The sequence below is a fragment of the Lithobates pipiens genome, unplaced genomic scaffold (genome assembly GCF_037356315.1).
Source record: "Lithobates pipiens isolate NorthernLeopardFrog02 unplaced genomic scaffold, aLitPip1_a1.2 Scaffold_10, whole genome shotgun sequence".
Lineage (NCBI taxonomy): Eukaryota > Metazoa > Chordata > Amphibia > Anura > Ranidae > Lithobates > Lithobates pipiens.
This window is the reverse complement of record NW_027507686.1, coordinates 32400277-32539451: the sequence shown is the minus strand read 5'-3', so window position 1 is coordinate 32539451 and position 139175 is coordinate 32400277. Positions and strand designations below refer to the sequence as shown.

General features: G+C 44.3%; 3 protein-coding genes across 8 annotated transcripts; all 3 read right to left on the bottom strand.

Annotated features, from left to right (window-relative positions):
- Positions 1-1864: 1864 nt before the first annotated feature.
- LOC143929245 (mixed lineage kinase domain-like protein) lies at positions 1865-50713 on the bottom strand. The gene is made up of 11 exons (XM_077453405.1): positions 50692-50713; positions 41559-41994; positions 37577-37636; positions 32529-32697; positions 32218-32315; positions 27358-27493; positions 26513-26642; positions 19373-19512; positions 13851-13900; positions 9399-9557; positions 1865-6697 (listed from the first exon to the last, which is right to left on the bottom strand). Exons 2-11 carry the CDS (start codon positions 41989-41991, stop codon positions 6633-6635), a joined length of 1440 nt encoding a protein of 479 aa, XP_077309531.1. The 5' UTR covers positions 41992-41994; positions 50692-50713; the 3' UTR covers positions 1865-6632.
- A 7297-nt stretch (positions 50714-58010) lies between these two features.
- LOC143929198 (mixed lineage kinase domain-like protein) lies at positions 58011-98399 on the bottom strand. 4 transcript variants are annotated; one of them, XM_077453401.1, is made up of 11 exons: positions 98218-98399; positions 81514-81967; positions 80207-80296; positions 77549-77708; positions 77340-77437; positions 76896-77031; positions 76580-76664; positions 75816-75964; positions 66832-66881; positions 64384-64536; positions 58011-62259 (listed from the first exon to the last, which is right to left on the bottom strand). In XM_077453401.1, the coding sequence occupies exons 2-11, from the start codon at positions 81962-81964 to the stop codon at positions 62186-62188; spliced, it is 1446 nt and encodes a 481-aa protein (XP_077309527.1). In that variant the 5' UTR covers positions 81965-81967; positions 98218-98399; the 3' UTR covers positions 58011-62185. The 4 variants fall into 4 exon arrangements, with proteins under 4 accessions (XP_077309527.1, XP_077309526.1, XP_077309528.1 ...); XM_077453400.1 differs by lacking the exon at positions 98218-98399 and adding an exon at positions 96884-96999; XM_077453402.1 differs by lacking the exon at positions 98218-98399 and adding an exon at positions 95120-95175.
- Positions 98400-99564: 1165 nt separating this feature from the next.
- Positions 99565-138507, bottom strand: LOC143929162 (mixed lineage kinase domain-like protein). 3 transcript variants are annotated; one of them, XM_077453397.1, is made up of 11 exons: positions 138397-138507; positions 128995-129448; positions 112659-112715; positions 111315-111474; positions 110467-110564; positions 110119-110254; positions 109775-109859; positions 109078-109226; positions 107417-107466; positions 104576-104728; positions 99565-103093 (listed from the first exon to the last, which is right to left on the bottom strand). In XM_077453397.1, exons 1-11 carry the CDS (start codon positions 138469-138471, stop codon positions 103020-103022), a joined length of 1491 nt encoding a protein of 496 aa, XP_077309523.1. In that variant the 5' UTR covers positions 138472-138507; the 3' UTR covers positions 99565-103019. The 3 variants fall into 3 exon arrangements, with proteins under 3 accessions (XP_077309523.1, XP_077309524.1, XP_077309525.1); XM_077453398.1 differs by lacking the exon at positions 138397-138507 and adding an exon at positions 137711-137846; XM_077453399.1 differs by lacking the exon at positions 138397-138507 and adding an exon at positions 130955-131080.
- Positions 138508-139175: the final 668 nt, after the last annotated feature.

Here is a 139175-nt window from a genome sequence, read left to right as displayed (position 1 = left end):
AAATCGCACATGTGAGGTATTGCCTTGATCATCGGAGCGAGAGCAATAATTCTAGCATTAGATCTCCTCTGTAATAAAAACCTGGTAACCGTAAAAAAAAATAAAAATAAATTAAAATCGTCCCCTATGGAGAATTTGGGGTATCAAAGTTTGTCGCCATTCCACGAGTGCGTGCAATTATAAATTGTGACATGTTTGGTATCATTTTACTCAGCGTAACATCTTTCACATTATACAAAAAAATTGAGATAACTATACTGTTGTTTTTTTGTTTTTTTTTAATTCATGAAAGTGTCCCTTTTCCCCCAAAATTGCGTTTAAAACACAGCTGCAGAAATACAGTGTGACATAAAAATATTGCAACAATCGCCATTTTATTCTATAGATTCTCTGCTAAAAATATATATATAATGTTTGGGGGTTCTAAGTAATTTTCTAGCGAAAAATAGGGATTTTAACTTTGTAAACACCAAATGTCAGAAATAGGCTTAGTCATGAAAGGGTTAAATAAATACTGTATATAACAAGTGCTAAATAAAGTGCAATGTCCATATACAGCCACCAGGCGTCTCCAACTGGATACAAATGGTACATAATAGATAGTAGATTGACTGCAGGCTTATCAGTTCCACACCACGGTCATATAATGTTTTCCTCCGCCAACACACGGCCCACTCACCGGACTCACATGACCCCTATTACAGGTAGTCACATTAAGCAGAATGAGGATGCCGTTTCTGATGTTCCTCTCGGACGATCAACATCAGCAGCAAACTTGGATACAAACTAGATCTCCCAAAAACGGTATAAAAAGGAGGATCAATGCCTCCCATTGTAAAGTACATAATGTTTATTAAAATAAACACTATAAAAGTTACTTACAATGGAAAAAATTAACAGAGCTCACCTTTTTTGCAGGGACGCTGGTATGCGCTCCACCTGCGTTCCACAAATGGCGTGACGTGTCACGCAAGATCCCACCCAATGCGTTTCGTCAACACGTCTGACGTTATCAGGGGTGACCCCTGGTGGAGCGCATATCCGCGTCCCTGCAAAAATCTTGAGCTCTGTTTTAAATTTTATCCATTCCATCCATCAAGTGTAACTTTTATAGTGTGTATTTTAATAAACATTACGTACTTCACCGTGGGAGGTATCCTCCTTTTTATACTGTTTTGGGGAGATCTAGGTTGTGTCTGAGTTTGCTGGCCCTGCTGATCAGCTGAGAGGAACATCAGAAACGACATCCTCATTCTGCTTAATGTGACTACCTGTAATAGGGTCACGTGAGTCCAGTGAATGGGCTGTGTGTCTGGTGTTGGTGGAGGAGAACATTAAATCCCTGTGGCATGGAACTGATAGAAGACCGCAATTTACCATTTATTATGTACCATTAGCATCCAGTTGGAGACACCTGGTGGTTGTATGTGGACATTGCACACTTTATTGAGCACTTGTTACTTATTCATTTTAAGCACTTATCATCTTTTTAAGGTTTAATATATTTCATAATTGGGGAGTGCGGTTATAAAACGCATATCTATCATTTTATAGGTTTCTAACAACCGGTAGCTCTGGAATTAAATTGTAAGCCTGTCATTCCTTTCATCAATACTGCCCCTTATTCCTTACTGTACGCCAGCCTGTCATTTCTTCCCATAAACCCACCTACCACTCCCTACAAACCAGCCTCCCATTTCTTTTCGTAAACCTGCCTGTCTCTTCCCATAAACGAATCATTTTTTAATTTATTTTTTTCCTTCCATCTCTCTTATCTTGTAGTGTTTGTATCTTCCATTATTCTCTCTTTAGAAAGCTTCCAGAAAAAAAAAACCTTGGTCTTGTTAAAAATCAGTAGACCATATTATAATGGAATGCTGTTTTTTTTTTCTTTTTATTTGACAACAATCGGGGAACGTAACATTCATACATGAACCAATTATGTTTTACAAATAATACAGTATTCGTCCTCTTCCCGGGGCCAGTAAGACGGACATACAGTCTGTGTGGTGCAGTGATTTCCCCTCATCTCTCCCCAGTTCTCTCTATTATAAAGATAAAAAAACAAAGACATTTTGTATAATAAATCTGTGTTTAAAATACGATATCACACCATCGAGCCTTCTTTCCTACTCTTTATATATATATGAGGAAACAACGTTATTGAGCAGCTTGGGATCCCACAGTTATTATTATTGTTATTTGTGAGATCTTGAAGGGAATTAGTCTATATATCACTATATCATTTTTATTATTTAAGTAGTGTTATGAAATTGATGTATGTGATTTTGCACATTGTAGTATCATATAGCACTATTGACACTTTATATTTATAGCTGCTGTTATAGCAGTATAATATGTAGATAGTGCGGCACAAATGTCTTTGTTTTTTATGCATTTACACAGCTATATGGCACGTGATTATTGCCAGCGGCTGTCCATATAATTTTCACTCTCAGTAGGTAGTTTGCAAGACTTTCAGGTTTTACTTATTATAAAGATACATTTGGATATTTTTTTTTTTATGCAGACTATAAAAGTTTGACAAAGATTTGCTTTTTCTGACAAGTGTTAGTGAAAAACCGCCCAAAAAGTTGGTAAAATACAGTGAAAACAAAAAAAGGTCAGAAAACAAAGTTTGGCACCATGAAAGCTCCTTCTCTGAACTCCTCCACTGAAAAGTCTTTATAAATCCTCGATTTGTTTTCACAATAGAAATTGCTGGATTATTGGGTCGTCTGTGGTGAAAATGTGCAACAGATTCATTGTCAGGGAATTAGTAGACCAGACTGTGTGGACTGCACAGAGGAAACCCAAAACGCATGTAGGTGAATAATAATGGTGTTTATTATAGTAGGTGACAAGTAAGTGAAAACAAACCATGCACTACCAACCACAAGACCCACAAACAACAAATATGTAAATAATTGGGAAATACCGGAATCGTAAACAAGAGCCAGGCCGAGGTCATACACGGGGAGATCAGCAGAGGGGTAAGGACGGGAAAGCAACAGGACAGGGAGAGGGTGGATGGATGGGCTGCAGAACGGGGATCCAAGGTGCTCAGATAACGGGAGGGACAGGTCCAGGATGGGCTTGGGATAGGGATTGGGAGAGATCAGGTTGGGTTGGGTCTGGTCAGATGCAGGCTCAAGGTCAGGATACAGGCAGCAAGGACAGGGCACAGGGAGAGAGATACCAAGGCAAGCATGTGAGGGCTTTCCGGATATTTATGAAACAGCCAATAATTGACCCCACATAACACCTGAGTGCAGGAGGTGCTGTTTGCTCCACACTGCCGGGATACACCTGTTGGTAGACACCGGTACTACGGCCCAAGGATCCAACAGTGCCACCAGAAGGTGAGTCCTCTTATTGCAGGTTTTGGGTGTTGGAAAACACCCGCTGGTGGACACTGGTACTGCGATCCAAGAGACCGACAGCGCCACCAACGGGTGAACCCTTTCATGACAATCATCCTGGACCACTTTTTCGCTTAACAGAAGAAGCCATCAGGTTTGTCAGCATGTTTATACTGAAATAATAAAACCAGTATTGTATTTATGGAATTATGCAAATCTTATATTTGGGAGATTTACAATTTTCTACCACTACCAACAAGAAATTCAAGTTTGTTTATCCGTGCTATTTTGAAGACAAGTGATACAAATGATATTGCGTAAAAATATATATTTATTAACTAAAAATACAGTGAAAAATAATATCAGGTATATTTTGTGATAAAACAAATAAATGGATATACTTCTACATATCAGAATAAATGATGATTCAGATATTATTCACGTTTCTATTATTCAAGTTCTTATAATAAAATACCACATTTCAATTCATGAATAACTGGGTATATTTGAGACTTGGTAACTCTTAGCCCTTGTACACACGGTTGGAAATTCTGTCGGAATGTGTCCTATCGGACCGTTTTGTTGGATATTCTGACTGTGTGTGGTCTGCATTGGACTGTTTCCATCGGAATATCCAACGGACCAACTTTTCCAACTTGCCGGTAAAATTTTCCGACCAAATGCTCCGATCAGACATACTCCGATCATGGGTAGCCTACTCCGACGGACAAAGTGCCACGCATGCTCAGATCAAATTCCTAGAACAAAGCTATTGGCTACTAGCCTGAACGTAGTCCCGTCGTAACAAAATTAACGTCATCACATTATGTACAATCGGATTTTCCAACAACTTAGTCCGACCGTGTGTATGCAACATCATTTCCGGACCTCTTACGGAATTAATCCGTCGGAATTACTCCGACGGATTTGGTTGTCGGAATCTCCGACCGTGTGTACAAGGGCTTCGTGAATAGCTTTCTGTGTCTTCACGGGCTAGTTTAAACAATCTTGTTTACTTTAGCTACAGTGTGATCTCTTCTCAAAACAAACAGACCTTCTCACTTACACTCTTAAATGCACAAAAAAGATTTTTATATTGTGCACAGCTTGATAATTTGATCAACGCTTATATGTTTAAAATAGATTCAATCTAAATTTAATATATCATAATAAAACCATTGTACCGACATTGTCTTTAAAAAAAAATAAAAGCCAAACAAAACTGTGTATGTCTAAAAACGATAAAACTCTATTTGGCTTTGCCTTATATATTTAAATGGACTTAGTAATTTATATGCAAAAACAATTCAATTACCAAAAAGATATCCATGGAAAGATCAATACTTTACCAGAACTTGAAGAAGTCTGTCAGTTTGAGAAGATTCTGTTATGAGTCCGAATCCCCCAGAGGGACCTCTTCCAGCCTCCCTACATTTTTCCGTCTTTCAGTGAGGTATAGACCGCTCCTGTCTCTCTCAACTCATTTTCAGATCCTCTCTAGACTACCCATGGCTCCTTTTCCCATCAGACCTCAGATTCCTCTCTGCTATGAGTAACACCTTTTTATCCAACCCCAAAAGTGGGTGTGTGACACACAACTATGTAATTGATGATGATGGAGTTTTTCCCCTCTAGGGGGCAATGTATCAGAAATTACTTTTAATGTGATTGACATAACCTTCTTACCTTGGCTTAGCGAAACACCAATGGTTGACAATCAAGTGTCACTATCCCCAGACACACTGGCGTTGGCTTAAATATATGGATTAAGAAAGTTACCCCACATCATTAGTTGGGTTGTAAATACCATGAAAGTGAAGTCGTTATTCAAACGATAGCTTAACAGTTATTCATGAACATTCCCATTAAATAGGATACCATATTTGCAACCTTATAATAATAATGTATATATGGTAAACAGGTTTATATGTGACTAATTAATACAGATACATTGTAGACATATTATAAAAGAAAAACCTTATTTAAAATACATAATACAATATGATAGGAATTGTGACTAAGCCCTCTGGCTTTTTTCATGCAAAGATGATTCCAATGCTCATGTGAACACAAGAGCCTCTAACCATTTTCTTATCTTGTTTATATTACTAAGTGTCTAAATCTTTGAATTATAACCTGGGAGATGGCACAACTAGACTCCTAGTGAAACAGAAAAAACAATTCCTTATGAGACAGAAAATAACTCTTTCATTGTCTATTCATAAGCTATGAATGTAATTTAACCTCTTAAAAGAAGAACTCTTTAAACAAGATGGATTTGGTTTTGCTCATAGCATCCATGGAAATATACATAATATAAAGGCGTGTATATATATATATATATATATATATATATATATATATAATCTTTTAACCTCAAATGTTCTGACAGGTTGAAGAACAAAGTATTAATCCCAACCTTCTAGAATGAGACCCCGAAGAGGGACATATTTTATCCTTGCTGGAGCACCATACTGGGGTGGAATTGGCCATGTCACCTCCATCAGACAGAACATAGTATTGAACCTAGCCTTCTAGAATGTGACCTTGAGGAGGGACATTCACTGTCCTTGTTGAATGACTGTAGTCCGTACCATAATGAGGTGGAATAGACTGAAGAAAGTATTGATCCCAACTAGAGCTGCACGATTCATGCCAAAATGAGAATCACGATTCTCGCAATGTAAAATCTTTCACATTATACAAAAAAAAATGGGCTAACTTTACTGGTTGGTTTTTCATATTTTTTTTTTTAATTGTATTTAAAAGACCACTGTGCAAATACAGTGTGACATAAAATATTGCAACAATCACCATTTTATTCTCTAGGGTATCTACTAAAGAAATATATATAATGTTTGGGGGTTCTACGTAATTTTCTAGCAAAAAAAAATGATTTACCTTGAAACCAACAAATGTCAGAAAAAGGTTTAGTGTTTAAGTGGTTAAACTTTTTCACTTACATACACAAAGTCTATTCCATTAACAAATTGTTACAATGTTTATACTTTAAGTTCAACTGATAAAGAATGTTTTGATTTTTTTTCTCTTCCTTTCTTTTGAATGCTGTGGCTTCAGAAGAGCAGAGAGAATTCTTTGCATGGAAAGAATTGTGAAACACTTTAGTCGAGAACGATAACTTGACGATTAATTGTACAGCTCTAATCCCAACCTTCTAGAATGAGACCCTGAGGAGGGACATTTGCTGTCATTGTTGTAGTCTGTTCCCATAGTGAGGTCCAAGTCTTTCTTGAGGTCACCGCCCAATGTCTACACCATCGTTTCCATCACGGGTACCTGTGGCTCTGGCTCTGCAACAAGCCGATTGGCGATATCTGAAAATACACAATGAACAATGTTACCAGATCTTACCAAACAGACTGTCCCCTGAGCATGGGGGGGGTTCTCCTCATCCAACAGGCTGTCATATGGTGCAATAAAAACTATTTATGATGACCGGACAGACCTATGGTCTTCTCCCGCTCAGTGGAATAGAACAAAGACTTGGGCAGCAACTGACATTTTATTGATATTTGCTCTGTTCGCCTGTTGATTTTTGAACTAGGTGGTGAGGGGGGGGGGGGGCTTAGAGGAAGTGAAAGCCATCAGAGGGTGCCATAACCATTATACATAAACCCTGGGGAAGTGGGTTGGCGAAACAAAATTACAAATAGAGAACAACTACGTAACAACAAATATGCGCCATTACAAAACTGGGAGGCATGCACACAAATGCCAGGAGCCTAGCTAACAAAATGAACAAAATGGAGGAACTGGAGCTGCTGATACATAAGGATTGTCAGAAACCTGGTTTGACATCTCACACAACTGGCTCGCAACTATCCAGGGGTATTTCTTGCATTGAAGAGACAGGGAGGTTCGAAGAGGGGGAGGGGTGTGCTTCTATATTAAGAATGATTTACTGGTGAACGTAAGGGACGAGATTACAAATGGGGCAAGGGGGAGGTGGAGTCCCTATGGGTGGAACTTCAAAGGGAAGAGACAAGCAGGACAATAATAGTAGGGGTTTGTTACAGGCATCCTAACCTGAAGGATGAGGAGGAGTTGGACCTCCTATCCAATCTAGTAATGGCAGCAAGGCAGGGCGATGTTTTCATAGTGGGGGACTTCAACTTTCCAGATATTTACTGGGCAGAAGGAAGAGCTCACTCATTAAAGGCCGTCATTTCTTAAATGTCTTATAGGACAAATTCATGTCCCAATTGGTTGCTGTCCTGACTAGAAAGAATGCATTGAAGTGGTTGTGAAGGCACAAGATTTTTTATCTTAATGAATTCTATGCATTAAGATAAAAAAAACGTTGTGAATGCAGCAGCTTCCCTCAGCCCCACTTATACTTGCCTGAGCCCATCTCTATCCAGCGATGTTGCAGGAGCGACTCGGTTGCACCGCATCACTTCCTCCTGATTGGTTGAGACAGCATTGGAGCACCATTGGCTCCCGTTGCTGTCAACGTCAGTGAGCCAATGAGGAGAGAGAAGGAATGGAGTTTAGCTGCCACTTAGTGTCTGAATGGACAAAATGAGCGGCGGCTCAGCGGTACCCCCATAGCAAGCTGTTAGCTGTGAGGGCACTTAAAGAGAGGGAGGGGCCAGGAGAGCCAAAGAGGGACTTGAGAAGAGGAGGATCGGAGCGCTCTGTGCAAAACCACTACACAGAGCAGGTAAGTATAACATGTTTGTTATTTTTAAACACACAAAAACGAGACTTTAGTATCACTTTAATTACAAATGATAGATGTGGAAATATGGGACAACTTAGGAGCCAGTGATCACAGGATAATTACATTCAGCATAAAATACAGAAAAAGGAGACAAAAGGGGAGTACAAGAACACTAAATTTAAAAAGAGCCAACTTTTCTATACTGCGCTCAATATTACAAGATATTAATTGGGACCTAGAAACATTGAACACTGAGGAAAAATGGCAGTATTTTAGAACATATTAAATAAAGGTATTAGCCAATGCGTTCAAATATTGAAGAGCGAAGGTTAAACCTGGGTGGCAAAATCGTAATGTAAAAAGTCATATTAAGGAGAAAAATAAGGCCTTTAAGAAATATAAGGGAGAGGGGTCATTATTGACATTCCAACACTACAAGGAATGCAATAAGTATTGTAAGAGCTCAATCAGGGTGGCTAAAATAGATCACAAAAGGCACGTAGTGGAGTAGAGTAATAAAAAAAATCCCCAAAAATGATTTAAATATATTAATAGTAAAAAACTGAGGGTAAAGCACATTGGCCCCATAAAGGTTGATCAGGGGACGTTGGTTACAAATGACAAGGGGAAGGCAACTGTACTAAATACGGTACTTTCTTCTCAGTTTTTACACAGAAAAAATGGTATAATAATCAAGACTGTAACATTAGTAACACATCACAGAGTGTACCCTTGTGGCTTACAGAAGTTGGTGTCCGAATATGACTTGGAAAACGTATTGCAAATAAAGAACCAGGACCCGATTTTCTTCCACTTGACAGTCCTCAAATAACTCAGGACATAGCCAGACTGCTATTCCTAATTTACATAGACAACATACTGACAGGAATGGTACCAGCTGATTGGCGAAGGGCCAATGTGGTACCACCAATTAAAAAAGGGCCAAAACTTATACTATGTATGGGAACTACAGACCAGTCAGTCTAACATCGATAGTATATAAAGTATTGGAGGGGATGATAAGGGGAAATATCCAAGAATTTGCTGCTGAAAACAGTATCATTAGTAGTAATCAGCATGGCTTTCTTGCCAAACCAACCTGTTAACATTGTATGAGGAAGTGAGCTGTGATGTGGATAAAGGTATGCCTTTAGATGTGGTATATCTGGATTTTGCAAAAGCATTTGATACAGTCCACCACAAATGCTTTATTTACAAACTGAGGTCTGTAGGCATAGACCATACTGAGGGTTGTGGTTACATGTCAAGAAAAATCTATCTGTTTGTATCTTGGTTTAGAAAAATGAGATGTGTGTTGGGTACCATGGTGGACTTTGTAGGCTGATACAAACCTCCGGCATTTGGGCGCTTCTGTGGGTCAATCTGCAGACAATCCCTGATAATATCACGTAGAACGGCTGGGCAAGAGATTTGTAGGCCGGCCATGACTTCGGCATACAGCCTTGGGTAAACCAACTCTGTTTTGCCTTGAAAATCAGACAGGGAGAGACCTGGGGGATGAGATGGATTTCATCAGAGCTGAGATTGTATCGGCATATTTTTAAATCAAATAACGTTAAAACAGTGCAAACAGATTATTCAAACAAAATCACATTAAAGTGGTTGTAAACCCTTACAGACCACTTTTACCTACAGGTAAGCCTAGATTAAGGTTTACCTGTAGGTGCAAGAAATATAACCATGTAGGTTTAGGAGATCTTTGCAAAAGACAGGCACTGTTGTCTGCGGCGCATGCGCCGTAGACAGCGGCGCTCAGGCACACTGAGCATGCCGCTGCTAATGGCGATCATGGCGTTAGTGGCGGCTCCCGAGCGCATGCACGGGAGTGACGTCATCATGGCTCTGGCCAGTCACAGCTGCAGAGCCGCGATACCCAGAAGTCACTCCGGGATGGATGGCGGCGTCTGAGGAGGAGAACGAGGGTCGCTTTGGGGGCTTCCATCTCAGGTAACTTATTCATAATGAGCTAATATGCTATGCATACTAGCTCATTATGCCTTTGCCTTGCAGGGTGTATTTTTATTTTATTTTTTTTGTTTGGCTTTAATTCCTGTTTAAACAAAACCCAACCCAAGAGAAAAAAAAAGGAAAAACCCAAGCCACCCCACCACAACAAAACCCCCACCCCACCCCCCTACTCTTGGATTATATATATATATATATATATATATATATATATATATATATATATACACAAACAGTATCTAACATTACAAAGTACATAGTACATATTGGTTTACAATAATGCCAAAGGCATGGATTGAAGACACCTTGACCAGGTAGCATCAAGCTTGCTCATGGAATTCCTTAGGACGTATGTATATTTTTCAAAAAGAATAATTTATCCTATTGAGATCTAGAATACACTCAGATACAGTCGGCGAGCGGGGGAAGGGCCACTTAACCACTTCCTGACCAGCGCACGACGATGTACGTCGACAGAATGGCACGGGCAGGCATATTGGCGTACATGTACGTCCAATATTCGTTGCCGCCGTGCCATCGGGAGCGCGCCGCCGCCGGCGCGCTCCCGCGCTGGTTGGGACCCCCGTGAGTCCGGTCGCGGGACCCGCGGACTCGATCGCTGCGGGCATCCCCGCGATCGTCTCACGGAGCGGCCGAATGGAGGAAATGCTGTATAAACAACATTTTCCCATTCTGCCTAGCAACTAGTGACGCTGATCTCTGCTCCATGTGATTGGAGCAGAGATTAGTGTACACTAAATGACAGCCCAACCCCCCCACAGTTAGTAACACACCCCTAGGAACACTTAACCCCTACACTGCCACCCACTGGTTAACCCTTTCACTGCCAGTGTCATTTACACAGGAATCACTGCATTTATATAGCAGTGATTACTGTATAAATGACAATGGTCCCAAAAATGTGTCAAAAATGTCCGATGGGTCCCCCACAATGTCGCAGTCACAATAAAAATCGCAGATCGCCGCCATTACTAGTAAAAAAAAAAATAATAAAAAATTATTAATAAAAATGCTATAAAACTATCCCTATTTTGTAAACGCTATAACTTTTGCGCAAACCAATCAATAATCGCTTATTGCGATTTTTTTTTACCAAAAATATGTAGAAGAATACGTATCGGCCTAAACTGAGGGAAAAAAATGTTTTTTTATATATTTTTGGGGGATATTTATTATTACAAAAAGTAAAAAATAATGCGTTTTTTTCAAAATTATCGCTCTATTTTTGTTTATAGAGCAAAAAATAAAAACCGCAGGGGTGATCAAATACCACCAAAAGAAAGCTCTATTTGTGGGAAAAAAAGTACGTTAATTTTGTTTGGGAGCCACGTCGCAATTGTCAGTTAAAGCGACGCAGTGCCGAATCGCAAAAAGTGGTCTGGTCTTTGACCAGCAAATTGGTCCGGTCTGAAAGTGGTTAAAAGCAATCTGTCTGTGGGCAACAAAAAGTGCGTGCCTTATAGTGTTACCGGTATAGAGGGTATAAGTAAGCATGTCACTGTAGCCCAATAAATATATAAGTGGTTCAATCAGAATGTTAATATCCAGTAGACTGTTTAAGGTACCAATCACCTCCGCCCAATATCTTTTGAGTTTTGGGCACTGCCAGAAAAGGTGTATTAACATGCCTGTGTTGCCACATCTAGGACAGGCTGGCTTAGATCTCAGTCCCATTGCATGCAGAAATTGAGGAGTTCTATAGACTCTATGAAGGATAAAAATCTGTGTCGGTCTGTGCGATGGGGAAAGAGACACCCGGGGTGAAGACCGCAAAATACCCTCCCAGACCTCCTCTGGGATGGGACTGATATCTTTTTTCCCAGCCAGCCCTAGAGGAGATGGGAAAGTTCAATAAGAATCTATCTGACAATACACTATGTGTAGTAGAGGTAAGACCCTTTGTTGGCCTTGCTTGTACTACAAAGATAGGGGGGAAGAACATCCTAGCAGAGGAGAATTGGGCATGTAAAGCATGTCTTAGTTGAAGAAATTGATAGAACCAATTAGATTGTAAAGAAAACTCACCCCTGAGTTTTTCAAAGGATTTAAGTATACCATTCTTGTATAGCTGAACTAGGGTTGTTATTCCTAATTTTCCCCATCTCTTAAAACCTCTAAGAGCCAAAATTTGAGGAAGTCTATCATTTTCCCATATGGGAGTATATCTCTGGTAGGATAAGAAACACCCAGCATTTTTTTTTAACTGTATCCCATATTTTAAACATTAGCATACATATGGGAATATCAGCGAGCGATACATCCCCTCTGGCGCCATCTGAAATGCATATGAGAATAATCGTTGAGCGGGAAGGAATATCTGCTCCGACTCCAATGCAGCAAAATGCTGTAGTTGGGATGCAAAAAAGTATATCCTTGGATTAGGAACTACCAGTCCACCCACATTTTTGGGATGTTGTAGAGTCTCCAATTTAATACGAGGAGTTTTGTTCCGCCATATTAATTGCCTAAATATGGTATTAATCTTAGTAATTATTGATGTGGAATATATGTTCCTTTCTAAAGAACATTATATTTTATCAAGTTGTTTTTGGAAAAATTCTGCTTTAAGCAGGGTTCCCTTCGAGAATTTGGAGAGCCTTCTTCAATTTCTGGAGCATTTCTTCACTGATGGACATGGAGCTCATTCCAGGCTGGAGACCCCCCTTCAACAACTCGCCTATGCTGGAACCTGCAACACAACTGGAGCCAACAGGGGTCTCCACTGTGCCGCGTAACCACTGACCTGCTCCAAACCCTAACCATACCTTCTTTTTCACCACTTGCCTACTACCATATGGCAAATTCTTTACTTTGTGGCCACTGTAAGCCCCTGTACACATGGTCGGACATTTCGACAACCAAATCTGTCGTATTTTGTCTGTTGGATTCTGTCCGTCGGATCTTGTCCGAAACTGTTGCATACACACGGTCGGACAAAGTTGTCAAAATCCGATCTTTCAGAACGTGATGACGTAATTTTGTTATGATGGGACTACGTTCACGCTAGTAGCCAATAGCTTTGATGTAGGAATTTGATCTGAGCATGCGTGGCACTTTGTCCGATCAAAATTCTCTACACATGATCGGAGTATGTCCTATCGGACCAGTTTTTCGGAAAATATTTCCAACATGTTGTAAAATTTTGTCCGACGGATATTCCGATGGGAACAGTCCGATGCATACCACACACAGTCGGATTATCCGACAACACGGTCCGATAGGACACATTCCGACGGATTCTCCGACCGTGTGTACAAGGGCTTAGACAGTCAGCTTTTATAACTAAGAAGCAGAATGTGCGAAACAGGTCACATTGACCAACAGATTGCAAGTTGATTGCTGTTTCACAAATAAGACATTGCATCGTTTGGTATTTCCATACACAGATTATTATATTTTGTGGAAGAGTTCAGTGCCATGTCGATGTTCTGAGATGCGGAAAGACGACTTTTACACCTCTCTTGCACCCTAACCTCCCAACATTGCCATGGCACAGGTATACAGTATGGAGGCACACGACACTAGAGCAGGCCTCACCTAAGCACTTCCAAAATACACTAAAACCTTTTATCATTAGAAGAACAAAGTCTACCCATCCAGCATACTTATTTAAAAACATGTTCATGACGACATTACAGGTACTTTTTATTCCTCCCTGCATGGTTCCTCTAGAATGTGGTGTAAATATGACTTTCCACCATTGGTGTGACAAATTTTGTTTGGTCAGTGTCAGTGGTTCATTACGATCAAATAGAAGACATGTAGCCATCACCATACTGTACAAGCCCAGCACTTACCTTGGAGTGGGAGGGAGCCAGTAACTATCTCATAGATCACCACACCAAGACTGAAAGAGATAACAGTGAATTAATATGACTTCTATTGCCACATACACACAACCGGACTTTCCGTCAGACTAGGTCCGACAGTCTTCCTGATGGACTTTCGGCAGAGTTCCGATGGACTTTCTAAACAAACGGAATTGGCCACACACAATCAGACTAAGTCCGTTTTTTTTAACGTGATGACATAAGACGGGACTAAAAAAGGAAGTTCAATAGCCAGTAGCCAATAGCTTCCCTTGTGTGGTATTTGGTCTGTCGGGTCAGACCAGCATACAAACTAACAGGGGTGGGTTTGTTTGTATGCTTCCCATCAATGTGCTGACTTGGAGCCATCAGATAGACTTTGCAGGTTTCCCATTGCTGAGGAGGACCAAGAATGTGACAGCAGCACTGGAGGCATCTTAAAACTCGGGTTGGAGAACACCAGAAGCTCAACATCTGGGTTCCCCATCACTGGCAAATTTGTTGGAGGACTTCCAAGTGAGGGCCCTCTCTCCCTGACCCAGACCTTTCCAACTAGACATTTGCAAAACAGAAAAATAGTTTCATTTGGATTCGTTATTTAAATAATTTGTTTAGCTAAATTGTTTCATTTGTTTTCGGAATTCGTTTCATTTATTTGTTTTCGGATTTGATTAGAATATTCCAAATTCGGTCTCATCAAATTCTATTTGACTGAGTTCCAAAAATTTGAATCAGCTTTCGAATTCAAATTTATTCTATACTAATTTCGGAAGACGACCATACTCTTTTTGTTTTATTCTGTTTTATTTTTATCTATTCTATTCTTTTATTTCCTATTCTGTTTCCTATTTTATTCTTTTCTATTCAATTCTAATTTATTCTATTAAAATTTTGGAAGACGGTTACATTCATTCTATTGTTTGTCTTTTCTTTTATTTACCATGCTTTTGTTTTCCATTCTGTTATTTTCTATTTTGTTCTAATCTATTCTGTTTGAATTTCAGAAAATGGTTATATTCTTATTTTTTCTAGTCAATTTGTTTTGTATTCTATTTTTCTATTCTAGTTTTTTTCTATTCTGTTCTTTTCTATTATGTTCTTTTCTGATCTATTTGAATGTATTCTATTCGAAATTTGAAGTTTGGAAGACGGTTATGTTCTTTAAATTTTATTTTGTTCTATTGTTTTCTTTTTTTATTCTATTCTTTTCTATTCTAATTCAAATGTATTCTATTTGAATTTTGGAAGATGGTTATATTAATTATATTCGTTTCAATTCTTTTTTTTTCTATTTTATTCGAATTTCAGAAAGTGGTTATATTCTTTCTATTCTATCCATTTTCTATTAAATTTTCTTCTATTCTATTTTGTGCTTTTCCATTCTGTTCTATTCTATTATTTTTTTTATTCTATACTAATCTATTTGAACTTTAAATTGCGGTCGACAGTTATATTTTATTCTATTCTATAATTTTTTTCTATTCTTTTTTTTTATTGTATTCTATTATTAATTTCTATTCTTTTATTGCCTATTTTATTCTATTTTCCATTCTATTCTTGTTTTCTAATTCAATTTGAATATTTAGACGTACCTTGTTTTGTTCTGTCGGTTTCGTTTAAATTCATTACTGTTGTAATGCCGAAATTTAGATACATTCGAATATGGAATAGCTAAAAAATTTGGACTAATTTTGATTTGGAACAAAACAAACCACACACTTCTATTTCCAACTGAGATGGTCTACTTGTCAGTTTTCTACCACTAGATAGGGATGGGCGAACAGTTCGGCCCGAGCATAAGTTTGGGACAAACTTTGTTCAGATGTTCTGCGACCACCGAACAATATGCGGTGTTCGGGGCAAATTTGAAAGCCGCCGGGACACCGTTAAAGTCTATGAGACACTAACATGAAAAATCAAAAGTGCTCATTTTAAAGGCTTATATGCAAGTTATTGTCATAAAAAGTTTTTGGGGACCCGGGTCCTGCCCCAGGGGACATGTATCAATGACATTTTTTTTTTTTTTAAACTACCGTTTTTTCGGGAGCAGAGTAGAAAGTAAAAACAATAAAAATGAAATATTCCTTTAAATATTGTGCCTGGGGGGTATCTATAGTATCATTGAAAAAAGAGCATGGGATCCCCCCCCCCCAGTCCATTACCAGGCCCTTTAGGTCTGGTATGCATTTTGAGGGGAACCCCGAACCAAAAAAAATGACATAGGGGCCTCCCCCAAAATCCATACCAGACCCTTATCTGAGCACGCAACCTGGCAGTCCGCAGGAAAAGAGGGGGGATGAGAGAGGGCCCCCCCTCCTGAACCATACCAGGCCACATGCCCTCAACATGGGGAGGGTGCTTTGGGGTAGCCCCCCAAAGCACCTTGTCCCCATGTTGGTCCTCATCCCCACAACCCTTGCCCGGTGGTTGTGGGGGTCTGCGGGCAGGGGACTTATCGGAATCTGGAAGCCCCCTTTAACAAGTGGACCTCCAGATCCTGGCCTCCCCCCTGTGTGAAATTGTAAAGGGGTACCCCTGCCATTTTACAAAAAATGTGTCAAAATGTTAAAAACGACAAGACACAGCTTGGGGACAAGTCCTTTTATTAAAAAATAAACCAAAAAAGAAAAAAAAAAAACATAACTGATCCTCCTCTATGGGAGGCTCCCACCGCATGACCCTTCTTTGCTTTTGACAGCTCTTATATAACTGAGGGTGGGGTCACCCGGTGACGTACCTGGGTCACCCCCCCTGATACCACGGGTACTTCCCTATGGCTTCCCCATGGCGTCAGAGGGAGCGGGGTCACCCAGGTGCGTCACCGGGTGGCCCCGCCCTCAGTTATATAAGAACTGTCAAAGTCGATGAAGCGTCACGCGGCGGGAGCCTCCCATAGAGGAGGATCGGTTGTGGATTTTTATGTTTTATTTTTCGGTCCGGCGTGAAGAAGATGAATGGACATCGTGGGACATTTTTATTTTTTAATAAAGGACTTGTTCACATGCTGTGTCTTGTCGTTTTTAAAATTTTGACACTTTTTTTGTTAAATGGTAGGGGTACATTTGTACCTCGTTACCATTTCACATAGGGGGGAAGGCCGGGATCTGGGGGTCCCCTTGTTTAAAGGGGGCTTCCAGATTCCGAAAAGCCCCATGCCCACAGACCCCCCACAAACACCAGGCAAGGGTTGTGGGGATGAGGCTACCCCAAAGCACCCTCCCCATGTTGAGGGCATGTGGCCTTATACGGTTCAGGAGGGTGGGGACGCTCTCTTGTCGCAGGCCCTTTGGGCCTGGTATGGATTTTAAGGGGACCCTCACGTAATTTTGTTTTTCATTTTGGTTCGGAGTTCCCCTTAATATTCATACCAGACCCAAAGGGCCTGGTAATGGACTGGGGGGGACCCCATGCTCTTTTTTTCAATGAGTTTTATCGATATTGCCGAGACCATTCATTACAGACGCCAAAAGTTTTAAATTACAATTTTTCCTTTAGAAATTTAATTTTGCTGTGGTACTGTTCTAAACACTGGAAAAATGCGCCATTTTACAGGCATACTATAGACTCCCCCTAGGCACGATATTTAAAGGAATATTTCATTTTATTGTTTCACAAAAAAAATCACTGCTCCCGAAAAAACGGCCGGTTTTAAAAATTTTCTTTGCATTGATACATGTCCCCATGGGGCAGGACCCGGGTCCCCAAACACTTTTTATGACAATAACTTGCATATAAGCCTTTAACCACTTCGATACCAGGCACTTTCATGCTACACTGTACCCAAACAAAATTTTTATCATTTTCCCACAAATAGAGCTTTCTTTTGGTGGTATTTGATCACCTCTGGGGTTTTTATTTTTTGCTAAACAAACTAAAAAAAGACCAACATTAAAAAAAAAAAAAAAGTTTTTCTTAGTTTCTGTCATAAAATTTTGTTTTCCCCTTCACTGACTGGCACTTATAAGGTGGCACTGATGAGGAGGCACTGATATGTAGAATTGATGGGCACCAATAGGCGGCACTGATATGCAGCACTGATGGACACTGACAGGTGGCACTGACAGGTGGCACTGATGGCTACTGACAGTAGGCTGTGATGGGCACTGACAGGCGGCACTGATGGGCACTGACAGGTGGCACTGATGGGCAGCACCGATAATGAGGGACTGATAGATTACTGGCAGGTATTACTGCTGGGCACTGATTGGCCCTATGGTGGGCTCTGGCACTGTGGTGGGCACTGGAAGACTTTATTATTGTGTTCATTGCTGGGCACTGATTGGCAGGTGACTGGCACAACTGAGGGTGCTGTGCTGATAATCAATGTACTGATTATCAGCAGAGCACCCCCCCCCCCCGACAGCCGCCGATCGTCTCTCCCTGTCAGCGCGAACCGAGGAATGCCATTTACTGGCACCTCCTGGTTCATGCGATGATCAGCTGTGATTGGTCTTTGACAGAGGCTTCTTATCATGATCAGAGATGCGGCATGTCAGATTGCTGGATGTCAGCGTGTGCCATCATGTTATCCTGCTGGACGTCATATGACAGAACCACTTCCCAGCCCTCATTCTTTATACGGCGGGCGGGAAGTGGTTAATATTAGCACTTTTGATTATTCATGTTCGTGTCCCATAGACTTTAATGGTGTTTGTGTGTTCTGCCAAATTTTTTGCCTGTTGGATATGTTCGAACCGAACCAGGGGGGGGGGGGGGGGGGTGTTCGTCTCATCCCTAGTATGTGCCCTAGTAACTGCACCTCCACAGGGTGACACCCTCAGTGGGTGTGTCCAGTGAAGAGTCTATCTGATCACTTGGAGTTCCAGCCTGTTGATGGGAAGCAGAAACTCCTCCAGTCTCCAAGAACTCTCAGTGGACTTAACCCCAGTACTCCATCCCAGTCATGTACTGTAGGCCTGTGTCTGTCATTACTATTTTTCAGTGCAGAGGGAGAAAGCATTTCCCAGTAGGTGATCATCCAAAGTAGAGCTATGTCCTCCAATAAACAAAAAAATATATATTATATTTAACATGCATTCCTTCTCTAGTGTCTTTCCATATATATATATTAGGCAATCAAACTCAAAGTACCATTTAGCTATGTATTGGGTTCAATTAAAAGCCTGGCTCACCTAACATCAGTTGTGGTTGGATGGGTGTAGTTAAAGTATCACTTTTTTTTAACAGTTTTCAATTCCCAATGGGACAAATTACATGTAATACCCATCTTGTTTGGTATTCTGTACCACTAGACTGGGTGCTCCCTGCTCCACCTTGGCACACAGCCACCTGACACTACAGCTAGCCTGGAGATGGCTACTTCGCTATCCAGCACCTGTCTCTGGCTGCCAGCACTTGGCCGAGGCCCGAGGTTTTACTTATGATGGTCATATACATAACAATAATAGATTGATCTCACAGATGTGATTGCAATCACAACAACTAAAACCTCAATATAGTTGCCGTGCAAGCTTTCACTTAGACCCAGAAAATATCTGTCTGGCACCAACCTGAAGATCTCGCTGTGCACATCATACTCGCCACTAGTCAGCGACTCCGGAGCCTTATACGGCAGCTCCAACTCCTCCGGTTCCTCATTAGGATTGCGTCTCATGGAACTCTCCGTCTTGGAGAATTCAAATCCTGATAACTGCAGGAAGAGCAAAGGATGAAGGGCAAGGTATGAACTGTGAGCTGTCACACAACTCTGCATGTTCATAGAGACAGAGATCATTAAAAATGTGTAATAATTAGGACCTAATTTTGCAGTAAATCATACCCAAGACAGGGACACCTAGGAACAGTCCAAGCAGGATTATTCTGCACTTTCATTGGTACACCAAGCCCAAAATCGAGCTACTAACTAAACTCATGGTTAGTTCCTGACTAACAGGGTGTCTCCCAATGGGTTACCCAAAATAAACAGGCAGCTCTGGTGCCTTTTTAGTTTTCTTTCAATAGTAAAACTTTTCAACCAGCACCAAGCTCTCAGAGAAGAAAATTAGCCCATCAGTTGACATACATAAAGGAGATAGAGATCCCTGATCATCAGTCAGATAACAAATAAAGGACAGAGAGATCCCAGTTAGATAACATACACTATAATACCAAAAATATTGGGATGCCTGCCTTTAAATGCACATGAACTTTAATGGCATAACAGTCTTAGTCTGTAGGGTTCAATATTGAGTTGGCCCACCCTTTGCAGCTATAACAGCTTCAACTCCTCTGGGAAGGCTGTCCACAAGGTTTAGGAGTGTGTCTATGGGAATGTTTGACCATTCTTCCAGGAGAGCATTTGTGAGGTTAGGCACTGATATGGACAAGAAGGTCTGTCTCACAGTCTCTGCTCTAATTCATCCCAAAGGTGTTCTATCGGATTGAGGTCAGGACTCATCCATGTCTTTATGGACCTTGCTTTGTGCTCTGCTCAAAATCATTTGGTGGAGGGGGGATTATGGTGTGGGGGGTGTTTTTCAGGGGTTGGGCTTGGACCCTTAGTTCCAGTGAAGGGAGTTCTAAGGCCTCATGTACACTGCTGCTGCTAAATGGACGTTTAGGAGCAGTTGGGCTTTTTATCAACTGCTCCTGAATTCTCCTCTATGTTATCTTATCAGTATCAATATTCTGTTGGCTTTGCTTGCAGCAGGCTGGCATTGTATACCATTGCTGAGCCTGTCATCTTCTAGGACCCCCAGGTCCTTTTCCATCCTAGATTCCCCCAGAGCTTCTCCCCCTAATGAGTAGATTGCATTCATATTTTTGCCACCCATATGCATCATTTTAAATTTTTTCTACATTAAACCTCATTTGCTATGTTTTTGCCCATCCCATTAATTTGTTCAGATCTTCTTGCAAGATTTCCACATCCTGCAAATAACTTATTGCCATGCTTAGCTTAGCATTGTCTGCAAATACTGAGATTGACTGCTTATCCCATGCTCCAGGTTGTTTATGAATAAATTAAATAGGATTGGTCCCAGAACAGAACCCTGGAGGACCCCACTTTCCACTCCAGACCATTCAGAGTATTCCTCATTTATCACTACCCTCTGAACTTGCCCCTGTAGCCAGTTTTCAATCCATGTACTCTCCCTATGGTCCATGCTGACAGACCTTAATTTTACAGTAAACGTTTATGTGGAACTGTATCAAATGCCTTTGCAAAATCCAGATACATCATGTCTACAGGCCTTCCTTTATCTAGATGGCAGCTCACTTCCTAATAGATTGGTTTGGCAAGAACGATTTTTATGAATCTATGCTGATTACTGCTAATGATATCATTGCTAAAATATTGTATAATAGTCTCTTATCATTCCCTCCAAGAGCTTACAAACTATTAGGCTAACTGACGTTAGGCTAACTGTAGTTCCCAGGGATATATATTTTTCCTTTTTTTAAATATTGGTGCTGTATTGGCTTTTCTTCAATCAGCTGGTACCATTCCAGTCAGTAGACTTTATAAAAATTAGGAACAATGGCCTGGCAATTACTTGACTGAGTTCCTTTTTTCAAGTCTATATCCCCTGTTAGCCATGAGGGTGCTTCCTGTGACGTGTCATGAGGATAAACACTGCAGTTTTGGTTACTGAAGTCCCCTGTTTCCTCCGTGAAGACTAAGAAAAATAATAAATTCAATACCTTCCCCATCTCTCCATCCTTTGTAACCAGATTTCCTTCATCATTTTTTTATGGGGCCAATATGATCTTCTCTCCCTCTTTTATTATTTGTATACTTAAAGAATGTTCTATCTCAGCTGCCCTGATTGCACCCTTATGTTTCTTATTGCATACTTTGTAAACTTGGAATGCTGATGATGAACCCTCAGAATTATATTTTTTGAAGGCCTTCTCCTTTGCTTTTATATGCATTTTTACATTGGTGTTAAGCCACCCAGGACTTTTATTAGCTCTTTTAAATGTATTTCCCATTGGGATACCCTTATTTAATATGCTCTTAAAGCAGAGTTCCACCCAAAAATGGAACTTCCACTTTAAGTGCTGGTGACCCTCTGACATGCCACATTTGGCATGTAATTTTTTTGGGGGGGGAACAGGTAACCTGTTTTTACAGTCACCCAGCTCCCACTTCCTCCCCTGGCTCTGCGGCGCAGGAAGGAATTGACCTCTCCCCCCCTCCCTCCCTGCAATGTTCTGGGACACGTTACAGGTCCCAGAAGATTGCCCGGCCATTCACAGCATGCAGCGTGGCTCACGTATGCGCAGTGCGCACCCGGCTGTGGAGTCCCAGCCGGGTCGACCACAGTTAGAATGCCAACCAGTGGCGGCCTGCCCATAGGGGGCGCCCGGGCGCTGCCCCCCCTCCAGGCAGTCACACACAAAAAAAAAAATTGAAACAAATTTTTTTTTTTTTTTTTAAATGGCCCTTTAAAAAAAAAAAAATGAAAAAAAGTCCTTAAGTGCACTGTGTACGAGCGCCGGACACAGTGCAGCGCTGGACACAGTGCACTATGTGAAGCGCCACGTCAACGCAATCACAAGATTGCAGACGCGGCGCTTCATTTGCGGGGTTTTAACCCGCCTTGTGGCGCAATTAAAAGTGCCGATCTGCATCCGCCCGGCGCCCATAGGTTTACTATGCTATGGGCTTTGAGTGACAGACAAGTTAGTCTGTCACTTCCGGTCTTCCCCTGTGTCAGACCAGTGCACCGAGCAGAGGAGCAGAGGAGTGAACTCCTGCGCTATGAAACAACAACAAGGTAGATGCTGGAAATCCACAGGAGGGGGGCAGAGCTGAATGATTCCACTGACAGCCAAACGAGGCACAGCAACACCAGTGGAGATATTAGAATCACTGATGATCACACAAGGCTGGTCTCCTTATTTCTACAGGATGGATGGAGGGGGAGGTTTCACACAGGCTGTGTGTTTATCAAGTGCTGATCGTCAGTGCTTCTATTATCTCCACTGGTGTTGCTGTGTCTTGGTTTGGCAGTGTCAGTGGAAGCTCTTGTGAAACACACAGCCCATATGAAGCCTCCCCCCACCCACCCATTCCTCTGTCCCTGATTCATCCCACCCACCATCTCTCTGTCCCTGATCCCTGATCCATCCCTCTGTCCCTGATTCATCCCACCCACCAGCTCTCTGTCCCTGATCCCTGATCCATCCCACCCACCCACCATCCTTCTGTCCCTGATCCATCCCACCCACCATCTCTCTGTCCCTGATCCATCCCACCCACCCACCATCCTTCTGTCCCTGATCCCTGATCCATCCCACCCACCCACCATCCCTCTGTCCCTGATTCATCCCACCCACCAGCTCTCTGTCCCTGATCCATCCCACCCACCCACCATCCCTCTGTCCCTGATTCATCCCACCCACCAGCTCTCTGTCCCTGATCCATCCCACCCACCCACCATCCTTCTGTCCCTGATCCATCCCACCCACCATCTCTCTGTCCCTGATCCATCCCACCCACCCACCATCCTTCTGTCCCTGATCCATCCCACCTACCATCTCTCTGTCCCTGATCCATCCCACCATTCTTCTGTCCCTGATCCATCCCACCTACCATCTCTCTGTCCCTGATCCATCCCACCATCCTTCTGTCCCTGATCCATCCCACCTACCATCTCTCTGTCCCTGGTCCATCCCACCCACCATCTTTCTGTCCCTGATCCATCCCACCAACCATCTCTCTGTCCCTGATCCATCCCACCAACCATCTCTCTGTCCCTGGTCCATCCCACCGTCCTTCTGTCCCTGATCCATCCCACCTACCATCTCTCTGTCCCTGGTCCATCCCACCCACCATCTCTCTGTCCCTGATCCATCCCACCAACCATATCTCTGTCCCTGATCCATCCCACCAACCATCTCTCTGTCCCTGATCCATCCCACCGTCCTTCTGTCCCTGATCCATCCCACCTACCATCTCTCTGTCCCTGGTCCATCTCACCAACCATATCTCTGTCCCTGATCCATCCCACCCACCATCTCTCTGTCCCTGATCCATCCCACCATCCTTCTGTCCCTGATCCATCCCACCTACCATCTCTCTGTCCCTGGTCCATCCCACCCACCATCTCTCTGTCCCTGATCCATCCCACCAACCATATCTATGTCCCTGATCCATCCTACCTAACATCTCTCTGTCCCTGATCCATCCCACCATCCCTCTGTCCCTGATCCATCCCACCCACCCATACCTCTGTCCATGATCCATCCCACCCACCATCCCCCTGTCCCTGATCCATCCCACCACCCCTCTGTCCCTGATCCATCCCTCTGTCCCTGATCCCATCCCACCCACCACTGATCCAACTCCCCACCCCACCTCCATCCCTCTGTCTCTGATCATCACCATCCCTCTGATCCCACCACCAAAGGCAAACATGTAAGATATTGCATTATTGCAGTCACTAAATGTGATGACTGTATTTGTTTTATTTTATTAGGCTTTCTTGTACTTCATTGTCTGCGGTGACCTCTGCCTATTGCTGTTTCCCGAGCACCTTTTTTGTGTTTCCTGTTTTTTTTTTCTCTGGTGAACGAGGAGTGTGGCTGGGCTGTCAGACATATTGATGTGTCATTAGAACCTGGTGTATAATGTAGAGCCTGGTATATGATGTACAGAGCCCTGTCTATAATGTAGAGCCTGGTATATGAAGTATAGAGCCCTGTGTATAATGTAGAGCCTTGTATATGATGTACTACAGGGGACGGAGTTGGTGGATTCTATAATGGGTGGGGCTTATGAGAAGTGGGATGGGTCAAAAGGGTGGGCGTGGTCTAGCGCCCCCCATCTTAAAACTTCACCAGCCGCCACTGATGCCAACGCCGCAGAGAGGAGGGGGAGAGGGGCAAGGCTTCATGCGCCCACATCGCTGGACAGTGGGACAGGTGAGTGTCCGATTATTAAAAATCAGCAGCTATACTTTCTGTAGCTGATGACTTTCAAATGGGTGTAGCTCTGCTTTAAAGCACACCCATTTTTCCTCCGTGTTCTTCGTTCCTAGGATTTTATCCCATTTAATATCTTCTAGCAAGGACCATAGTTTATGGAAGTTGGCTCTTTTGAAATTCAGTGTCTTTGTATTCCCCTTGTTTCTTATTTGTGTGATTTATACTGAAGGTAATTGACCTGTGATCGCTGTTTCCTAAATTGCCCCGTATTTCCACATCTGTGATCAAGTCTGTATTGTTGGTAATCAGCAGGTCTAGTAACGCTTTGTTTCTTGTTGGTGCATTTACCATCTGACCCATGAAATTGTCCTGCAAGACATTTAGGAAATGGCAAGTTTTAGACTTGTGCGGTTCCTTCCGCCCAGTCTATGTCTGGATAATTAAAAACCCCCATTATAATGACATGTGCCATCCTTGCTGCCATTCCGAACTGTGATAGGAGGTCCGCCTTCCTTTCCTCCCTCTGGTTGGGGGGCCTATCGCATACTTGCCAGTATTGCTTTCCCCTTGGTTTCCTCCCTTTGTAGCTCTACCCATAATGATTCTACCTCCTCCCTTGCTCCATTAGTGATGTCATCCCTCACATTCACTTGTACAGCGATTTTGATATACAGGCATACCCCTCCCCCATTTTTACCCTTCCTATCTCTCCAATATAGGGAATACCCTTGAGCTGTTGAACCAAGTCTCTGAAACTCCCACAAAATCTAAATCCTCCTCGTACAATAGCAACTCTAGTTCTCCCATCTTGTCCACCAGACTCCTGGCATTAGTGAACATATTTGGTGTTCTGAGGTAACAAATAGGACTTGTCACTGTACTTACCTCTCGGGTTTAGGTGCTTTAGTCGATCTACCACTAATGGCCCCAATATTACCCTCTGGAATTTGTTCCACACTAGCCATCTCTACCTTTGGACCCTGCCTCCCGTCACCTAGTTTAAAAGCTCATCCAACTTTTCGGCCATCTTCTCTCCCAGTTGATATGCACCTTCCCCATTTAGGTGCAGTCCTTCCCTGCTAAAGAGCTGGTAACCGACTGGGAAATCAGGCCAGTTCCCCAGGAACCCGAACCCCTCCTTACTACACCAGCTCCTCAGCCACTTGTTTACTTCCCTAATCTCCTGCTGCCTCTGGTGTGGCTCGAAGTACCAGTAGTATTTCTGCGAAAATGACCTTGGAGGTCCCATTCTTCAATTTAGCTCCTAAATCCCTAAAATCATTTTTTAGGACATTCCATCTTCCTCTGATTTTTGTCATTGGTGCCAACGTGCACCATGACAGCCGGGTCTTCCCCAGCCCCTCCTAGTAATCTGTCCACCAGATCCATCATGTGCCGAATCCGAGCACCCAGTAGACAACATACAGTTTGGCGCCTTAGGTCTTTGTGACAGTTTGCCCTCTCTGTCCTTCTGAGAATGGAGTCCCCTACCACCAGAATCTGTCTTTCCTTCCCCTTGGCTTGAAGCATACCTGGAAATCTCCGATCAACGTTTGAGCACACACTACAGAAAAAAAATCAATGTGTTAGACTATTCTCATGTTAGACTAACACAGTCGAGCGCCAGTAAGAGTAAAAAATAAAAAAATTTAAATTAAGTTGCTGTTCTCACTGCTAGAGAGCGAGCTGGTATAATATTCACATTATCCCCCATAGGACAAGTGGTAATGGGGGAACTCCACAACAAAGAAACTATTGGTAGAGGGTTGGGTTACCTTCAGACTGTAGCCTTTCACCAGGTACTTGCGGCTGCTCAGACTCCTATGGAGGAAGGCTTTCTTCTCTGACTGGTGAATCCTATTCCTGCCTGAATGGTAGGTGGCTTTCACAACTTTGTGGTGTATGCTGGAAATCGAGAACACAGTGTAAGTAGTGGTGAAAATCAGGGCCGGATTAAGAGTATCATGGGCCTGGTGCTGAGGATTTTGATGGGCCTTTTTATGGAAATAAATAAAATGAAAAAAAATTTTTTTTGTTAAAGTAAATGAAATATTTTAAACAAAACACTCATTCACACTGTATGCGCAAGGGAACCCATGTGAATAAGCCCCTAATTTTTTTAATTAAATTATTTTCTTCATTTATTATTATTTGTTGGAGTTTTTTTATTTTTTTCACAATATTTTTTGGGGGAGAATGGAGCAGTGGAAGGTCCTTTGCATACACAGGGGGGCCCAGAGCAGGGGGAATCTAATGGACAGTCTGGGGAGATCAGTATGGGGGGGGGGTGGGCGCAATTACAAGCACCGATCCATAGAGGGAGGCTGTCCTGTTGATGGTGCTTGTGATTGGCCACCGCACTGATCACCTCCGACTTTCAGATTCCCCCTGCTGCAGGAGGTGCAAGGAGCATCTCATGCAGTGCAGTATCCAAATGGTCAGTCTGTCCCTGCTGGGCCTATATTAAGGTAGGGGCCTGGAGCTGCAGCTCCAATAGCCCCTACGTTAATCTGGCCCTGATGAAAATCGACATTATTCTTGCATGATCAGCCAATTCATCTGCACTCTGAATGACACCTATAGGGCCACATTACCATAAGAATGATAAAATAACATGTACCTGTACAGAGCGCTGGTGGCATCAAGAGCCATCATGAGTTTCTGCCCCCAGTTCAGGTTCTTCACTGTTTGTAGCATGTCACGTAATGTCCCTTGGTCACAGTACTCTGTCACGAGAGAGTAGCGGGGTCCTTCACCTGAAACAGAGAAGGAGGATAAAAACAGGTGACCAGGGAACCAACCTCCCAAAAAGAGGAGAGAGGACAATGATGGGACCAGACGTGTGATTAGAAGAGGATGTTGAAGAAAGGATGAATATAGAACAAAGACAGGAGACCAGGACAGAGGGATGCAGAGAAGATGAAGATAAGAACAGCTGATGAAAGAAAGGTGTAGATATATCTAAAAATCTACATATTCTAGTATAGTATATATACTAGTAAAATACATATTATTCTAGTATTCTACTATACCCACAGGGGCATTTCAGGATGAATTAGCAAAGTCTTTGTATAAATGTGTCAGTCAATGTCCTCTCTCCTAGAGGGTGTGTGTAGAGGAGATTTGTATGTCTTTATCCAAGGCCGCATTTCCAACTTGCTTTTAAGAATCAGTTTCTTAGTAGAATACTTCCAGAAAGGTTATTTATTGTTCAGAAAGATAAGCAAAGACAAGACTGACATCTGGTAACATATGGCATGGTGATGGCTTCAGAGGGAGAGACTTCTGATGTTACATTCTCCAAAGTGTAGAGTTCCTTCTCTTCCCACCTCTCTTCCCTCTCTACCATAATCCTACTCCATTCTTATACTGTTTCATGATGTTATGTCAGCATATCCTAATAACACCCATATTTTCATATATACCTAATATGGTTCAGTCTAAAGATAAGTAGCATAACTCCACCCATTGCATTTGCAGAGCGGACACAGACGCAGCCCACAATACTTTTTGGCGGATTGTATGGAGGTAGAACACAAGTCAGTTTATGTCTGCCACTACTTAGAGGTGAATGGAGGGTCCAATTGGTCGGACTGTAAGACTGACCGTGCGAAAGGGGTCCAAGGCTGCTTTCACACTGATGCGCTGCGGTTTACCCGCACCACATGTGCAACGCAGTGTACCTTTGGCTTTCCTGCAGTTTGCAATAGACTTCTATAATATTCTGCAGTTTGGTGCACTTTCAGAAAGCTCACTAAACTCGCAGGCAATAATAGAAGTCTATGGCTCAGTGCAGGTAAACTGCTCTGCACTTGTGGATCAGTTTGAAAGCAGCACAGGAACCACTGCAGAAAAGATATGCTCATATTTACACTGTGATTGACCTTTAATAACAGTATTCTTTCTATTCTATCCTGGAGCAGGAGATCGCGGGCCACATCATAGGGCTCCGCGGGCCGCATGTGGCCCCGGGCCACTGGTTGGACACCCCTGAGGTAGAGCCTGATCACATTACCCTAACAATGCAAACTGTAAACAGGAATATATAATTACCATAGCTAAGGAAAAGCCAACATAAACATACACAGTATGCTAATTAAACAACTAGCCTCTGACCATTAACCCATACAAGATTAAAGTATAACTAAAGGCAAAACATTTGTTTTAAGTTTTGGATAGAGTGGAGAGGGATTAAAAGACTTGTCAGGTTGTTTTGCTGTCTGTGCCCCCATTAGGGCGATTCCCCTTCTCTATTTGTCCTGTTTACCATTAAAGCGGGAGTCCGCCGGGACTCCGCGTTTTTTTTTTTAAAAGCCAGCAGCTACAAGTACTGCAGCTGCTGACTTTTAAAATAGTGACACTTACCTGTCCAGCGCGCCCGCGATGTCGGCACCCGAAGCCGATCTGTAGATCGTCTCTCGGGTGCTGCCGCCGCCATCTTGGGTATGGGAATCAGGAAATGGAGCCTTTCGGCTTCATTTCCCGGTTCCCTACTGCGCATGCACGAGCCGCGCTGTGCAATAAGGACGGTCCCCGCTGCCTCTGGGATCTGTGTGTTTTCCCAGCAGGCAGCGGGGCACTTGCGGAAAGGGACGGGCACTTGCGGAAAGGGGCGTAATATACGCCCCTTTCCGCAGAGAGCTATCCCGGAAGTGGGTGCAGATACCTGTACTGTACAGGTATCTGCACCCCCCTCCCCCCTGAAAGGCGCCAATTGTGGCGCCGGAGGGGGGGAGGGTTCCAATGAGCGGAAGGTCCACTTTAGGGTGGACCTCCGCTTTAACATTGAAAGTAAAAGAAAACCCCAAATTTTGGTTGTCCCCAGAAAAGGGGACACTAATTCTGGTGACCTGGTGACTCTTCATTTGTAGGGATTTCCTCTCACTTCCTGTTTGGCACATATGGTGAAAAAAAATATAACCGGTTATATCCCTCCCTTACTCTTACCAAAATAAAATAAAAGTTTTGCCTGTACTCCAGAAGGGAAGCTTTATTGTTCTTATTCAGAGAATTGATCCAATTAGAGAATGATCTGCTCTCTCCATGGGATCTGAGGCTGAACTGAGCTCTTTACCATGCTTTGACAGGGAAAAGCAGACAAAATCCCCAGTCTCCTCCATAGGTATACCTCACAACCCTCCCGGATTCACCGGGACTGTCCCAGAATTTCAAGTAAATCCTGATGTCCCACGAATGTGGACTGAGTCCTGCAGCGGAGCCAGGTACTGGAACAATTTCCGGTACTGGACTCCACTAATCACCCTGTTGGTGCGTACCAAGCAGCCACACTGTGTTGCAGCTGAGGCTCTCTCAGTGTCCAGCAGTACAGTCCCTCCCCCGCCCACTCGCTTGCTGTATAGGATGTACAAGGTGGGAGGAGAAGGTGAGTTAGGTCAGCTTCACCTCCTCCCCATGTCCCACAACCCCCAGCATGCAGCCAATCTGTGCTGGGAAGGGGTTGTGTGGGCAGGAGATTTTAAAGCAGACAGTTATCCTGGTGTCTGCCTGAGCCTCTGGACTGGGGAGCAGCTAGCCAAGGGTGAGTGAGCTCTCCCCTCTCTTCCTCCCATAGTGATCTCTCCCCCCATGTGCCATAGCGTTCCTGCCTTCCATCTCCCATAGTGATCCTTCCTCCCATGTGCCATAGCGTTCCTGCCTTCCATGTCCCATAGCGTTCCTGCCTTCCATGTTCCATAAGATTCCTGCCTTCCATGTGCCATAGTTTTACTTCTATCCAGCTTTTCATGTGTCATAGTGATCCTTCCTGCCTTCCATGTGTCATAGTGATCCTTCCATGTACCATAGTGATCTTTCCTCCCTTCCATGTACCAGTGACCTCTCCTTGCTTTTTTCAATGTACCATAGTGATCCGTTCTTCCTGCCTTCCATGTACCATAGTGATCCTTCCTTCCTTTCTTCCATGTATCATAGTGATGCCTCTTTCCTTTCTTCCATATACCATAGTGATCCTTCCCTCTCTTTCTCTCCCTAAGAGTTAATTCACACTGGAACACAATACAGGGAAGGCGTGTTCTGTGTGTATTTCCTGCACTGTATGCAACCATGGTGCCCATGTAAGAAGCATGTTGGTGCCATTAATTGTTAATGGCAGCATGTCTGTGGCCACCAAACAACATGGTACTGCAGTACTATGCTGTTTAGTGTGGTACTATTTGAAAAAGTAGTGCTTTGCAGAGCATCCCCATTCACTTGAATGGGTTGTGGTCAGAGGGCAGTAGTGTTCCCCAATGCATCACCCCCTGATCCTGCCTCTGCAGCTAAAGGTGGAGCACTTGGCAAGGTGGTAAAACCTTGTGGTTTTACCACCCCTATAACCACTAGTTTGAATGGAGCCTAAGTGTTATGTGGCATATTTCTGAAATTTGAGATAAGATTTCTACTTTATACGGCGACAGGTTGGCTCTTCTGCGCAAATCGCCTTAGCTTGACCATGACCATCATTTGCTACTATGTGCAGTACTTATTCCTTGGCTCCATCCCAGGTTCCTCAGGTCCTCTGTTATAAGCTCTCTGTCTAACTTCAGTATATACACAACCGGATATATTTTCTAAATGATTGTGTTAAGGGTTATATGAATCCCTGAGACTCCAGCTTGTGCCACAGCAATCAAAGCATACTTTATAGGTACATGGAAGCCCATGTTTTGTTTAACCACTGCTCTTAAGCCCCTTCCACTATCATGTTTGGTCACACCCACTTTTTGCTGCGGTGCGATACGCATTCCGCAGGTCACTCTCTCCCTGAAATGTCCCTAATTCTCAAGTTCAAAAGTTGGGAGGTATGCATGGGCCATAATCAGTGGGTAGGAGGATTGCCCCTAGTCTCCTACAAAAGCCTCTTCCAGTTGTGTCTGTCACATTCAATGGGAACAGATATAGATTGAAGAACAGAAACAGAACATTTTAACAGAGAAGGTGGACATGAACAGAAGCAGTAGATGGGGGCAGAGGAAGAGGATGAGCAAAAGACAAGGAAATCAAGACAGAGAAGGACTGGGACAGCAAAACAGAGAGAGAAGAGGAGGACTGGAACAGTCACATATTATGAACAGAGAAGGATGACAGAAACATATATTAGAGACCAGAACAGAGAGTTGCACACAGTAGGAGAGAAACAGGACAGGAATAAAGACAGTAGATGTGGACAGAGGAGGAGAACCGGACAAATACAAGAAAATCAGGACAGAGTAGGAACAGGAACAGACACAGGAAATAAGAACTGAGAAGGTAGACAGGAACAGATGCAGGAGACCAGGACAGAGAGTTGCAAAGAGGAGAAGAGAGATAGCACAGGAAAAGACAGTATATGTGGACAGAGGAGAACAGGACAGAAATCAGGACAGAGATGAAGGACAGGAACAGACACTGGAGAGCAGAAAAAAGAAAGGCGGAGGACAAGGACAGACAAACGCACATCTCTTATTTTAATGTTACATGGAAGCTAAATTATTTTACTCACTCGTTTCTTCAAAACAAATGCCAAAAACCTGCAGAATGTTGGGACTTTCACATTTCTTCATGATCTCGCACTCTTTCAAGAATGTTCTCTTTACAAACCTGGATAAGATAAGAAATCACAGATAATATAATGCATTTATCCAAGCCTCAAAGAATGTGATTCCATAATTAGATGTGCTCCAAAGGGCAGGACAATAATGACGATGGGCAGACTGGGGTTGCCCATAACAATCATTTAGAACCTACTGCCATCAGATCGGTTAGAAGAAGATTTGTGATTGTTTGCTCTGGGTGCCTTCCTGGGTGACTTACTCATTGTCGGTCTCCAGTTCTCCCAGCATGACTTTGATCAATACAAAGTTCTTGTTGTACTTTCCCTTGTACATTTTGTAGCGGTCGGTGGTGTTCACCAAAGCTCCATACTCCAGTTCTATAGCTTGAATTACTCTGATGTTCCATGGTTGGCCATTCTGGTCCTTTACTGAAAAAAAGAACACAGATGAAAAGACCATGGATGACTGTTCATGGATGTCTGGCCTCCTCTGACCTTTTATTGGACTGTTCTACTTTGTTCCCGGACACCTGCCAGACAAATTAATCTAATATACTCATCTACTGTCCATGGGCGTCCGTAGAACTTTTTCCAAGGGGGGGCATCATTTCAAGGCCACTCATGCTCCGCCCCTTTTTGGCAATCTAATGAAAATCTTTCCACTGGTAATACATATGTGTTATATAACAGATAATTCATCTTCACTTTGTATTGGAAGTTACTCTGGCGGATGTGTTCCATGCCCATATAGCCTAGAGAATGTACATCTTTTTACATTGCAATACATCTGTTGTGGCCATATTTTGATCTCATATTGTCACTGTATAGGCTGTTTTCATAAAGATAAAAATATGGCCACAACAGATGTATTTCAATGTAAAAAGATGTACATTCTCTAGGCTATATGGGCATGGTACGCAGCCACCTGAGTAACTTTGCGGACGCCCATGCTTTCAAATACCAGCCCTGGAAAAAATTTAATACCAGACTCACAGCATTATTATACCAGTCCAACAGCATAACGTCATTAATTTCTTGTTCATGAAAGGGAAAAACCATGCATTTTAAAGCACATTTGATGAAGAGAGTATTAGATATAGATATGAAATCACATAGGGATATATATATATAATATATATATAATATATATATATTCAAATTCCAGTTAATAGTGGTAAGTGATCAATCATCAAGGGGGACCCCAGAAACTCAGAACGTGGGGGGGGGGGGGCACCTTCTGCAGAATGAATACTCTAAGGTAAGGGGGGTGGGTTACTAGTATAAGGAGGAGACCCTTTATATCAGTGCCCCTTACATTATCGTATTCACTCCCCCTTTACATCAGTGACCCCCCCCCCCCCCGACTGGCCTGGCGGTGCTTTCACTGACCTCCTCTCAGGTGCACTGTGCAGGGCTCAGTCAGTCGGCTCCAGCTTGGTGGCTCTGGTTTTATCCTATAGTCTCCTGTCCACAGTCCACACAAGTCTGACTTCTCCCATGACCCCCATTCCAGCGGTGCTCCCACTCTTGACTCCTTTCCAGACTCCCTCAGAGACTGCAGACATGCTACAGGAGATGGACAGAGACTGCAGACTTGATGCAAGAGCTCAATGCAGCCTCACCAGTGCTCATCAAATTCAGCCTCACTGTGCCCACCAATGCAGCCTCACTGTGCCCACCAAATGCAGCCTGTCTGCTGTGAGATGGAGTGGTCCCTGGCCACCTGCACCTTCAGCCGTCCTCATTTTCCGGCCCCAGTCAGCCTGCCCTCTGGTCCTGGGGAAGTGGAGAGCACTGAGTGGGAGAAGGGGGAGCAAAAAGTACTGGCGGGGTTGGAAAACACATAGGTGGGGGCAAAGAGCGATAGGGAGTGGAGATCACAGGGGTGGGGAGCGGAGAGCGCTGGGGGGGAACTTGAGAGTACTGGGGGGGCCAACAAGAACAGGGGTAGAGAGCACGGTAGGCTGAGAGCACTGGGAGCGCTAAGAGTGTGGGGTGGTGGAGAGCACTGGGGGGGCTAAGAGTGTGGGGTGGTGAAGAGTACTGGGGGGGCAGAAAAACAGGGGTGGAGAGCACGGGGGCTGGAGAGTACTGGGGGGTACAAAGAGCAGGGGGGAGTGGAGAGCAATGGGGGGAGCTTGAGAGCACCAGAAAGAACAGGGGTGGAAAGCATGAAGGACTGGAGAGCACTATGGGGGGTGGAGAGCACATGGGTGGGGGCAAAATGCAGGGGGAGTGGAGAGTGCTGGGGGGGAGCCAAAAAAAACAGGGGTGGAGAGCATGGAGGGCAGAGAGCACTGGGGGGACTGAAGAGCACCAGGGGGGCAGAAAAAACAGGGGTGGGGAGAATGGGGGGCTGGAGAGTGATGGGGAGAGCTGAAGAGCACTGGGGGGGAGAAAGAACAGGGGGAGAGAGGGGAGCACTGGGGGGGGGGGAAAGAACAGGGGGAGAGCACTGGGCGGAGTGGAGAGCACTGGGGGGAACAGGGGGGGAGGAGAGCACTGGAGGGGAGAGCACTGGGATGATGGCTAGAGAAGGATGGGGAGAGCTGGGGAGCAGCAAGAACAGCAGAGGAGAAAACTGAGGGGGGGCAGGAGAGTGTGGTGGTGGAGGAGAGCACTGGAGGGGGTGGCAGGAGAGTGTGGTGGTGGAGGAGAGCACTGGAGGGGTGGCAGGAGAGTGTGGTGGTGGTGGAGGAGACCACTGGGGGGGGGAGGAGAGTGCGGCGGTGGAGGAGAGCACTGGGGGGGGCAGGAGAGTGTGGTGGTGGAGGAGACCACTGGGAGGGTGGCAGGAGAGTGCGGTGATGGAGGAGAGCGCGGTGGTGGAGGAAAGCACGGGAGGAGGAGAGTGCGGTGGTGGAGGAGAGCACTGGGGGGGCAGGAGAGTGCGGTGGTGGTGGAGAGCACTGGGGGGGCAGGAGAGTGCGGTGGTGGGAGAGAGCACTGGGGGGGGCAGAAGAGAGCGGTGGTGGAGGAGAGCACTGGGGGGGGGCAGGAGAGTGTGGTGGTGGAGAGCACTGGGGGGGGGGCAGGAGAGCACTGCAGCCCCCCCCCCCGATCCTCCTATCCAGGCACTGTGGCACGGATGGGTATCTACTCCTCTGGATCACAGCGCTGGATGGCTGTGTTCGGCGGCCGCTCTGTAACACAGTCCCGTCCCTCCAGACCGGCTCATGTGATAGGCAGAACGCGATTCTCTCTACTATCATACGAGCTGGTCTGGGGGGGAGGGACTGTGTTACAGAGCGGCTGCCGAACACAGAGGCAGCGCTGTGATCCAGAGGAGAGAGCGGAGGATGCAGCCGCCAGCGGACTCAGAAAAAAAAAAGCAGCATGGCGGCGGCGGCAACACCTTGGGGATTCCGGGGGGGGCACTTGGCCCCCTCTTGCCCCCTGCTGCGGACGCCCATGCTACTGTCTGTACTAAAGGGATAACTCCAGCCAAAAAACTGCAGACAAAACTTTGCTTGCTGCCCCAGTGATGGGAAATTTCCCCAGTGCGGACACAGACAGCAATAAAAAAACTACAAAATAATGTATCCATATTGGGAAAAGGAACAGAACAAGATGACCAGAGCTTCAGAGTGGAGGAGAGAGACAGAAAATGAGGACAAGGTAGAGACAAGAAGCAAGGACCGAGTCATGAATCCAGTATAGAGACAGGAAATTAGGACAAAAACAGGAAATTGGAACAGGCACTGGGAATGAAGACAGAGACAGGAAGTCAGGACAGAGACATCAAACCAGAACAGAGACAGAAAATCAGGACAAAAACATGAAACTAGGAGAGAGACAGGATGTATCTATGAACATCTTACATTGATCCCTGTAAAGCGGCGGTACAGTTAAGGAGCGGTGAGAGACTATCCACTATTCCCGCATATCCTGGGTCCGCCGTGACCACCTATGCTTCAGTATGGGTTACTCAAGAGTGCTGTGAATTTTTACATTTGGCGTGTTTATTCATTCTTTGATGTGAGTGCAATGTGAGAGATTTTTATGTGTGATTAAAAAGTTTTATACTGTATCACGCTATGGAAGCAAATCTTTTCTTTGTTGCATGAGAGTATATCTATGGGAACAGCCGTGACACCTATGGAAACATCCGTGGCGTCTATGAGAACAGCCATGGTACTAGCCCTGCATTCTGGAGTGGAAACCTGGATACCCCATTTAAACCCTGTAAAGGGAAAAAGCACATCCAGCCAAACATGAAAGTGTGAGGCATATACAGCGGGTGAGTGTAATCACATAAGGGGAGAGGAGTCACATCTAGAGCGGTGTGGTGGAGGAGTGTAGATGTAATCTGCTGTTTATTCAAGAGACACTGGTTAAACGTTTTTTTCACTATTCCATTATTTGGATTATGATCTGAAGATTCAACGTATGGACTATGATTTTACTGGGATACATTATATTCTCAGGAGCTTTTCACAGTGGTGTTGGTAACAATGTTCTTGGGAAGTGGACATTGTTTGATAGAACTTGAAACAATTCATTTGATTCTCGTTACTTGTTTATTTATTTTTAGTGTTGAATAATATTTAGTCACAGGATATTTTTTTCAACAGATCGTATATATATTTGTTATCACTATTCTTCTGGTAATATGTAACTATATAATAAGTTGTGTTAATTAATTTCGATACAAACTATTAATTAATTTTTACTATTTTCTGTATGCTCGGGGCAGGGCTTGCACAGTGTAGTAACATTTAGTAATTCATGTTCACTGGATTGGGTCTATTATCTTTAATATTTTTGAATTCACTGGTGTGGATTTATATTCAGCGCCGCTTCTTCTCTTGTTTAGATAAGGAATACTGCACACATTTTGTTTTTTTAAAGTGGCGGCTTAGTGTATAGTGTTTTGTTTAGCGCAGTGGTGATACACAATAGATGGAGGGAAAGAGTAAGTGTGTCCTTGTTTTAAATAAAACAATTAAACATGATCCAGTATGCTCTAGCGGGGGGGGGGGGGGGGGGGGTAAAAAATTCCTTCCTGATCCCCTAAGAGGCAACTGGATATTCTCTGGTACTTTATCTATAAATACTGTATATAGAGCTGTAGATATTATCCATTTTAGCAGGGGTTCCCTAAAACCCAAACATTTTCCCATTCTAAATGTTGAGAAAGGCTGGTCTAATATTATTGGCCTTTACCTTATGCGCCCGCAAGAGATACTTTAACTTATTTTCACTCCTGTGAGCCTTCTTGGATATCAGAATCCCAAAATAGCTGGCTCAGATGTCCCAATGGGTTTGGTATCAATGTTTGGATGATATAATGATTTCTGATACTTACACATCTCCATTGTCTGCTGAGCCCCGCGATCTACCTGGTCACCAACCAATCTCATCTCACCTGTATAAAAACAGAACATCATTCTCACATAAGACTTTAGATAGCATAGGCATGAGCTAAACTGTCTTGTCGAATTTGCATCATAAATTTACTCATAGAAGTAATTCAGCGGAGTCAATGGGCAAGGCAAATATATAGAAGTTTAAAGTAGTTTTAGGAGTATTTTTTTAACTCTTCAGTGCTCTTTTACTCTGGAATAAGGTCTACTGTATAGATGGATACATTTGCTTAGGAACGGGACATACACTTTAATAGAAGGATGTTGTTTTTGTTATGCCACGCACACACGACCGGACTTGGTCCGGTGGACAATCCGACGGACTTTGCAGCTGAGGTCCACCAGACTTTCAAACGAATGGACTTGGCCACACATGATCACTCCAAAAGTCAGACGGATTCGAACGTGATGACGTACAATAAGGAAGTTCATAGCCAGTAGCCAATAGCTGCCTTAGCGTCGGTTTTAGTCCGTCGGACTAGCACACAGACGAATGGATTATCCGCTAAAAGCTGAGTCCAGCAGACAAATTTGAAGCCAGTCTTATTTCTAGGTCCGCCGGACTTTTGGGAAGAAAAAGTCAGCTGGAGCCCACACACGATCAAATTGTCCGACGGACCAAGTCCGCTGGAATGTCTGATCGTGTGTACACGGCATAAGACATGTGCACAGCGGTCATTTATGTTTTCTTTCATTTCGGATGTATTTGTTAATTGAAAAATTTTGTTTTGTCAAATTTGTTATATTGAACAGATTTGTTTTCAGCATTCGTTTCATATATTCGTTTGTATCAGAAGCATTAGATTATACGATCCAAATTCATTGTGATTATTAAAAAACAAAGCCCAAAAATAAATGTCCCCTGTAGTAGAGCCAACATCAATCACAATGAATGTCGACCCACACGGAGAAAACTAACAAAAAAAAAAAAAAACCTTTCGCTCATCGAACACAACGTGTCCTGTCCAGAGACACTCGCCGAATGACAGGTAAACATGAGGGCGGGGTCACCCGATGACCTCAGGGAATACCGCTGACAGATGAGTCATGGCTGTTAGGGATGCAGCGGCCACCCACTCCTTAAAGCGGTTGTAATGACCGCTTTGTGATTTTTACCTATAGGTAAGACTCTATTAAACGTTCACAGTTTAGGAGATATTCATCTTACATGCAGCCGCTGATGTAAGTGGTTCATGTGCTCTGAAGGTCCGGCGTATTGTGCCGGAAATTCAGAGCTCCTAGCCGGAACCGTAGGCTCCCGCATGCATGCGTGGGAGTGATGTCATCGTGGCTCCGGCCACTCACAGCACCGGGGCACGCAAACCCAGAAGTAAAGCCGTGGCAACATGGCGGCCCCCTCAGCAGTGGCCAGGCGATGAAAAAAATTGTGATTTAGTGCTTTTTTGAGGGGTAGCTTCAAATTGTGAGCGTTTATTTTTTTGCAAGGCACTGCATTATATACTGTAGTTCAACCAATGAAAGAGAAAAAAAATCATGCAATCCTATATACACAATCCCATACCCACAGTTGATCCAGAGGAAGGCAAAAAACCCAGCAAAGCATGATACAATTTGCTACAGCAGGGGAAAAAAATACTTCCTGATCCCCCGAGAGGCAATCAGATTTTCCCTGGATCAACTTTATCTATAAATGTTAGTACCCAGTTATATTATGTACATTTAGGAAATAATCCAGGCCTTTTTTAAAGCGGAGGTCTACCCTAAAATGGACCTCCGCTCATCGGAATCCCCCCCCCCTCCGGCGCCACAATCGGCACCTTTCAGGGGGGAGGGGGGTGCAGTTACCTGGATAATCCAGGTAACTGCACCCACTTCCGGGCTAGCTCTCTGCGGAACGGGGCGTACGTTACGCCCCGTTCCGCAAGCGCCCGCCCCCTTCAGCAAGTGCCCCGCTGCCTGCTGGGAAACACACAGCTTCCAGAGGCAGCGGGGACCGTCCGGATTGCGCCGCGCGGCTCGCGCATGCGCAGTAGGGAACCGGGAAATGAAGCCGAAAGGCTCCATTTCCTGATTCCCATACCCAAGATGGCGGCGGGACCCGGCAGCCGAGCGAGCGATCGGCTTCGGGTGCCGACATCGCGGGAGCGCTGGACAGGTAAGTGTCACTATTTAAAAGTCAGCAGCTGCAGTATTTGTACTTTAAAAAAAAAAAAAAAAAACGCGGAGTCCCGGTGGACTCCCGCTTTAAGGCAATCTACTGAGCTGGCCAGAACCACCTCTGGAGGGAGTCTATGCCACATTACACATGTACCCCTGTGGGCTTTCTACATATATTCTGGGATTGCCCACGGGTCCAAGAGTATTGGAGGGAGGTGACCCACTTTATCCGGGGGTTAACTACCATACTTATTCCTCTGACTTCTGTCTCCTCAGGCTTGTAGAACAACTGGTGTTAGCTAAAGCAATCCGCACTCTAATAGGTATCCTATTATTTTACGCGAGGAAAGCTATAATACTAAAATGGAAGTCAGCTGTCCCCCCTACCCTGTCCTCATGGAAAAAGTTAATCAATACAATGATACCCTCTACAAAGCAACATTGGGCAGCACAGTGGTGTAGTGGATAGCACTCTCACCTAGCAGTAAGAAGGGTTGCTGGTTCGAATCCCAACCACGACACTACCTGCCTGGAGTTTGCATGTTCTCCCTGTGCCTGCATGGGTTTCCTCCAGGTACTCTGGTTTCCTCCCACTTTCCAAAGACATGCTGGTCTAAATTGTCCCTAGTATGTATGAATGTGAGTTAGGGACCTAGATTGTAAGCTCCTTGAGGGTAGGAACTGATGTGAATGTACAATGTATATGTAAAGTGCTGCATAAATTGACGGCGCTATATAAGTACCTATAATAAATAATTTTGTCCCAAGGATTCCCCCAAAAATATGAAAAAGTTTGGCACCTGTGGACAGACTGAGTCTACAACAGATGATCAGCCCATTGAGCATCTCCCTAGTTAGATACCCTCCATACTTACCTGGCCCTGTTAAGTGCTGAGGTCCATGCCCCAGAGAGGTGGTGTTAGTCCAGAGGTCACATGATCACACTTAATCTTAACTGGAAGTGAAGGATAAGTAGTCCTGCAGGGAAAGATTTCTCCTACCATGCGAAACCTGGGTACCAATTTTTTACTGAATTATGTTTCGTTTAGAGATGCACGGTGAGTTGTACACTGTTAGGCCTATGCTGCTGCTAAATGGATGTTTAGGAGCAGTTGGGTATTTTTTTCAACTGCTCCTGAACTCGCCTCTGTTAGTACATGTACACAGGCTCGTTTATAGTTGTTTCTAGGCAGTTAAGTTTAGAGGCCTTTTTTGGAAAGCAAAAAAATGAGTTCAGACGCTGAGTTTCGAGGCATTTCAAGCACCAAACGCTTCTAAATGCAGTAACTCGCGTTTAACCGTGTTTCGTTTACGGACGTTTTTCATTTTCGGCCATTTTGAAATAAAAATTATAATTTTTTTCTCAAACGCTTCTAGACACAAAACGCTGCTAAACGCGACATGTAAACTGAAGTTTTAAACGTGGGTTACTATCTGTCAACTTAAATCGTTCAGGAGAGGTTGTAAAAACGTCCCGTGTACATTAAGCCTTATACACATGGCTATGTGCACCAATTGGCTGGGGTATGCCCCCAAGGGCCTGTTTTGTACCTTCACAGTGAAAATTTTCAATAAAAAGAATAATAAAAAAAAAAAATGAATAACCCAACACCAGGTTCACTAGAAATTCATTAGAAATTTGAGAAAAAGTTTTGCAATTTTTTTTTCAAACTGTTCACTGCAATTGAAATCTGATTTGGTCGAACAGCATAACTACAATGTCATTTTTACTGCTGGTAATACTTTTATTAGTCAGTCATTCCCATCCTCCAATTGACACTTACAGAGTTGGGACATCGTACTTACTCTTCAAATGCTGAATATCTGCTTTCATATCCTCCCATATGGATTCTTCTGACTTTTCTCTGTCTTCCACCATCAGAAGGATTTGTAAGGTTTCCGCCGTCTCACTTAGTTGATCGTTGATATGACAAAACTTTCTGTAGCTGCCGAGAGCCAGGAAATACTTTTTCCACCAACTACTTGTAGTATAGGTCTCCATCCATTTTTTGGCCCTTTCCAGGTCGGTTTCAAATGCCATCAACACGCCTTCCATGTCTCTCGTTTTTTTAGGATCCTTCTCTAGCTTTTTTAAAGGCTTTAGAAGTCCTTCAATTCTCTTTTTTAAACGTTCACTTAGCTTTTTGTTGGTTTTGGCTTGTTCGTGTAGTTTGTAGATGCAGTTAGCGGCAGCAAAGATGTTTTTCAACACTGATATGGCCGTGTCAAGTCCCGCCATTTCCTGATGGACGCAAACAGAAAAAATATCAGGGAGAGGTGAGGCTTATTTCCTGTGTTTTTCAAACTAAATTACACAAAATGAGTCACACTGGAGCCATTTCAATATTTTGAGTCAGTAACAGCTAATGAGGAGTTCCGATCTACTTGAAATTTATGTGACCTGCATATTTGCTCTAGTTCAGGAACGTAGAAAGTACTGGCTCTTGGGACTGCGAGACATATCGCATTCTTGGAAGGAGGTCTGTCTGCAACGTAGCCCAATTATTTCTCTCATAATAGGCCCAAATAAAAGTTAAGGGTAGAAAGTGAAGAAGGCATTAATTAAAGCTGGATTGGGGTAAACAAAGGGTTAATAAAGGTAACTAGGAAGAAAATGTAGTTGTGAAAAAAAATAAGTGTAATCAGTTGTTTATACTCTGTTAACTGAAACAATGTCTAAACACACTGCCAAGAAGTATTTCTACATTTAAACAATTGAGCTGTGCTCCAAAATTGCCCACATCTGGTTTTGCAGCATGACATCATCGGCTCCTCCCTACGCGTTACGTCAGCAAAGTCACATGACCTGTAAAGGAGCTGATGACATCATGCTGCAAAACTGGAAGTGAGCGGACCGCAATCTTTTGAGGGAAACACTGTTTTGTTTCAGTTTTTACTGTGGTGCAGAAGATTTGTGTACATATAAATGTGAGTGATATTTTAATAATTTTATTAAAATATTGGAGAGAAATGCGAAAAACACTATGATGATCTATGTTTTTGAGCTTGCAACGAAAAACATTTCCAAAGAGCAATGAGGGTGAATGTGGATTGAAACTCTGGGAGGTTCCTGAAAGGGAGACCAGTCATGACTATATCAACCCTGGTTTAAAGAGGAATGCTCATTGGACATAAAATATTTGTAGGTTACATATAGAAGGTGAGGGCATCTCTATGTTGGTGATGTGATTTGCACAGTGTATGGTGATTTAAAGCACAGTTGTATTGGAAGATATTTCAACATGTATTAAAGCGGTTGTATACCCGCTAATGTTTTTTTTGCCACCTGCAAAGGAAAAGGCATAATGAGCTAGTATGCACCGCATACTGGCTCATTATGAAATACTTACCTTAGAACGAGGCCCCGACATCTGGCCCGATCCACGCCAAGGGAGCCGACATGCTCCCTCAGCGTTTCTTCCGGTTATCCGAGTGGCCGGAGCTGCGATTTCACCCCGGCAGGGTCCGGCGACTGCCGGGCTTTCAGCCAAGAATCCCCTTGTGCGCATGCGCGGCTGCAGTCAGCGGCGCATACTGAGGGGAGCCTTATTATAGGCTTTCCCGTAGGTAAAAGTAAAAAAATTGACTATACAACCACTTTAATTCACTTACTGGTAACAAAGCGCAAATAAGGACACACCACAAATGTTTGGTTTCAGAGCACATCACAGTTGTTTAAATGTAAAAATACTGAACAGCATTGTTTAAAGTGTAAGTCCACCCTAAAACTAAAATCCCTGCATCTGCAGACATCCACGATCTAATACTAACCAATCTAGCCTGTAAAGGAGAATACAGTATACATAACCTTTTTGAAGCTGATCCGGTCCAGTCTCCAGCGGCGGAAGCTCTGTAGAGGACACAGCCGACAATGGCTGTGAAATGAATGGGAAGTGACATCCCCCATAGAGTTACTATGAGGCTTCCATTGTCGGATGTGTCCTTTGCACCCACCTCCACAGAGAAGCCGTGGCTGACAGCTCAGCGTGGAATCGGGTCAGATTGGCTTCAGAAAAGGTACAATGGGGAGAAAACTGCAGATTTTGCAGGTTTTCCTACTTACAAAGCATGTAGAGGTCTGTAATTTTTATCATAGGTACTGTGAGAGACGGAAAATCCAGAAAATCACATTGTATGATTTTCAAGTAATCAATTAGCATTTTATTGCATGACATAAGAATTTGATACATCAGAAAAGCAGAACTCAATATTTGGTACAGAAACCTTTGTTTGCAATTACAGAGATCATATGTTTCCTGTAGTTCTTGACCAGGCTTGCACACACTGCAGCAGGGATTTTGGCCCACTCCTCCATATAGACCTTCTCCAGATCCTTCAGGTTTCAGGGATGTCGCTGGGCAATATGGACTTTCAGCTCCCTCCAAAGATATCTATTGGGTTCAGGTCTGGAGACTGGCTAGGCCACACCAGGACCTTGAGATGCTTCTTACGGAACCACTCCTTAGTTGCCCTGGCTGTGCGTTTCAGGTCGCTGTCATGCTGGAAGACCCAGCCACGACCCATCTTCAATGCTCTTAGTGAGGGAAGGAGGTTGTTGGCCAAGATCTCGCAATACATGATCTCATCCATCCTCCCCTCGATATGGTGCAGTCCTCCTCTCCCCTTTGCAGAAAAGCAGCCCCAAAGAATGATGTTTCCACCTCCATGCTTCACGGTTGGGATGGTGATCTTGGGGTTGTACTTCTCCTTCTTCCTCCAAACATGTCGAGTGTTTAGACCAAAAAGCTCTATTTTTGTCTCATCAGACCACATGGCCTTCTCCCATTTCTCCTCTGGATCATCCAGATGGTCATTAGCAAACTTCAGACGGGCCTGAACATGCGCTGGCATGAGCAGAGGGACTTTGCGTGCACCGCAGGATTTTAATCCATGACATTGTAGTGTGTTACTAATGGTTTTCTTTGAGACTGTGGTCCCAGCGTTCTTCAGGTCATTGACCAGGTCCTGCCATGTAGTTCTGGGCTGATCCCTCACCTTCCTCATGATCATTGATGCCCCATGAGGTGAGATCTTGCATGGAGCCCCAGACCGAGCGATATTGACCGTCATCTTGAACTTCTTCTATTTTCTAATAATTGCGCCAACAGTTGTTGCCTTCACACCAAGCTGCTTGCCTATTGTCCTGTAGCCCATCCCAGCCTTGTGCAGGTCTACAGTTGTATCCCTGATGTCCTTACACAGCTCTCTGATCTTGGCCATTGTTTAGAGGCCTCTTTTATACAGGTAACAAGTTCAAACAGGCGCAGCTAATACATGTAATGATTGGAGAACAGGAGGGCATCTTAAAGAAAAAATAACAGGTCTGTGAGAGCTGGAATTCTTACTGGTTGGTAGGTGATCAAATACTTATGTCATGCAATAAAATGCAAATTAATTATTTAAAAATCATACAATATGATTTTCTGGATTTTTGTCTTAGATTCTGTCTCTCACAGTACCTATGATAAATATTACAGACCTCTACATGCTTTGTAAGTAGGAAAACCTGCATAATCGCAAGTGTATCAAATACTTGTTCTCCCCACTGTATGTATACTGATTTCTTCTTTACAGAGCTAGATAGATTAGTGTTAGATCGTCTATGTCTGTAGATGCAGGGATTTTAGTGTTAGGGTGGACTTCTACTAAGTATTATAACCTTAAAGTGGAGTTGCCCCCCAAAAAATAAAACTACTTAAAATTCTTAAAAAAAATCAAAAAAAAAATAATTGGCAAAAAAAAAATTTTTTACTCACCTCTAAATACCGGTTGCTAGGGGGTCCCTCGTAGTCTGCCTTCTTCATTGCCCGGGCTGGTGACATCACTTCCCCTCGCGCCGCACATTCACCTGGGACCTGTCACGTGTCCCAGGTGACTGTACGGCGTATCACGGCGCCCTGCGCCGCTCGCGCATGCGCAGTGGGTGCCCGGCTGTGAAGCCACAGCCGGGTGCCCACAGTATGCATGACGGCGCCGCGAGCGGAGCGGGGAGCGAGGGGGGGCTTCGTTCCCCCGCATCGCTGGAACCCGGGACAGGTAAGTGTCCGATTATTAAAAGCCAGCAGCTGCAGTATTTGTAGCTGCTGACTTTTAATTTTTTTTTTTTAGGGGGTACCCCACTTTAAGACCCCTTTCACACTGGGACGTTTTTCAGGCATTTTTCAGGCACTTTAGCGTTAAAAAAAGCGCCTGTAAAGCACTTGAAAGAAGCTTCATCTGCAGTCCCAATGTGAAAGCCCAAGTGCTTTAAGAGCCCTTTCACAATGTCAGCGCCCGAAAAATGCTCGTAAAGCGCTGCTTAAACTAGCAGCGCTTTACCAGCGTTTTTCGAGCGTTATTGGGGCGTTTTTAACCCCTGCTAGTGGCCAAATAAAGGGTTAAAAGCGCCCACAAAACGCTGCTGCCAATAGCGTTTTTCAGGCGTTTTACAGGCGCTTCCCATTGATTTCAATGGGAAGGGGCGCTTTAGGAGCGTTGTATTCACCGCTCCAAAAGCGCTACAAAGAAGCTGCTTGCAGGACTTTTTTTGACGCCCTGCCCTGCGTCAGTGTGAAAGCACTCGGGCTTTTACATTGGGATTGCAGTTGCAGCTTCTTTCAGGCGCTTTTTTTAACGCTAAAGCGCCTGAAAAACGCTCCAGTGTGAAAGGGATCTCAGTGTGAAAGCACTCGGGCTTTTACATTGGGATTGCAGTTGCAGCTTCTTTCAAGCGCTTTACAGGCGCTTTTTTTAACGCTAAAGCACCTGAAAAACGCCCGAAAAACGCCCCAGTGTGAAAGGGGTCTTAGTGTCAGCAGCGTTAACCAATAAGAATAACCTCCTGTCCCTTCTGTATTGAACTGTACTGTAATTGTGCTGTCCCCCCTCTACATTGTAAAGCGTTGCGCAAACTGTTGGGGCTATATAAATCGTTAATAATAATTAGCACATAATTGCACTGGGGCTTTTTTGATTTTTTTCATTAATATTTATACACAATGTTACTTTGTGTCTCTATCTCCTGTCTGATCAATGTTGTCTATAAACAATGTTACTTTTGTATCTCTCTATCTCCTGTTTGATCAATGTTTATAAACAATGTTACTTTGTATCTATCTTCAGTCTGATCAATGTCTATAAACAATGTTCCTTTATATCTCTCTGTCGTCTGTCTGAACAATATTTATAAACAATGTTACTTTGTAGCTCTATCTCCCCACTGATCAATGCTTATAAACATTTTTTTGTATTTTTTTATCTTCTGTCTGATCAATGTTTATAAACAAAGTGTATCTCTCTATGGCCCCTTTCACGCGGGGCAAATCCGTTTTGAGGGACTCCGCCGGCTCAGCGGGGATCGCTCCATTGATCGCTGAGCTCCCTGGCCTGAGATGGACCTGTCAGAGCCCTGCTGTCCTCTATGGGGAGATCATATAAAAATGGACTGCCTGTCCGTTTCCATCCGATCCCATCTGATCCATGTATCATATCGCCATGCGTCTATTTTCAGCGGATCTTGTTGGATCGGATACCAGGCGGGTGTCAGTGGACACATATCCACCGACATCCGCCTCCCCATAGGAATCACTCGGTGGATGCGATCGGTCTGATCGTGTGAAAGGGGCCTATCTCCCATCTGAACCAATGTTTACGTAGTGCTACACCCACAGGAGTCAATAAACTGTTTTGTGGTTTCTCTGCACACCTGAAGATGGCACACATCGCCCGTTCAGCACTTACCAACACACTTTGAGTTATTTCAAAGAAATTATTAGTCCAGGCATCACTAAATGGCGGCCCGTGGTCCAGAACCGAACCAAGTAACAGTCCTATCTGGATCGCAGCCTGACCAAATAGATGCCTGTGTATCTTCTTCCGGCCGCCAGTCGCCAGCTCCCCTGCCCTCCACTGCCGCTGTCATTCTCAAGGAAGGGCACAACATGGGAGGCACAGCAGGTCTGGATAGAGGGTGGGACTTTTCAAGTGAACAAACAAGTGATTGGTTGTTGGGCTGCAGGGAAGCACCATTATTCCATCCATGTATTACCCCCTTTTCCAGTAGAGATACAGTGCATGTGAACTTTTGGCTATGTGCCCACCTCCAGCACTGGACTGACCTATACCAATTATACAGGCAGAAGGAGGTGCGGAGGAGGCAGCATCCGTCCGGGCATTCCAAGCCCTTCGGTGCAAACAGTGCTGGACAGCTGGGCTCACCATTACACCATCCACAATGCCACTTCCACAAGTGGGCTCTCAGTACTGCTGACTCAGCAGCTCCCACTCCAGCTCCTACCCCACAGCCTTCGAGTCCCGAGCATTCAAGCTGCATGGGGCAGGGTCAGAACATCATTGGCGCTCTGGCCCTGCCCCTCCCTGCTGGCTGTAAAATAATAGGTATCATTCTGCACAGCACGGCGCACCGCCGCCAGCCTGCCTCCCCTGTGTATCCATTACTCTGTGCCATCATAAGACCCCAATTTTGAGGCAGCATGGGCTCACGAATCAGCTGCTTTGGGGAAAGTGCAAGGGCCCCCCGTGCAGCTGGGGCCCCCGGGCAGTGCCCAGGTGTGCCCATGCATTAAGACCCTGCCTGTGTGATCTCTCCTGGCCCCACATCACCCCCCACAGTGCTGCTGGGGTTCCTCTTCCTACCTCCTGCCGACTGCTGCAGAGGATCTGTCAGGATGAAGAGCGGGGAAGGAGCCAGTAAATGTGTTTTATATATATGTATGTATATGTATATATATATATATATATATATATATATATATATATATATACACACACACACACACACATAGCACGTGATCATCGATCATGCTGCGCTTAATAAACTGAAAACATATATCTGATGACAGGTCCACAGTTCCCTGCGGGCAGATCACAGCCCTGCCAGAGTATGCAGTACCCTCTCCTGCGGGTCGGAGTAACAGGTCATATTGGAGGAATATAGGCACTGTGGGAACAGGCTGCTTATTTCCAACACTCAGGCCGCGTACACACGGGCGGATTGTCTGCCCAACTAAGTTCGCCAGACAATCCGACAGACAGTCCGTTCAAAATTTGCATGAACGGACTTGACCACACACGATGAGCAGACAGTCCGCTGAAAGCGTGCGCGATGACGTGTACAGCACGTACGACGGGACTAGAAAACCGACGTCCAATACACTGCAATGCAACCTTCGGCCGTGTAAATCCGTTCTGAGCATGCGCCATACTTAGTCCGTCCAACTTGCCTACTCACGAGCGGACTGTCCGCTGAAACCAAGTTTGGACGGACAAAACCAAGTTTGAACGGACAAAATTTCGGAAATTCCGTAAGACTTTGTTCGTCAGACAGTCCGCTAAAAAAGTCCGCTGAAGCCCACACACGAGCGGATTGTCCGCTGAAACACTGTTCAGCGGACTAAGTTGGACAGACAATCCGCCCGTGTGTACGCGGCCTCAGACACAATGTTGAATGGTCAGTCAATGTTAAATTTGTACTATGCCACATCTCAGACAAGAATGAAGTGTCCTATAATGATGGCATGCTGGACCATCATCGAAAAACATGGGAAGCGGCCTTACGGAAACTGAATATAGGGCACATCCATTCACATACACCACTCTGGGCTAACATCCATTTGGTGGAGCTGCAAAAGCTCCCTGATGCAGGACTCTGGGCATCGTACGGGGTGGTACATTTATACCAGGTGATGACGGAGTCGGGACCGAAGTCATTTCGATCTCTTCAGGAGGAATTTGCACTACCACGGCGCCTACAATTCGGTTACCTCCAATTGCGACATGCGTTGAAGGCACAGTTCCGTGATACGGAGCTGTCCCTTCCTCGCCCCCCGCTCCTCAGCATACTCTTAGATACTGATTCCAAAAAATTGATCTCCAATCTCTACTCCACACTTCACCTCCCCAAGACAGTAGCAGTAATCCAAAAAGCCAAAACAAACTGGGAACCAGACATGGGGGTCATTGCCGACACTGATTGGGATGAAATCCTGGAGAGTGTCCCGAAGATGGCCCACAAGCTCTCAGATAGACTGATGCAACTGTACATTATTCACAGATCATACCTTACGCCACAAAGACTTGCTAAATTCAGACCGGACCACTCTCCCAGTTGTCCGGCCTGTGGTCACAGTCCCGGTACGTTCTATCATCAAATCTGGGAGTGTGATCGTCTGCAACCGTACTGGCTACAGGTTGTCCAATTTTTACACAATGTCATGGGCTCTCCGGTGGCACTGGACCCAAGACTATGTATCTTGGGGCTACTGCCAGACGTAGATATCGACAAGTACCAGGCAACATTTATACACGAAACCCTGTTTGTAGCGAGAAAGGCGGTGGCCCGTAGGTGGATGAGGAGTTCCCCTCCCACTATTGGAGACTGGAAAAGGGATGTCAATTCCATGCTGCCGTTTAAAAAATTGCTATATCAACACAGGGGATGTTTGCAAAAGTTTTCCAAAATATGGGACAGATGGCTGGGCGATGGGGAAACCTGTATGTGAACTAGTGTGTATTCTAGGATGAATGTAGGGACTCACTATAGCAAAGGCAGACTGAATCGGTAGTGAGACACAGAGTAATAAATATGGGGGAGTCGAGGAAACTAACTTTGTGCAGGGGGAGGGGGGGGGGTGGGGGGTATGGTACGACAAATGTATTGTATACGGGTGAAACACGGTATGCTGTGTTAGTTGTATACCCTGAGGAATCTGTAATATCGGATAGGCCTGTACTGCTATGTTACCACCCTGTTCCATGAGATTGTTTTACTGAATGCTGACTATGTTTGTGACCGCATGTTTTTAATAAAGTTGGTTTTCCCAAAAAAAAAAGAAGAATGAAGTGTCCTATAAACCCTGATATGTCTGGCCATGCCAGATGCCATTGTATGGCATGTTCTGCCCAGAAAAGCCAGTGCCCACATAGAATGATAAAACCTCACCTTATTTACTAAGCTAAGTGAACATATCTACCTTTCTAGTAAATCACCCCCCATGACGGTAAATTGTCTAACCTTAGAACAGGCTGATGCAATGTCACAGGGTGGAATCCTCGGGGTCCTCTCTGAGCTCTTTCACCTTCTCTCTGTCTCCTTTTCCCTCCACCTTCCATTCATAAACTTCCCTTCGAAGACAATGGCTCAGCCTCTAGAAAAGGAAGTCCACACCCAGATCCACGACAGCAACTTTCATTTTCACTTTTAAATGTTACTACCCAAGAAAAATGTTCTGGTTTCTGTGTGACGTTCTGGGCAGGAAACTTCATTTTTTCTGACCTCATGTAATGTGAACCATTCATTAACAGACTCACGTCACAGAACACTGAGCGCTGCAGGCTGCTACTGCTGAGCTCCATCTGAAAATGCCAGGTGCCTGGCTGTCATTCTCATCCAATGATGTTAAAGCTCAACTCTGGCTTTTTAGCCTCCCCTTTTCCCCTTAACCACTTAAAATGGAAGTAAACCCTTCCAAACAACTTTGACCTACAGGTAAGCCTAGATTAAGGCTTACCTGTAGGTCCAAGTAATATCTCCTAAACCTATATGGTTTAGGAGATATTTGCCCGAAAATGGGCACCGCTGTCTACGGCGCATGCGCCGTAGACAGCGGCGCGCAGGCGCACTAAATGCGGCAAGTCCAAGAATGGATTTGCCAAATTTGTCTACTCCCGTGCGCATGCGCGGGAGTGACGTCATCGCGGCTCCGGCGAATGGCAGCGTCGGAGCTCCGAGACGCGACTCCCGTGCGCATGCGCGGGAGTGACGTCATCGCGGCTTCTCCGCTGTCATTCGTCGGAGCTGCGAGAGACGCCACAACCAAGATGGATGCGGCGGACTACAGGTGACAGCGGCGACTTCGCTGGCTCCTGTGTCAGGTAAGTGACACATAATGAGCTACTATGCGATGCATAGTAGTCCATTATGCTTTACCTTTGCAGGGAAAAAAAGAGGAAGTAAACCCATCAGGGTTTACTTCCTCTTTAAGGACCGAGCCTCTTTTTGAGATGTGTTGTTTACAAGTTAAAAACTGTTTTTTTTTTGCTAGAAAATGACTTAGAATCCCCAAACATTATACATTTTGTTTACTAACACCCTAGAGCAGGGATATGCAATTAGCGGACCTCCAGCTGTTGCAAAACTACAAGTCCCATCATGCCTCTGCCTCTGGGTGTCATGCTTGTGGCTGTCAGAGTCTCGCTATGCCTCATGGGACTTGTAGTTCTGCAACAACTGAAGGCTTGCTAATTGCATATCCCTGCCCTAGAGAATAAAATGGCGGTTTTTGCAATACTTTGTCACACCGTATTTGCACAGCAGTCTTTTTTTAAATGAAAAAATAAGACAACAGTAAAGTTAGCCCAATGGCTGCAGGGAAGAGGAGAAAGCGCTCAACAATGGCCGGTAAAGCGGTGACATCACCCATAGGTTCCCATGTCTCATCTGTTGTTGGCACTCCTCCTCTCCCCTGCATACACCACAGGGATAGCGTGACCGCACTGGAGCACATGAAAATAGGTATATACATCTTTTCTACACAGGTTAGATAGCATAGGTGTTAGGAGCGGGGATGGGAGAATTTTTAGGCTATGTAGATTTAAGCTGGAAATTCTTCTTGGATCTCTCCCCATTAGTGGGTATTGCAGGAGTTAATCAACCCTTTAGACCCCTTTCACACTGGGGCGCTTTGCAGGCGCTGGAGCGGTGTGCTTGCAGGATGTTAAAAAAAACTCCTGCAGGCAGCATCTTTGGAGCGATGAAGAAGCGGTGTATACACCACTCCTGCCCATTTAAATCAATGGCAAAGCGGCGCTAAAACAACGGTAAAGACCCCCACCTTGCCAACATCCAAGTATTAGGAAGAAAGAACTGAGAAAGTGGGCTAGACCTTCTAAAAAAATGGCAGATTTTATGGGCACAACATGAGGCAGTGCATGTAATACAAAATAAACTTTATTACAATCATTTTTAAAAACTACACACTATTAAAAATCAATACAACACCTGCTACTCAGCAGTAGTTGAACAGATACCCAATTACAAACATGGAGGCATGGATCCAATCATATAGGCGTAAAAGGTCCATTGAGATACAAGAAAATGAGTGTAGATATCAAGAAAGTCAGGTCTTGCCTATTCTCTCCATAACTGCTCCATGCGTGCTTGTCAACGCATTTTGCAAAAAAGATTGCTTCCTCAGGACAGATTTGGTATGTGCTACTGATTGACCTCAAAAAGGCAAAGAGCAGGCATGAACAGATCCCGAGAATGGACAAATTGGCCTCCAAGTGGGAACCCTACATTTCCAGATGATACAAGATGTCCAAAACACAACGTTGGGCTGACGGGAGGACACCTCCCAGGGTGGCCAATGAATGTTATATCATCTAGCCACTCTATTAGGGCACGGACATGGATATGGGTTCAAGAGGAGATATAGAAAGGTGAATCAGATTACAGTTTAAATGTCTGAAAATATGAAGGGGCCCAGTAATAGTAGATGGATATAAGGGGTAGCCGTACTACAATCTTTAAGGCAAGTACACTCAAGATTGGGATGTCGGCCACAACATAGGAAAATCTTCCTCCAAAGGTAATTACTGAGAGCAGTCACTAGTTAGGCTTGTTGGTCACCAGGCAAGAAGGAAAGGAAGTACCTTATTAAGATGGAGTTCAACCCAACAGAGGGAATGTGCCCCACTTGGGAGCTCAAAAGTAGAGCTTAACCAATCACTCGGTAGAGTGGGTGAACCTCTATCGAGAAATCCACTCCTCTGTGGTGTCATCGCCGGCCCAAATGTGGCTTTTGAGCTCCCAAGTGGCCTGTTCTGTTAAACTACTGCTGAGAAGCAGGTGTTGTCGTGATTTTAATAGTGTGTAGTTTTTAACAATGATTGTAATAAAGTGTATTTTGTTTTACATGTACTGCCTCATGTTGGACCCATAAAATCTGCCATTTTTTGAGAAGGTCTAGCCCACTTTCTCAATCCTTTCTTCGGGGTTAGAGAGTCCCTTCCATGCCAGCACTAGGATGTCCATGACCAGCAGAGTTCTCCTTCTGGGCGACGATAGGGGTGCTATGATCCTTCCAGCGGATGCCTGGCTGCCTGTGCTTTCCGCCCGTCCTTATCCTACGGGCCCCCAGTCAGAGAGTCTTCCGGGCCACTGTCACTGTTGATGTTGGAGCAGAGAGGAGGTTGGCGAAGGAATCCAGGTTCTGGGAGGCATTGCTGCAGCGGGGATGCTGTGCCCGCTGCTGCTCACCTTTTTGGGGGTCAGGGAGGTGGTGGAGCTCTTCTCCCCCTCAGGCCTAGCTGCCCTCACTTTTCACCTTCTCCGTGGCCTCCATCTCCAGGGCCACCCGCTTGGCATGTGAAAATAGATGCTTGCACCCCGAGGATGCCACTATTTGCTGTCCCACTCCTGCTGCCACCGAACTGCGACTCATCATGACAAGGGGCCCAAGGAACAGCTGCTTTGGGCCCCACAATGACTGGGCCCAGGGCAGCTATCCCTTCTGCCATGCATCTAAGACGGCTCTGGGTTCCAGCACACACGGTGCCCCTCTAAAACAGCACTATGATAGGCATTTAAATCTTCCTTAGTGTAGATTCGTGTAAAATACACATTTGCTGTCCCCATTTGGGTGGCACAGTGGTGTAGTGGTTAGCACTCTCACCTAGCAGTAAGAATGGTCACTGGTTAAAATCCCAACCACAACACTACCTGCCTGGAGTTTGCATGCTCTCCCTGTGCCTGCATGGGTTTCCACCAGGTATTCTGGTTTCCTCCCACACTCCAAAGACATGCAGGTAGGTTAATTGGCTTCTGCCCAAAATTGACCCTAGTATATGAATGGGGACCTTGGATCACGGGCTCCTTGAGGGTTAGGACTGATGTGAGTGTGCAATGTACAGGGACAGGGACAATTGTAGACAGTCTGGATGGACTGGTGTCTTTATTCAACATTACTATGTAACTATTTAGATCGGTATGGCTATTCCAGTCACATATTATAGATGACCATATGACCAGAAACTTCTCGGATGCCTCTATATATTGGTATTATACAGACATTCCTCAGTACCTACCTGTTATTGACCTGGTTCTGTGGACAAGCACCCTTTATTTTACCATAATAATTGGGGTATAGGTAATTTTTTGAACTATAAAATATATATATATATACACAACTTTTTTGCCAGCAATTTAGCATACTGTTTTGCACTAACCATTGGATTAACTTTTGAATTTATCTAGGTCTACTGGGACATACTAAAGTGAGTGTCCTGGGTTGTGGCCCCTCCCTGGCGTGCTTTTTGTTTTTACCCTGATCTCAACATCATGGAGTCGACATCCACAGATCTGTGCTTGGAGCAACCTACCTGCCAAGTTCCTTTAAGTTTACCTAGAAGAATCAATGCCGTTTTGAAGGCAAAGGGTGGTCAAATCCAGGGCCGTCTTAATAGCATCATGATGCCCTGGGCAAAGTAATGCACTGGGGCTCTTACCAGACTGCCTCAATTTAGGCACCTACTCTCAAGAATGAAAGCACAAATAGTTGATAGAATATAACATATATTTATGATTACTTTCAATGAAATTGATTTTAAAGAATAAAAAAAATGCAGTAAATCAAAGACTATTCAACACAAAGGGCACAGTAGGGGGAGGCAGAGGGGCACAGTACTAGGAGGTACACAGTACTAAATCACCCTCCCCCTGATGGTAAATTGTCTGACCCTTGTGCAGGCTGATGCAATGTTATTTCCCCTCCACCTTCCAGCCACAAACTTCCCTTTTTAAGACAACGGCTCAGCCTCTAGGAAAGAAAGTCCACACCCAGATCCACGACAGCAACTTTCATTTTCACTTTTAAATGTGACTACCCAAGAAAAATGTTCTGATTTCTGTGTGACGTTCTGGGCGGGAAAATTCATTTTTTTTTCTTATCTCATGTAATGTGAACCATTCATTAACAGACTCACGTCACAGAACACTGAGCGCTGCGGGCTGCTACTGCTACTGCTGAGCTCCATCTGAAAATGCCAGGTGCCTGGCTGTCATTCTCATCAATGACGTTAAAGCTCAACTCTGGCTTTTTAACCTCCCCTCCCCCCCTTAATCCATAGGATTACCACAATATCAACTTGCGCGATTACAACTGATCCAAAACATGGCGGCAAGGCTGATAACAGGAAAAAAACCCTGGGAATCCATTTCTCCTTCACTGAGGAGCTTACATTGGCTAACCGTAAAAAATCGGATCACGTTCAAGACCCTTTGCCTCACCCACAAATGCGTGCATAGAGAAGCTCCGCAATACCTAATGGAGAAAATAAATCATTACACACCAAACCGCAGTCTTCGATCAGCCAACAAAAACCTCCTCCTCGTGCCCAAAGCCCGGTATAAATCCAAGGGTGATCGGAGATTCGCTGTCCAAGGGCCTCGGCTATGGAATGCTCTACCAATCAACATCCGCCTGGAAGAAAATCACCTGGCTTTTAGGAAAAAACTCAAGACCTTCCTCTTTTAGCAGATGATCAAAGCTCGCCACAGCGCCTAGAGGCGATTCAGTTCGCATTGTGCGCTATATAAGTATTTCATTCATTCATTCATTCAAAGTGGATGTAAACCCGATTTTTTTTTTATGTCATAATGTAGAGTATAAGATTTCCTATCATTTGAGCCCAGTCTTGCCACAAAGAGTTAATCCAGCTCTGAGCAATCCTCTTTTATTGTTCAGTGAGATAAATCTTGACAAACAGAGAAAAATGTTGTCAAATCCTCCCCCTTGCTGTGAGTGACAGGTGATTTACATATCTCGTGCACTAGCCTAAGAGACATCCATTATTTTTTAATTCCCTCCCACTCCTTTCTTCTGCTGCTCTGCCAGGATTGGCTGTTCCACACCTCAGCATAATTGGGCATGCTGAAGTCATGTGGTTACTTTCCTGTCTTTTCACTGGATGTTAGAGATCATAGCAGAAGTTCAGTGTAAGAAATACACAGGAGAAAATGCATGTTGACAAGGGAAGAGTGGAGAGGTGGGCGGGGAGTCTACTGACATCACGACTCCACCCACCGAGCTCCAGCCAGACCCACCCACAGAATCTGCAGTTTTTTGGGTCTCATAACAGACAGAAGGGAGACATTTGACAGGTAAAGATACATGCATATCCTTATAGATAACCACTATGGCAGTAGTTTGGAATGGATGACACTGGGTTTACATCCACTTTAAGCACTCCTTAAAACAACTCTCTCTCTCAGTGGACCACATGCAATAGAAAAGCAACTACATAGTGCTCTCCATTTCAATAAATTTAGTAAAAGGTCCCCATTAAAACCCACTTACAAAAAAAAGAGCGCTCATATATATCACTCGCCTGCTAGCTCACCACTCCACTGGGATCACGGGGGGAAGACATCACAGGCTGCCCATAGAGCCCATAATACCCATCGATGAGGTGAGAAGGTCTTTAAAAGAGTACAGAGAGGCACAACACACAGTAGTGCCGCACTATACGAGTCACTTTGATCTGCATACTTGTTCTGAGTAAGTGACTTGGAGTGTTAAAGCCAGTGAGTCAACATTGCAGCCGGTAAACTGGCATTTTCAGATACAGGTCAGCAATTGTAGTCTACATACTTCTAATAGGAATGTTTTCCTTTAAAACTGAACTCCAAATGAATGCAAAAAAATAAAATGACACTTGGCTGGCAGTGTATGTAAATCCCTGATATCTGGCTTCTGTACAGCCACACTCAGACTGGGAGTGGGTTCATTATTCTGTGCTGACAAGCTGAAAGGAGGAGAGGTGAGCTCATGAGTCTGCTGCTGCTCCTGCACTGTCCAATGGCAGGCTTGGGTGGGGGTGGGGATGGGACCTAGCTGTGTTGGTTCCTCTGCGGTAGAGCAAGCACCGGGTCACCAGGTAAATCTCAGGACTGGCTGAACAGGAACAATCCTTGTGGCAGGGAAAAGGGCTTTAATAGAAGAACTTTATCAGGAGATCAGCTTTGGCTCATATCTACTGTGAGATGGAGGACTCTGACACTCAGCGGAAGATGGGGGTACCCGGGGTGCTGGGGGAAATGATCGCCTTCTCATTTTATTAGAGGATCAGACTCAGAGGGATCTCTTTTTACACACCGGGGCAGCGGGGTAAATAAGTAATCCAGGGCCACAAGGCTTCAGGGGCCACTGAGGATGCAACATCATACAGTAGGTCAAAGAATACAGTGGAATGCCGAGAATGTGAAAATTTATGGGAAAAACTTTATTGATACAAAATAGACGCAATACATGAACAAATTCTCGAAGTCGATTGAACACAGACTTTTAGGGTTTATAGTAATACAAGTCATGAATCAACTGCCTCAGGAGTGACCTAAAGCTTGCACCTTTAATAACATCATAAAGGACAGGTACACTTTAGAACAAAGAGAAAAAGGAAGAAAAAGGCGCACTAGCCTTGTGCATTATCCTTTGGCAATATTTTATTAATATATTTTATTAAAAGTGAATAAAAAGAAAACTACTCACAAACATCTGTAGAAATCTTGCAATGTAAATAGTCTCTGAATGACAGCAATTGATCTAAGAGAAATTATGATGAACTCCAGAGGTCACGGAGGAGATAACATGGGCCACTGCTGGCTGATGCGTTTCGAAGGCAAACCTTCTTCCTCAGAGCCCAGCCACTTTAGAACAAAGTGCATGAACCCTTTTAGCCCCTCCTCCTGACCTTACTCCCCTTCCCCCTCCACAGATACACACTTACCTCAATCTGGTGGCAGCAGTTCCACTGTTTGCTTACATCCAGCAGTGCAGGTCTACACTGTCCTGGCTATGCCTGTGCATTACAGCCCCATAGACTTCAAAGTCCTTTTCAGATATCTAATTGGTGGAACGAGCGTTCCCACTTGTGATCTTAAAAGTGCAATTTAGGTTTCCATGTGTCGTGCATAGGACGGCCCCATTCACTTAAATGGACTGCCCTATCCCAGTTTCTTGTCCAAAATAAGCTCCTGCTTCTTTTTTGCGTGCGAATTTTAAACACACTCTTTTCCCTGAATGTCATGGCAGAATAGTACCACACTTGGGGTGCCATTAAGAATAAGCAAGTTGCGTATTTTGCCGTAATTTGGAATCACACAGGATTGTGGCGATTCTGCCTGCAATTCCAAATCCCTAATGTGAACGGGGCTCAAGGGACCATCTCTGGCTTCAGGACAAAGCCTTATGGCCTTCTATGGGGTTCTAATGCACCGGCTCAGCCAGCAAAGTGAAGATTTGCACCGCTGAATGTAAAGGAACAGTTGGATGTAAACAGACCATATGATAACAAATAGCTGGATATTAACAGACAGTATGTAAACAAATAGCTGGATGTAAACAGACAGTATGTAAACAAATAGCTGGATGTAAACAGACCACTTGATGATATCAAGTAGCTGGACGTAAACAGACCATAAGATAACAAATAAGCGGATGTAACACAGACATAACAGACATAGCATACAAACAAACATCTTGATGTAAAAGAAAAAAAAAAAAGCACTTGGAGGGTGGGTTGGGTCAAGAAGTGGAAACCATTAAATGCACATTATTTTAACCACTTGAGATCCGCGCTATAGCCGAATGACGGCTACAGCGCGGACCTCCTTTGCCGGGACGACGTCTATTGACGTCGTCCCGTGCACGAGCGGCCTGCGCGCTCTGTGATCGGCGAGTCTATGAGACTCGCCTGATCACGGATCCGAGGAAGGGGTCGATCCCGACCCCTTATCACGTGATCAGCTGTCAGCCAATGACAGCTGATCATGTGATGCAACGGAGCCGGTAATCGGCTATTATTCGGGAAAAAAAGAGCCGATCACCGGTGGCTGTGATCGGGACATCAGTCCCGATCACGGCCAGCCCTGCCAGTGCCCACCTGCCCCCTGCCAGTGCCACCTTAATAAAATATAAGTGCCACCCAGCAGTGCCCACAGTGCCACCCACAGTGCCCACAGTGCCACCCACAGTGCCCACAATCTGCCTCAACAATGGTGCTGCACCCCAGTGCCACATATCCGTGCCCATCAGTGTCATCTACCAGTGCCCATCAGTGCCCAGCAGTGCCGCCCATCAGTGCCACCTATCAGAGCCACCTATCAGTGGCCATCAGTCCCATCTATCAGTGGTACCTATCAGTGCCCCTTAGTGCCACCCATCCGTGCCCATCAGTGCCGCCTTATCTGTGCCCATCAGTACTGCCTTATCTGTGCCTATCGGTGCCACCTTATCTGTGCCTATTAGTGCCGCCTTAACTATGCCCATCAGTGCCCGCCAGTGCAGCCTATCAGTGCCCACCAATGCAGCCTATCAGTGCCGCCTCATCAGCGCACTTCAATGAAGGAGAAAAATTACCTGTTTGCAAAATTTTATAACAAACTATTAAACATGATTTTTTATTTTTATTTTTTTTGCATCTTTTTTTGTTTGTTTAGCAAAAAATAAAACTCCGAGCTGTAATTAAATACCACCAAAAGAAATCTCTATTTGTGGGAAAAAAATGATAAAAATTTAATTTGGGTACAGTGTTGTATGCCCGCGCAATTGTCATTCAAAGTGCATCAGCGCTGAAAGCTGAAAATTGGTCTGGGACTGAGGGGGGTTTAAGTGCCCAGTAAGCAAGTGGTTAAAGTGGACTTATTCTTTAAAATTAGCCAATAAAGGGAATCACGTAAACTCCTGACTTAGCACAACACAAAGAAATGCTTCACATAGTAAGTGGACCTCAGCATTGAACATGGGACAAAGTTCTTCACCCAGAGAAGATGTGAGGAGGTCCATCGTGTAACGTCACAGCCTCTGATTAAAGTACACTCAACTTTATAAAGTCTGAAAGGACCCCACTAGAACCTCTGGGGGGGGGGGGGGGGGAATTATAGCAATACTTTTCAATGCTAGATTTCCTTTCCCAAGGAGTAGATGAATTATGAGGTCACTGGAATGTCAGTTCTTATCAAAGAAAAAAAAGTCAGCTGTGCTCTCTGCTTCTTCACAATATTCATCAAAAGTAAAAAAAAAAACAAAAAAAAAAAAACTATACCTAAATTTAAAAAGCACAGTTTGTATATATAGAAGATTATCAGTCCTTAGACATGGTGGCTTGATTTTTATTTATTTTTCAGACTGAGAACAATTTCAACCAGAAAAATACATGTTGATCCTGCCAGAAATGCAGGGTCCTTGTCTACTTTTTGGTGGGATTGAAAGTATAAAATGAATCTTCCCTCCAAGCTATCTAAATGAATAATCCCCTCCCCTCCATGTAATAGATATGAATAGAGGAGGACTTGTTTATAGTCCAAATCAGCACAGCCTTGGGTGACAACACTGCTCCTCCATAGATATGATAGGGGAAGGAGCCTTGTCACCTAAGGTGTGTTATTCACAGGATTACTAGGTAGATAAAAAAAAGGAAAAACCTAATGTTACTGCTGCCACATATAAGCCCTTGTACACACGGTCGGAGAATGCGTCGGAATGTGTCCTATCGGACCGTGTTGTCGGATAATCCCACTGTGTGTGGTATGCATCGGACCGTTTCCGTCCGAATATCCGTCGGACCCAATTTTTCAACTTGCTGGAAATATTTTCCGACAAACTGGTCCGATCGGACGTACTCCGATCATGTGTAGAGAATTTTGATCGGACAAAGTGCCACGCATGCTCAGATCAAATTCCTACACCAAAGCTATTGGCTACTAGCGTGAACGTAGTCCCGTCTTAACGAAATAACGTCATCACGTTCTGAACTGACGTATTTTCCGACAACTTGGTCCGACTGTGTGTATGCAACAGTTTCGGACACAATCCGTCGGACAAAATCCAACGGATTTGGTTGCCGGAATGTCCGACCCTGTGTACAGGGGCTAAGGATAAAGTAACTACAAATTGGTTGTAGTTACTATAAACCCCCCTGAAGGGTTAAAAAGTTTTGAAGACACAATTTCACGCTTTTGCTGATCTTTATAAAGTTTCCCCTTTAATTCAGTTCCTTCAAATAAATGTATAAGCTATTCTAGCTAACATGCTCTATTATGTATACAATTCACATTTATCATTAGCTCCTTGTAGAACATAATCCCTTGGAGGGCTGTGACCATAGGCATGGCTCTGCAGCAGTGAAGAGTGACCAAGCAATGAGCAATCCATTTATAAAACTATATTTTGTTCTTCCTTCACAGATTCCGGAAATCAATACCGAAAACAATGCACCATATCATGCAGTGGTAATTCCTAAATCAATCCGCCATGGGTAGCTGAAAAACAATGTCCATTATCTTGTCTGATCACAATGAAGCATTGATGGACCAGCCAGTGCACATGATGCTTGTGATAGGTGCACAAGGTTTAGAAATAGTCACATGCTTGCCCGCTCTATGCCGTTGCATCCTGGTGACATCCTTCTTGTCTTTGCTGATTCAAATTAACCATGAGTAGATCCACAGTTACTGAAATGACAAAAGAAATTACTTGGGATCAGCCAAACCCCATCCCCTATTAGTTCAATGAGGTTTCTGGGAAAATGTATCTATAGTGAAAGATCTTCCAAAAGCAATGTTAATAGGGAGAGGGTTCACAATCATGCCTCTACTGGTTGATGAGCCAGATAGAGTGATACCCTGGGCCTCCAGGCAGAAGGCTAGGAGTGGAGTGTTGCAAAATACAGTGTTTAACTAGAGGAGGTGTGAGATTCAAGGGACCAGACTGATTAGGCAAGTGACCATATGTTCCTGTGTTCCAATTCCAATCCTAAAAGGTGTTCAGTAGGGTTGTGGACATGGCTCTGTGAAGGCCACTTGAGTTCCTCAGTACCAAACCAGTCAAACCATGTCTATACAGAGCTGGCTTTGTACACAGGGGCACAGTCATGCTGCAAGAAAAAAAGGGTCTTCCTTACCACAAGGGTGGAAAGGCAAAATGGTCTACAGTTTCTTTGTATAACCAAATATTACCATAGCCTAACCTTTCTGTGAAGCTAAGATGAGAAGCTGAGACTCTTTAGTGAATCCAATTATCAATACCAATATCAGTTCATCACCTCTGGCCAATAGTTATTTTTTTTGTTGTTTGTTGTTTTTTGTGTTTTTTCCCCCCTTTGTTTATTGCATTACTTCGCATTGATTTTTTTGGTCCACACTCCAGCCTCCCGCTAGTTGGTCTTGCCCATTTTTGTTTTGTTCTCGGCGTAGGGGGGTCCTCAATCGCACTTAGGTAGGCGGTGTGTCTTAGGACGTCCACAATTTTGCCAAGGTGTGCCTTCCAGGCCACCATACGTTTGCGTTCCAGCAATAGAGCACAGGCGTGGCCATGATGCACCATGACGCGTGATGCAGCCCCGTCCTCCGGCTTGATTGGACGGGTCTGTGCTGTGCGCCGTGGTGCTGGAGGACTCGAGGAGAAAGGTATGGCGCAATATTTCCGCGTCTTCTCCTCTTTCTGCTCTGCACCAGCTGTACCAGATTGCGATTGGTTCAAGCTGCTCAGTACACATGCTTATAAACCAGCCCCCAGGTCTTTTTGAAAGACATTGAGGGAACGTTCGGGTGATGAGCAGACGTTTGTCCTATGTAAGGTCAGTTACTTAACTATCAGGCATTTTTTGTCACTCCTTGACCCACAGATTGGTTGTGACAAGGGACTGCCGTACCTGCCTAGCTCCTTCATTTGTTTATTAGACACACATAGACACTCTATTTTTGTATTGATTTAGGACTGACAAAATGGTTCCGGAGTGTGGTGCTGGTTCACACATCATGTTCCATCACACATGAGTCCTCGCAGTGAAACTTATTTCAGTCTCTACATCGACTGGCCTGCTGGTGTTTATAAGCGGTGTGACCAACTGATTAATAAGGTCTTCCATCTGGCAAAGTTCCCTCTATCAATCGATCCATGTTTTTTGGTTTACCATGTAAGTAAGCCTATGCATGTGTTTGATATTACATATATGTCATGTGTTACATTGGTGGCTACATTGCTGACCAGTTTATTGATTTCCTTACTTATTTATATTATTACTTATACATTGTGCTTTTCTCATTGTAGAAACCGTGTACCCAACTTTTTGATTCAATAACATTAAACCTCTGAAGAAGGAGCATGTGTCCATAACATGTAAGGTGTTATCCATATTGTATTGACCCTCACCAATCCTTTGCACCAGGATGGTGTGTTGTTCTCTACACATGTTAATCATCAGGGCATTATTTATGGTTTTTATGCATTGTATGTAATTTTTTGCACTTGTTCCATTCTATGTAATAACATTTATACTTTTTTTTACTAATTGCTTGATCTGTCTATTAATGACCCTGAGGGGTTCTTTCACTGTACCTTTGATACCAGGTTGTTTTCTCTGAGACCCCAGCCAGTTCCTAGAAGGAAATAAGCTGGTTCTTTATTTGCCCAAATTCCTCAATTGACCCAGGACCCATTCCGTTGGGACTAAAATTAAATCAATCACTTGAAATTGGTTTGTTTTCAATCCTGATGGATAGACTGGTTTCATCCTCACGGTTTCTAGCCATCACCATTTATGTAATCTGAGTGAATACATTTATAAGTCTAGTTACCTCCAGCAGATGGGCGATCCTTGGGATTCCTTTGTAAGAGGCGTTTGATGAGATCATGGAAGTTATGAGGACATGAAGGTGGAAAGTCATTGTCTATTGAGGCCCACCACTTCTTCTGCATATCCCCCAGATTTTCTGCTGTCAACGTCATGTCTGAAGAGAACATGAAACAGTTGTTAAAATGAAGCCTCTTCTCTTGAATGACAAGTAATGTGTTTATGAGATAGAAATCCTGTTAATATATCTATTCACAGGAGAGGAGTTTATACACAGATACCCTCTACAGCTACTCAAGCAAGGAGTTTATTTTAGGATTTAGGAAGAACACAACACCCAGAGATGTAACAAGAACATTCAGGGCCCTGGTTCTAGAAACCATGAAAGGCCCCCTGACCCCTGGCAGGGGGCCTTTTCCTCCAAGCCTGGTGGCGGAATGCCAGGGACCAGTTGCAAGTGAGATCCTGGTAGTTACACCACTAGTGTTAGTTTTTTTTATTATTATTCTTTTTTACAGTTTTTTTAGTTACATTATTTTTTTTACAATTCTTTAAAAAAGATTTTTTGCAACTTCTTTCCTTTTAGGACCCCTGTTAGGGGGCTTTGGTGAGATATCTGGGGTCTAAACAGACCTCTAATGTTTCACTTTTAATAAGACAGAGAAAGGAGATTGAGGGCCGTTTCCTCAATCTCCATCTCTGAAGCCTCAACTGTACAGAATAAACAGACAGGAATAGCTCTGTACAGAGCTTCCCATTCAGTCACAAACTGAAGCACAGTAAACGGTTTACTATGCTTCAGTTATGAATGGACAGAATCAGTGATCGGTATTAATGACTGACTCTGTCCATTCAGAAAAGGAAGGGGCCGGTAATTGCATATTTACCAGTCTCTTCCCCTTTCTTTATCCTGACATCCCCTGCAGCAGCTGTTTGGGGAGAAGGTGGCGTATAGGGGAACCAATGCCCTCCATTTTCCTTCTGCAGCTGCTGAATGATGGAGGGCTTCGGTTCCTCTATATGCCACTCCTGCTGCCCCTCCTATCTAGGTGTACAGGGGAGCCACACAAGACCCTTGTAGTTACGAACCTGGGAAAAAAAAAAATCACAGGGACATGGAGATCACAGTCTGCCCCCCATACAGTACTGAGCACAAGAACTTTAGATAGTCGACAAAAATATCTGTCTTAGGTTATGTATTCTGGATAGAAGAAACATTTCACACGAGAAGATACCTGAATGTCTTTGAAACAACCAGATGTTAATCACGTCATGTGTAGGTAGAACCAGACTGATGAACCAAAGTAGAAATAGCTATGTAAAAGGGCGTAAAGCTGGGCAAGGGACAACCACACTGAAGAGGGGTAGTTGTGGCTAATGTGGAAAATCCCTGCTATGGCAAAAGTGAGACACAATAGGGAAGGGGATCACCGTGCACAAGAATTTAGGTCATTATGTAACCACAAATGTCACAGCAGCCAAGTGTTGCACAATGTGCTGTCCTAGGCTAGTTCTGAAGAAGCACATGCAAATGGACAAGACTAAAGCTAGCCATAGGCAAATGGAATCTCGGCCAGGCAGGTTGCTTCTATCGATCAACTTGTGTACAAGCAGCCTGTCAGAGTCTCCCGGCCACGATGCCCCCCCCCCCCCCCCAAGAGAATGCAATGTCTCCGTGGGAGGAAATCCATTATCAACACTGAATCAAGCAATTTTCTTTCCTAAAACCCATGGTTGCAGAAAAGAAAATCGCTTGATCTATGGCTGGCTTAGGGATAGGAAGTACTGATGTTGGCCATGGAGATCATAGAGCGTAGAACACAAGGAATACATCACGCTAGGGCTAGGCCGATATGTTTTTTTTCGGTGCCGATACAATACCAATATTTCGGCCACCTCTCCTGCCAATAGCCAACATTTTGTACGTTTAAACTCTTCATAAAACAACAATTTTATGCACAAATCTGGTATAAACTGAACATGGGTTGGTGGCTGCTCGCTGGCCTGCCACCTTGCTGTGGGTGGGTGGCTGCTGGCTGGCCTTTCACATTGTTGTGGGTGGGTGGCTACTGGCTGGCCTGGCACATTGCTGTGGGTGGGTGGCTACTGGCTGGCACCTTGCTGTGGGTGGGTGGCTATTGGCTGGCCTGGCACCTTGCTGTGGGTGGGTGGCTACTGGCTGGCACCTTGCTGTGGATGGGTGGCTACTGGCTGGCCTAGCACCTTGCTGTGGGTGGCTACTGGCTGGCCTGGCACCTTGCTGAGGGTGGGTGGCTACTGGCTGGCACCTTGCTGAGGGTGGGTGGCTACTGGTTGGCCTGGCACCTTGCTGTGGGTGGCATGTCCATCCGAGTGTTGAGACAAGACAAGGGAGGCCTGTCAGACTCAGAACGTTAGGCCCAGTCAACTCGGTTTTGCATACTAGAGCAGGAAAGTTGGGTCATAGACTCACCATGAAAGGGTGGTTTTCCTGTAGCGATTTCATACATCACCACCCCCAGGCTAGAAGAGAAGAGAACAATTAATCATGAATTATTTAAAAAAACATTGATGAGGAATATCATGGTTATTGTACAGACCTCTGATCTCAAGTACACTCTTAATTGGGACACCCCAATCCTCCTATGAATTTGATTTATTCTTGGTTCACACCCATGTGTTTAGTGCAGAAATGCACTACAGTCCATTTACCATGGTTCCTATGAATCTAGTTCACATCTGTGAGTTGAGCCAGTACAGTTTTTTTTTGGAAAGGGTAAGGAAAATTTTTTTCCGCCAGCAGATTGCATTTTGCGTGTAATAGACTTCAATGGACCCACACCCAAAATGCAAGTGTTTTGGCAGGGAAGTATGACAGTTCTGTTCATGGAGTACGCTTTTGATGCGACTTTACACTCTCTGGCACTCAAGTAGCATCAAAGTAGTGCAGAAACCTTCATGTGTCCAAAGTCGCATGTTAGGGTTAAGGGCTAGTGTTAAAGTGTTACTAAACCCACAACCATAAAATCTGTCTGTATATGCAGTAAAGCATGCTGCTTAGACTCACTGTGGAACCTAAAGGGTTAGTCCGCTGAATTGTGTAAAAAGACTGTTTGAGCCTGTCTTCTCTGATCCTCACCTTCTTTTTACTGTCCCCAATCCATCAGCTGATAAAACATATTCTTGGAGGCACTCTGCATATGCTTAGCTTGGTGTGTATTGCTAGGGAGCTTCTTTTTTTTTTTTGGAACAGTGCATGTGATCAGCACTGTCGGGTCAGAGGTCATGCAGCCTCAAAGGACAGTCAGAGCAGAATGAAAACTCTTCGTACAAGCTTTAACCAGACACTGATAGAAGTCACAGGACTGCTATGTACTGCTGATGAGAGAAGGTATTTAGCAGTTTATATTTAGTAAAATAATTGCATTTACATGTTCTGTGTACTGTGGGAGACCAGATATAGTGAATGCAGGGTCCTGGGTTTAGTAACACTCTAAATGTTAGAGATAGCGTTATCAGTAATGTTTAAAGTTAGCAGTAATTGTTAGGTTTAGAAAGTTAACCCTAATTATTACCGCTCACCATAACCCTAGTCCTTAATCCATAGTTATACATAGTTACATAGTAGGTGAGGTTGAAAAAAATACACAAGTCCAACCTATGTGTGCGATTATATGCCAGTATTACATTGTATATCCCTGTATGTTTTGGTCGTTCGGGTGCTTATCTAATAGTTTTTTGAAACCATCGATGCTCCCCACTGAGACCACCGCCTGTGGAAGGGAATTCCATATCTTTGCTGCTCTTACTGTAGAGAACCTCTTTTCTTCTAATTTTAATGAGTGGACATGTGTCTTATTAAACTCCCTTCTGCAAAAAAGTTGTATCCCTATTGTGGGGTCACCAGTATGGTATTTGTAAATTGAAATCACATCCCCTCTGAAGTGTCTCTTCTCCAGAGAGAATCAATTCAGTGCTCGCAACCTTTCCTCATAACTAATATCCTCCAGATCCTTCATTAGCTTTGTTGCCCTTCTTTGTACTCGCTCTTTTTAAGTACATCCTTCCTGAGGACTGGAGCCCAGAACTGGACAGCATACTCTAGGTGCGGCCGGACCAGAGTGTTGTGCCCTCATTTACTATGCTCTTAAAGCGAACCCATCTCTCCTCCGTGATCTTTGTTCCTAAGATTTTTATCCAAATTTATGCCTTCTAGCAAGGTTTGTAGTTTAGGGAAGTTGGCTCTTTTGAAATTCAGTGTCTTTGTAGTCCCTTAGGTTTCCTATTTGTGTCATTTATACTGAAGCCAATTCACCTGTAATCGCTGTTTCCTAAATTGCCCCATATTTCCACATCCGTGATTATGTCTGTATTGTTGGTAATCAGTAGATCCAGTAATGCTTTATTTCTAGTTGGTGCGTCTACCATCTGACCCATGAAATTGTCCTGCAAGACATTTAGGAACTGGGGAGCCTTAGACAAATGCGCGTTTCCCTATGCCCAGTCTATGTCTGGATAATTAAAATACTCCATTATAACAACACTTCCCATCCTTGCTGCTAATCCAAATTGTGATAGGAGATCTGTCTCCCCCTCCTCCCTCAGGTTAGGGGGCCTATAGCATACTCCCAGTATTATTTTTCCCTTAGCTTCATCCCTTTGGAGCTCTACCCATAAAGATTCCACCTCCTCCCTAGCTCCCTTAGTGATGTTGCCGGTGTTGAATGGTTGCCAGACAATCACGAGAGCTGTTGAACCAAGTCTCTGAAATTCCAACAAAATCCAAATCCTCCTCGTACAACAGTATCTCTAGTCCACCCAAACCCTAACATGTGACTTTGGGCACAGTTTCCTGAACTACTTTGTTTTTTTGTTTTTTTGGGCTAATAAGAAAGTCGCATCAAATACAAAAACGCATCAACCGAACCATATTTAAAAATGCAAAGTGTGCTGGAAAAACAACTCAACCACAACCTGCATGGATGTGAACCTGGCCTTATGGGTCATGGTTTGGAATTTCTTATCCCTGTGAAATTCTCATCCGTTTAACTAGTTATGGGGATTGAATTCAAGTTGACGTTTGACCTGAATTTTATTGCATTAGCGAAAGGCAATAGGGAAGAATATTGTTGGATGGTGACTGGAGTCCATATACCAGCTTGGAAAATGTACAGAGAATTTTACTAATATAAATAAGAAACATCAGATCAGAAAAATAAATAAAAATATACTCCTAAAAAAAAAAAAAAAAATCACCACAAAATGAATGGTTTACTGGCTCTTCAAGTTGCTGAATGCATCTTTACTGGGAAAAATCACATGGATGAGATCCAGCAAGTTTAGAATTGGTTGCCTGCAGGACTCTATCACATTACTGTACTTTTTCTAATTTGCAGGGAATGGCCATGATAATTGGTGTAAGAGTTAGGACAGACAGAATGTGGGTTAATATGTGGCATGCAAGCAGTTCCTCTTTCCATGAAAGAAGAACACTTGCTCTGAGTGGGTTACTGTGTAGCATTCAGGCAGTTCCTGCTTTGCTTTCTCAGCAGACAAAATTGCACAATCTGGGGTTTCCTCTTAGAAAGTTACAATTTTGGGAAGTTAGTTGGCAAGATGTTGGACTGCTGCTAATTACTGCCTACCCGTGCCCTCCCCCCCCCCACACACATTTTTTTCTAATCAGTGGGGCCACTTGTCGGAGGGTGTCACTGGGGTGTCCTTTGTGAGGAAACATTTCACCCAGTGGGTTTTGCTACTGTGTCACACTTTGCATGCTCTTTACTGAGTCTGGGACAGTTTGGGCTGAGAGCCGTAGCATTTTCGCAGACCTGAAAATATAGGAGAATACACACAGTCTATACAGCTTGTACGACTTTGTTTTGTATTTTTTGCAATAAATCGCATATTGAAGGGATATTTAGCTTAACTGTTTTCATTCTTTAAAGCGAAGGTCCACCCTAAAGTGGACCTTCCACTCATCGGAACCCTCCCCCCCTCCGGCGCCACAATTGGCACCTTTCAGGGGGGAGGGGGGTGCAGATACCTGTACAGTACAGGTATCTGCACCCACTTCCGGGATAGCTCTCTGCGGAAAGGGGCGTAGATTACGCCCCTTTCCGCAAGTCCCCGCCCCTTTCCGCAAGTGCCCCGCTGCCTGCTGGGAAACACACAGATCCCAGAGGCAGCGGGGACCGTCCTTATTGCACAGCGTGACTCGTGCATGCGCAGTAGGGAACCGGGAAATGAAGCCGAAAGGCTCCATTTCCTGATTCCCATACCCAAGATGGCGGTGGCAGCACTCGAGAGACGATCTAGAGATCGGCTTCGGGTGCCGACATCGCGGGCGCGCTGGACAGGTAAGTGTCACTATTTTAAAAGTCAGCAGCTGCAGTATTTGTAGCTGCTGGCTTTTAATATAAAAAAAAAAAAAAAAACGCGGAGTCCCGGTGGACTCCCGCTTTAAGAAATTTGGTTTCCATTTTGTGTCTCTCTAACATCCACTTCACAAATATACATGTTCAAGTTTTGCTAATCTAGTTTAGTTTCTCATGCTACTGTTATCTTCTTTCAGTTGTTTCGTTTCTTGGAAAGCACATGATTTTGAGGAATCACTAGTTTCACTTTTATTGTAGGCTGTACTTGTATACGATTGGATAATCTGTATGACACGTTCAAAGGGCGGTACTTTCTGAAAGCCCCCTTTAAATATTCACACCAAAGAATAAAGATTAGATTTGCTCGGAGAGACTTTGTTGTTTTGTGTCATTGTCTCAATGGGCTAATCTCCCAGGCCTGTGTGGGTGATTGGACATCACACTTTAACAGACATGAAGGGGTTAAAAACGAACTCTAGACAATCTACATTCCCTTCACATATCACCTGATTAAGAGAAATTAATCTTTGCTAATCTTGAAACGCGTTGGGTACTTCTGCTGTGCTCAACCTAGCTCTACAGATTTTTTTGCGATTATGGTCTGTACATTTTGTTTGTATCTGTGTATCAACTAGTTTTCAGATGGTCAATTATATGATGTCTGTGTATATATTGTACATTATGTATGTGCTGTATATTTTAAATATTTTCTATTAAAGGATTTATACTCTTTTGTACTTTTTTCATATTTCATCAGCTATCTGTTCTAAATTAAAGTCCCCTTCCAAGAGGAAATACGTTGTTCTATTGTGCACCTGGAAGAGGTACCAGTGTCTTCACAATAAATACTTTGACATTTCATCAGAGGAAAATTTACTGGATTGTGGTATTAAAGCAAAAAAACATGCTTTGTAGAACAAAAACTGCAACAATGTACTGTACATGTCATTTAATGAATACAAAATAAAAAATAAAAATAAAAAACACACTACTTTACAAGTCCTAGTTCACACTGCTGCGACTTGCCATACGACACAAAGTCACATGACAAGTGAAAACATATTTCAACGGTGCCTTTACAATCAGTGGACTCAAGTTGAAGCAACTTTTAAATAGGTTGCTGCACTACTTTGATGCAATTTCAAACATACCATCTAATGTTGCAAGCAAGTCGCACTGGAAATTGTACGACAAAGCAGAGTTCAGGTTAACAGAGGGTAAAGCACCACAGGGAGCTAACATGTGTGCTGCAGTAAAAGGAACCTGCAGATAGCAGGAGACAACAGAGTGAAAGAGCCAAGCAAAAAAAAAAAAAAAAAAAGGATCAGGTCTCCTGCCCTGCCAGACAGGCCTGTAGAAATCTCAGGACAAATTCAAATCCTGTGGCGGGTGAAACAGCTCTCATGTATGTACTATTTCATCTGTGTTTTGCCCTATTCCTAGAGTTCTGTTTAAATCCAGATACTGACATCAGTACAGGCTGTGCCATGAAGATGTCGATAGTTCTGTAGCACCCTCCTAGATAGGTGCTAGGTGTAGATAGGTACATTTAGTTGTCCCACTGTAGATAGTGTGGATGTTATTGTTGCTAGGCAAAAGCATAACCTGCACACTGTAATCAGTGTTGCTGTGTTTAATAGTTAGGTCTTCTTATGCCACGTACACACGATCAAACAAGCGGGTGGAAAAGTCCGGCAAACTGAAGTCCGCCGGACAATCCCCCCGTGTGTAGCCTCCGGCATACTTTTTTGACCCGAAAGTACAGCGGACTTAGAAAGTAGTTTTGCACTCCAATCTTCCCGCCGGACTCGCATTTCGGCGGACAATCCGGCCGTGTGTGTGCCAGTCTGCCGTACTTTTGAAATGAGCAGACTTTTCCCGCCCGGAGAAAAGTCCGCTCATTTCGAAAGTGTCTCCAGGTAGGCGGGGCCCGCGAAGGAGACGTCGCTGGCCCCGCCACCTGGTATGGACTTAAAGGGGAACCCCAACGCTGAATAAAAATCGGCGTGGGGGTCCCCCCAGGTCCACATCAGACCCTTGTCCGAGCACGCTACCCGGCCGGCCAGGAAAGGGGGGACGAGCGAGCAGCCGCGTGACCTCAACATGGGGAGTGCCTTGGGGAAGGGGGGGCGCGCGGCCCCCCCACCCCAAAGCACCTTTTCCCCATGTTGATGAGGACAAGGGCCTCTTCCCAACAACCCTGGCCGTTGGTTGTCGGGGTCTGCGGGCGAGGGGCTTATCGGAATCCGGGAGCCCCCTTTAATAAGAGGGCCCCCGGATACCGGCCCCCCACTCTATGTGAATGAGTATTGGGTACAATGTACCCCTACCCATTCACCTGTAAAATAAAGTACAAAAAAAAACACAACACACAAGATAAAATAATTTATTGCACAGCTCCGGGGGTCTTCCGTCTTCGGGGGTCTTCTCGCCGGACTCCTCCGCTATCTTCTTGTAGCTCTTTTACTAGCGGAGGAGCCCAGCTTTCTTCCTCGCCGCCGGCCTCTTCTTCCGACTTCGGGGGTCTTGTCCCCCTCTTCGGTTCTTCTGCCGGGCCACCACGCCTTCTTATAGCTCTTTTACAGGCGGTGGCCCGGTCTTCTGTCGCCGCCGCCGCCCCCAGTTCTTCTTCTTCTCCTGGAGATGTTGACTCGACGTTCTCTCCGGCCGCAATGCCAGGGACACGCTGCGCGGCGACTTATATAGGGACAAGGGGCGGGGTCATCGGTTGATGTCACATGGGTTGATGTCACATGGTGTCCCCGCCCCCTTATGATGTCACAGTCCGGGAGGATGCTGGGACTGTCGCCATGTGACATCAACCCATGTGACATCAACCGATGACCCCGCCCCTTGTCCCTATATAAGTCGCAGCGCAGCACGTCCCTGGCATTTCGGCCGGAGAGAACGTCGAGTCAACATCTCCAGGAGAAGAAGAAGAAGAACGGAAGGCGGCGGCGGCGGCGACAGAAGACCAGGCCACCGCCTGTAAAAGAGCTATAAGAAGGCGCGGTGGCCCGGCAGAAGAACCGAAGAGGGGGACAAGACCCCCGAAGTCGGAAGAAGAGGCCGGCGTCGAGGAAGAAAGCCGGGCTCCTCCGCTAGTAAAAGAGCTACAAGAAGATAGCAGAGGAGTCTGGCGAGAAGACCCCCGAAGACGGAAGACCCCCGGGGCTGTGCAATAAACTATTTTATCTTGTGTGTTGTGTTTTTTTGTACTTTATTTTACAGGTGAATGGGTAGGGGTACAATGTACCCCATACTCATTCACATAGGGTGGGGGGGCGGTATCCGGGGGCCCCCTTATTAAAGGGGGCTCCCGGATTCCGATAAGCCCCTCGCCCGCAGACCCCAACAACCAACGGCCAGGGTTGTCGGGAAGAGGCCCTTGTCCTCATCAACATGGGGACAAGGTGCTTTGGGGTGGGGGGCCGCGCGCCCCCCCCTCCCCAAGGCACTCCCCATGTTGAGAGAACGCGGCCTGGTACAGCTCAGGAGGGGGGCCGCTCGCTTGTCCCCCCCTTTCCTGGCCGGCCGGGTAGCGTGCTCGGACAAGGGTCTGATGTGGACCTGGGGGGACCCCCCACGCCGATTTTTCGGCGTTGGGGTTCCCCTTTAAGTCCATACCACGTGGCGGGGCCAGCGACGTCTCCTTCGCGGGCCCCGCCTATCTGGAGACGCGCTCGAAATGAGCGGACTTTCCTCCGCGTGTGTGGGCGAGTCCGTTCATTTCAAAAGTAGGGCGGATAGTACGGCGGACTTAGTACGCCGTATTAGTCCGCTGAAAAAGTGCCGTGTGTGGGCAAGTAGCCCGTTCGGAAAGTCCGACGGACAGTTTGGTGGGAAGTCCGCCAGACTAAGTCCGTCGGATAGTCGGCTACGTGTGTACGCGGCATAAGTTTACTCAGCTGCTGCCAGTCTGCCTATAGCTCACTCCGTATCCAGGAAACTTGAAGTTTCCGGATGATAGGTGTGGAATTATACAGATAGGCAGCATGAATATCGATGCAGTCCCAGTCTCAGAGAGACTGGCTTTAAAGGAATGCTGGATCTATATTCAGTGAGCACACAGAGCCCTGGGGTTTTCCTATATAGGATTGTTCCAGCCTGGGAGAGGGCACATTACCCTCCCAGGCAACTACTGCTGTGTGGCCTCAGGTTGGTGACCTCTGGGCCTGAATGCCGATACCTGCGTCCTACTGAATGGACTGAGGGCCATCTACTGGAGATCTGGTCTGGTATCACGAAGGAAGGCATCAATTTGCTGTTGGGCCTTGTGAGTACAGATACTCCTAAAGGATCTTAGAGACTGTGTGCTACCTAACCCACTCTGGTGCTGGGAAGTCAGCTGTGCGTCTAGGCTAAAAGGGGCATCGGTTGGTGTTCTGAAGTACTTTGTCCATCTAACCTCTTGCTACAAGGAACAGTGCTCAAGCTTTCTACTACCTTTACTGTTATCTTAAGGCTGAAGTCTACTTTTTGCTTTAAGCACAGACTTTGTCATAGCTTATCCAAGAGAATGATTAAAGTCCTCAACTTTACATACAGGTAGTTCTTATTTTTGAAGAATCACACTTAATTCTCCATCCCTATCCAAGTTCTTAAAAAAAAAAAAAAAAAAAAAAAAAAAACACCCCTAGACTGATCAGTGGATAAACGAGTGACCAGGCCTGGATAGTTTGCCCCGCCTGTGTGCGGGGCAAACTATCTGGTAAGGACTTGGGCAACAATTCTGCGTCTCCTACGGGAGTAGAGCTACAGCTTTATAGATGTTCTTTAGGTAGAAAAAAAATCTTTGGGTGTAATTCACTGGTGTGATTTACACCTAGCAGGTTGACTGGAGTGAATATTGGATTGGAGACCCCATCTTTCCCAAACATTTGGCCGTATTTACTAAAGAATATGCTATGTTGGTGTATGGATTATGTGTGAAAAGGAAATCATGCATTTGCAAAATGTACTATGCACCTGCCAGGATTGTGAATGCATATGTGAGCAGAACTTACAAAGGTTGGCTTGCTATAGAATGAATGATCTGGTCCTATAGCAGATCATCTGAGTATAAATTGTAGCCCCTTACCTGTAAATCTCACTGCGTTTGTCGTATGCATTGATATTTTGCCATGTCTCGGGGGCGATGTACTCCAGCTCTCTGGCCTTCTTTCTTATCACCACGTTGGATGATCTCCCAATGGATGATTCTGTCTTGGAGAGCTCAAATCCTGACAGCTGGGGACATCAATGGGTGAATTACTGGCATGGCATATATGATTGGGGAAATTGTAGAAGTTCGGGCCTTGTGTAGAGTCACTTTAAGTAGCAGTAGGTTTCATCGTCCACACTGTCCCAGTGGAGTTCGCCCACAATCTTAGTAGTCACTGACTTGAGCCCTTGTTGTGTACTAGGTCTACTCTACACATTATACACTTTGGAGGGGATTTACTAAACTTGGGGGACTCAGAATCAGGTGCAGCTGTGCATTGTAACCAATCAGCTTCTAACTTCAGCTTGTTCAATTAGGCTTTGGCAATAAAACCTGGAAGCTGATTGGATGCGATGCAGAGCTGCACCAGATTTTGCACTCTGTAGCTTTAGTAAATAACTTCTTTGTGTACGCAGATAGACAGCACTTCGTCTGTCCCCCCCCCCCCGAGACCCTACTACAGGAAAAATTGACAATGAAAATCCATCTCAGCAGACACCAACCCAACTATATCATGGAACCTAGCAATGTTGCAGCTACAGTGCAGCTATGTACAGCTGAATGGTCTACATGATATCAGTTCATCCTCATGTTGGACATTTGATTGGCGTTTGTGTTGTTGAGGATATATAATCTGGTACCTTAACACAGTACGTTCCATCCACTAAAAACTTGGAGCTGCTCAGATTCCCATGGAGAATGGCTTTTGCTTCAGTCTGATGCAACCTGTAATTAGAATGACCTCAATAAGTAATGGTGGGTTATGATAAAAGGTAAGCTATGTTCACATTCATAAAATTGTGAGTCAGTATTTCACAATTCCAGCATTACTGATTTCTAACACCTAATAAATGCGGTCACTTGTCTCGTGCAAGCCTCTGACCATCTCCAAGCTAAAACGGGCTTCGTCAGGTAATTCAGTGCTTCTAATTACGAGATAAAATGGAGATGTCTCACCTGTACAGCGCTCTGGCTGCATCTAGAGCCATAAGAACTCTCCGATCCCAAGGCAAGTCCAGTTCATCCTGTAACAGTTCCCGTAGTGTCCCTTTCTCACATATCTCCATCACCAATGAGTAGCAGGTTTCTGGGCCTGAATCAAAGGATGAGAGAGAGAGAGGGGATGAGGATGGAACAGAGACCAGGATAGAGAGCTAGAAAAAGGAGAAGGGGGGGGGGGGGTTTGAACAGACAGGAGACCAGGTCAAGAGAGCTGCAGAGAAGGGGAGAGAGGATGAGGATGGGAACAGATATAGGAGACCAGGACAAAGACTTGAAGAAATAAAAAAATGGAAGGAGAGATGGGATGCCAGAACAGAGCTGCAGAAAATCTAGATGTGAACGAAGAAGAAAGAACAGAGATTAGGGATATGGAGACAGAACTGATGTTTCCATCCTCACCTGAATTATCTATACAGATACCGTAGAGTCGTAAAATATTTAAACATTCAAATTTCTTCATAGTTTGGCTCTCAGACTGAAATGTCTTCCGGATGAAGCTGTAAAACAGAGAAAAGGTCAACCTGCCCTTCCTTCCATGAGATAGAAGAGGACAGTTCTGCCTCCCATGAGATAGAAGAGGACCGGTCTGTGTGTCCCCAGGAACTCACTCTTCACTCTGCATATTTTGATCCTTGAACACTTTGATGGCCACAGGACTGCGGTGGAGCTCTCCACGGTACAGGAAATGGGTGGGTCGCTCCAGCAATAGGTCTCCTCGCTTCAGATCTGTCGCCCGGATCTCTGTAATGTCCCATTTCGGCCGGACACCTAGAAGTAGAAAGCGGAGAATTTCACTTTTCTATCCTAGAGCACTTTGAGCTACCCAAGAGGCTTATTCTCACCCTGTTCGCTTTGCTGCACACCATTGCAGGAGTATAGTGGGAATAAGCCCAAAAAGCTCCCTTTGACTGAAATCTCAGTCACTGAGATGAGTCATTACATTCACAACACAAAGGCTAATAGGAGCCTGTAAATATGTGAAAAGGAGAGTATAGCTCCACCTTATGGCACCATTGATGAATGCTGAAATTGCTATTTACCTGAAAGCTGTTACTATTAGCATACCTCCCAAATTTTTGAGATGGCAACGAGGGACACCTATTAGCAAAAATATGTAGTCATAGAACAAACCTCCTACCACACACACCTTAAAGGAGAATTAAAAATGATTTAAACTGACAAGTGCTTTTTTAACCATTACTATTACTTTATACTGGCTTATGAAATTTACCATTGTAGAAATGTAGAAACTGGATGGATGGTTTAGCACTGGGAAATACCTTTTGAAAGTTAAATAGTGCATTTTATATGCAACTATATAGATCAGACCAAAATGAGGGACAAATGAGGAGGAAAGAGGGACTTAGGGACTTTGTTCCAAATCAGGGACAGTCCCTCAAATTAGGGACAGCTGGGAGCTATGTATTAAGAGTGATTAATAGAATCCAACTTGATTTACAATAGTGTAGCGCCGACTCCTGAAGAGCACGCGCTGTGTTTTTTTTTCTATTTAAAATGCCTAAAACCACAGTTGGGTTTCAGGGTCAATTATACCAAATTATGGTTTCAGCACCAGTCTAGCTAGATTGCACTGTGTTCTGCTTGGCCACAGGTGGCGCTGTCACCACTGGCAAGTATGAGAACGTAGTTTAGCTGGGTGCATTAAGTGCCATTCTGTCTTGGAACCAGCCCAGTGGGAGTGTCATCTTGCTGTTCATTCTGGGAGAGGGTACTTAAGGTACTGACATCACGTGCTTCTGGGTTCCGGTCCGGTTCTGTCCGTTTGATCCTCCTGACCAGCCCCCATGGCCCTCATGGCCTGGGGTGCGGATCCATCCAATTCCGAGTCTCGGGGCTGGCTAGCCCCACGCAAAGTAGCTGGAAGATGGACTCAAAGGTGGTCTGGTGCAGTCTCATCGGTGGAGAGGCCCAGCAACTGGAGAACTAACCAGGGGAGGACTCTTCGGGAGAAGGCCACGCTGAAGGCTGGCTTCTCAGAAAGAGCCTGGAGGCCCAGTTGAAAGACACCAAGCGAATCTACACTCATACGGTATCGACGGACCGGCTGCGAGATACTGGTACCGTATGATAGCTCTCTAAATTTACCTACATCCTTGTCAGGGCTGGCTTAACCCTTCCTCCTCTGGGCTGGTCGCTCAGCTGTCGGCTAATTGCCAGCTCTCTTCTCTTTCCACAGTTACCAGCTGTTCCCGATGATGCTCGTCTGACCTGCCTATTTAAAGCCTTCCTGCTCACTTTTTCATTTGCCTTCGCATTGGTCACATCACAGGGAACCATCTCCCGCCGTTTGTTTCAAGACTGGCTTGCTGACATCCCACCTGGCTTCTTATCCTGCTTGCGGTTGCTCTCCTTGGATCCCTGACTTCCGGCCTGGCTGATTACCCGATCTTGTTAATGAACTTTGGACTGACTGACTACCCGATCTGGCTACAGGACTCTGGCTATGCTTGACTACGCTTTTTTCTATTTACCTTTTCATTTTTATTAATAAACAAGTGTGATTTGATTGTACTTCTGTCTCAGTTGGTTTCATAGTTTCTGACAACATTCAAGTCTGTGGCAGAGACTTTGTTCAAGTGTTCTATATGCAAGTCTGTGGCAGAGGCTTTGCTTTATTCACTTTATTTAGTCTATCGGCTGCTAGGCCTAGTGAGAGGAGGTCTATCCGGTAGCTGTGAGACTCCAGTTGTGAGCAGTAATTCTCTGGATTTCTATAGTGAGAGACTTCCTATCTTTTGCAGTTCCAAGAATACCTGAACTTCCTACCTAACCCTCTACCCTTCATTGAGAGACTGTTCTGTCTACTGGTTGTCAAATAAATATACCAAAAGTGAATCCAGTGACAGTTTCTGCAGTTCTTTGGGCCATCTACCTCAGGAAACCCCTAGATGTACACAAGGCCAAGAAGGTAACGGTAAGCCCAATTAAACCAGCCGCTCCTTCGGGGGTCTTTGCTACAGTAGCATGCGCCAATCATGCCACAGCAGTGCATTGTAGGTATTCGGTACTCCCTCTCTGTAGCTGGTCTTTTAAATGAACATCCACTTTTCTTTTTTTATACGCATCTTGAATTTTGGGTAGAGTATATAGTATGGTTGCCTATGTAAATGTTGGGAATTTGGCCTATGCTGCCCCCATGTGAAATTGAAGATGGTATATATGAATGCCATTTTCTCGCCTATATCAGAAATGTCTGGACTACATGCCTACCTGTGTGCCACTGTGCTGGTGTTCTGAGTACTTACATGCTAAATTAATTTCAGCCAGTTTAGCATTCAGTTTGCTCATTGAATCTACCATGTTGTCCATCTTGTCCTCGATTTTGGGCACATGACCTGCATCAAACAGAAAGAGAGACAATGTTTTGTTACATTTTCAATTGGGTGAAATCACAGCTGTAAGCTCATATGGAGAACGCTATGGCGCTCCTGTTCTCGTCACTGAAATGATCAGTTCAACCACCAGACTCCACCCAATAATTGGCAGGGAATGAGTCATGAAACATGCTCTATGGTCAAAAGTTTGGACACCTATTTGATGCTTTTTGGACATTTCATCTGAAAACCATGGACCTCAATATAGAGCGCACACCTCCCCATGGCCATTAATATGGAGTTGCCGCCCCCCCCCCCCCCGGCTATAACATTTTCCACTCTTCTGGGAAGACTTTCCACGTGTTATACTTATCTGCTCTGTGCAATGGTCTTGCATAGAGCATCCACAATCCTCCTCTTTTTGGTCCTCTGCTGGTGCTCCTGCCTCCTCTCCCCCCCCCCCCCCCCACCAAGTGCCCCCACAGTAAGCTGCTTGCTATAGGAGCACTCGTGTATGCTCACTTCTGAGCCCCGTCTCCTGGCTGCGAAAGACAGGAACCAATGACTCCCACTGCTGTATCTGAGAGCCAAGAGTCTCTGCTCTCATGCACATTGTTGGATCGAGATTGGGCTCAAGTATGTATTTAGAGGGAGAGAAAAGAGGTCCAGCAATTCCGAATGGCTTCAATATAAAATCCACAACTTTAAATTCACACAAGACACAAAGGGAATCCACAGCACAGAAATATTTCCTTATTTAGTCATAAGGCCACGTGTGGCCGAAACATGTCAATTTTGTGGCCTCTTTTCATTCTGCTATTTGAACTTTTAATTTGGGTTGCGCATTCTTTTAATTTCTGGCTGATTATCTGTATGCAAAAGGCTTTTTATCTTGCTGAGAAGAATGCATGAAGGTAAACCAAAAAAAATTAAAATAAATAAAAAACACCTTCTACCTTTACAACCCTTTTAAACATGTGGCCTTTGGCACTGTGCTGTTAAAACAGTTAAATTCATATTCTGAACAGACAGACCATTACTACTATTTTTAGAAGATTTAGAAGATTAAAAATTCGATCCATACCTACTAATACTTATCTGGACCTTGAAAGATCTGTAGAGAACCCTACATACATTAGCTAGATCATTAATACTGCACCAAAAGTATTTGTTATTAAATGGCATATCTATATAGTCTACATGATCTGTAGTGGAGGCAAAAAGAAAAAGAAACTCACTGTTGAGGTAAGTGCGGAGCTCCTGCAGGTCTTCCTCTATATCTTTTTCATTCTGTCTCTTCCTAGTGTTCTCCATGAAGAACTGAGAAAATTTAGACCTGTGTTCGGCAGCCAGCAGGACAGAGATCTGGGCGGCAGCATCCCCCAGGCGGTCGTTGATTAGGTGAAATTCTTCTTTGATGCCATTGGCTTGGAGTACCTGTTTCCACCAGGCGTGGTGGGAATATTTAATGACCCAACACTTGGCATTCTCTAGCGTGGTGGCCAGCTCCCCAACCACTTCCAGCAGAGCCACTGACTTATCCTGCTGCTTCTCCAGAGTCTTTGCAGTCAGAAGCAACATTTTGATCCTCTTCTCTATGCGGCGGCATTGCTTCTTGTTGGAGCTGGCCTGGTCACACAGGTCGTAGATGGTCTGAGCAACAGCAAAAACGTGACCCAACGCCTCCATCTCCTGCAAAGATAAAGAGGGTTAGAGAAGGAAGCATGGATGAGTGTGGAAGGTGCAAGGGTCAGGGCTTGGTCAATAAAGGACAACTTTCCCAAGACAGACTGGTAACCCATATAGAGATTGAAGGTCTATTCTAAAAAAAAAAAAAAAAAAAAAAAAAAAAGGAACAATATCATCCTTGATCAGGCTAAAAAATGTCTAGGTAAAGCCTGGCAAGGCTCAATCCTGATTTCAGGTCTCTAGTAATAAAGTAACACCAGTTTCAGTTTCAGAGAGGCACACAAGGGTGGTTTGCCAATAGCAGGCACCTTGAGCTGTGCGCATTGCACTATGCCAAAACACCCAGGAAGCCTATGCTTGGTAGATGTACTTGTTCCCTTTTCTTATGAACCGAAAAAAGAAACAATCAAAACTTGCAACAAAATGACACCACACTGATTATTCTGGGTCATATATCTAACACCAATCACTGAAATCTTAAATAAACTCTAACAATCATTTCAAAAGCAATTTTCAATGGTGTACAGGAGGGAGGAGTCTAGCAATGGCGCTGACTAAGAGCATGCCGTAGGAGTGCCCAGTGATGTCTCCAGTCCTCTCCAGCAAATAATTACATGGTCCTCCTAGCCCCCCAGCCCTCTGTTACCAGAAAAAAAACTTTCCCAAAATATGGGATATTTGGACGGAATCCCTGTCCACTAATGTAGATTCGATCGATGATTAGTATCACTCGATTAAGTACTGGGAATGGCTCAAGTGGCATCCCTGATCTCATAAACGTCCCTGGGCTGCCCAGTCAATAGTTTATGGGGGAATATGAACATGTAATGGTAAGGTACATTTCATCCCATGAATGACTAAAGTAAGCTTTGCAGGCTTCGCGTGGAATTAGAGGATTGCTTTGAATATTCTGCATAGGTGGTTGAGCGTACAGCGGTACACACACATATAATATTATATATATATATATATATATATATATATATATATATATATATATATATATATATATATATATATATATATACACACGCGTTTTATTTTTTTATTTTTATTTTTCTTATTAGTTTTATAGTAGTGACCAGGCCTGGGTATGACCAATGGGCTGTTTTATTGTAATTTCAAGGTAAATACAAAACAAAAGCAACTTTAAAAAAAAGAAAAAAAAAGAAAATGGAAAATTTATATCAAATACTTACCGTAATTTTCCTTTCCTGATAGGCTCCATGGCAGCATACGTGTGGGTAGCCCCGCCTCCACGATTACCCAATAGGACCCAACTCCCATAAATCTTTGCTCCTGGCCACTATCAGTGTTCCGTAACTAGCCGACTCCAGACATTTGGGAGGGAACTCCTGCTGCCATGGAGCCTATCAGGAAAGGAAAATTACGGTAAGTATTTGATATAAATTTTCCGTTTTCCTGAAAGGCTCCATGGCAGCATACGTGTGGGAAATAACTCGCCAAACACACCCGGGTGGGCAAAATGTCGAGCAAAGAACAAAAGTTTATTTAGCATTGTCAACCGACAAAACTTGCAAACCAAAATTAACAGAAGACAGAGCCGCTGGCTCTACACAGTAATGAGAAACAAAGGTATTAATAGAAGACCAAGAGGCCGCTCTGCAAATAACTTCAGGCGCCACATGGCGAGAAGCTGCCCACGATGTTGAAATACTCCGTGTTGAATGAGCCGTTAATGCCTCAGGAGGAGCCAAGCCCTTTGCTCTGTACGCCCTCTGAATGATCTGAACGATCCAGGTAGAGATAGATCTAGCCGAAGCTCGCAATCCTTTATTCTTGCCATGAGGGAGAACAAAAAGAAATTTCGTTTGTCTAAAGGGAGCTGTGACTTCCAAATATTGTTTCAGCGCGTGTCCTACGTCCAGAGGATGAACATCCTGACTCTCTGAGTTTTTGAAAGTGGGAAGCACAACTTCCTGATTCTCATGGAAGACCGAGGTTACTTTGGGATGCGATCCCAACATGGGAATCAATACTGCCCTATCTGGAAAGAAAGTCAGAAAGGGTTCTTCCGAACCTAGATTCCTAATCTCAGAAACTCTCTTGGCTGAGGTTATAGCTACCAAGAAGATGGTCTTGAGAGTGAGATCCCTTATGGACAGAGGCTCCGTAGAATCCTTTCCAAGGTTTGAGAGAAAATCCAGCACTAAAGGGAGGTCCCATTTAGGAAACCTTGGTTTTCTTTGGGGTCTGAGCCTGGTAGCTCCCTTGAAGAATTGTTGTACCAGTGCATGGTTTGCCCAGGAAATACCCGTAAAGGCTGAAATAGCCGATACTTGGACTCTCAATGAACTGATAACTAGAGGTAAATCAAGGCCTGTTTGAAGAAAGCTTAGTATGTCTTGTATTGTTGGAGAACTGCAAGAATTTTCTCTGGTGGACATATGGGCCGAAAACTTGGACCATATACGCTCATATACCCTATTAGTACTCCCGCGTCTGGAATTGAGAAGGGTTGGGATGACCTCTTCCGGACAACCAAGAGCTTCTAGCCTTTCCCTCTCGAAAACCATACCTTGAGGTTCAGACATGATGGGCATGGATGTAACCTTGTGCCTTGAGATAGCAAATCCGACCTGAGAGGCAGGGGAACTGGCTCTCGAAAACTGAGGAGCAGCAGTAGAGGGAACCAAGGTCTGTTGGGCCAGAAAGGAATCACTGCGAGAATCTCCGCCTTCTCTGACCTGAGTCTCCGAAGGAATTGCAGGATCACCGGAACTGGAGGGAAGGCGTAAGCTGTCTGAAACTTCCAAAGTTCTGTGAGGGCATCTATCCCATATGCCTGGGGATCCCTGAACCTTGAGTAATATTTCGGAAGCTTCCGATTGCACGGGGAAGCAAACAAGTCGACTTCCAGGGACAATCCTAAGGTCAGGAGCCAATCGAATACTTCCCGGTGTAGAGACCACTCGTTGTTGTCCAACTCGACACGCGATAGGAAGTCCGCCTGAACATTCTGCACCCCTGGGATGTAGACTGCAGAAAGGTTGGACAAATTCTTCTGAGCCCAATTCATTATTGGCTCCGTCTCCTGTAACAGGGACCAGCTGCGAGTTCCCCCTTGCTTCTTTACGTAAGCCACCGCGGTTGTGTTGTCCAACCTTAGCATGACCGAGGCATTCGCTGTCAGATGATGGAATGACCGAAGCGCCTGGAAGGCCGCTCTTAGCTCCAGAACATTGGAGACGACTCTCTGTGATGGAAACGTCCACCTGCCCTGAGCGACCTCCGAAAGGCAGTGAGCGCCCCATCCTCGGTTGCTGGCATCTGAAGTTACCGTGACCCATGAGATGGGAATGATTGAATGGTGGTTGCGCAGGTTCTTCCCCTGTAGCCACCAAAGAAGAGACGTCCTCATGGCTGGAGTGAGGAATATGCGCTGTGTCTGGCTGGATAAGTCCCACTGTTGTAGAAACCCCTTCTGAAAGGGACGAGTGTGCCACTGGGCCCACTTTACCATGGGAATGGTGGCTGACATTGTGCCAATCACCCTCAGACATTGGAGAGCCGAGAGATGGGATGCTGCAAGGGCTGCATGAATCCTGTCTCGTATGACTCCAACCTTCTCTTCTGGAAGGGCGATAGTACCTTCTGCTGTGTTGAACTGCGCCCCTAGGAAAACAAGAGACTGAGTTGGATCTAGGTGACTCTTTTCTAAGTTCAGAAGCCACCCGAACTCCTGTAGAGTGGAGATGACTAGGTCTTTGTGCTCCAAGAGCTGATCTTTGTTCTGGGATAGCAGAAGAAGGTCGTCGAGATAGTGATGGAGACGAACACCTTTGACTCTGAGAAAGGCCACAACTGCCAAAAGAACTTTGGAGAAGACCCGTGGGGACGTTGTTAACCCAAAGGGAAGACATGTAAATTGAAGATGTTGAATGCCTACTGCAAAGCGGAGGTATTGTTGAAACTCCTTTGCCACGGGAACATGGAAGTAAGCGTCCTTCAAATCGACTGATATCATCCAGTCCCCCAGATACACGGACTGCTGGATGGTAAGCAGAGATTCCATCTTGAACTTCTCTTTGCGAATGAAGGAATTGAGATGGGTCAAATCTATTACCGGCCTCCATGTGCCGTTTTTCTTTTGAACCAGAAACAAAGGGGAATACATGCCCTCTCCACGTTCTTCTTCTGGAACGGGAACGGCTGCGCCTTGATCCAGTAAAGAGTTCACGTAGGTCAATAGGACTTGTTTCTTCTCTTTTGATTCTGGAAGATTTGTGGGAATAAATCTTAGCTTTGGGGTGCTGATAAAACCCCACTTGTGACCTGAGGAAATTGTTTTTACAGTCCAAAAATCCCGAATTGAGGCCACCCAAACATGCCTGAAGTGGAGAAGACGAGCCCCCACCTGACAAGTTTGAGCGGGCCCAATTTCAAAAGGATTTCGCGGAATCCTGCTTGCCGGACGAACCCCCTTTTGAGGTATTTTTGAAAGAAGATTGCCTGGATCTCCATGACCTTGAGAATTCTCGACCAGGTCTATAGCTCCGCGCCTCCCTGGCACGATCAGGGCCTTGTCTTCTAGGAAATGGACGCCTTTGATTTTGAAGACGTCTGTCCTGGGGAAGAAACCCAGATTTCCCACCTGTAGCCCGGGATATGGCAGTATCCAGCTTGTTACCAAACAAAGATGACCCCTCAAAGGGAATACGGCACCAGGCCTGTTTGGATGCTGGATCCGCCAGCCATGGACGGAGCCATAACGCACGGCGAGCTGAGACTGCTGCTAACATATCCCGAGATATCAGGCGGATAACATCAATAGATGCCTCCCCCAAAAAGGCAGACGCCATCCTGATTTCTTGAATAGGGGAGTCTTTTGCTGACTCAATAGAAATACCCCTCAGGAATTCCTCTACAGAGTCAGCCCATGATTCTATGGCCTTGGATACCGCTGCCATTGCAAGCACTGGTTTGCAAGCCATTCCAGAAGTCAGATATATCCTCTTAAGGTCTGAATCGATCCGCCTTTCCAAAGGATCTTTAAAGGATACCGTATCCTCTAAGGGTAGGGTTACATATCTCACCAAACGCATGAGTGCTGCATCCACCAGTGGTGCTGACTCCAGGTGCTTCACATCCTCTTCTTTAAAGGGATATAATTTCAGGATTTTTGACTGCATAGAACCCTTTTTATCCACCTTGCTCCATTCCTCTGTAATAATGTCACCCAACTCTGAAAGGAAGGGAAAAAATTGTCGCTCCTTATTGAGCTGTTTAAAGAACTTTCTCTGCTTTGGTGGGGAAGTAATAGGGTCTTCCCACTTCAGAGCCTCTCTCACTGCTTTGATCAATGAAGGCACCAGTCCATAGTCAAAACCTAAACCAGGATCCTCACAGTCAGATTCACTATCTGAGATGGGAGCAGATAGGCGGCTTGGCTGAGAGGATTCCCATGTCTCCTGCAATGGGTTCTCTCCAGGTGGAGGAGCCAATAATTCTGACGGGGATTCACACAGCTGTAGAGCATCCCTCTCCTGCAGAGACTCCTTCACAACCCGTCTTACTATTGACTCCAAACGCTGGTCTGCATCATCCCTTTCATCTGCAGCTTTGGAGAAGCAATGATCGCATAAGGATACGTCCGAAGGAACAGGCATCCTGCACCCCCAGCATGATTTTTCCGTACGCTTGCTGGAGTGAGCAGCAGGGGGGTGAGAATAATTCTTATTATGCTGTTCAGATCTTGACCTATGCTGGCTAGATCTTGAGGAGGATTTATGGCGGTGTGATCTTGATGATCCACTGCGTCTAGAAGTGATAGGTTGTGGATCAGACCCAGAAGGGCTGTAAGGGTAAAACAGACAGAGAGAGAAAAGGATAAACAGTCAATCCTACCTATGCCAAACACTCTCTCCAATATATAAAAAGCATAAATACTAAAGACCTACCTAACATGAGCGGGCTGGCCACTAGGAGGCAGTAAGGCGTCCATATTCACAATAAACCCACAGTTTAAGAAACACTGCAACCAAAGAGAAAAATAAAACACACATTTTTTTTTTTTTTTTTTCTAAAAAAGCATTTCCCCAGCCTAAGGGACATGCTCTTACCTTAAACCGCCGCGCTGACAGCCCCGGGAAGTCGCTGCGACCACTGCAAACATTCCCAGGGTTCTGACAGCTTCCAAAGCCTTTTAAATTTGGCGCCCGTGACGTCATCGCCGACGTCAGACGCGAGGCGCTCGCGCGCATGCGCGGGAACCAAGCCTCGGTCTCATACCGGGTTCGCACATGCGCAGAACGCCTGCATAACCCGGAAGTAGGAGAGAGGTTTGCTGGAACGCGGAAGCGAACGCAAACGGCATGGAGGAGACCGCAAGACAAACAAAAGAAATACACACAAATACAATGCTGCCATGGATAGATAAAAGGCTCACCACTCCACCAACGATCACCTGGCCGAACGGACTGGAACACACACGCCATACCTCCAGCAGATAATGGTCACCCATAGCAACGGGACACAGACCGTGCGCACTCAGGTAGGAAATCCTTTCTTCAGCGCTACTCTGCAAATACTCTCCATACCCTGCTTAACAGTCAGGGCCTATCGGAGGAAAATTTCTCAGTCAATCAGCCAATCGATCGTCGTGAAGTTTTATTTCCAGGAAAGAAACCATCTGGTCCTACTGGGGAGGACAAAAAAGGAACACTGATAGTGGCCAGGAGCAAAGATTTATGGGAGTTGGGTCCTATTGGGTAATCGTGGAGGCGGGGCTACCCACACGTATGCTGCCATGGAGCCTTTCAGGAAAAAATAAATTAGTAGGGATCCTCAGATCCCAGAACAGACCAGGAACTTGACTTAGATCTATGCGCAAGAAAGGAGGAACAACAGAAGACAGCTCGACTCCCAACAAAAATAGACATGGGAAAAATGTTTGCGGCCCTGGAAAAATTCATTAAAAACAGAAATGGCAACAATCCATAAAGATCTGGGCCACACACTTTCAAAAGTGAAGGAAGTTGGAAAAAAAAAAAATGGACTCTCACACAAATATGATAAGAGTTACAAGGAGAAATAAAAATAAAATAAATATATTATAAAAATATTTAAAAAAAGAACAAGAACAAGTGTATAGAGTATAAGATCAAGAGAATAGGGATCGAAGGAAAAAAATAAAATAAAAATCGAAAACTTAAGCCCCGTATACACAAACAATTTTGTTCGCAGGGTGTTGGCTCAAACTTGTTTTGTATACACACGGTCACACAAGTGTTGGTCAACAATTACAAACATAGTGATGTACTAGACGTACTACGTGTTTTTTCATCCCTTTAGCGCCACACTTTGGGCTCCTTCTGCTAATTTCGTGTTAGTAAAAGCTTGGCGAGTGTTGATTCGTGCTTTTCAGTTAGTTTCTGAACGGCCGTTCGTCAACCAGACATGTTGCGGAATCGGAGGAGATAACGTGTTATTTATTATTGGCCTTGGAGTTATTGCTTTGACATTATTTTTTTGGTCTAATAATAATGATTTGATTTGTAATATTTTCGGATGCATAGAATGCACTTTTTGGTTAAAGTGGTCTTCCACAAAAAATAAATAAATAATAATAATTATTTGGAATTTTTTTTTTTAACTTGCCTCTAAATGCCTGTTGCTAGGGTGCCCCTCGTAGTCTGCCTCCTTCAGTGCCTGGGCTGGTGACATCACTTCCCCTCGGCACAGGGAGGGCTCAGCTCTGCCCCCTCCCTCCTGTCAGTCACCAGGGACACGTGACAGGTCCCAGATGACTGCGCGGCCAATCACGGCGCCGCTTGCGCATGCGCAGTGGGTGCCCGGCTGTGAAGCCAGAGCCGGGTGCCCACAGTTGCAATGCCGGTGATGTGTCAAATAGTGTCCCCCATCTGATAGTGTCCACCCTGTACTGCGCTTGCGCAGTACGGAGGACAAGGAGAAGCTGAAGATCTCTGAAGATGAAAAGCGGCTTCGTTCCCCCGCATCGCTGGACCCTGGGACAGGTAAGTGTCCGGTTATTAAAAGTTAGCAGCTGCAGTATTTGTAGCTGCTTACTTTAAATTTTTTTTTTTTTTCAACAGGAACTCCTCTTTAAGTTCTATTGGCAGATAGCATGTGTAATTTTATTTGTATTTTTTTTTTTATGCATAATAAAAAATAAAAAAAATTGTGTAGAATAATACTTGGCTATGTGTTTTACTTCAAATGACAGTTTGGGAGTTGGCAGTTACATTTAAAAATATACAATGTAAAATTGACAAGGAACACCAACATAGTTGTATCTTTGATCTTAAAAACTACGGGATAATGGTGTTGTGGTAACTTGCCCTAATAAAAAAAAAAAAAAAAAAAGCATAATATTATTCTTGATATCACTAGGAAAAAAAAAAGGCTTTGAAAATTAGTTTGCAATAACTTCATCAGTATCACCAGCAAAGTAGCTTCATTATCATCCTATTAAAGAAGAGACTATGCGCTGTATTTCAAGATTTCATAATTTGCCATGTCACAAATATTAATTCTCCATTAGGAACGCTAGTTTACAAGACCGACCGCCACTTTACTGCGGCAGGTTGGCACGACCCCGTGAACCGTCGTAGCTATATGTCGGCTCGCGTGACCAGTATAGCAGGTGCTGCGGGAGGGTGCCGATGCTCGATGACCGCCTGCCACAAGCGATCGCGAGCACAAGGGACAGAACACGGAAGTGTGTGTGTAAACACAGAAATTCGTGTTCTGTTCTGAGAGGAGTGACAGATCGTGTGTTCCTATTAGCTATCAACCGCGATCCGTCACTTCCTCTAGTCAGTCCCCTCCTCCTTAAGTTAGAATCCCCTCCCAGGGAACACAATTAACCCCTTGATCGCCCCCTACTGTTAACCCCTTCCCTGCCAGTGACATTTTTACAGTAATCAATGCTTTTTTATAGCATTGATTGCTGTATGAATGCCAATGGTCCCAAAAATGTGTCAAAATTGTTCGATGTGTCCGTCATAATGTTGCAGTCATTATAAAAAAACCGCAGATTGCCGCCATTACTAGAAAAAAATTAAATAATTCTGTAAATCCATCCCCTATTTTTGTTGACGCTATAACTTTTGCGCAAACAAATCAATTTACGCTTATTACATTTTTTTTTTTTACCAAAAATATGTAGAAGAATACATATCAGCCTAAAATGAGAAAAAAAATTAGCTTTTTAAAAAAAAAAAAAAAAAGGGGGGATATTTATTATAACAAAAAGTACAAAATATTGTTTTTTTTCAATATTTACGCTCTTTTTTTGTTTATAACACAAAAAATAAAAAACGCAGAGGTGATCAAATACCACCAAAAGAAAGCTCTATTTGTGAGAAAAAAAAAGGACGTCAATTTTTTTGGGTGCCATTGTCAGTTAAATTAACGCAGTGCCGAATCGCAAAAAATGGACCGGTCATTCAGCAGCTGCAGCCAATTAGAGATGGAAAGAATTTAGATCCACTGGAAAAACTCTGGTGTACAAACTCCATTGAAACATGGTATATCCAAAATATCTGACTCCGGATAAAATTCACAAATACCAATTGGAAAAGTCTCCACTGTGTTGGAGGGGATGTAAGCAGAGGGCCACAATGATACATATCTGGTGGGAATGGCCAAAAATTAAGCAATATTGGCAAGAAATTGTGGAATACATAGAAGAGATAACTGGAGAAAAGATAACCAATAACTGGCAGACGTGTATTTCATGAATTTAAAACTTAAAAAAAACAAACAAATACGGAACTGTTAATCCCAGTACTGTTGAATGCCGCAAAAACATTAATCCCAAAGAAGTGGTTGAATATAGAAAAGCCGGACATAAGGGAATGGTTTGAGATGATAGAATATTATAATAGAATGGAATATCTACGCAACAGAGAAAAAGGACAACCAGGAAGATATAATGTCACCTGGGGAAAAATTTTAAATTTTTAAAACCTTTGAAGAGATATCTGGAAAAAAATGATAGAGGATAGAAGGACATGAGTAAGTTTTGAAGTAAGGTGGGCCAAGAGCAGACCAAAGGGGAGGGCGGAGGGAGGATGGGAGGAGGAGGGGGAGGGGTTAGGATGAAGCAGAAGGACTGGGATATGGGTATTGGAAGAATAGAACTGGTGGGAAGATGGAAATAAAGTGAAGGTTCTGAATAAGATTTTAAAATTATGGAATACCTGATAATAGAAGAAATTAAAAATAAACAAAAAACTCCTGTAAAAATAGCACTATGATGTGAAACCAAGAAGCAGACAGCTTGATGAACGTAAAGCTGAATAAGTCTCTTGACGGTTTTTGCTGAAGTGGATAAAAAAAAAAAAAGTAATTTTCAATCTGATCCTCCAGTTTCATTAAAATATTCTGTGGTGATCCTGCCATGAAGGTTCTTGATCAGACCGGTCATAAGGCGATAACATTTTATCCTTGTCTCCCGGTTGTGGTTTTGCCTTGGCACCCAGTCACATTGGCTTCCCATGAAAACTACTAGTGACTATTTTAAACACTCATGATGCAAGGCATGGTCCACTGTTTCCATCAGCCATTACTGGAGTGTAATGTAGACAGCAGTAAGTGGCTGCAGGAGATCAGCAGCACAGAGATTAAACAAAAACATTTAATAAATTAGGTTTTACATTTAGTTCAAGTCTCAGATTAACCTACAGTACACCCCCAAACTGTCTTGGCTCATAGATGCAGGTAAAGCAAATTTCCATTCTGAACCTACCAGACCACCGCCAACCTGAGAGGTCGGAATGTTCACGTCCTGAGACTCCAGGAAACTGCAGAGAGTGCGATTACCTCCTGACTCATTTCTTCCTCAAACATCATGTTCCGCAATGAAGTTCCATTTCTACAGCACAAACATATATTCCCAGCATGCTTCACTTCTTCACACAAGGTGCACCACAATGTTTTCTGTACAACATTGTGGTATATGTCAGAGCTATATAAAATGTAAAATACTAGTGTGTCACTGTGGAGGGATAATAGAGTGTGTGTGTAATTATATATATAAAATTATAACACACACACACACACACACACACACACACACACAAACATGATATAGAAAATAATCACATTTTGTTGTTTTGTAGCCTGAACTGAAGACAGACACAGTTTTTGTTTTATCCAGCTGTATTTACAGCTTCAACTTATAACATCCAAGTGATAGATATAACTTCAACATATCAGAAAGCGAGAAAAAATAAATAAAATCTAAAATCAAACACAGAATCACTGAGTTAAAAAAAAGATCACCTCTTACGTCAGTTTTTTGTTGGACCACCTTTTGCTTTAATTCCAGCCTTAAAGAGGAAGTAAACTCTCCCACTCTGATGCTTTTTTTCCATTTAGTCCATTATAATAAGTAATTATCAGACTATAGCCACTGTAATCCAGCCCAAATCGCATATTACTTACTGTTTAAAGAAACTTTAAAAAAAAAAACTTGTTTCCAGGGGTTAGGTAGCACCATCTTAAAGGGGTTGTAAAGGTAAATGTTTTTTCACCTTAATGCATTCTATGCATTAAGGTGAAAAAACATCTGACAGTCCTGGTGCCCCCAGCCCCCCCGTTTTACTTACCTCACCCCTCGAAAGTCCCGCGCTCGTCCCGACGTCCTTTCCACCATTCAGCCTGGCCACTGATTGGCTGGAGTGGATGGAAAGCAGCGCAGCCATTGGCTCGCGCTGCTGTCAATCACATCCACTGACGCGGAGCGCCGGGGGGGGCCGTGTGATACAGCGAGCGGCTATAGCCGCCAGCTGTATCACGGGAGCGCGCCCGCAGATGCTTCTCACCATGCGAGGGAGCTCGCATGAATGTGAGATGCCCCTGCAGGAGGAAGCCGAGACAGCCGCCGAGGGACCCCAGAAGAGCAGGTTCGGGGCCACTCTGTGCAAAACGAGCTGCACAGTGGAGGTAAGTATAACATGTTTGTTATTTTAAAAAAAAAAATAAATAAATAAATAAAATCACTTTACAATCCCTTTAAGTATTGTTTTCTGAGTCCACAGTGGAGTGTATTTCCGCCCTTACATTGAGCACTTCCTGTACTGTTAACCAAGCCTCCTTCTCAATCCTTTTCTATGGCAACCCTGCTTCCCTGTTCATAGCTGACTTGTTTTATTTCATAGTATTTACTTGTGCCAATGTCTAACGTTTCCCTCTGTCAGTCTTATAAGACTGCAGTAATGGCCAACTTTAGACTGTATGTGAAGTCACATGGTCACATGGTGTGTAGGAGGAAGCTCTGAATGATTAGCAGCCTCAGTGGTGTGCCGTAGGAAGTCCTTATAACAGATAGATAAGCACAGAGAGTGTGCTTTACATCAGGGGAGATCTGGGCATGCTCAGTGACTTCATTCTACAGAACAACAAGGATTACAACAATACTAAGCAAGTAAGGAGATATCTACAAGCAGTGTTCATTAGGGTTTTTTATGCCGATTTACATGAGACAAAGTTGTGGGGGAGGGTTAACAACCACTTTAATGCTGCGTACACACTGTTGGATTTTCCGATGGGAAAGTCCGACCGCGTGTATGCTTCATCGAACATTTTCTGTCGGAATTTCCACACACAAAATGTCTGAGCACTGGTTCTCGATTGTTCCTGACAACAAAACTTGTCGGAAAGTCCGATCGTGTGTACACAAGTCCATCGCAAAAAATTCCACGCATGCTCAGAATTAAGCAGAAGAGCCGCACTGGCTATTGAACTTCCTTTTTCTCGGCTCATTGTACGTCTTGTATGTCACCGCGTTCCCACGTTCTGAGTTTTGGGCCAACATTTGTGTGACCGTGTGTATGCAAGACAAGTTTGAGTCAACATCCGGGAAAAAAAATCCACGATTTTGTTGTTCGGAAAATCCGATCGCGTGTACACGGTATTAGTCTGTTGGGAAATGTCTCTACTAACTTTAATCTAGACTTTGAAACATTTGCCCACTCTTCTTTGCAACCGAATATACAAACCAAAACATGTTTTTATTATTATCAATACAACGCACCTCAACAAAACCCTAACCTCCACTTAAACACACCCTCAGGCTATGAAACGATTAAACATTGATCCCATGCATGCAGCCTTTTTTCTTATAAAAATCTAGGAGACATGAGGACAGAAAGAATAGCTGCTTACCCAGAGATTGACAGACAGCAACTACGGGACCTGACATTCCTCTACGCCTTTGTCCACCACCCACAATGTTGTGCACCACCACCTCGACACCTTTGTTACTGACCTCGGGCAGTAACAAACTAAGCCAACTAGAAAAACCTGTCTCGAAAAATCAAGCTCCTAGTGAGTCTGAAAAAAAAAAAAAGTCTCACATGCCACTTCACATAACAAGCGGGAAAGGAAAACCTAGAGCCCCTCCCCCCCGCTTATAGACTTCTATATTAAAGGGGCACTGAAGCCAGAAATGGTCCTTTGTCTCCTCCACCCCACCCCACCACACTCCACTCCACTCCACTCCTTGACAGCCACGGTTCTCCACAGAGCAATGCTTTGGGCTGCTCTTCACATAAAGTCTGCCATGGAACGATTCTCTCCACAATCCGAAGGGATTCTCACCAGATTAATCAAACGCAGCCCCCCCCCTCATAACAGGGCCTGGGCAATCCTTCAAGGCTAGTGTCCTACTACAGGCAGATACAACAACCCTCTTCTCCTGGGCCTTCCTACAAAGAGACTTCATTTCGTCCCTTGTCTCTCGCCACCACCAAAGCATTTTCAGGCACGGAGCAGCCTAAGCCAAGAGCTCACCATGTCGGACCCTCAGGCTTTTCACTGGCCCATGGTACTATCTGTTCCGCAGAAAAGGCCTAAACCAAGACTAAAAAATACCAACCCACCCAGGCCGTTCCTATACGAGCAAGTTACCAAAATTATGTTTGAAAACATCAGAGAAAAGAATACCACCGGGTTAACTCTACCTAGGCCACCCATACGCCTGGGAAGGTAGGTTACAGACCTCTTAACGAGGTTCAGTCCGTTCCCCCTCATAATAGCTGGAAGTTGTAGAACTTCGCAGCTGTAGATCTTTGCATAGAGAGAGACTGGCCAAACTACAGACAAAGCTGACATATAGAAATACCAGGATTAGGTACGTTTTAATCGGGTCAACCCTTTCCCTGTAAGAGAGTTTTCAATCCTTCCAGTTGGCAACCTTGGCATCGGCATCTTGTAGCCTGCTTACCCAGGTTTACAAGGCAGTAATCACCGGGACCAAATTTGATGACTAAAACTTAAATTTCCTACCAAGGTTCTCTGGGAAGGCGCCCAGCAGCCTAAAGCCTTTGCCTTCCTCTCCAGACAACCTCACACCTATCCTGATTGATGTTTGAACCAGATGCCTCATCACGGAGACCTCCTCCTCTATCCCAGAGACGAAAAACACACATGTCATCAGCATAGGCCCTCAGAGGAGGCTCACCAGCAATTTCCAAAGGCACTCTGCACAACGTTCTACTCTCTAACCTCCGGATAAAGAGATTGATTGCGAACGCATATAGCAGAGGCCTCAAAGGTCACCCTTGACGCACACCCAAGCAAACCTCAAAAGGCCGTCTGATCCAACAATTTACAAGCATGAAGCTCCCAGCTCCTCTATACAAGGTCTTTGGAACACTTAGTGACCACTTTAACACATGATGCAAGGCACGGTCCATTGTTTCTATAAGATAACCCACCTTAAGAAATGCCATGCAGCCATCACTGGAGTGCATGTAGAAGGAAGTGGCTGCAATGAGGCTGCAGGAGATCAGCAGCACTGAGATTAAACAAAAAAACTTTCATTAAATTAGGTTTTACATTTAGTTTAAGTCTCACATTAACCTACACTCCACTAAACTGCCTTGGCTCGTAAAAGCAGGCAAAGTCCATTCCCAGCCCAAAACCTACCAGACCACCACCAAATGGAGAAGCCGGAACGTTCAGTAACACAGCTGAGACTCCTTGAAACTGCAGATAATGCATGTTTCGCTCATGACTCATCTCCTTCTCAAACATCACGTTCCACAAAGAAGTTATACGTCTACAGCACAAGCAAATATTCCCAGCGTGCTTCACCACATACACCACATTGTTTGAAGTTCTTAGTACAACATTATGCTGTGTATCAAAGTTACATATATGAATAGGGTGTGACTGTGGGGGGACATTAGAGTGTAAGCTGCTCTGGTACAGAGACTAATGTGACTGGCTCAGTTTTCCTTGTACAGCAATGCAGTATATGTCAGAGCTATATAAATGTATAATAATAATAGTGTGTGACTGCGGGGGAACATTAGGGTGTAAGCTCCTTGGGTACTGAGATTGATATGACTGGCTCAGTGTTCTCAGTACAGCATTGCGTTATATGTCAGAGCTATATAAATGTATAACAATAACTGCGTGTAATTACAAAAGGCACATTAGAGTGTGAGCTCCTCTGGTATAGAGACAGATGTGACTGGCTCAGTGTTCTCTGTACAGCACAGTATATGTCAGAGCTATATAAATGTAGAATAATAATAATAATGACGGTGTGTAACTGTGGGGGGCATTAGAGTTTAAGCTCCTCTGGTGCAGAGACGTGTTGTGACTGGCGCAATGCTCTCTGTACAGCACTGGGGTATATGTCAGAGCTATATAAATATATAATAGAGTGTGATTGCTGGGGACAGTAGAGTGTGAGCTCCTCTGGTATAGAGACAGATGTGACTGGCTCAGTGTTCTCTGTACAGCACAGTATATGTCAGAGCTATATAAATGTAGAATAATAATAATAATAATAATAATAATAATAATAATAATAATGGTGTGTAACTGTGGGGGGCATTAGAGTGTAAGCTCCTCTGGTGCAGAGACGTGTTGTGACTGGCGCAATGCTCTCTGTACAGCACTGAGCTATATAAATATATAATAGAGTGTGGTTGCTGGGGACAGTAGAGTGTAAGCTCCTCTCGTGCAGAGACTGATATGACTGGCTCTGTTTTCTGTACAGCACAGCAGTATATGTCAGAGCTACATAAATTGATAATAGTAGAGGATAACTGTGTGGAGGACGTTAGAGTGTAAGATCCTCTGCTGCAGAGAGTGGTCTCTGTACACCACTGCAGTATATGTCAGAGCTATATAAATGTATAATATTAATGGTGTGTGACTGTGGGAGAACATTAGAGTGTAAGCTCTGTGGTAAAGCATAGAATAAATGTTTCTATGTCCTCTGTGAACAGGACAGAACGATTACTTACTCAGTGTCCAGGCAAGGAAGTGGAAGTGGAGTCTCAGCCTGTCTTCAGCCTTTTTTTATCCTGGAATGTGACAACTCCCAGTTCCTGTATTGCAAAACTCCTAAACTTCCACTTTCATTAGCTCTGCTGTTTATCATTGCATCAGCTGTTGTGCATCCCATCGTCTTTCTCATGGAAATCCCCATGTGTGGTCTCAGTAGAGCGATGAAATCCGGATCAGATTATGGGATGTCTGTCTGGAGTAGAATACGTCATACAACCAGAGATCCGGATCAAGGGATCAATACATGGAATCAATTCTCTATAGAAAGTGGAACTGAAAAACTCTTTGCCTGCATCATCCTGGGAGATGAGACGTCACTATGGGGGGGAATATCCTGATTCATTTCCTAAGAAGATGACCCAACCAGATGATACTAGGTTTCAATTTCTGTTTATCCATTTGTTAATTTATAAAGTTAATCATTTTATTTATTGATCGGTTGATCTTGTTGAACATAGGGCTTGGTTTACCCCTTACAGATTCCATACGAGCCATGGTTAATATTTTGTTTGTTTTTCATGCTTTCCCATGTATCGTGTATAGGGAAGCCCATTAATTTGAATGGTCTACCCTACGCACAAGAAACGTAGAAAAGAAGTCCCTGACTGTTTTCCAAAAATACGCCGCACGGTGCACGCATTTGCAGATGAGTGGGCGTATCTCTAAAGCCTTATACACACGATCGGATTTTACCAAGGGAAATATTAGATGACAGGCTGTGGGTGGTAAATCCGACCATGTGCGCGATCCATCGGACAATTGTTGTCGGATTTTCCGCGGACAAATGTTGGTTAGCATGTTTTCAAATTTTCCACAAACAAATGTCTGTTGTCGGATTTTCTGAGCGTGTGTACACAAGTCCGTCGGACAAAAGTCAAAAGTACAAACACACATTCTCGGAAGCAAGGACAAGCCAGAAGCGGTCGGTCTTGTAAATTAGCGTTCATTATGGAGAATTGACATTCATGACGCGGCAAATTATGAAATCTCCAAATGCAGCGCACAATTCTCTTCTTCTTTAATGGGATAATAGTGAAGCTGCTTTGCTGGTGATACTGATGGAGTTATTGCAAAATAATTTTGAAAGGCTTTTTTTTTCTAGTGATATCAAGAATATTTTTATTATGTTTTATTTTTTTTTATTTTTTTTTATTTGGGCAAGTTACCACAGCACCATTATCCTGTAGTTTTTATGATCAAAGATACAACTATGTTGGTGTCTCTTGTTAATTTTACATTGTATTTTTTTAAATGTAACTGCCTACTACCAAACTGTCATTTGAAGTAAAACACATAGCCAGGTATTATTCTACACATTTTTTTTATTGCGCATTAAAAAAAGAAAACAAATAAAATTAGACATGCTATCTGCCAATAGAACTTAACCAAAAAGTGCATTCTATGCATCCAAAAATATACCAAATCAAATCATTATTCAACCCAAAAAATAATGTCAAAGCAATAACTCCAAGGCCAATAATAAATAACACGTTATCTCCTCCGATTCCGCAACATGTCTGGTTGACGAGCGGCCGTACAGAAACAAAATGAAAAGTGCGAATCAACACTCACCAAACATCTACTAACACGAAATTAGCACAAGGAGCCCAAAGGGTGGCGCTAAAGAGCTGAAAAACAATGTAGTATTTCACTACATTCGTATTTATTGGCCAACAATTGTGTGCCGTGTGTATGCAAGACAAGTTTGGGCCAACGCCCTTCGGACAAAAGGCCATGGTTTTGTTGGCCAACAATCCGATCGTGTGTACGAGGCTTAACAATTAATGGCACCACTGCATGTCTGCTAAAAAAGAAACTGTTTTTGTGGGCGTTGGGAAAGCACCCAAACATGTGCGTTCCCGTTTTGTTTTTTCAACAAAAATTTACGTTTCAGAAATTCGGATGTATACAAATCTCCGAATGGACATGGTAACGACTGTTAACTATTCCGGAAAAAATATAACAAAATTGACAATTTGCTTCATTTGAATGACATCACATGATGCAATAGTGGTTCAGGCCCATGCGGGAATGAATTCAATTTTCTAATTCATTGGATAAGTCATATTCGGATAATGAATGGATCTGAATTTTATTTCAATCGTTAATTCAGATGCACATGACAATAGTCAATATTGTCCAATCAGCTCATGCCATTTCTCTTGGTGGGTTGGACTAGCGCCTGAAAATATTGAGTGTGTCAGATTCAAATCCATACAATTTTTTTTCTGGGAGGGGGAGTGGTAGGAGGAGAAAGATTTGTGCTACAAGAGAGATTTTTTTTTGGGAGAGGAGAGGAGATTTGTACTGGAATGGGGGGCTGTGCTGGGAGGGAGGATTTGGTGGGTGGAAGAGGATTTATTCTGAGAGGGGTGGGGGGAGGAGGGTGAGGGTTAGTCTTAGGAAGGGGCCCTCCACCCCCAAAAGAATTGTGAACAGAAAGGTAAAACATTATTCAATTAAAACAAAAAATTAAGAAATTGTAAATATATATATAAAAATCAGACTAAACCAGACTAACATTTCTAATCATTAAGAAACCATGTCCAAAATGTGGCATAATTTAACCACATTTGAAAAAAATTATACCAGCGCCAACAGTGTTATTGGAAAATATCTCTATGACTGAAAGGATTAAATGAAACAGCTGCCACTAATAATTCGGTATAGAACCTACCTATAATGTAGCCACACCCTCTGTGTGCCATGGTGTGCTATGGAAAGGGCCCCAATGCATTACTTTGCCCAGGGACCCATGATGCTATTAAAGTGGCACTGCCCATGAGAGATACCTTTGTTGGGTTGCCAGCTTTACGTCTCCTGGCCCTCTGCATGTTGCCAAACTTGGTGACCCTACATGCTGGCCTGCTTCATTAATGTTGGTTGAAGCATGGCAGCCATCTTTATCTTTTTTATGAGCACTGCCCTCATTAAAGGGGTCATCTGGGGCAACAACGTCCAATCGGGCAGGAGCTCACCTGATGACACGTATGGAGTCTTAAGATGAATGTTTACTCCTCCTGTTCTCCACTCTCCCTGCATGGTGGTTGTAACAGTGCCACATGTGTAGGGAGGCCAACCTACACCTGCCTACATCCAAATTGGATTCTGCTCTATACGTTTGTTTTACGCATTTGTGACCTTGACTTCATCCCTGACCTTGATTCACCTCCTGATTTGGTACTTTGTTGCATGCACATTGGTGACCTCAGCTTAATCTTGACTAGGGTTCTGCTCTTTGCTATTGTTGAGTGCCCACCTACCTTATGTGCTAATGCATCTGCCTGCTTCTGTGGGGTACTTGGGCAGGAGATACAAGAGGGGGTGCCCTCGTCATCTCAATCTCCTATCAAGTTCATGACTGGTTGATATGGATGGTGGAGGGGTAAGTCAGTATTGTCAGGTAGGAAGATTTAATGTAGTTTGAGGGAGTGGTATGGGCTCACAGAAAAAAAAGGAAGATGTTACTGCTACTCCTAACAGCCGGACGAGCAGCCCATCTAGTAGTGGTGGTCTGAGTAATACAGGAAGATCTAACAGTTGGTGGTAACTATAATCAGAAGACTAAGAATAATTTGCCAGGATCTTCTCAACTGCCAATCTTGTGCCTCTTTGGTGCTAGCATTCGGCTTGTAGTGGACCGGTTAAACAAATTCTGGGAGGCACTAGAAGTGACCCAGCTCGCTTAGCTCATATTGGGACCAACAACAGAATACATGGAAGATGCAATTCATCCCAAAGGTGTTCAATTGGGTTGAGGTCAGGAGTCTTTATGGGAAGGATGTCCACTGGTGCACTGGTGAGCTGTCATGTTGTAACAGGAAGGGGCCATCCCCAAACTGTTCCCACAAAGTTAGGAGTATTTCCAAAATGTCTTGGTATGCTGACACCTAAAGAGTTCCCTTCACTGGAACTAGGGCGTCAAGCCTAACCCCTGAAAAACAACCCCCACACCATAGTCCCCCTTTACCAAATGATTTGGACCAGTGCACAAAGCAAGGTCGATAAAGACATGGATGAGTGAGTTTGGGGTGGAGGAACTTGACTGGCCTGCACACCCTGACCTCCACACCCGATAGAACACCTTTGAATGAACGAATTAGAGTAAAGACTGTGAGCCAGGTCTTCTGGTCCAACATCAGTGCCTGACCTCACAAATGCGCTTCTGGAAGAATTGTCAAAAATTCCCATAGACACACTCCTAAACCCTGTGGACATCCTTCCCAGAAGAGTTGAAGCTGTTGTAGCTGCAAAGAGTGGGCCAACTCAATAATGAACCCTATTGACTAAGACTGGGATGCCATTAATGTTCATGTGAGTGTAAAGGCAGGTGTCCCAATACTTTTGGCAATATAGGGTATATGAATTGTAGTATTTGATTTCATTTTTATCACAGTTATCAATTGGAAAACATAGCACTTTTTTTTATACTTAGCACTTTAATATAGGGGTGCAATTGTGTTCACAGGTATATATAAACATTTAGTACTTACAGTATTTAATTGTGTCCACCTTGACACCAGGGGCAGAAGTTTATCATCATATACACATCATATACACAGCAATTTATTCTGATAAAGCAGTGCCACATCCACTTTTTAGCTCCCACTAATTGTGACACTACCTTGGTTGTTGTTTAAGTGGAGGCAGCAGCTTTCTGTATAAACATTTATTTTATTTTATTTGACCAAAACGACTTTTTCTTAAATCACTTGTGATAGGTGCATCAAGTATATAAATAGTCACATGTTGGCCCACTCTATGCCATGGCATCCTGATCACATTGCTCTGCAGTTTGCTGATTCAAATAATGCAAAAGTAGATCCACAGTTACTGAAATGACAGAAGAAATGACTTGGATCAGTCAAAAACCATCTACAGGTAATACATACGGTATTCATATCATGTGCACATGACAAAGAACAATGACACACATGTGAACAACACATAACTAAACTGTCTATTAAATTGTTAAGTATCTACAGTACAGTGAATGTATCTATGGTGGGGGATTTCCACAAGCAATGGAAAATTGTAGGAGGGAAGGGCCTTCCAGTCTTTACTGGGTGATGAGCCAGATAAAGGGTGATAAACCGGTCCCTAAGACTAGGTCTTAGGATGGGGTGTAGAATCTGGTTTTGCAAAATAGAGCGTTTGGCTGAAGGAGGTTTGGTATTCAAGAGGCCAGACTGGCTAGCCAAGTGGCCACATGATGGCTGGCCAAAATTTCAATTCTAAAAGTTGCTCAGTAGGGTCGAGTTTAGGGCTCTGTGCAGGACACTTAAGTCCCTTCACACCAATCTCATTAACCGCTTAAGGACCGTCCCACGTACATATACCGAGGCGGCCCTTTAGCGCAAAATCATCTACCTGTAGGTGATTCCCGCTAAAAATTGCTGATCGCCGCCATTACTAATAAAAGAGTCCTCAAATCTATCCCATAGTTTGTAGACACTATAACTTTTGCGCGAACCAATCGATATACGCTTATTGTGATTTTTTTTACCAATGATATGTAGCAGAATTGGCCTAAATTTATGAAGAAATTAGATTGCTTAAATTTTTTTAATGGAAATGTTTTATAGCAGAAAGTAAAAAATATATGTATTTTTTTCCAAAATTGTTTTTTTTTTTTTGTTTATAGCGCAAAAAATAAAAAACCGCAGAGGTAATCAAATACCGCCAAAAGAAAGCTCTATTTGTGGGGAAAAACGGACATACATTTTATTTAGGTACACGCAGTGCCGTATCACAAAAAATGGCCTGGTCGAGAATGGGGAAAAACCTTCTGGAGCTGAAGTGGTAAACCATGTCTTTATGGAGCTGGCTTTGTACACAGGGGCACAGTCATGGTGGAACAGAAAAGGTTATTCCCAAAACTGTTACAAGCTTGGAAGAGAACAATTGTCTACAATGTATTTGTATGCTGTAGTATTAACATAACCTTTCAGCGGAAATACCTGAACTACATAATTTGAAGGGCCGTCCACATTAGTTTATTAGTGTATTTGTTGTGGCCAAATACATGGTTCTGTGAAGGTGAGACCCAACCAGCTGCTAGAAGACACTTGAGCATTGTAGGGTTCAAGCTGGTTCTTTATTTCCCCAAATCCCTTGATTGGCCCAGGAGCCATTCTCTTGGGACTAAAAGGTAAAGTAATAATTTGAGCTTTGGTTTGTTTTCAGCCCTGATGGAGCCCTGTAGACTGGTTTTCTGATCACTGTTTCTAACCATCACCATTTATGTAATCTGAGCATCACTACAGTTATGAGGTATAGAAACAGACATAGAATAACTGGCATAAATTGCATTACCTCTAGCAAATGGGCGATCCTTGGGATTTTTCTGTAAAAGGCGTTTAATTAGGTCACGGAACATATTAGGGCATGAAGATGGAAAGTCATTGTCTAGTGAGGCCCACCACTTCTCCTGCATCTCCACCAGATTGTCTGCTGTCACCTCCAGACCTGAAGAGACCATGAAACAATAGTTGTTAAAATGAAGGCCCTTCTCTTGACAACCCAAAGTGTGTATAAGGTATAATGGCATTGTGTCTACTAATAGAAAAACAGGGAAGGCGTACCGACCTTGCGCATTACCAAAGATAGATTTTATTTAAATAAAAACAAGAGTCATACTCACAAACAAACGTTAAAGAGAAGGCTTAACATTGCTCCAAGAATTCGGAACTGTGTCTTCTAGACACCTGCAACCTGGACCGGGTATTAGGAGGAACCAGATGGTATCACAAACGGCTTATGCGTTACAAGGGAGTACCCTCTTCATCAGAGCCTCAGCAATAGCCCCGTAACGCATAAGCCATTTGCGATACCATCTGGTTCCTCCTAATACTCAGTCCAGGTTGCAGGTGTCTAGAAGACACAGTTCCAAATTCTTAGAGCAATGTTAAGCCTTTTCTTTAACGTTTGTGAGTATGACAATTGTTTTTATTTAAATAAAATCTATCTTTGGCAATGCGCAAGGTTGGTGCGCCCTCCCTATTTTTCTATATGTTTCAGCTCTAAGGATACCCATTGTCATGAGGAGGGCAGCAAGACCTTCAACTTTCCATATTTTATCCAAAGGGTTGGCTACACCACTTACACATGGACTTAGCTCCTGAGCGCAGGAAATTGTTTTGTATTGTGTCTACTAATCACAGGAGAGGAACTTGCACATACTTCAGTCACTCCCTAGACTGCAGGGATATGCAATTAGTGGACCTCCAGCTGTTGCACAACTACGAGTCCCATGAGGCATAGCAAGACTCATACAGCCACAAGCATGACACCCAGAGGCTAAGGCATGATGGGACTTACATGATGGGGGATGCAACAGTTGGAGGTCTGCAAATCTAGAGCCTATCAAGCAAGTAGTTTGTTTTGATATTTTAGAAGGACACTGGATCACCCACAGGAAATTACACAAACATGGATATCTGATCATATACAGTACTGTGCAAAATAACTTTAGAAAGTCCCCAAATTATATGTCTTAGAAAGTTAAGGCTGGATTCACACTGATGCGAATTGGAATGCGCTTTTCCCCGCATCCATCATTTCTCAGTAAGTGGCAGAATACAAGGGACCCCATAGGAACAGCACCGAAGGAGGGGGTATAAAAAAAAAAAAAATTTGGGGTGGAACTCCACTTTAGGGTGCTAGTACCCAAGAAGTTTAACTACAATTTGGAATTGAATAATATTACATATACCAATAGATGTATACATAATGCAACGTTCTTTTTTAGACTAAAGTTCGAAAAAAATATTGCAGTAGAAAAGTCCCTTTCTTAAAGCGGAGTTCCATCCATTTAAAAGTCAGCAGCTACAAAAAATATAGCTGCTGACTTTTAATAGACACTCACCTGTCCTACGGTCTAGTGATGTAGGCGCACAAAGCCTCGATCCTTTTCCCTTCGCAACCAGGCACGCACTGCCCATGCGCGAGCCGCGCATTGTGAATGGCCGGGCAATATTCTGGAACCTGTGACGTGTCCCAGAAGATTGCAGTAAGGGAGGGGGTGGAGGGGAACTTCCTTCTGGCGCCACGGCACCAAGAGAAGAAGTGGGAGCTGGGTGCCTGTCAAAACTGGGTACCCGATACACACACACCCCCCCCCCCAAATATGGCATGTCAGGGGGTCACCAGTACTTAAAACAGAAGTTCCATTTTTGGGTGGAACTCCGCTTTAACTTACATACTTTATGAACTCTTTAAAACTAAGTCGGAGTGTTCTAAAGGAACTGACCTCATCATTCTGACTTCTAAATCAGAATTTGGAATGGGAGGGGTTGTGCTAGCACATGTCTAATAAATACCATTTGCAAAGCTTTGGTTGTAGCTCTTATCACACCAAAATATAGATTCTTCAATATTTGTTTGTATATGTTCCCAAACTGACTCAATTCAATGTATCCAGGTCTGCCCATCCATTTATCCATATAAATTATTATTAGTATTGTTAATAAGCAAATAAGTATATATTTGACTAAAGAGGTCTATGCCCTTGTACACACGGTCGGACATTCCGACAACAAAATCCATCAGATTTTTTCCAACGGATTTTGTCCGAAGCTGGTGTTGCATACACACACGGTAGGACAAAATTGTCGGAAAATCCGATCGCATAGAACATTTGCTCGTTGCGACGGGACTACGTTGCGGCTAGTAGCCAATAGCTTTGGTCTCATAATTTGATCTGAGCATGCGTGGCACTTTGTCCGATCGGAATTCTCTACAAACGATCGGACAAAGTCAGATCGGACCATGTTGTCGGAAAATTTTATATCCAGCTCTCAAACTTCGTTGGTCAGACATTCCGAAGGAAAAAGTCAGATGGAGCCCACACACGGTCGGATTATCCGACAACACGGTCCGATCGGACATTTTCCATCGCAAAATTTCCTACCGTGTGTACAAGGGCTAACAGGTGGTCACACCAAATATTGATTCATTTATGTAATTCCACCCAACTATATACTGTATTTTCTAAAAAGTTATGTGTTCATTAAACTATCTGGGGCATTTCATTTTCTAGCATTCCGATTGTGCTGCATTTTTTCACAACTGTCGAAATCCTTTGCACAGTTCTGTATTATTATATGTCGGCTCAGTTTTGTATACTAGAGCGGGAAAGTCGGGTCATAGACTCACAGTGAAAGGGTGGTTTTCCTGTAGCAATTTCATACATCACTACCCCCAGGCTGAAAGAGAAGAGGACAATTATTAACCATTATTTATTTATAAATGATCAGTATTGTAATGACACCCCAAGTATGAAAGGGGTTAAAGTCGTTTAGGACATTCCATACTCGAACCCAAAAGGCAGCTACCAAACACTCCAATCAACTGAACAAGAAACCCATACGAATAATTCTCCCCCGAGTACGAGAGGAGGCTCTGTATTGAGGTTCAAACAGGAATGAATCTTTATTTTGAGATCTCACACAAATATATACCGCTGGATGAAAATACAACCTCTCACCAGAAACCTAATTAACATGAGCTAATTATCTAATCATTTACCCAGACTAGGTGACTCAGAGACATGACCTTCAGGACAGACTTGTGGTCACCGAGCTTCAAACATTATTATAAATACAGGACACCTTCTCACAATAGCAGATAATTACAATTAACAATACAAACAGTGTTCTCCCCCCCCCCCCCTCCTCAGCCTAGTAGGCAACAAACTATAGTAATGCCTTGTACACACTGTTGGACATTCCGACCACAAAATCCGTCTGATTTTTTCCGACTGATTTTGGCCCAAACTTGTCTTGCATTGTAGCATTGAATGCATATGTAGCATTCAGGCAGTTCCTGTTTTCATTACAATAGAAAAAGTTGCACAATCTGAGATTTTCGCACAGAGATTGTGCAAGATTCAATTTTGGGACGTTAGTGTTTAGAAACCATTCTCCAGGAGGAGATACCAGTGTTCTCACGATAAATACTTCTAAAGTTCATCATCAGGAAATCTACTGGATTGCGGTATTAAGAAAAAAGGGGGTGGTTGGGTGCACTGATCGCCGTTCCCGTCTCAAAATTTTGGGGGAGGCAGGTTTGTTTGTCGCCCCCCCAAAATATTGAGCACCAGCCGTCACTGCAGGGGAGAGCAGAGTGAGAGTGATAAACTCATTGGTCTAATGCTTCTCCTTCTATCCTCCTGCCTTGCCAGATAGGGCTATGCAACTCTTGAAATGGTTGAACAGCTCTTGTATATGTATTTCATCTGTATTTAGCTGTTCGTTTTTAATCCTGATACTGACATCAGTACAGCCATGTAGACATTGATGGTTCTATAGAAACGACAATTTCTAGATGTAATTTTCACCTTGCATGGTAGGTGGAATGAATTATGGGGTGGAAACCCCACCCCTCCTGAACAGATTGGGCAGTATTTACTAAAGATGTGCTATGCTGGCTATGTATCTGCCATGATTGCAAATGCATGCATGCAGGTGACAGCGTTTGTTAAGGAATGTACCCCTTTGGCATCTAAAGGTATGCCTGCTAAAAATTGACAGGTCAAAAATATTTATGCCTTTCTCTATTTAGCGGATGTTAGCAATATCAACTACCCATACAATGAAGGGATAGAATTACATCAAGTTCCAGTGACTATTTTGACCTCCCCTCACTTTGCAGTAACACTGACAATGGTGACACCAGGACAAAGAGTGAATTGCCCCACTGGGGACACAGCAACAAAACTTCACAGGAGTTCTAATCTTTCCACGATCCACCGAAAACTGAAAAGTGCTTTGTTCATACAGCAGACCATCTCTGCTGATAAAAAGGTTGTGACTCACCTGTAAATCTCGCTGCGTTTGTCATACGCATTGATATCTTGCCACGTCTCAGGGGCCATGTACTCCAGCACTCTGTTCTTCTTTCTTGTTGCCACGTTGGGGGTTCTCCGGATGGAAGTTTCTGTCTTGGAGAGCTCAAATCCCGACAACTGGGGACATCAATGGATGGATTAATGGCATGGCCTATATGACTGTATACATTTTGGAAGTAAAAACTTAGTCTTAGTGCATTATTTTTTTTAAATATAGGGGCAGAGTCACTTTAGGCAACATTAGGTCACATTGTCCACTGTCATGTTGGAGCTCATCCACACCATCATGGCGGAGCTTGTCCACACTCTTTGTAGTTACTGCCTTGTGCCCTGGTTGTTCTGGCCTTCCTCTCTGAGTGCACCATGTCTACTTTATACTACTTTATGTTACACTTTGCATACATGGACAGACAGCACTCAACTACCCTGGTACCCACAGACCCTACTTCAGGAAACATGGACAATGAAAAAACATCTCAGCAGACCCCAACCACATAATGGAACCCAACAATGTTTCAGCTACAGACTATGACTTCCAGTACTGGTACAATACATATGGTAATAAAGCCTGGTGGCCGAGACTTCTGACTAGTTCCCATGATATTGGTCCAGCCTCCTACTGGCTATTTCATTGGGGGTTGTGCTGTTGAGGAAATATCTGGTACCTTCACACAGTACGTCCCATCCACTAAATACTTGAAGCTGCTCAGATTCCCATGGAGGATGGCTTTTTCTTCAGTCTGATGTAATCTGGATTAAGAGAAAAAAAAAAGAAAGGAAAAAAAAGTAACAACGGCATGGGCGATGCTCACATTCCCCAAACTGTGGGTCAATATTTTACTGTATCATCTCAGAAAAAATTACAAACATTTTCCAAAAACAATTCCAGCACTGGTGATTTCTAACATCTGATAATGTGTCTCCAGCAGACTTTGACAATCTCCGAGCTAAACCAGCTTGGTCAGATAATTCAGTCCCTCTAATATTAGAATAAATAGAGGTGTCTCACCTGTACAGTGCTCTGGCCGTGTCTAGAGCCATAAGAACTCTCTGATTCCAAGGCAAGTCTGGTTCATTTTGTAACAGTTCCCGTAGTGTCCCTTTCTCACATAACTCCGTCACCAACGAGTAGCAGGTTTCCGGGCCTAAATCAGAGGAGGAGAGAGGATGAGACAGGAGACCAGGACAAAGATCTACAGGGAGGAGGAGGAGAAAGGAGGAGGGTGGGAAGAGGAACAAGAGACCAGGACAAAGATCTGCAAAAAGTATGGAAACTGAGATGGGATACCAGAATAGAGCTGAAGAGAGTCTGGATCAGAAAGAGGAAGACAGGAAAAATTGATGTTACCGTCCTCACCTGAATTATCGATACAAATACCGTAGAGTCGTAAAATATTCAAACACTCAAATTTTTTCATTGTTTGGCTCTCAGACAAAAATGTCTTCCGAATGAATCTGTAAAAATTGAGAAAATTGTCACCTTCTGCCTTTCCTTCCATGAGATAGAAGAGGACCGGTCTGCCTTCCAGGAGATAGAAGAGGACCGGTCTGCCTCCCAGGAGATAGAAGAGGACCAGTCTGCCTCCCAGGAGATAGAAGAGGACCAGTCTGCCTCCCAGGAGATAGAAGAGGACCAGTCTGCCTCCCAGGAGATAGAAGAGGACCAGTCTGCCTCCCATGAGATAGAAGAGGACCAGTCTGCCTCCCATGAGATAGAAGAGGACCAGTCTGCCTCCCATGAGATAGAAGAGGACCAGTCTGCCTCTCATGAGATAGAAGAGGACCAGTCTGCCTCCCATGAGATAGAAGAGGACCAGTCTGCCTCCCATGAGATAGAAGAGGACCAGTCTGCCTCCCAGGAGATAGAAGAGGACCAGTCTGCCTCCCAGGAGATAGAAGAGGAACAGTCTGCCTCCCAGGAGATAGAAGAGGACCAGTCTGCCTCTCAGGAGATAGAAGAGGACCGGTCTGCCTCCCAGGAGATAGAAGAGGACCGGTCTGCCTCCCATGGGATAGAAGAGGACCGGTCTGCCTTCGATAAGATACCATAAAAGAGGACTGGTCTGCCTCCCATGAGATAGAAGAGGACCGTTCTGCTTCCCATGGGATAGAAGAGTACAAGTCTGCCTCCCATGAGACAGAAGAGGACCAGTCTGCTTTCCATGGGATAGAAGAGGACTGGTCTATGTATGCCCAGAAACTCACTCCTCATTCTGCACATTCTGATCCTTGAACACTTTGATGGCCACAGGGCTTTGGTGGAGCTCTCCCCGGTACAAGTAATGGGTAGGTTGCTCCAGAAATAGAACTCCTCGCTTCAGATCTGTCACTCGGATCTCTATGATGTTCCATTTCGGAGGGGAACCTAGTGATAAAAAGCACAGAGTTACACTTTGCTTTACATTTTCCCAGAGTACTATCAGCTACCTGAAAGCCTTGTTCACATACTGTCTGTTGAGCTGCATGCATTTAACGTCACACAATCACATGTGTACAGAGTGAACAAGATCAAAGAGGCAACACAGTGCAAGCAATCTAACTTGTCTAACTGAAACCGCAGATTCTCCCACCCAACAGGGGTGGAGTTACTGAGATGAGACATTCAGTTCACAACATATGTGAAAAGGAGATTATAGTTACACCTTATGACACTATTCATGAATGCTGATTGTGTAATAAACCTTTTTTTACCTGAAATATAGCTTGTTTTTATTTTTAATAAGAATATCTAAAATATAGCTGTTACCATTTGTGACCAAGAAGATCTGACTTGATCTGCAATCGCCATTATTTACCAATCATGCCACAGCAGTGCATTGTGTATATTTGGTACTCTCCATCTGTATTTTGTCTTTAAAGTGAATGTCCATTTTTCAATTTTCACACATTTCTTGAATTTTGGGTATATAGTATGGCTGCTTATATAAAGTTGGGAATGTGGCCTATGCCCCCCCCCCCCCACTTTCCCATGTTAAAATTGAAGATTGCAGTAATAATGATCGATTTCTTAGTAGACATGAGTGTCCTTGGCTCTACTACATCAGGAATTTCTTGACCACTGACCATGCCCCTGTTAGGCCGCGTACACACGCGGGGACTGTTCGCTCAACTTTGTCCGCTGAACAGTGTTTCGGCGGACAGTCCGCTCGTGTGTGGGCTTCAGCGGACAGTTTCAGCGGACAGTCTGACGAACAAAGTTTTTCGGAAATTCCGAAAAACTGTCCGCTGAAACTTGGTTTGAGCGGACAGTCCGCCCGTGTGTAGGCTTGTTCGTCAAACTAAGTCTCGCGCATGCTCAGAAAGAATTTACACGCCGAAGGTTGCATTGCAGTGTATAGGACGTCGTTTTCTAGTCCCGTCGTACGTGCCGTTCACGTCATCGCACACGGTTTCAGCGGACTGTTCGTTCATCGTGTGTGGGCAAGTCCGTCCATGCTAATTTTGAGCGGACTGTCCGCTGAAACTGTTTGACGAACAAAGTTGAGCGAACAGTCCCCGCGTGTGTACGCGGCCTCAGTGTACCAATGTGGTGCTGTTCTGGGTACTTACATGCTAAATGAATTGCTGTCATTTTGTCCATCTTGTCCTTCATTTCGGTAGCATGACCTGCATCAAAACAGAAATAGAGACAAAGGAGTTGATTTACTAAAGGTAAATAAACTACATTTTGCAAGTACAGTTGCTCCACATTTCAGTTAATGAGCTTTGCTGACTTCCATCATCCAATCATGTACACGCAAAATTGCTGTTTTTTTTTTTTCATTTTACTTGCACGTGATTGGATTGTTTTTTTGTGAAGTGAAGCTTTACCTAATTTAGGCCCCTTTCACACTGGGGTGGTTTTCAAGCGCTACAGCGCTAAAAATAGCGCCTGTGTAGCGCCTGAAAAAACCGGCCCCTTTCACTCCAGTGTGAAAGCCAGAGGTCTTTCACACTGGAGCGGTGCGCTAGCAGGGCGGTGAAAAAAGTCCTGCTAGCCGCATCTTTGGAGCTGTGAAAGGAACGGTGTATTCACCGCTCCTAAACCGCTCCTACCCATTGAAATCAATGGGATAGCATGGCTATACCGCCAGCAAAGTGCCACTGTGGCGGTGCTTTGCGGGCGCTTTAACCCTTTTTCGGCCGCTAGCGGGGGTTAAAACCACTCCGCTAGCCACCCCGCTAGCGGGTCGCAGACCGCCGCTAAAACGATGGTAAAGTGCGGCTAAAAATTGCGGCACTTTACCACCAACACCTGCACTGGCCCAGTGTGAAAGGAGCCTTAATAAGCTCTACAGCAACTTCACTAGTGATGGCCGAACGGTTCGCCCGGCGGTCGTTTCGCGGCGAATTTCCGACATTCGCGGTCCGCACGTTCGAACGCCTTTTTCCGTCGTTCGCCGCGGCGGACTTACGTGTTTAATGTATACAAGAACTTTAACCTTTGGTGACACGTTTATCATGTGATACAGGACAGCCAATTGAGACATGACAGCACATGGACACTTGTACATTCCCCCTAACCTATAAATACACCCGATCCGGTGGCCATTTTACATTCTTTCTTCTGTTACGATAGGGACAGGTTCCTGTGTGGAGTAGGGAGAGATAAACCACTAGCTATTTGGTACACAAAAGTTCTTTTCAGGACTGGTATAGGTGTTAGGTGTTGATAGGTTTGCTGTGCTGCTGATTCTTGCAGCAGCCTGAGTGTCTTTTGTTAGTTTAGAGAAAGGGAAAGGACGGTGTATGCTACAGGGACAGCCAGATTAGTCTTTCATCATCATCATCATCATCATCATCATTAGCTGTTACTATCAAGGTCCACAAAAGAGCTGTTCCAGTAACCACTAATCGTTCTCTTTTTTTGCCAATTTGTATAGGGACAGGAAGGAAGCAGTGTTGTCAGGCAGTGAGGGTAATTTTAAAGACTTGCTGTTATTATTAGTTCCACAAAGGTTCTTTTCAGGACTGGTATCAGTGGTACAGTAATAGGCTTGTACATGTATAATATTCTTTCTTCCAAATATAGAAAGGATATTATACTTGACTGCTGCCCTTCTGCTGCAGTCTGCTAAACATTCACAACTCACTTGTTCCACAAAAGTTCTTATAAGGACTGGTAACTTGGTATAGGGTGCTACGGTACATAGGCTTGAGTGCGGTACAGTCTGCTGTTCTGTAAGGACCGCTATCGGTCCACAATAGATAGGGTTGACGTGCACCACTGCTGACCGCTGCCCTATACTGCAGCAGTCCTTCAGCGGTATAGGGACTGACGTACAGTCTGCTAATCACTAACACACAACCTGCTTGTTCCACAAAAGTTCTTATAAGGACTGGTAACTTGGTATAGGGTGCTACGGTACATAGGCTTGAGTGCGGTACAGTCTGCTGTTCTGTAAGGACCGCTATCGGTCCACAATAGATAGGGTTGACGTGCACCACTGCTGACCGCTGCCCTATACTGCAGCAGTCCTTCAGCGGTATAGGGACTGACGTACAGTCTGCTAAACACTAATACACAACCTGCTTGGTCCACAAAAGTTCTTATAAGGACTGGTAACTTGGTATAGGGTGCTACGGTACATAGGCTTGAGTGCGGTACAGTCTGCTGTTCTGTAAGGACCGCTATAGGTCCACAATAGATAGGGTTGACGTGCACCACTGCTGACCGCTCACCTATACTGCAGCAGTCCTTCAGCGGTATAGGGACTGACGTACAGTCTGCTAATCACTAACACACAACCTGCTTGTTCCACAAAAGTTCTTATAAGGACTGGTAACTTGGTATAGGGTGCTACGGTACATAGGCTTGAGTGCGGTACAGTCTGCTGTTCTGTAAGGACCGCTATCGGTCCACAATAGATAGGGTTGACGTGCACCACTGCTGACCGCTGCCCTATACTGCAGCAGTCCTTCAGCGGTATAGGGACTGACGTACAGTCTGCTAAACACTAATACACAACCTGCTTGGTCCACAAAAGTTCTTATAAGGACTGGTAACTTGGTATAGGGTGCTACGGTACATAGGCTTGAGTGCGGTACAGTCTGCTGTTCTGTAAGGACCGCTATCGGTCCACAATAGATAGGGTTGACGTGCACCACTGCTGACCGCTGCCCTATACTGCAGCAGTCCTTCAGCGGTATAGGGACTGACGTACAGTCTGCTAATCACTAACACACAACCTGCTTGTTCCACAAAAGTTCTTATAAGGACTGGTAACTTGGTATAGGGTGCTACGGTACATAGGCTTGAGTGCGGTACAGTCTGCTGTTCTGTAAGGACCGCTATCGGTCCACAATAGATAGGGTTGACGTGCACCACTGCTGACCGCTGCCCTATACTGCAGCAGTCCTTCAGCGGTATAGGGACTGACGTACAGTCTGCTAAACACTAATACACAACCTGCTTGGTCCACAAAAGTTCTTATAAGGACTGGTAACTTGGTATAGGGTGCTACGGTACATAGGCTTGAGTGCGGTACAGTCTGCTGTTCTGTAAGGACCGCTATCGGTCCACAATAGATAGGGTTGACGTGCACCACTGCTGACCGCTGCCCTATACTGCAGCAGTCCTTCAGCGGTATAGGGACTGACGTACAGTCTGCTAAACACTAATACACAACCTGCTTGGTCCACAAAAGTTCTTATAAGGACTGGTAACTTGGTATAGGGTGCTACGGTACATAGGCTTGAGTGCGGTACAGTCTGCTGTTCTGTAAGGACCGCTATCGGTCCACAATAGATAGGGTTGACGTGCACCACTGCTGACCGCTCACCTATACTGCAGCAGTCCTTCAGCGGTATAGGGACTGACGTACAGTCTGCTAATCACTAACACACAACCTGCTTGTTCCACAAAAGTTCTTATAAGGACTGGTAACTTGGTATAGGGTGCTACGGTACATAGGCTTGAGTGCGGTACAGTCTGCTGTTCTGTAAGGACCGCTATCGGTCCACAATAGATAGGGTTGACGTGCACCACTGCTGACCGCTGCCCTATACTGCAGCAGTCCTTCAGCGGTATAGGGACTGACGTACAGTCTGCTAAACACTAATACACAACCTGCTTGGTCCACAAAAGTTCTTATAAGGACTGGTAACTTGGTATAGGGTGCTACGGTACATAGGCTTGAGTGCGGTACAGTCTGCTGTTCTGTAAGGACCGCTATAGGTCCACAATAGATAGGGTTGACGTGCACCACTGCTGACCGCTCACCTATACTGCAGCAGTCCTTCAGCGGTATAGGGACTGACGTACAGTCTGCTAATCACTAACACACAACCTGCTTGTTCCACAAAAGTTCTTATAAGGACTGGTAACTTGGTATAGGGTGCTACGGTACATAGGCTTGAGTGCGGTACAGTCTGCTGTTCTGTAAGGACCGCTATCGGTCCACAATAGATAGGGTTGACGTGCACCACTGCTGACCGCTGCCCTATACTGCAGCAGTCCTTCAGCGGTATAGGGACTGACGTACAGTCTGCTAATCACTAACACACAACCTGCTTGTTCCACAAAAGTTCTTATAAGGACTGGTAACTTGGTATAGGGTGCTACGGTACATAGGCTTGAGTGCGGTACAGTCTGCTGTTCTGTAAGGACCGCTATCGGTCCACAATAGATAGGGTTGACGTGCACCACTGCTGACCGCTCACCTATACTGCAGCAGTCCTTCAGCGGTATAGGGACTAAGAGTTTTGTCACAGGGTCATTTAAAAAATGACATGCAGAGGAAGAGGCAGGCCCTTCCGCAGGGGTGGTAGGGGTAGGGCAGGAGCAACAGGCTTGAGCCAAAGTGGGAAGTTGCAGAAGGTGCGTTCAATTACTTTAAAGGATGCACCAGACTTGGTTGAGTGGCTCGCTCAGCCTTACTCTTCTGCACCCTCCTCATCCTCTCGATCTGCACCCTCTTCTTCACTCTCTGCTATGTGCACCCCCAAAGACACTACCACCAACAACACGACCACCACCACCACCACCACATACCTTCCGCTTGAGTCACTGGAATTATTTTCCGATCCATATCAAGAGGACATTTCTGATGCGCAGCCACTCTTGGTATTGGATCAGGAAGAGGAGGTAGCAACAAGCGCTACTCAGCAGTCTGACGCCAGTACCCAGATCAGCCCAAGGAGGAGGTTGGTCCCCGGTGTTGCTGCCTACTCCGAGATCTCTACTTATAGCGGTGGGGAAGGTGACGTTGATGATGACGTGTCTAGTGATGTCACGTGGGTGCCCACAAGAGAGGAAGAGGAGGGGAGTTCAGAGGGAGATATGGACCAGCAGATAGGGAGGAGAAGCAGCAATGACTTACATTGCACAGCAGGGACAAAGCAGACTGCAAATGTATCAGGAGCGAGTCATCGACCATGTACGGTCACATCTGGCGCTCCCAGGACACCGGCACATGGCTCCGCAGTGTGGGCTTTTTTTAACGTGTCCGCTGCTGACAATAGCGTTGCCATCTGCAATCTTTGCAGTCAACGCGTTAGTCGCGGTAAGCCCAATACTCACCTAGGGACGACCGCCTTAAGAAGGCACATGAGCAGCCATCACCGAGCCCAGTGGGAGCAACGGAACACACAAAGCCACACTGCAGGCTCTCACCGTCCAGCCTCGTCTTCTACTTCTCCTTCTCCTCTCTCCTCACAATTGTCCTCCACTCCACCTTCCATCACGCCAAGCTCACATTTTTCTGCAAAAAGGCAGGCTTCCGTGGGCCTAATGTTTGAGCGTAAAAAAATGATGATGCCGGATAACCCTCTTGCCCAACGGTTGGCGGCTGGCTTGTCAGAACTCATAGCCCGCCAACTACTGCCATATAAACTGGTGGACTCGGAGGCCTTTCGCAAATTTGTGGCCATTGGAACACCACAATGGAAGGTCCCAGGAAGGAAGTATTTCTCAGAGAAGGGCATCCCAGAGCTATATGGCCATGTTCAGCGGCAAGTGAATGTATCTCTGGCACACAGTGTCGGTGCCAAGATACATCTGACCACAGACACGTGGTCTAGCAAACACGGGCAGGGAAGGTATATCAGTTTTACTGCCCACTGGGTGAACCTTCTGACGGCCGTCAAGCATGTAACCCGTGGCACCCGTGTAGATTTGGTTTTACCGCCACGGATTGCATGCAGGCCTGACTCTTCTTCTCCTCCTCCTACTCCATCCTCCTCCCTCTCCTCCTCAGCTGCCTCCTCCTTTTCCGCTGCTAGCGTCTCTTCCACTGCACCGCCCAAGCTCCCCAGAACCTATTCCACATGCCAGGTGAGACGTTGCCATGCCGTGCTGCGTCTGTTGTGCCTGGAAGCAAAGAGCCACACTGGCCCGGCACTCCTTTCAGCTTTGCGTTCACAGGCAGATGAGTGGCTAACACCGCTCAATTTGACAGTTGGTAAAGTGGTGTGTGACAACGGTGCCAATCTGCTTAGCGCATTGAAACAGGGCAAAATCACGCACGTGCCGTGCATGGCACACGTCTTAAACTTGGTCGTGCAGCGATTCCTTGTCAAATACCCTGGGGTCCAGGACATCTTGCGGCAGGCAAGGAAAATCTCGGCCCATTTCAGAAGATCTTACACGGCCATGGCTCGCCTTGCTGACATTCAGCGGCGACACCATCTGCCGGTCAGACGTCTTATTTGCGATTGCCCGACGCGATGGAACTCAACCTTCTATATGCTTGATAGGCTGCTCCAGCAGAAACGTGCAGTTAACGTCTACCTGTATGAACTCTGCGAAAGAAACGGTTCTGGGGAGCTGGGTTTTTTTTCACCGCGCCAGTGGCTGCTCATGCGCGACACATGCAGACTTCTGCGGCCATTTGAGGAGATCACCAAACTGGTCAGTCGCAGCCATGGCGCCATCAGTGACATGGTACCTTATGCCTTCTTTCTGGAGCGTGCATTGCGTCGTGTCATTGATCAGGCTGTGGAGGAGCAGGAGCGGGAAGATGAGGAAGTCGCAATGCTGGATGAATTCCCAGGGGGGGCTACTCTATCTGAGACAAGTCAACAACAGGAGTCTGATGAGGAGTCAGAGGAGGATGGTGCCGGGGCGGATGAGCAGGAGCAAGAAGAGCATGCTTTAAACCTTTCTGGGATCCCTGTTGTGCGTGGATGGGGAGAGGAGAATGAAGAGGACGACATTATCCTGGATGATGAGCAGGAGCCAGGCCACCACACCGCTTCCACTTTAGTGCAAATGGGGGCCTTCATGCTCCAGTGTTTTAATAGGGACCCCCGTATAAAAAGCATGAGGGTCAAGGACCAGTACTGGGTGGCAACGTACTTAGACCCCCGGTACAAACACAAAATGGCGGAAATGTTACCGCCGTCGCAGAGGGCTGTCAGAATGCAGCACTTCCAGGCCTTGCTTCGAGAAATGCTGCATTCTGCTTTTGCGTGCGCTGGCAGAGGAGCAATTCCCACTCCCAGAGAAGGATTTGCGGGTACCAATCCAACAGCGCCTGCAAGAAGAGGCCGGTTTGAAGATGTGTTGGTGACTTCGGATATGAGGTCATTCTTTCAGCCGACCCATCGACAGGTGTCATCCGGATCCAGCATCAGGGAACGCCTAGACCGTCAGGTGTCCGACTACATTGGGTTAACGGCCGATGTGGACGCTCTGAGGAGTGATGAACCCCTAGACTACTGGGTGGGCAGGCTTGACCTCTGGCCAGAGCTTGCCCAATTTGCAATCGAACTGTTGGCTTGCCCCTCATCCAGTGTCCTGTCCGAAAGGACGTTCAGCGCAGCAGGGGGGATTGTGACCGATAAGCGTACTCGCCTAGCTCACCACAGTGTTAACTACCTCACATTTCTAAAAATGAATGAGGCATGGATCTCGGAGGAATTCAACACATGTGACCAGTAGACCATGTATATGTCTATAAACTATTTTTTTAATCAAGCACACAGACCTTCTTAATTCATTTGGCTCACTTCCTTGACCCAAAAAAGCACACCGTACTATATGCCCCTACCCTCCTCTTTGAAGAGGTTGAGCGGTGTCATATTTCTACTGGGGCTGCTTATGATATCCCTGTGCTGTGCTGACTTCCTCCTGGGGGTTCTTATTATGAAGGGATCACACTATCCCTGTGCTGTGCTGACTTCCTCCTGGGGGTTCTTATTATGAGGGGATCACACCATCCCTGTGCTGTGCTGACTTCCTCCTGGGGCTGCTTACGGTGCTGCTGTCAGTGCTGTATGTCACGGTGCTGCTGTCAGTGCTGTATGTCACGGTGCTGCTGTCAGCGCTGTATGTCACGGTGCTGCTGTCAGCGCTGTATGTCACGGTGCTGCTGTCAGCGCTGTATGTCACGGTGCTGCTGTCAGCGCTGTATGTCACGGTGCTGCTGTCAGCGCTGTATGTCACGGTGCTGCTGTCAGCGCTGTATGTCACGGTGCTGCTGTCAGCGCTGTATGTCACGGTGCTGCTGTCAGCGCTGTATGTCACGGTGCTGCTGTCAGCGCTGTATGTCACGGTGCTGCTGTCAGCGCTGTATGTCACGGTGCTGCTGTCAGCGCTGTATGTCACGGTGCTGCTGTCAGCGCTGTATGTCACGGTGCTGCTGTCAGCGCTGTATGTCACGGTGCTGCTGTCAGTGCTCTGTATTACGGTGCTGCTGTCAGATGCCTCTATCACGGTGCATGTGTCATTCCGGTATGTCACGCTGCTGGTGATCATCTCCTGCACCCTCTTCTTTGCCTACCCTGGTCCCTGACCTTCCCTCTCCTCCATTGCCTTCATTAGCTCCATAGTCCTGAATTGTTAGAACAATTTCCCAAATAAAATAAAAATGCTTGTAGTTATCGATCCCAAATTCACCTCATACATGTATTATGTCATTGTCCAGATGGTGGGACTACGTTTTACCCCCTAATAATTACCACGTGGCCGCAAATTCGACATGAAGGTTTGCAAAGTTCGCCTCCCATTGAAGTCAATGGGGCCCGCGGCGAACGTTCTGTTTCGCGAACGTTTGGGTCCGTTCGCATTTCGCGTTCGCGAAACGTCCCGTCGGAAGTTCGTCCATCACTAAACTTCACTTTGTGACGTGTACAGTTTATTTGTCTTAAGTAAATCAACTCCAAAGTGTTCTTACATTCTCTGTGAAATCACAGCTGAAAACGTATATGGAGAATATTACAGTCGCTCCTATTCTTGTCACTGGAATTATCAGTTAAGCCATCAAACTTGCCTAATAACTGGCAGGGGATGAATCATGAAATATATGTGGCCAAAAGTCTGGACACAAAAATGAATTACTTACAACATCACTGGTGTCAGTGGGAGGAATAGTGCCCCATCATTGGTATCAGTGGGAGGAATAGTGCCCCGTCAGTGGCAAGAATTATGCCCCCATTGTTTGTGTCAGTAAGAGGAATAGTACCTCAGCGGCCGGATAAATACAAGCAAAGGGCTGCATCCGCACAGTTTGGAGGCCACTGGTATAAACCATAGCAAAAAGACAACTGCCTTTTGAAAAATATTTCTCACACAGTGACCTCTATAATAATTGATCAGTAAAGGTACCAAAAGGTTTGCAGGATTCCTAAATAAGTTGTTAAATGTTACGCGTTTCACTGGCTTCACCCTATATAATCAATAGATAGTGGAACTGGCTAATAAAACTTCAGAATTTGCTGGATAAATACAATCATCTCTGTACCATTTCATCACACTGACTGTTGAAAGGCTATGAATAAATAATTGGAATCTCTAGAACAATAATATTTCAATATAATGATCTCCAAATCTGCCTGCCTATTAGCTAAGTTCTTCTAAGCTCTTCTTCCAATAGGCTGGCTATAGGTACCTATAGTACTCTGCAGTACATCAATTCTTATGTAATAGTCTCCAAAACCGTATTACCATCCAATAACCTTTCTCTATCCAATAGGTTAGTTTGAAGAACCTATTTTGAGCTGGATTAACTAAATTGGTAAATCTTGCTACCTCAAAAGTTTGCTAATTGCAAGCTACTAGAACTGCTGACCATCAGCTACCAAAACATAAACCAAATTTCCCTCCCCAATAACAACTTGCCTATCGCACATAGTCATATGACAGCCGCAGGAACCCTTTGTCCCTCCGGGTGGCCGTCATATGACGTCTTTTCTTACTAAACCTGTAGGGGGCGCGCACCCGTCGTGTCACTAGGCACCGGATGCGTGTGTCTGGTGGCCACGATGTCCGCCGGGCCCCTGCGGTTGCCCCGTGAACACAACAGGATTGTGGATCTGTGTGTGCAAACACACAGATCCACGTCCTGTCAGAGGAGAGGAGACCGATGGTGTGTTCCCAGTACAGAGGAACACCGGTCAGTCTCCTCCCCTTGCGAGTCCCCTCCCCCTACAGTTAGAATCACTCCCTAGGAAACATAATTAACCCCTCGATCATATTTACACAGTAATCAGTGCATTTTTTATAGCACTGATCGTTGTATAAATGTGAATGGTCCCAAAATAGTGTCAAAAGTGTCTGAAGTGTCCGCCACAGTCATGATAAAAATCGTAGATTGCCGCCATTACTAGTAAAAAAAAAAAAAAAAAAAAAAAGAAGAATAAAAATGCCATAAATTTATGCCCTATTTTGTAGGCGCTATAACTTTTGCGCAAACCAATCAATATCCGCTTATTGCGATTTTGTTTATCAAAAATATGTAGATGAATACATATCAGCCTTTTTGTTTTATTTTAATGGGATATTTATTATAGCAAAAAGTAAAAAATATTGTGTTTTTTTTTTCAAAATAGCTGCTCTTTTTTTGTTTATAGCGCAAAAAATAAAAACTGCGGAGGTGATCAAATACCACCAAAAGAAAGCTCTATTTGTGAGGAAAAAATTATCAAAATTTCATATTGGTACAGTGTTGTATGAGTGCGCAATTGTCATTAAAAATGTAACAGCGCTGAAAATTGGTCTGGGCAGGAAGGGAGTGAAAATGCCCCGTACTGAAGTGATTAAACCATGTGTGAGAAACCCCAAAAATAAACAAAGGTGCCCCCAAGAACAAAAAAATAAACCCTACATGTTTCACTCCATTAAGGTTAGTATTAGGCTGCGTACACACGGGCTGATTGTCTGTCCAACTTAGTCCGCTGAACCGTGTTTCAGCGGACAATCCGCTCGTGTGTGGGCTTCAGCGGACTGTCTGACGAACAAAGTCTTACGGAATTTCCGAAATTTTGTCCGTTCAAACTTGGTTTTGTCCGTCCAAACTTGGTTTCAGCGGACAGTCCGCTCGTGTGTAGGCAAGTTGGACGAACTAAGTATGGCGCATGCTCAGAAAGGATTTACACGGCTGAAGGTTGCATTGCAGTGTATTGGACGTCGTTTTTCTAGTCCCGTCGTACGTGCTGTACACGTCATCGCGCACGCTTTCAGCGGACTGTCTGCTCATCGTGTGTGGTCAAGTCCGTTCATGCAAATTTTGAACGGACTGTCTGTCGGATTGTCTGACGAACTTAGTTGGGCAGACAATCCTCCCGTGTGTACGCGGCCTTAGATTGGTGGTGTCTATAGATGCAGCGATTTTAGTTTTTCCATGGACTTCCACTTTAAGGCTGCTGGAGGTGACCTAATCTACTCCCTTGGAGATTGAAGCTGCCATATGTGCCTTTCCTCCACACAAGGCATCAGGCCCTGATGGGTTTCCAGTCAATCTCTATAGAAAAGGGTGGCCACTATCGCCTTTCCTTATTGTGTTAATGATGAGACCCTGGCAAAAAGCTACAATCTTTCCCTGTGATAAAGGCAATTTGGCTGGGAATAATTAAGGAATGCCTTGCATTGTATGCTGATAACTTAATTATTTTCCTTAGTGATCCGGGGCCCTCTATGCAGGTGGTGCTGCACATTCTGAACACTTTTGCCACCTACTCTGAATTAAAGGTAAACTGGTCCAAATCCTCTATTTTAACTTCGGATTTGAGAGCTAGGGTAGAGGCAGACCCAGTGCTCCATCTGTGTTGGGTATGCAAGTTGACTTATCTTGGGGTACAGATTACATAGCGGATTACATGACCTTGAATCTGACTCCACGTCTTCAATTTTTGAAAGAGAGAATCCAAGCCTGGAAAAACCTTCCCTTATCTTTAATAAGCAGGATCAACTTTATTAAGATGAAAATTCTCTCTGTTATCCTCTATTTTTTATGTAATGCTCCAATATGGGTCCCTAAGTCCTATTTTAAGAATATTGATGGTCTCATTAGCTCCTTTCTTGGTCCCCCTTACCAACACATATAGGTCTAAGGGTGTTACAGGAACCTTGGGGTCAGGGAGGGCTGGCACTATCCGACTGGCAAAAATACTATTTCGCAGGTCAAGTGGTATTTTGTCCTAGAGGATGGTGGGAATTCTGCCATGGTCTTGGAGACAGCGGTCCTGGGCTCATTCGAAAGTCCTGTGTTTGGCTCCGTTTAGATGGACTAGATCTACCCTTCCACTCACAATGTCTAAGAAAGCTACCATTAAAGCCTGGGACACTTCCCAAAAATGAGTGCAGCCTGAGCTGTCTGAGGTTGCGCCCTCCTCCCCACTATGGATGAACCCTTGTCTTCCACATTTCTATGCATTGCCAGAACCAGTGGTGTGGGGAGTAAAAAAAGTGGGAGACATTGTAAGGGGGGCAATCTATTTACCTGACCAATTGATAGCTAAGCACGACCTCCTAAATCGTTGTCTTCAGTTTACAAGGAAAGGTTTAGGACTTCACCTCCCAAGATGATCCAGTGTAGGGAAAGGTGTAAATCAGAGGTTCCAGATATTTAGGGGGGAGGGGGAGGGACTGGGATGACATGTGGAATTACTCATTTAAACAGCTAGCTTCGGCCAAGGACAGATTAATTCACTTGACATTTCTTCAATTTATTTTACCCCAGCTCCATTGGCAGGCATTTACCCACCTGCTCTGCTGGGTGCTGGCAATGTGTGTATTCCCCAGATCATTTTCTGGAACTGGCAGTTGATCCAAAAGTTTTCGTTGGCAGTTACAGATTGCATAACAAAGGTCCTCACCACACCTATCCCTATGTCAGTTTCAGTATGTCTTCTTGGCCTGGTGGAGGCAGTGGTTCCACCCAATCCCCTCAGAACTTTGCTTAAGCTTTTATTGTTCTATGCTCGCAAGGCCATTATTTTACAATGGAAGAAACCTGCTTTCCCCCGATGGTGTCCTTCTGAAAAAGCGTAGTCAGCTCTATGATCCAATTTCATAAGGCCACAAATCTTTCCAGAGGATGTGAGAAAAAATTTGACAAAGTCTGGCGGGCTTGGCTGGCTTCCTCTTCCACCAGGAGGTAATACTCACATACCTGATTTAGACATGTATGATACTATATATTTTCAACCCGCCAGTTAGTTGGTTGGTTAGGTCATTGAATTTTAAGAGTTCTCTCTCCAATTGATACTATTGGGGGCATTAGTGGTAGGTTTACTAAATCACATAAGCCCATGGTAAGTAAATAACAATTCCTAGTTACAATCTCGGAACACCCAATAAGAGGATAGTATGTGACCCATCTAAACTACGTGGCATGTTCACCAATGCCAGGAGAACGATGGGTGAATTAGAGATACTATTGTACGAGGAAAATTTAAATTTTGTGGGAATTTCAGAGACCTAGCTCAACAGCTCTCGTGATTGGCTGGCAACCATTCAAGGGTATACCCTTTATCACAGGGAGAGAGAGGGTAAAAAAGGGGGAGGAGTATGCCTCTATATATACAATAACGTACAAGTGAATGTGAGAGATGACATTACTAAGGGAGCTAGGGAGGAGGTGGAATCCTTATGGGTAGAGCTCCAAAGGGATGAAGCTAAGGGGAAAATAATACTGGGAGTATACTAGAGGCCCCCTAACCTGAGGGAGGCAGGAGAGATGGATCTCATATCACAATTTGGATTAGCAGTAAGGATGGGAAGTGTTATCATAATGGGGGATTTTAATTATCCAGACATAGAGTGGGCGGAGGGAACCGCACATTTGTCTAAGGCTCGCCAGTTCCTAAATGTCTTGCAGGACGATTTCATGGATCAGATGGTAGACGCACCAACTAGAAATAAAGCGTTACTGGATCTACTGATTACCAACAATACAGACCTAATCACGGATGTGGAAATACGCGGCAATTTAGGAAACAGTGATTACAGGTCAATTCGTTTTCAAATCAAAAAACGTTTTTCTTTAGACAAGCTTTCACATAATTGTCCCTTTTTCCTTGATGTTATCCTGTGAATTTCTTGTGTTTTATTTGTAAAGTGCTTTAAGAAACTACCTTTAATAGGCGCTATATAAAATAAAGTTTATTATTATTATGGAAAAGTGGTGCGCATACCACTTTAAGAAACTCAATGCTACAGTGCAAGTACTTAAATCAAACAAAAGTATGAAAATCAGTCATACTTTTGTTTGATTTAGGTACTTGCACTGTATCATTAAGTTTCTTAAAATGGTAAATGCACCACTTTCCATAATAATAATTTACTGGATAATGACACGTTTTTTTAGAAGATTTATAGAAATGTAATCCAGATCTACTCACACTTGTCTTCAACATAAAGCTAGATCATCTAGATCATCAATACAGTTAAAGTGGTTGTTAACCCGAAAAACAACGAAAAAAAACCCTGTAAGACATCACATACTAGCTCATTAAGAAATACTTACATTAGATCAAAACTGTTGCAGTGGTCCCCATACACCACTGTGACTGCCGACATGTCTCCTGGTTCGTGGGGTCCGGTGCTGTGATTGGCTGAAGCCGCGATGACATCAGCCCCGCGCATGCACGCGGGAGCCGCCGGTCACTGCACCGGCCCTGAAGAAACAGCACGAGCAAGCCGTTTCTTCAATGCGCATGCGCCAATGACGTTGGCACAAGCGTATATGGTAAATATCTCCTAAATCATGCAGGTTGAGGAAATATTTACAGTACCTACAGGTAAGCCTTATTATAGGCTTACCTGTAGGTACAAGTGGTGTAACTAGGTTTACAGCCACTTTAATACTATAAAATGTATTATATTGTGACATTGTGCTGCTTCACACAGCAGCAATATAATATAGCATGGCATTAAAGTATTAATGATACAGTATCCCACAAAACTGAATACACCCCTCACATTTTTGTTAATATTTTGTTTTATCTTTTCATGTGACAACACTGAAGAAATTACACTTTGATACAATGTAAAGTAAATTGTAAAGTAATGTAAAGTAGTGAGTGTACAGCTTGTAACAGTATAAATTTGCTGTCCCCTTAAAATAACGCAACACACAGCCATGTCTAAACTGCTGGCAACAAAAGCAAGTACACCCCTAAGTGAAAATGTCCAAATTGGGCCTAATTAGCCATTTTTCCTCCCCATTGTCATGTGAAATGTGGTGTTATGGCTCTCACTCTCTCATACTGGTCACTGGAAGTTCAGCATGGCACCTCATGGCAAAGAACTCTCTGAGGATCTGAAAAGAGCCTGAAACTGAGCTGCAGCACAGTGGCCAAGACCATAAAGCGACAGGACAGGTTCCACTCAGAACAGACCTCACCATGGTCGACCAAAGTTGAGTGCACATGCTCAGCATCATAGCCAGACGTTGTCTTTGGGAAATAGACCTATGAGTGCTGCCAGCATTGCTGCAGAGATTGAAGGGGTCGGAGGTCAACCTGTCAGTGCTCAGACCATACGCCGCACACTGCATCAAATTGGTCGGCATGGCTGTTGTCCCAGATGATGCACAATAAAGCCCGCAAACAGTTACTGAAGACAACAAGACTAAGGCCCCATACATACTATTCGATTTTCTGCAGATTAAAAGGGTCTGCCTGATTACATACAAATTGAAACTCTTAAGGTTTGACCTCATATTATATGGTTTTTCTAAATCTGAAATCTGCAGAAAATCTAACAGTGTGTATGGAGCCTAAGGACATGGATTACTGCAACCATGTTGTGTGGTCTGATGAGACCAAGATAAACTTGTTTGGTTCAGATGGTGTCAAGCATGTGTGGTGGCAACCAGGTGAGGAGTACAAAGACAAGTGTCTCTTGCCTACAGTCAAGCATGGTGGTGGGAGTGTGATGGTCTGGGGCTTCATGAGTGCTGCCTGTATTGGGGAGCTACAGTTCATTGAGGGAACCATGAATGCCAACATGTACTGTGACATACTGAAGCAGAGCATGATCTCCTCCCTTTGGAGACAGGGCCGCAGGGCAGTATTCCAACATGATAATGACCCCAAACACACCTCCAAAATGACCACTGCCTTGCTAAAGAAGCTGAGGGTAAAGGTGATGGACTGGCCAAGCATGTCTCCAGACCTAAACCCTATTAAGCATCTGTGGGACATCCTCAAACGGAAGGTGGAGGAGCGCAAGGTCTCTAATATCCACCAGCTCCGTGATGTCATCATGGAGGAGTGGAAGAGGACTCCAGTGGCAATCTGTGAAGCTCTGGTGAACTCCATGCCCAAGAGGGTTAAGTTAGTGCTGGAAAATAATGGTGGCCACACAAAATTTTGACACTTTGGTCCCAATTTGGACATTTTCACTTAGGGGTGTACTCACTTTTGTTGCCAGCGGTTTAGACATTAATGGCTGTGTGTTCAGTTATTTTGAGGGGACAGCAAATGTACACTGTTATACAAGCTGTACACTCACTACATTACATTGTAGCAAAGTGTCATTTCTTCAGTGTTGTCACATGAAAAGATGTAATAAAATAGTTACAAAAATGTGAGGGGTGTACTCACTTTTGTGAGATACTGTATATATATATATATATATATATATATATATATATATATAATCTCTATATGTTATTTTAGATATCAGTAGGTTATGCTATTGTATAGATTGGTTGTAGCGAAGGCAAAAAAAGGACCTCACTGTTGAGGGAAGTGCTGAGCTCCTTCAGGTCATCCTCCATATCCTTCGCATTCTGCTGCTTCCTGGTGTTCTCTTTGAAGAACTGATCGAGCTTTTCCTTGTGTTCGGCAGCCAGCAGGACAGAGATCTGGATGGCAGCATCTCCCAGGCAGTCGTTGAGCAGCTCAAACTCTCCCTTGATGCTATTGGACTTGAGTACCTGTTTCCACCAGGCATGGTGGGAATATTTCATGACCCAACACTTGGCGTTCTCCAGTGTGGTGACCAGATCCTCCACCACTGCCAGCAGAGCCACTGACTTATCCGGCTGCTTCTCCAGAGTCTCTGCGGTCTTAAGCAATATTCTGATCCTCGTCTTTAGGCGGCCGCATTGCTTCTTGTTGGAGCTGGCCTTGTCGCAGAGGTTATAGATGGTCCGAGCAACACTGAAGACTTGACCCAGCACCTCCATCTCCTGCAAGGACAAAGAGGGTTAGAGAATGATGCATGGATGAGCTTGGAATGGGCAAGGGTCAAGGCTTGGTCAATAAAGGACGATTGTCCCAAGACAGAGACTGGTTGGTGACCCATCTAGAAATTGAAGATGAAGGTCTGTTCTTTTTTAGAACAAGATCATCCTTGATCAAGTTAAAGCAGGAGCAAACCCAGTTTAAAAAAAACACTTACATTCCAGAAATGCTAACGTTCACATTGGTTGTGCTCTCAACCAAACTTTCAAACCATCCAATGGCTGGTGTCATAACTGATCACATGTGCAGCATTATGGCAGTTGAAGAATTATTAGAGGCCAAGATGGCGGCTTCCTTGACTGAAAACGATAGAAGGGTTTACTTCCACTTTAAAAATTGGACAGGCAGGGTCTTCTCTTTGGACAGGGAAATAGCTGTTGGCAAGGCTCATTCCCTAATCCCTAGTAATAAAGTGACATCAGAGGGGCACACAGAGAAGGGTTGTTTGGCTAATAATGGTAATAGCAGGCACCTTGGGCGTGTGCATTCCACTATGCCAATACACAAGGAAGGCAATACTTGGTAGATGTACTTGTTTCCATTTCTTATGAACTGAAGCAATGAAAACTGGCAAGATTACACCATACTGATTATTCTGGATCATATATATATATAATCATATCTATATATCTGTATTATATCTAATTACAATCACTGAAATCTTATATAAAATCTAACGCAATCATTTCAAAAATAATTTTCCATCTTTCTGAATCTCCAGCTTCATTAAAATATTCCTTGGTGATCCTGCCATGAAGGTTCTTCTGCAGACCTGTCATAGGGTGATAACACTTTGTTACGGTCTGCCAGTTGTGCTTCTGCGTTGGCACCCTGTCCCATGGGCTTCCCATTTATTTTATCTCACATTACCCTACACCCCCAAATTGTCTTGACTCAACAGGCAAAGCCCATTCCCAGTTTGAGCCTACCAGACCTCCGCCAGCGGAAAGGCCAGAATGTTCACCTCCTGACTTATTTCTTCCTCAAACATCACGTTCCACTCCACAAAAAACGATACATGTCTAAAGCACAAGCAAATATTCCACTTCTTCCTTTACACAAGATACACCACAATGTTTAAAGTTCTCTGTACAACATTAGTATGTCAGAGCTATAGAAATGAATAGTAATAATAATGAGGTTGATTTACTAAGGCAAATATACTGTGCACTGCAAGTGCACTTACTCTAGATCTGTGGGGAAGATCTGAAATTTATTTTATTTATTTATTTCAGTTACTTATATAGCGATGTCTATTTACGCAGTGCTTTACATATACATTGTACATTCACATCAGTCCTTACCCTCAAGGAGCTTAAAATCTAAGGCCCCTAACTCACATTCATATACTAGGGACAATTTAGACAGGAACCAATTAAAGGGGTTGTAAAGTTATTTTTTTTATTGGCTAATTATCTTCTTCTAAGCTGAGGCAGAGCTTTTTCACTTACCTGTTCCTTCTATTCCTTTCCAATTGTCACTGATCCCTCTTCAAAATCTTCACTTTCTGTAGTACTTCCTGGTGCTTCTCACTGTGTCTGGAGCCGTTGGTGTGGTGGTGGTGGTGAGTTGTGCTCGCCCCCTGTACGTAACAGAGAGACACAGGGGCTGGTGGTTTGTGGGTGTGTGTCTACAGTGATGCAGCAGCAGCTCACACACACACACATTTTTTACAGTGGTTTGAAAAAGTGTTTGCCCCCTTCCTCATTTCCTGTTCCTTTGCATGTTTGTCACACTTAAGTGTTTCGGAACATCAAACCAATTTAAACAATAGTCAAGGACAACACAAGTAAACACAAAATGCAATTTGTAAATGAAGGTGTTTATTATTAAAAGGTGAAAAAAAATCCAAACCATCATGGCCCTGTGTGAAAAAGTGATTGCCCCCCTTGTTAAAACATACTATAACTGTGGTTGTCCACACCTGAGTTCAATTTCTCTAGCCACACCCAGGCCTGATTATTGCCACACCTGTTCACAATCAAGGCATCACTTAAATAGGAGCTGCTTGACACAGTAAGGTCCACCAGAAGATCCTTAAAAGCTACACATCATGCCGAGACCCAAAGAAATTCAGGAACAATTGAGAAAGAAAGTAATTGAGATCTATCAGTCTGGAAAGGGTTATAAAGCCATTTCCAAAGCTTTGGGAATCCAGCGAACCACAGTGAGAGCCATTATCCACAAATGGTGAAGACATGGAACAGTGGTGAACCTTCCCAGGAGTGGCCGGCCGCCCAAAATTACCCCAAGAGCGCAGCGACGACTCATCCAAGAGGTCACAAAAGACCCCACAACAACGTCCAAGGAACTGCAGGCCTCACTTGCCTCAGTTAAGGTCAGCGTTCATGCCTCCACCATCAGGAAAAGACTGGGCAAAAATGGCCTGCATGGCAGAGTTCCAAGGAGAAAACCACTGCTGAGCAAAAAGAACATCAAAGCTCGTCTCAATTTCTCCACAACACATCTTGATGATCCCCAAGACTTTTGGGACAACATTCTGTGGACCGATGAGACAAAAGTGGAACTCTTTGGAAGGTGTGTGTCCAAGTATATCTGGCGTAGAAGGAACACTGCATTTCATAAAAAGAACATTACACCAACAGTAAAATATGGTGGTGGTAGTGTGATGGTCTGGGGCTGTTTTGCTGCTTCAGGACCTGGAAGACTTGCCGTGATAAAAGGAACTATGAATTCTGCTGTCTACCAAGAGATCCTGAAGGAGAATGTCCGACCATCTGTTCGTGTACTCAAGCTGAAACGAACTTGGGTTCTGCAGCAGGACAATGATCCTAAACACACCAGCAAGTCCACCACCGAATGGCTGAAGAAAAACAAAATGAAGACTTTGGAGTGGCCTAGCCAAAGTCCTGACCTGAATCCTATTGAGATGTTGTGGTATGACCTTAAAAAGGCCGTTCATGCTCGAAAACCCTCTAATGTAACTGAATTAGGACAATTCTGCAAAGATGAGTGGGCCAAAATTCCTCCAGGACGCTATAAAAGCCTCATTGCACGTTATCGCAAACGCTTGGTTGCAGTTGTTGCTGCTAAGGGTGGCCCAACCAGTTATTAGGTTTAGGGGGCAATCACTTTTTCACACAGGGCCATGATGGTTTGGATTTTTTTTCACCTTTAATAATAAACACCTTCATTTACAAATTGCATTTTGTGTTTACTTGTGTTGTCCTTGACTATTGTTTAAATTGGTTTGATGTTCCGAAACACTTAAGTGTGACAAACATGCAAAGGAACAGGAAATGAGGAAGGGGGCAAACACTTTTTCACACCACTGTATATGTAATCGAAAAATGTAATTATACTGTAATTATAACAGAAGATACGATGATTTATTCCAATAAAGTTTACATTTATTTCATTAAAAAAAATTTATAGTATGAGTTTTTTCAAAATAAATTTAAATCCAGAAAAAAAAAAAATAATAATATATATATATATATATATATATATATATTATTATTATTTTTTTTTCTGGATTTAAATTTATTTTGAAAAAACTCATACTATAAATTTTTTTTAATGAAATAAATGTAAACTTTATTGGAATAAATCATCGTATCTTCTGTTATAATTACAGTATAATTACATTTTTTGATTAGAGATGCCTGTCATGAACGCGCACCGCAAACCCGGAAATAAAGGCAGAGACAACAGAGGAAGGCAGGGGCATGTTATTGAAGGTAGATTTTGTGATATATAGAAAGAATATATATAAAAAGTAAGAACATGAATGAGTATTAGTACCTAACAGACATTGATTTTAACCTATAAAATTTTTACCTTTACAACCCCTTTAACCTACCTGCATGTCTTTGGAGAGTGGGAGGAAACTGGAGTACCTGGAGGAAACCCACACAGACACAGGGAGAACATGCAAACTCCAGGCAGGTAGTGTCGTGGTTGGGATTTGAACCAGTGACCCTTCTTACTGCTAGGTGAAAGTGCTAACAACTACACCACTGTGCCGCCCAAAATGAGGGGAAGCTCCACTGATTTCTATAATCCAATCATGTGCAAGCTAAAATGCTGTTTTTTATTTTCCTTGCATGTCCCCCGCAGATCTGCAACGACTGCACTTCCAGTGCACAGTGGATTTGCCTTTAGTAAATAAACCCTGTAAGCTCCTCTGGTACAAAGACTGGATGTGACTGGTTCAGTGTTCTCTGTACAGCACTGTGGTATAGATCAGAGATATATACAGTATCTCGCAAAAGTGAGTACACCCCTCACATTTTTGTAAATATTTTATTATATATTTTCATGTGACAATTTGAAAACACAAAGAACAGGGAGAAGGTGTTTTCGAATTCTTTAGAGAGCCCTGCTTCCCCTCTCAAGACTGTTGCTGCCGACGGTGCTTCCCCTATATTATTACAAATGCTATTGTTATTGACATTTTAAAATACTCATACTCAAATAGAGACTATGCAGTGACTGATTTTATGCGCCATCTGATCCCAAATAGCTCTCTATTTTCATGTGACAACACTGAAGAAATGACACTTTGCTACAATGTAAAGTAGTGAGTGTACAGCTTGTATAACAGTGTACATTTGCTGTTCCCTCAAAATAACTCAAACACATAAAGTCTAATGTCTAAACCGCTGGTAACAAAAGTGATTACACCCCTAAGTGAAAATGTCCAAATTGGGCCCAATAAGCCATTTTCCCTCCCCGGTGTAATGTGACTCATTCGTGTTACAAGGCCTCAGGTGTGAATGGGGAGAAGGTGTGTTAAATTTGGTGTTATCAATCTCACTCGCCATGGTCAACCCAAGAGGTTGTGTGCACGTGCTCACTGTCATATGCAGAGGCTGTCTTTGAGAAATAGACGTATGAGTGCTGCCAGCATTGCTGCAGAGAATGAAGGGGTGGGGTCAGTCTGTTAGTGCTCAGACCATATGCCGCACACTGCATCAAATTAGTCTGCATGGCTGTTGTCCCAGAAAGAAGCCTCTTCTAAAGTTGATGAAAGAGAAAGCCCGCAAACAGTTTGCTGAAGACAAGCAAACTAAAGACATGGATTACTGGAACCATGTCCTGTGGTCTGATGAGACCAAGGTAAACTTATTTGGTTCAGATGATGTCAAGAGTATGTGGTGGCAACCAGGTGAGGAGTACAAAGACAAGTGTGTCTTGCCTACAGTCAAGCATGGTGGTGGGAGTGTCATGGTCTGGGGGCTGCATGAGTGCTGCCGGCACTGGGGAGCTACAGTTCATTGAGAGAACCATGAATGCCAACATGTACTGTGACATACTGAAGCAGAGCATGATCCTCTCCCTTCAGAGACTGGGCTGCAGGGCAGTATTCCAACATGATAACGAACCCAAACACTCCTCCAAGACAACCACTGCCTTGCTAAAGAAGCTGAGGGTAAAGGTGATGAACTGGCCAAGCATGTCTCCAGACCTAAACCCTATTGAACATCTGTGGGGCATCCTCAAACAGAAGGTGGAGGAGCGCAAGGTCTCTATCATCCACCAGCTCTGTGATGTCATCATGGAGGAGTGGAAGAGGTCACACAAAATATTGACACTTTCACCACTGTACTCCCCTGCCCATATGCCCCGCCACTGTAACCACCTGCACATCTGCCCCACCACTGTAACCCCCTGCACATCTGCCCCACCTCTGTAACCCCCTGCACATCTGCCCCACCTCTGTAACCCCCTGCACATCTGCCCCACCTCTGTAACCCCCTGCACATCTGCCCCACCACTGTAACCTCCTGCATATCTGCCCCACCACTGTACCCTAGTTTTGTTTTTTTACAGCCAAAAAACAGTGCATGGACACATAGGATAACATGCTGGAGAGTTTACTGACTGTAGAAAAAAAAAAAAAAAATGTCTGAAGCCAAAATGAGCAGTTGTAAAATGTCCAAAAACATCCAGTGTGCACATGACCTAAAAAAACAAAGAACAACCTAATTGGCTTTTTTGCCTGAAAAAAAAACAAAACAATATAATCAAACCAAGATAGGTTAATATTATTACTACCTGACCACAACCTAAACACACCCTCAGGCTAAGAAACGACTAGACATTTAACCGCTTGTCAACCAGCTGCCATCATTACACGTCGGCAGGTCGGCACGATCCCACGAGCCGTCGTAGCTGTACGTCGACTCTTTTAAGGGGGATAGCAGGCGTGCACTGCACCACAGGGGTGTCGATGCTTGCGACAACCGTCCACACGCGATCGCAGGCACGAGAGGCAGAACAGGGACGCGATTTCCTAATAGCTAGGAACCACTGTCATCTCCTATAGTCAGTCCCCTCCCCCCACAGTTAGAACACACACTAGGGAACACAGTTAACCCTTGATCTCCCCCTAGTGTTAACCCCTTCCCTGCCAGTGACATTTACACAGTAATCAGTGCTTTTTTTTATAGCACTGATCGCTGTATAATTGTCAATCGTTCCAAAAATGTGTCCAATGTGTCCGCCATAATGTCACAGTCCAATAAAAAACGCAGATCGCCGCCATTACTAGTAAAAAAAAAAAAAAATCCCGTAAATCTATCTCCTATGTTATAGACGCTGTAACTTTTGCGCAAACCAATCAATATAAGCTTACTGCAATTTTTATTACCAAAAATATGTAGAAGAATACATACTGGCCAAAACTTAGGAAAAAATGTGCTTTTAAAAAAAATAAATAATGGAGTTATTTATTATAGCAAAAAGTACAAAATATTGTGTTTTTTTTCCAAAATTGACACAAACTAAAAACCACAGAGATGATCAAATACCACCAAAACAAAGCTCTATCTGTGGGAAAAAAAGATTGTCAATCTTTGTTTGGGTACAGTGTTGCACGACTGCGCAATTGTCAGTTAAAGCGACTCAGTGCCAAATCGCAAAAAATGGCCTGGTCATTGAGCAGCCAAATCTTTCGCGACTGAAGTGGTTAACCCATGCATGCAATCCTTTTTTCAAAAATCCGATCGTATAAAAATCCAGGGGGCGTGAAAGGACAGAAAGAAAAGCCGCACACCCAGAGACTGACAGATAGCAGCTACCGGGACCTGACATTCCTCCACGCCCCCCCCCCCCCCCCCCGGGCAACCACCTGTCCTTCTCAAGACTTCATATCTTCCCAACCTCATCTGCAGAATCTGCTGCAAAGCGAAAGGTTCATCCACTTAAGAGACTCCATTTCATTAATAAAGTTTAGCAGCCCTCCACCTTCCACCTCCTATGCTGTTCCTCCAGATTTCTGGGGAGAGAGGGAGGCAGAGGCCACCATTTCTTCTGGTAGGACACATCCTGAGGTGGATGGGATATACGAGGCAGCATCCAGGACCCCTTCCTCACTCTCCACCCGTACTGCCACCACCGATGCCCTTCCGTGACTGATGTCATCCCTCATTTTCTAGAACTTTTCCTCATTCTGTAACTTTTCCTTGAAAGCTCCACTCTTTTCTTTCAATTGACCAGATTCTACTGACGCTTTATTGCATCCTCCAAAAAAACTTTAACCTCTGGTGTCGCTCCATGCTTTATTATGCACTTTATGCTTTTTTTTTTTTTCTTTCTCTACCCCCAAGTGTCTGGAGAGGGAGAGCTGCAGCACACACAACCTCTCTGGTGCAGAGATTGATGTGACTGGCTCAGTCTTCTCTGTACAGCACTGTGGTATATGTCAGAGCCTGTGGCGGCTGGTGCTCGAAACGTTTGGGGGGCGCAAACAAACTGAAAAATACTGGGGGAAAAAACATCAATTGCAGCCTCACTGTGCCATCAATTGCAGACATTGTGCCCATCAATTGCAGCCATTGGCCCATCAAATGCAGCTACTGTGCCATCAAATGCAGCCACTGTGCCATCAAATGCAGCCAATGTGCCAATCAAATGCAGCCACTTGTGCCCATCATATGTAGCCACTTGTGCCCATCATATGTAGCCACTTGTGCCCATCATATGTAGCCACTTGTGCCCCATCATATGCAGTCACTTGTGCCCCATCATATGCAGTCACTTGTGTCCCATCATATGCAGTCACTTGTGTCCCATCATATGCAGTCACTTGTGTCCCATCATATGCAGCCACTTGTGCCCATCAAATGCAGCCACTTGTGCCCATCAAATGCAGCAATTTGTGCCCATCACATGCAGCCAGCTGTGCCCATCACATGCTGCCACTGTGTCCCCCGTCCACCCTCTGTCTGCCTGGCACTTACTTCATCTTGGTGGTGGGTCAGGCAGTGGGTGATGGTAGCGAGCTGTGGGACGGCTCCTGTGTCCTCCATGTGTCTCTTCTCGTTCTGCCAGGTGTCCAATAGGGGCACCTGTGCCTTCAGCCAATCAGGTGACGGGTATCAGACCCATGCTACCTGATTGGCAGAGAGGCACTTCAGTTGGTGGACTGTGAGCGCAATGCTCTGCACCAGGAGTCCACCTTTTTTTTATAGCCTATTAGAGCCTATGGTGCTTCAAAACACCCCCGCCACTGGAATTCAGGCTCCCCACAGAAAGGGGCGGAGCTCTTGAATAGGGAGTGGCAGCCATGGATAGATTTAGGCAATGCATGAATTTATCCATTATTTATAGGGGGGGGTGGAGTGATAAAGGGGGCAGCGCCTGTGCACCCTAACGGACGCACCGCCACTGGTCAGAGTTATATAAATATATAATAGTAATAATAGTGTGTGACTGTACGGGGACATATGAGTGTAACCTCCTCTAGTGCAGAGACTGATGTGAGAGGCTCTGTGTTTTCTGTACAGCACTGTGGTATATGTCAGCGCTATATAAATGTATAATAGTGTGTTATTGTGGAGGGACATTAGGATGTCAGCTCTATGGAAAGGTATAGAATGAAAATTTCTACCGCATGTCCTCTGAACAATAAAGAACGATTACTTACTGCGTCCAGGTGAAGACGTGGATGTGGAGTCTCAGCCCGCTCAGCCTTTTTCTCCTGGAATGGGACAACTCCCATTTCCTGTATTTGGACACTTCTAAGCTTCCACTTTCATTTTCTCTGCTGCAGCTACTTCACAATGTATCAGCAGCTGTGAATCTCATTATCTTTCCCATTGAAATGTTGATGTGTGACCTCTGTAGAGCAATGAAATCCAGACTGGATTGTGGGATGTCTGTGTGGAGTAGGGTGACCACATTTGATACTTTTTTGCCAATTTTTGGGGAAAAAAAAAGCAAACAGTGGTAACCAGTTTAGACAGTGTGTCAAGAGTGTCCGATCTGTCCCCCATAATGTCGCAGTCCTGATAAAAATCGCTGATCACCGCCATTACTAGTAAAAAAAAAAAAAAGAAAAGAAAAAAAGATAAAAATGCTATCCCCTATTTTGTAGACACTATAACTTTTGCTCAAACTAATCAATATACCCTTTTTGCGTTTTTCTTTTTTTTTTTAAATATGCGATTATGTATAATCCTGTATGAAACTTTCAGACATTCAGATGGAAACGTCATCAATAATATCTCATCCTAATTTAGGAACAGGAAGAATTCTGTTCTGCCTATGACAGAAACTATTTCACTATGGTCTAAAGCCTCGTTCACACGATCGGACTTTGTACAAACTTGACATGTGAAGGACCTAACCCACAGTCACTTCAGCCACCCGTTAAACATAATATTTAACCCCTCCAAATCCCCCCACAAATGACATGACGAGATT

Excerpts from the sequence above, each read along its gene's own strand:
- LOC143929162 (XM_077453397.1), bottom strand. The coding sequence starts at position 138,471 with ATGGGAGTTGTCCCATTCCAGGAGAAAAAGGCTGAGCGGGCTGAGACT. Across the intron at positions 129,449-138,396 it reads CACGTCTTCACCTGGACGCA|GAGATGGAGGTGCTGGGTCA; the intron begins GTAAGTAATCGT and ends TTGTCCTTGCAG. Across the intron at positions 109,860-110,118 it reads ACGGCCAGAGCACTGTACAG|ATTACATCAGACTGAAGAAA; the intron begins GTGAGACACCTC and ends CTCTTAATCCAG.
- LOC143929245 (XM_077453405.1), bottom strand. The coding sequence starts at position 41,991 with ATGGCGGGACTTGACACGGCCATATCAGTGTTGAAAAACATCTTTGCT. Across the intron at positions 27,494-32,217 it reads CATTTGTTTTGAAGAAACGA|GTGAAGGACCCCGCTACTCT; the intron begins GTGAGTAAAATA and ends TCTCTGTTTCAG. Across the intron at positions 6,698-9,398 it reads GAAGCGCCCAAATGCCGGAG|ATATCGCCAATCGGCTTGTT; the intron begins GTTTGTATCAGC and ends GTGTATTTTCAG.
- LOC143929198 (XM_077453400.1), bottom strand. The coding sequence starts at position 96,991 with ATGTTTGAGAAGGAGATGAGTCATGAGCGAAACATGCATTATCTGCAG. Across the intron at positions 77,438-77,548 it reads CAAAATATGCAGAGTGAAGA|CTTCATCCGGAAGACATTTC; the intron begins GTGAGTTCCTGG and ends TCTGTTTTACAG. Across the intron at positions 77,032-77,339 it reads TATCTGTATAGATAATTCAG|GCCCAGAAACCTGCTACTCA; the intron begins GTGAGGATGGAA and ends CCTTTGATTCAG.